At 37.7% G+C, this 144,179-nt stretch overlaps 2 protein-coding genes and 1 long non-coding RNA gene across 4 annotated transcripts; 1 reads left to right on the top strand and 2 right to left on the bottom strand.

Moving 5' to 3' along the window:
• Nucleotides 1-38,640: 38,640 nt before the first annotated feature.
• Nucleotides 38,641-47,767, bottom strand: LOC141568131 (uncharacterized). The gene is made up of 3 exons (XR_012491159.1): nucleotides 46,964-47,767; nucleotides 46,649-46,808; nucleotides 38,641-38,841 (listed from the first exon to the last, which is right to left on the bottom strand). It is a non-coding gene; the product is annotated as an uncharacterized LOC141568131 (long non-coding RNA).
• On the top strand, nucleotides 47,683-50,266 carry NKX2-4 (NK2 homeobox 4). Its single transcript, XM_019717478.2, is given in 3 exon segments — nucleotides 47,683-47,981; nucleotides 47,984-48,262; nucleotides 48,605-50,266. Coding segments are annotated over 3 exon segments (1,071 nt in total). The 5' UTR covers nucleotides 47,683-47,800; the 3' UTR covers nucleotides 49,216-50,266.
• A 5,284-nt stretch (nucleotides 50,267-55,550) lies between these two features.
• On the bottom strand, nucleotides 55,551-141,360 carry XRN2 (5'-3' exoribonuclease 2). 2 transcript variants are annotated; one of them, XM_019717479.2, is made up of 30 exons: nucleotides 141,184-141,360; nucleotides 122,897-123,024; nucleotides 122,701-122,812; nucleotides 120,698-120,809; nucleotides 119,133-119,191; nucleotides 118,967-119,056; nucleotides 117,742-117,814; nucleotides 117,546-117,596; nucleotides 116,902-117,059; nucleotides 115,993-116,067; nucleotides 115,773-115,906; nucleotides 115,617-115,674; nucleotides 115,429-115,536; nucleotides 110,946-110,990; nucleotides 109,378-109,509; nucleotides 105,888-106,006; nucleotides 102,522-102,657; nucleotides 100,696-100,803; nucleotides 100,520-100,609; nucleotides 99,800-99,872; nucleotides 95,654-95,737; nucleotides 94,425-94,522; nucleotides 93,692-93,771; nucleotides 92,388-92,444; nucleotides 84,560-84,628; nucleotides 84,334-84,465; nucleotides 82,171-82,298; nucleotides 65,451-65,514; nucleotides 60,628-60,766; nucleotides 55,551-56,094 (listed from the first exon to the last, which is right to left on the bottom strand). In XM_019717479.2, the coding sequence occupies exons 1-30, from the start codon at nucleotides 141,256-141,258 to the stop codon at nucleotides 56,029-56,031; spliced, it is 2,853 nt and encodes a 950-aa protein (XP_019573038.2). In that variant the 5' UTR covers nucleotides 141,259-141,360; the 3' UTR covers nucleotides 55,551-56,028. The 2 variants fall into 2 exon arrangements, with proteins under 2 accessions (XP_019573038.2, XP_074174105.1); XM_074318004.1 differs by lacking the exon at nucleotides 115,429-115,536.
• Nucleotides 141,361-144,179: the final 2,819 nt, after the last annotated feature.

The raw sequence follows: 144,179 nt of genomic DNA, 5'->3' as shown, positions 1-144,179 counted from the left end.
CCCCAAAGGCATATCTGTTATCAGTATAAATGTTGACAGATTTACCCTTTACTAAAATGCAAGCTCCTGTGAGGGCATACATTAGGTTGGTGCAAAAGTAATTGCAGTTTAAACAGTTGAAAATAATTGCAAAAACCACTATTACTTTTGCACCAACTTAGTAATTCAGCCTGCTGTGCTGATGAAGTGGCCAGAGGCAAAGGTGTTGCCTTGATGACTTCAAAGGGAGTTACAACAGCATAACCAGCTAAGTACTCACCATTGTTGTTTTTTTAAGTACAAACCATTTGGTAAACCATGAGAAATCAGCTTTACCAGAGGAGTTTTCTGCAAATTGTCATGAGGAGTCAGGAGGTGAACTGTTAATGTCAGGCAGTCATGAGGGGCTTCCTCAGTCTCAGAAGGAAGAAAAGTAGCTGGATTAAGGTTATTACAATGTGAAAGGGTTATATGGGAAGCAGTTAACAAAAGGATTTCATAGGAAGTAAGGCAGCTGACTGAAAGATGCTGGGTATGACGAGAATTCAGGAGAGGCAAAAAGATGGTTAGAGATCCCACAACAATCTTCTCTGTGGCCTTAACTAAGAGGGCAGTAGCAGCTACAGCTCTGAGGCAAGGTGGGTATCCCTGAGCCATGGGGTCCAGTTGCTGACTATATTTCCTGGGGTTTACGTTGATCCCCATGTTCCTGAGTAAGCACCCTGAGGGCATTTCCTGCCTTTTCATGCAGAAAAGGGAAGAAGGGAATCTGGTAGTTAGGATGCCCAAGAGAAGGTGGGTTTATTAAACTCTCCTTCAAGGCTTTGAAGGCCATGTCATCTTCTTCCTATGAAATTGGGTCAGGACTGTCATTCCTTAATAGGACATATAGGGGTTTTGCCAATGGAGAGAGATTTGGGATCCAGTTCTGGCAATAGCCAACTAGCCCAAGAAAACTTCCCAATTGGCACTTAGTCTTGGGCCTTGGGAAACTTAGGATGCCATTGTGCTTGTCTGGATCCAGGTACAGACCTTGTTCCAATACTAGATGTTCCAAGTATTGAACCTGAGCTTGGGCAAATTGTAATTTCTCTTTAGAGACCTTATGTCTCTTTAAGGCCAATAGTGTCAACAAATGCATGCTATCATCCTGCAAGAAATCCGAGAAGAAGAGCAAAGAAGTAAGTCATCCACATATTGTAACAAATTGGAGCCTTTAGGGAAAACTATATCATCCAAATTGGTCTTCAGAATCTGTGAGAAATAAGAAGGGCTGTCAGTTAATCCCTGAGACAAGGTAAATTACATTGTTTTCCTTCCCAAGTGAAAGGATGCACTGCATACATCAATTACTGTAAAGAATTGCTTTACAGTTGGGATGGATGCCAGCAGTGTACGAAGGTCAGGAACGACAAGATGTCGAAGGATAACAATAGGGCTTATTGCTCAGAGGTCCTGGACAAACCTCCACCCTCATCCCTTTGGCTTTCTCACAGGTAGACTAGGAGTGTTACAAGACTAGTGCAAGGAATAATAAGACCCTGAGTTACATAATCTTCTGTTATGGGCTTTATACCTTGGAAGGCCTCCTTACTGATAGGATATTGATTAATTCTGGGCAGAGGATTTGAAGGATCAATTTGAACCTTGATAGGAGGTGCACTGTGAATCTTGCCAATATCAGTTGAAGATTTTGCTCATACAGAAGATGGTAGTTAGTCCAACAAGGACCACTGATCAGTATTTTCAGATTCAGCTACTGTACCATCAGAGACAACACAAATAAAAGATGCTGAAAGGTCATGTACTTCACCTGATTGGTGATTCTGACGGTTACCATTCAAACTCTAACATTATTTCTCCTTTTCAAGAAAAGGGTATTTCAGCATGCTACTTCTCTAAGAAGTCTCTGCCTAATAAATGGGTAGGGGCAGAAGAGCTAAGAAGAAAACAATGTTCATCTCTTAAGGGACCTAGACAAAAGGGAATAGGTTCAGATATGTGAACCTGTTAAGGTTTATTTGAAATCTCCACTATGTGAAATGTCTTATTAATCTGAGGCAGGGGCCAGTTTATAACCACGGGGTTGAGCACTGAGAGTGTAGCACTGGTGTCAATAAGAACAGAAATAATTTCCTTCCCAATTTGAAGAGAAGTTTCTCCAAGATGATTAAGGGGAAGGACTGGAAACAGCCCCCATATTTCCTTGGAGCCCCTTCACTGGGAATTAGGAAGGCCTGAAAGAGGTTGGTCAGATGGCAGAGAACATCTTGTATGCTTACAGTTACGGCAATCCCCTTTCCAGTGTCTTTGCTCCTTGCAGTAATGGCAAAAAGCTGGAGTTCTCTGGTTTTCCACAGGACCTCTCATTTGCCTCTGCTGAAAATCAAATGTCTTGGCAATCTTACTTCTAGGCGACCTGCCTATGGTATTAGCGAGCTCATCAGCCAAATTTCTCAAGTCTAATTAGGCATTTTTTCCCCATCTCATCCTGGATCTCTTAACCAGGAGGGAAAGGTCTTCATTCAGCCCACTGACAAACAAAGAATTAAAAGCTACCCGTGTGTAGCCAACATCTGAAGGAAGATCAGAACTTTTCTTAAAAATGAACTGAAATCTTTCTTTCTTTCCTTTTTTTTGATATCTTTCATAATAGTCATGAAGAGATTAATCAGGCTTTTGTGAGCAATCCTCAATTTTGCTCCAATTGACAGCCTTTGGAAAAGCCTCAGGAATTGCTTGATGTAGTTTCTGAGCAAGTTCCCTGGCTTCCTCCCAATAATTGGGGGTTTGCTTTTCTAAATCACTTTCAGGATGCTCCCATCCGCAATCCTCATCCAATGTCTAGCTTAGCCTTCACCAATCAATATATGGATTATCTGGTACAAATCAGAAAACCCAGGTTGATAAGCTGGAATAGTAATATCAAATTCCTCAACAAACTTACTAGAATCCCTAGTTACTTTAGGAAATTCCTTTACAATAGCTTGAAACTCAGCTTTGGTCCAGACATGGGGTTTATTAAGATCTCCACAGAGTTTAATCTTAAATGGAAAAGTACTGATAGGTTCCAAGGAAGGAGAGAGTGGAGAAGATTCAGGAGAAGGTGTCACTGGGGGCTGAGTTGAAAGCGGAGGCGGTGGCAATGAGGATCAAGATGGCATCAGAGGTGGAGTTTGAGACAAAGGAGCAGTGGGCGAGGGCAAGGCAGTGCTGTAGAGGGATGACAAGAGGTTTCAGGTGCCATTTTTGTCTCTTTTAGAATTTTTTTTTGAACTTTTATTTATTTAAGTGTGTTTTTCCAGGGCCCATCAGCTCTAAGTCAAGTAATTGTTTCAATCTAGTTGTGGAGGGTGCAGTTCACAGTGGGGATCAAACTGGCAACCTTGTTGTTAAGAGGACTTTGCTCTAACCAACTGAGCTAACCAGCTGCCCCCTCTTTTAGTATTTTTAACAATCTCTATTAACTTTGAGACTTTTCTTTGTAAAAAGACAACTTTAGATTTACAGTCTTGTTTAGAAACCTCAATATACCACTCCAAATAGGCATGCCCCTCCTATTTCTTAGTTACAGCGCTGTTACTATCCAATTTCATTTTCAGAAAATCAAGTTTGGGAATCTCAAAAGTTCCCAAAAGTGGCCACTGAGTTTTTAAATTACTCTCAGTCAGATCTGTCCATTTAGTTAAATACATTCACGAAAATTCCCTGTGGGTTTTAAACATATACTAGGCTCGTGTCCCTGGAGGAGGGTCAGTTTTAGAAGGCTTAGACAGCAGGGATCTCATTTTCAATACTGAGCCCCAAACAATTAACTACTTCAACAACCTGCAGGCCTTCAGCTCGCCTTACTCTCACTTTGGAACAGTCTGATCACTACGACCAAGCCCAAAGGCTAGAGCCAGTTTCAGGCAAATAACCAAATCTTAGGAAGTAAAATTACAGGCAGAGCTGGCACCAGACCCAAACCACTTCACAATTCACAACCCATAGGTCTTCAGCCCGCCTCCCTCTGAAACAATCTGATCACTGAGAATCAGGCCGAATGGTAAAAGCCAGTTCCAGGGAAATAGGCAACTCTCAGGGAGTTAACCTATAGGCTGAGCTGGGTGGCACTCTTCTCACTTTCTCAATGAGATGGCACAGTCTAACACCAGCCAAGACTGACCAATTTCAGTAGAAATAACCTCTATCCCCAAAGGGACTTTAGGCGAAGGCCAGTCTTTGTCTCAATTTTTCAGAACAATTCAAGCTGACGTGCCACAAGCTGAAGTACTCAGACAACACAGACAAACAAATAGGCCTTTAACGCATTCACACACATGCACAGCAACAAATGAACAAACAAAAATTTAAAACAATTCCTGAATAAAGCCTGGAGAGCTCCAGACTCAACGGTCCTTTGGCTCAGATCTAGGAAAGAGCTTTCCTGAGGCTTCGAAGCCAGGTAGCAAAGAATCGAGCCTGAACAGCTCAGTTAGGTGCCATAGTTTGCTCACCGGTCAGAAGCCACCAGAGTTCTGTCCTCCTCTGGATCCCAGACAAGCGCCCAAAATTTCAACTGGACAAACTAATTCACCAGGTAGTCCACCAAAAGAGTGCTTTATTCAGGAAAAGAAAAAGAAACAAAACAACCACAGCAGTGTGGGAATGCACACCTCTGGCCGGAGCTCCAACCGGCCATACACATGCAAAATGAGAGAAAGAGAGTTCCCAAGATGACCTCCATATATAAAAATCCCTCCCCTGGAAGTTACCATAAAGTTTAACAAGAAATCAGGACTAGAGAGTTAACAAGGGGGACCAGCTCCACAAAGTCTTTCTAGCCTGCTTTGTCATGAGGTATTATAACGATGGAAAAGGAAGAATTAAAACTGTCCATATTCACAGACAATATGATTTTGTGTAGAAAGTTCAAAATAATCTGCAAATAAATTACTAAAATAATTGTATTCAGCAATTTTCTGTATTTAAAGTATTTCTATTCAGCTATAGTTCTATAAATGAGCAGCCATTAGAAAATGAAAAATTTTAGACTTCCGGAAAAATGGCGGCGTGAGATGAGCCTCTGTAAAGCTCCCCTGGAATTTACAAAGAATCGAACAACAAAAACTCCACAAAGGACTCCCTGCACAGCAGACAGGCAAGACGAAGAGGCCCACTACCAACTGAAATCACCTACAGGTGGGAGATTCGCGTGAGTGGAGGGAGGAGGAAAGGGAGAAGTGCGCGGAGACGGAGCCGCGCGGGTGCAGGACGCAGACCTGGCTCAGTGCTCTGAGCTCGCTGCTTCCCGAAACTACCGCAGCTGCGAGTGAGGGAAGAACTCGAACTGCTAGGGCTCCGCCAGGGCTCCACAGGGCTGAGGGGACAGCATATAACACGGCAGAACCCAACGCTCACGGCAGAGACCTCGGAGAAAAGACTGAGAGAAAAAGGCTGAAAACGGTAGTTTAAGCCCGCACTGCTGAGCAGAGAACGGAGCCTTAGGCACTGAGACTAGCCGCCCCCTCCCTACCCTCCCAGAGCTCGCCCCGCCCCCACCTGCCCGGTGCTAGAAGTGAAACAGTAGCAGTGTCAGATCAAAACAACAGAAAATTTGCCATTTTGAAAACTGTGGACCGCAGACACAAATTCACAGCCCAACTAGTTCCGGCAAAGGGGAGAGATCTGTGGAAGCAGGACCACTGTGGTGGTGGTTGCCTCCATTGCTCTGGGCCACCTCTCACAACTCACCCCGCCCCTGACCCCACATATCTGGGCGGATCCCTGCAGGAGTAAACAGAACTGCTGAAACATACGGGCTCTGAATCAGGAGCTGGAAGAGCTTTGGAACATCAAAAGCTCTCCGCATACCCACCGGGACACTGCGCCCTGTGACCTATATGAACTATTAACACAGGAGAAGCCCGTCTCCCAGGGAATCCCCCCATTGTGTGAGAAGTTGGAATAGTGCAGAGAAAACATAGCACTACTGTGTGGGAGAAGAAAAATAAGTTGCAGTTGGAGAAATAATAAAACATTCTACCAACAAGTACTGACAAACAAAAGAAAGACCGCTTTCTATCAACCTGTTGCAGAAGTCACTCCTGTAGATGTCTAGGAAGAGAAATAGTAAACCAGTAATTGCCATGAATAACCAAGGCAACAAGATAGCTCAGAAAGAAAGTGAAAAATCTCCAGAGAAGGCACTTAAAGATACAGAAACATGCGACTTAAATGACAGAGAATTCATGATTGCAGTTCTGAAAAACTCAACGAGATACAAGAAAACACAGATAGGCAGTTAAATGAACTCAGAAACTCAATCAAAGAACAGCATGAGCATTTTACGAAAGAGATTGAAATTTTAAAAAGAACCAAATAGAATTTCTGGAGATTAAGAACTCAATAGAAGAAATTAAGAATGAAATAACCAGCTTAGGTAGTAGAGTTGACCAGATGGAGGAAAGAATCAGTGACATCGAAGATAGAAACCTGGAAATGACACAGATGGAAGAAGAAAGAGACTTGAGACTTAAAAGAAATGAAAGAACTTACAAGAACTTTCTGACTCCATCAGAAAGAGCAATATAAGAATAATGGGCATACCAGAAGGAGAAGAAAGAGAGAAGGAACAGAGAATATATTCAAACAAATTGTCGATGAGAACTTCCCAAATTTGTGGACAGAACTGGACCCTCGAATCCAAGAAGCAAATAGAACACCTAGTTACCTCAATCCCAACAGGCCTTCTCCAAGGCACATTGTATTGAAGCTGTCTAAAATCAACGACAAAGAAAGAATCCTCAAGGCAGCCAGGGAAAAGAAGACGGTAACTTACAAAGGAAAGCCCATTAGATTATCATCAGATTTTTCAGCAGAAACTCTACAAGCCAGGAGGGAGTGGAACCAAATATTCAAACTATTGAAAGAGAGAAATCATGAGCCAAGAATAATATATCCAGCAAAGATATCCTTTAGATATGAAGGAGGAATAAAGACCTTTCCAGACATACAGAAGCTGAGGGAATTTTCTAATACACGACCTGCACTACAAGAAATACTAAAGGAGGCTATTCGACCACCATCAACAGGGACAATTTGTGGCAACCAAAACTCAAAAAGGGGAGAGTAAAGGCCTGAACCGAATATGGGAATGGAGAAAGTAAGCGTGCTGAAGAAAATGGAATACTCTAAATATCAAACTTTCCTTTACATAAACTTAAGGGTAACCACTCAAAAAAATCCAGAACTGAAATATATACTGAAATAAAAGAAGAAACAGAGGGAAACATCATAGAATACCACCACACAGAAATAATAGACAACAACAAAAAGGCAAAGAAACAATGGAGACACAGCCTTACCAGAAAACTAAAGATAGAATGACAGGAAATCCTCACATATCAATAATCACCCTAAATGTAAATGGACTGAACTCACCAATAAAAAGGCACAGAGTAGCAGATTGGATCAAAAAACTAAACCCAACCATATGCTGTCTCCAAGAGACACATCTCAGCTACAAGGCCAAGCATAGACTCAAAGTGAAAGGGTGGAAATTGACACTCCAAGCAAATGGTACCCAGAGAAAATCAGGTGTAGCCATAATGATATCAGATGAAACAGACTTCAAGGTGAAAAAGATAACAAGAGACAAAGATGGACATTTCATAATGGTGAAGGGGACTGTACAACAAGAAGACATAACAGTCATCAATATTTATGCCCCCAATCAAGGAGCACCGAAATATACCAAGCAACTACTAACAGAACTAAAGGGAGAAATTGACCAAAACACAATTATACTAGGGGACTTAAATACATCATTGACAGCTATGGATAGATCATCCAAACAGAAAATAAATAACGAAATAGCAGCCCTAAATGACACATTAGATGAAATGGACATAATTGACATTTATAGAGCACTTCATCCTAAAACATCAGACTATACATTCTTTTCTAGTGTACATGGAACATTCTCAAGGATAGACCATATATTGGGACATAAAACTAACAGATTGAAATCATACCATGCATATTCTCTGATCACAAGCCTTTGAAATTGGATAAGAACTGCAAAATGAAAGCAGGAAAATACATGGAGATTAAACAACATACTTTTAAATAACGACAGGGTCAAAGAAGAAATTAGAGGAGATATCAAAAGATACATAGAAACAAATGACAATGAAAATACATCCTACCAAAATTTTTGGGATGCAGCAAAAGCAGTTTTAAGAGGGAAATTTATCTCATTACAGGCCTATCTCAAGAAACAAGAAAACTCCCAAATAAATAACCTCATGTTACACCTTAAAGAACTAGAAAAGAAGAACAAGTAAAACCCAAGGTCAGCAGAAGAAAGGAAATAACAAAAATTAGAGCAGAACTAAATGAAATAGAGAACAAAAAGACAATAGAAAAAATTAATGTGACAAAGAGCTGGTTCTTTGAAAAGATTAACAAAATTGACAAACCCTTGGCTAGACTTACTAAGATAAAAGAGAGAAGACACTGATTAACAAAATCAGAAACGTAAAAGGGAAGTTATCACGGACACCACAGAAATACAAAGGATCATCCAAGAATACTATGAAGGACTATATGCCACCAAATTCAACAACCTAGAAGAAATGGACAAGTTCTTAGAAACATATAGCCTTCCAAGGCTGAACCATGAAGAACTGGAAAATCTAAACAGACCGATCACCAGTAACGAAATTGAATCAGTCATCCAAAACCTTCCCAAAAGCAAAAGTCTGGGACCAGATGGCTTCACTAGTGAATTCTACCAAACCTTCTAAGAGGGTCTAACATCAATCCTGTTCAAACTCTTCCAAAAAATTGAAGAAGAGACAGTACTCCCTAACTCATTTTATGAGGCCAACATTACCCTGATACCAAAACCTGGTAAGGACAGCACAAAAAAAGAAAACTACAGACCAATATCTCTGATGAATACCGATGCAAAAATCCTAAATAAAATTCTAGCAAATCGAATACAACAATGCATTAAAAAGATTATTCATCACGACCAAGTGGGGTTCATCCCCGGGGCACAAGGATGGTTCAACATCCGCAAATCCATCAATGTGATACATCACATAAACAAAATAAAGGACAAAAATCATATGATTATATCAATTGATGCAGAAAAGCATTTGACAAGATACAACATCCATTTATGATTAAAACACTTAATAAAATGGGTATAGAAGGAAAATACCTTAACATAATAAAGGCCATATATGACAAGCCCTCTGCTAATCTCATAATTAATGGTGAAAAACTGAAGCCCTTTGCTCTACATTCAGGAACACGACAGGGCTGTCCCCTATCACCTCTGCTTTTTAACATAGTGTTGGAAGTCCTTGCCAGAGCAATGAGGCAAGAGAAAGAAAAAAAAGGCATCCAAATTGGGAATGAAGAAGTTAAATTATCACTCTTTGCAGATGACATGATGCTATATATAGAAAACCCTAAAGATTCCACCAAAAAGCTATTAGAAACAGTCAACGAATATAGTAAAGTTGCTGGCTACAAAATCAATCTACAAAAGTCCATTTCTTTCCTATATACTAACAATGAAAGCTCAGAAAAAAATATAAAAAACAATTCCTTTTGCAATTGCAGCAAAAAGAATAAAATACCTAGGAATAAACTTAACCAAGGATGTGAAGGATCTATATGCTGAAAACTATAAGACATTTTTGAAAGAAATTGAAGAAGACACCAAGAAATGGAAAGACATTCCGTGCTCATGGATTGGAAGAATCAACATAGTTAAAATGGCCATATTACCCAAAGCAATATACAGATTCAATGCAATCCCCATCAAAATCCCAATGGCATTTTTTAAAGAAATAGAACAAAAAATCATCAGATTTGTTTGGAACCACAAAAGATCCCGAATAGCCAAAGCAATCTTAAGAAAAAGAACAATAATGGAGGTATCACACTTCCTGACTTTGGCTTGTACTACAGGGCTACAATAATCAAAACAGCATGGTATTGGCAGAAAAACAGACACATAGACCAATGGAATAGAATTGAGAACCCAGAAATAAAACCACATAAATATGGACAGATAATTTTTGACAAAGAAGCTAAAAACATACAATGGAGCAAAGACAGCCTCTTCAATAAATGGTGCTGGGAGAATTGGATAGCCACGTGCAAAAGAATGAAACTGGACTGCTATTTGTCACCATGTACCAAAGTTAATTCAAAATGGATCAAAGACTTAAGCATAAGACCTGACACAATAAACTGCATAGAAGAAAACATAGGTACTAAACTTATGGACCTTGGGTTCAAAGAGCATTTTATGAACTTGACTCAAAGGCAATGGAAGTAAAAGCTAAAATAAACGAATGGGACTATATGAAACTTAAAAGCTTCTGCACAGCAAAAGAAACCATTGACAAAATAAAGAGGCCACCAACTGAATGGGAGAAGATTTTTGCAAACAGTGCCTCCGATAAGGGGCTAGTATCCAGAATATACAAGGAACTCATGCAACTCAACAACAAAAAACAAACAACCCAATTGAAATATGGGCAGAGGACTTGAAGAGACATTTCTCCAAAGAGGACATACAAATGGCAAATAGACATATGAAAAAATGCTCAACATCACTAATCATCAGAGAAGTGCAAATAAAAACCACAATAAGATATCACCGCACCCCAGTCAGAATGGCTATCATCAACAAGACAAATAGTAACAAGTTTTGGATAGGCTGTGGAGAAAAAGGAACCCTCATAGACTGTTGGTGGGAATGCAGACTGGTGCAGCCGTTATGGAAGGCAGTGTGGAGGTTCCTCAAAAATTCACGAATAGAATTACCATATGACCTAGCAATCCCTCTCCTGGGTATCTACCCAAAAAATCTGAAAACATTTATACACGAAGACACGTGTGCTCCAATGTTCATTGTAGCTTTGTTTACGGTGGCCAAGACATGGAAATAACCAAAATGCCCTTCGATAGATGAATGGATAAAGAAGTTGTGGTATGTGTACATAATGGAATACTATTCGGCGGTAAGAAAAGATGACATAGGACCATTTGTGACAACATGGGTGGATCTTCAGAGTATGATGCTAAGCAAAATAAGTCAGACAGAAAAAGCAGAGAACCATGTGATTTCACTGATATGTGGTATATAAACCAAAAACAACAAAAGAACAAGACAAACAAATGAGAAACAAAAACTCATAGACACAGACAATAGTTTAGTGGTTACCAGAGGGTAAAGGGGGTGGGGTTTGGGAGATGAGAGTATGGGGGATCAAATATATGGTGATAGAAGGAGAACTGACTTTGGGTGGTGAACACAGAATGGGATTTATAGATTATGTAATACAGAATTGTACACCTGAAATCTATGTAATTTTACTAACAATTGTCACCCCAATAAATTTAAAAGAAATGCTGGGAGATCCAAGATGGCAGAGTAAATGCTGTGCTTGCCTCATCCCATGAACAGATCAAAATTACAACTAAATTATAGAACAACCAACCTGGAGAACTATCTGAAGACTAGCTGAACAGAAGTTTTATAACTAAGAATATAAAGAAGAATCCATGTTGAGACTGGTAGAAGGGTAAAAATTGTGAAATGCGCTGCCCCAAACCTCCATGTGGTGGTTAAAAATCAAGAGGGATATCTCAGCCACAGAGATTCCCCTTGGAGTAGTGAGGGACTTCAGCACCACATCACGCTCCCCAGCCCAGAGTTCCAGTGTCAGGAAGAGGAGCACCCACTCACCCTGGGCACTCAACCTGGGCTCTGGCAGAGGGATGGTGACTCAGAGGGCATCAGAGGCTTATGGGGGCAGACTGACGTATGTGGCTTTGGGACAAGGGCTGGAGGACAGTTGTCATTTTCCCTGTCTGTGGTCCTACTCCTGTACAGCCAGCAGGCAGATGCCATCTTTCCTGTGTTGAGCCCTATCCCTAGGACCACGGCCAAATCTGAATCTGACTTGGTCTTGTAGCTCTGCTTGCTCCACCCTGGTGATTCATTGAAACCCCACCACACCCAACACCTTACTGTAGGAGGCTTTATCAGTAGCTGAACCTTATGGCAGCCAGCATATGGCAACAAGCATCAGAGTGTCCTGGATTTTTGTGGTTCTACCTCAGACCTGGTATTGGTGGCAGCCATCTTTAGTTCATAGCATGGCCTCTCCCATGGGACCCCAGGTTCGGCACAGGCAGTGACCACCAACCATTAATTGCTTTGTGGCACCTACCAGATAGTCTGTGGCTGGTCACAGGCAGTGGTTGATCTGGGCATGCACTGAAGTCCCTCCTCAAAGGCCCCATAACCAACATACTTGGAGGATGGCTTCAGACCCCAGCAAAGCACAAACAAATTAGCCCCAAACATGGCACACACAAAGGGTGGTCTCAATAGGCACCAGGCCCACAGGGGTGAATCCCACTCCATGGGGTAAGGCCCCCACACAGAGGCCCTTAAGCTGTAGATGTGGCCAAACTGCACAACCAATCATTCTGAGGGTCAATCCCACCCACTGATGTGCAAGTAGCACTCAGGCTCAAATATAACAGGAGGACACACAATCCACACAAGGGATACTCCTGGATCACATGGCACAGGTGACTAGGGAGACAGTGCCACTGGGCCCCACAGGGCACCTACAATATAAGGCCTCCCAGCCAAGACTGAGACATAGTGGGTATATATAATACAGAGAAACAACACACAGAGGCAGCCAAAATGAGGCAACAAAAAAAAAAACATCCCAAATGAAAGAACAGGAAAACTCTAGAAGAAGAACTAAACAAAATGGAAGCAAGCAACCTACCAGAGACAGAGCTCAAAACACTGGTTATAAGGATGCTTAAGGAACTTAATGAGAACTTCAACAAAGAGATGGGAAACATAAAAATAGGCACAGAAACCATAAAAAAGAACCAGTCAGAAGTGAAGAATAACCGAAATGAAGAAGGTACTAGAAGGAATAATCAGAAGACTACATGAAGCAGAGGATCAAATCAGCTATGTGGACGACAAGGTAGCAGAAAACACACAATTCAAACAGCAAAAAGCAAAAAGAATTCCAAAAAAATGAGGATAGTTAAAGAGAACTCTGAAACAACCACAAGTGTAACAACATTCACATCATAGGGGTACTAGAATGAAAAGAGAGAAAGCAAGGGACTGAGAACTTATTTGAAAAAATAATGACTGAAAACTTTTCTAACCTTGCAAAGAGAAGAGACATATTAGCCCAGGAAGTGCAGAGTCCCAAACAAGATGAACCCAAACAGGTTCACACCAAGACACATTATAATTAAAATGGCAAAGGTTAAAGACAAAGAGATTCTAAAAGCAGCAAGGATTCTAAAAGCAGCAAGAGAAGGTAACTAGTTACTTACAAGCAAGCTCCCATAAGATTGTCTGCTAATTTCTCAACAGAAATTTTGGAGGCCAGAAGGGATTGGCGTGAGACATTCAAAGTGATGAAAGCAAGGACTTACAACTAAGACTACTCTATCCAGTAAGGTATCATTTAAAATCAAAGGACAGATAAAGAGTTTTCCAGACAAGAAAAAAGCCACCAAACCAGTATTACAAAGAATGTTAGAGGGACTTCTTTAAAACAGAATAAATAAATAAATAAATAAATAAATAAATAAATAAATAAATAAATAATAAAATGCCAATAACTACATATTTATCAACAATTACTTTCAATGTAACTGGATTAAATGTTCGAATCAAAAATGTAGGGTGGCTGAATAGATAAGAAAACAAAACCCTTGCATATGCTGCCTACAAGAGACTCACTTCTGCTTGAAAGACACACAGTGACTGAAAGTAAAGGGATGGAAGCAGTTATTCCTGAAAATGGAAACAAACAAAAGCTTGGGTAGCAATACTTACACCACACAAAGTAGGCTTTAAAACAAAGGGTGTAGCAAGAGACAAAGAGGGATCCAGTAATCCTACTTCTGAGTATTTGAAGAAACCCAAAATGCTACTTCAAGGGGATGTGTGCATCCATATGTTCATTGCAGCACTGTTTACAATGGCCAAGATGTGGAGGCAGCCTGGGTATCCGTCAATGGATGAATGGATAAAGAGGAGATGGTACATATATACAAAGGAATATGGCTCGGCCATAGAAGTGAATGAGTTTTTGCCATCTGTGGAGACATGGATGGACCTGGAAGATGCTGTGCTAAGTGGAGATGTAAGGCAGAGAAAGACAGATGCAATGTGATTTTGCTTACATGTGAAATCTAAAGACCAAAATAAACAAACAAACAAAATAGAAACAAACTTATAGATACAGAGAACATTTTGAAGGTTGCCAGATGGGAGGGGGGTTCAGGGTGCAGGTGAAAGGGGGGAAGGGATTTAGAAGTACAAATTGGTTGTTACAAAGTAGTCATGGGGATGTAGGTTATAGCATAAGAAATATAGTCAATAATATTGTATAACTATGTATCATGTCAGATGGGTACTAGATTCAGGGTGATAGACAGGTGGGGAGTTGGGGGACAAGGGTGAAAAAGGTGAAGGGATTAAGAAGTACAAATTGTTAGTTACAAAATAGTACTGGGCATGTAAAGTAAAACATAGAGAATATAGTCAGTCATATGATAATAACTATGCATAGTGTTAGGTGAGTACTTGACTAGACAGGGAGATCACTTCTTGTATTATACAAATGTCTAACTACTATGCTGTACACCTGAAATTAATATAAAATAACATGGAATATCATCTGTAATTGAAAAATTTTAAAAGAGGGGGGAAGGTGAAGGAAATTAGTAGTCCAAATTTTCATGTATAACAAAAAAGTCATAGGGAGGTAATGTACAACATAGGGAATATAGTCAATAATATTATGATAGTGTGGTATGGTGTCAGATGGTTATTGGACTTATGGTGATCACTTCTTCAGGTACATAAATGTTGAACAACTATGGTGTATATGAGGTGTGATTAAGCAATACAGTGAATGTTTAAATTTAAAAAATTATTACAGTAAAAGACACATTGCCATTAATCCCCCTCAACATATTCCCCCTCACTTCGAATATATTCATCCCATTGTTCTTGCCACTTTCTGAAGCAGTTCTGGAAGTCTTCTTTCGTGAGTGTCTTTAGTTGTGCTGTCATGGCTGCTTTGATGTCCTGAATCATTTTGACTTTGGGGAAGAACCAGAAGTCACATGGTGCCAGATCTGGTGAATAAGGTGGATGAGGACACACCATAATGTTTTTATTTGACAGAAATTGTTGTATACCAGAAACAATGTGTGACACGGAGGATTGTCATGATGGAGGATGATTTATAGCACACTTTAAATCACACCTTCTCTCAACCATTGCTCACACCCGCCTGACTGCACCGAACAAGTTGAAACTTGTCACTCACTGTTACTAAGGTTCAACGTGCTGCATCCTGTATTGAAGATACCTGCCTTTCCATTGGATGGTACTTGGCAGCAGCATTCACCAGATCTTTTGATCACAATGCAAAGGCTCCATGTCACACATCACTTCTGGTACTGCAATTTCTATCAAATAAAAATATTACAGTGTGTCCTCATCCACCTTATTCACCAGATCTGTCACCGTGTGACTTCTGGCTCCTTCCCCAAAGTCAAAATGACCGTGAAAGGTAAACATTTTGAATCAATTCAGGACATCCAGACAGCCATGACTGTGCAACTAGAGACACTCACAAAAGAAGACTTCCAGAACTGCTTCAGAAAGTGGCAAGAATGATGGGATAAGTGTGTTTGAAGTGAGGGGAAGTATTCTGAGGGGGATTAATGGCAATGTGTCTTTTACTGTAATATTTTTTTAAATTTAAACATTCACCATATGTTTTGATCATTATATGCATACACACACACACACACACACATATATGTATGTATGTATTATATGCAGAGAGAGAGAGAGATTCTAAGGAATTGACTCACATGATTGAGGGAGGCTGGCAAATCTGAAATCTTTAGAGCAGGTTGCATGCTGGAGACCCAAGAAAGAGTTGATGTTGCAGTCTTGAGTCCATAGGCAGTGTGAAGGCAGAATTCCTTCTTTTGGGGACCTCAGTCTTTATTCTTAAGGCCTCCAACTGATTAGATGAGGCTCAGCCACATTATGGAGGGTGAAATGCTTACCTCAAACTATTGATTTAAACGTTAATCACATCTAAAAAATACCTTTTCAACAATACCTTGAGTAGTGTTTAACCAAACAATGAGCACCATAGCCTAGCCAAATAGACACATAAAATTAACCGTCACACCAGTGGAGTTTTAGAATTCTTAGTATGGATTTAAATACTAGAAACATACAAACATCATGTTACTCCTAATTCCAGCCTCTCCTAATGATTTAAGATTCCACAGCATCATAAGCCAGAATCTGATTCACTGACAAGTGGAATATGTAATTATTCACTAAGATAGCAGCCCCTGAAAAATGCTCCACGATTTATTCAGACTTCTTAAAAGACAATATGAATGTTCTAATGGTGAATGATTTGACAATATTTGTTGTTGCCATACTACCTTACAATTTAGGCATCAATAAGAACATTTAATAGTAATGTTGGACAATAATCATATTGTATTAAAGTTTAACATTTTAGACAACTTTTCTTAGAAGCTATTTCTGATAACATCATGATTATACCTTTATAGCATTATTTCATCATCATATTAGTAGTATGTTTATTTTCATAGGGAATAATCCAGTTATCTTTCAGTAATTAATGTGTAGGTAATTTTGATATCAAATTATAATGATCATGTTGGTCCTATTATAGTGTAGGTACTGTTAGGATTGCCCTTGCTGAAATTTTTGCTGAAATTTTTCTGACCTCTGAGTTTAGTGATTTAATTTCATTTGATTTAAGAAACAAATCTAATCCATGTTAATGCTGGTACCACAATCTCTTTGTATTTCATTACTGAGTTTCTAGTTTTAAATATAGGGAACCAACATTTAACCAATTTTCTAATAGGATTAGAAAATTACTGTCCCTATTTTAAATGAAAACTTGTTCAACATTTTTCAGGAAAGCTGGACCAAGGACTGTTACTTCCCTATTTTTAATTTTTGAGGTTTCTATATTAACACTTTTTATAATTGTCAAATACGTCTAGTATAGAAATTCCTCAACCCCATGAACTTGATCTAAGTGTGAAATTCCTGTTGATCTCTCAGAAATCTCTGGTTTGGAATTCCAACAAGCAGAAAAATGGAATAAAAGGATCTGTGCAGTGAAAGACACAAGTACTACCTTGCAAAAGAAAGCAGATCATTTGTAATTCAATAAAAACCTATATAGGAAGCATGGATCAAAGGATTAAAAAAGATGTAGTACAAAAACAACAGGGCAGAATACAATTCTTTAAAAACAAATAACTACAAATGGAATTTATGACTCAAGAGCCTGGCATATGATAGCTTTTACAGAATGCAAAATTTAATCACATAGCATAGCATTAAGTGGTGAAAAAAATGAGTAATATTTGATTCTTCAGTTTTCCCAACCAATCGTTCAGGCCTTGGAAATTATTATTGAAGATGAAGCCCAAGTTATCTCAGAACTAAATATGTTCACAAAGATACGTGTAACTAATCTAAGTCGAAGAGCCCACCGAAATCAAATGGCCATTTACACTCTCAACAAAAACAGGAATATCTAAAAAATAAATGCTCCACTATGTCAGTTTGTACTATTGAAAGTGGCTATAGAAAATCTGAAAAGCAAGCAGTCAAGGACAGTAACTGCTGCCTAAAGAGAGAGAATAAAATTACTGACAATGATGGAATGATTTCAGAAGGAAATGAGAAAATCACATATCAATGAATAAAATTTTCACAACGGAAAACAGCCACAGTTACTCAATCTTTGATACTCAGCATTCTAGAAAAAATGCATTGCTCACATCTGATTCATACGACATTAATAACTAATTCACCATGCAATGGAAAAACTCAGGACTAAGGCATTATTTTTAGAAAAGTATAAGGTCATATACACCCATGTGGCTGAGGCGTAATTTAAAATCTGTCTCAACATAAATGTCTGGGCTATCAAGGGGCCTCAGGTTAGGGGTGGTGAACATCCACATCACGATTATTTGGAGTTCCTGACACAAATATATATATTTTTAAGGTGTTTGGTTGGTTGTCTCTGGCTATTAGCAACTACATAAACACCGTTGGGTGTAAACTAGCATATTGGGAAAGTGAACTCTTCAACATCCTGGGTGCTCCCACCTTTCAATACTTCCAGGAGCCCAAGGATATGTAAGTGTAACTGTTCAGTGATTCATGGTTAATAAGGACTCTGACTGCTATTACTTTTTAAGTCACAACCCTTCCTCTGCCTTCCAATTCCACATCTGGGCAAGCTGATAAGAAAGCCTGTGTGCTCCCTCTTTTGATACCAGAACATTTAAAGTAGGAAAGTCCCTGCCCACACATACGACCCCTCTCCTACCCCAACCACAATAACAATGCCAGTCTCTTTTTGTCACTCTCTCAAGCCACTTCACACTGACTTCCTTGGATGCCTACCCTTCTCTCCCTAGAGACCTCTATTATGGACATAGTTAACCTTTTCATACCTTCTTGGTGTATATGTGGCATCATCAATCTCAACATCTGAAACAAATTTTGAGAGGGTGTTCATTCTGTTTCTCAGAATGGCTACAATAGTAATTAATAACATATTGCTTAATCAGTCTTCTTTCTCCTTATACAGAAAAATTTAGGTCAACTGGTTAGTGTTCTAAAAAGTACAAAGCTGGCATATATTTGGTCAAGTCTGGAAACCAAAGATTTATTCAACTTAATAACAAGAGAATCATTCTAGCTTTCTTTTACATATGAAACATTTGGGGCAATTATGTAAACAACTGCATAGACACAACCAACATCATCAAACTGGACTCTTGGTTCTACTCAACTTCTATGGTGCTCATAAGATTACATTTCACCAGACCTATCAAGTGACTTCACAGTACCCTTCTCCATTCGGCATGGAAGTCATCCTACAATATTCCGTCCCTTAACAAAACAGATTTCTATGCTTAGAAGATTTTTAAAAATCATTAGAAGCAATAAGTACATTTAAATATTTTCATAATCTTTGATTGGAAAAAGAGTGAAAAATAAGAAGACACAAAGGAAAATACCAACACATTTGACTACGTAAAAATTTTAAAGTTCATTTGGCAAAAGACACTAGAATCAAAATTAAAAGACCAACAACAAACTGGGGGAAATATCTGCAATATACACATAAGACAGAGTTAATATCTTTACTATATAAAGAACTCTTACAAACCAATATGGAAAAAGATGAACACTGCAGTAGAAAAAAGATATGAATAGGCAATTTATAGAAAAATCCAAATGATACTCAACTCCACTAATAATCAAAGAGATGCAAACTGAAATAATAAAATACAATGTTTCCCGTGGTATGGGAATGGTCTGAGATAGATGAAAAGAAGTGGTGAAGCCCAATGCTGGCAAGAGTGCAGGAAAAAGGTGGCTCTTACATACTGCTGGTAGCATCATAAATAGTGCTGCTTTTCTGAAGGATAGTGTGTATCAAAATATAAACTCCACCAATTCCACTTCTAAGGTTGCAGCCTAAGTACGAAGTATGACAATTAAGTTCGTGAACTTGTTGCAATGATATTGCTAACCTTTTTTTTGATAACAGAGGGATTATTCATTATGAATTGTACCAACTGGACAGTTAACCAAGTTTACTATTTGGAAGTGCTGAAAAGACTGCGTGAAAAGTTAGATGACCTGAACTTTTCGCCAACAATTCCTGGCTCTTGCATCACAACAATGTACCAGCTCACATGGCATTGTCTGTGTGGGAGTTTTTAGCCAGTAAACAAATAACTGTTATGGAACACCCTCCCTACTTATCTGATCTGGCCCCCAGTGACTTCTTTCTTTATCCAAAGATAAAGGAAATACTGAAAGGAAGTCATTTTGATGACATTCAGGACATCAAGGGTAATATGATGACAGCTCTGATGGCCATTCCAGAAAGAGTTCCAAAATTGCTTTGAAGGGTGGACTAGGCACTGGCAGTGGTGCACAGCTTCCCAAGGGGAGTACTTCAAAGATGACCATAATGATTTTCAGCAATGAGGTATGGAGCACTTTTTCTAGGATGAGTTCACAAACTTAATTGTCTGACCTCATAAATCATTGTTCAGGTGCACAAAGATGTATAAATATGGATGTTCATGGGACCATTGTTCACAATATCTGAAAATTGAAGCAACATGAACATCAGTCAGTAAGGGACTGGTGAAGTAAACCATGCTGTAACTATACAATGGAATTTCATGCAGCTGAGAGCATGGAAAATGCTATCAACGTAGGAGTAAATAAAGAAGACTACAATCTGTGTATATCACCCCATGTATGTTTTTTTAAAATGCATAAAAGAATCTAGGGGCGGCTGGTTAGCTCCATTGGTTAGAGCGTGGTGCTTTTAATAACTGTTTGCCAGTTTGATCCCCATGTGGGTCACTGTGAGCTGTGCCCTCCTCAAATAGATTGAAACAACTACTTGACTTGGAGCTGATGCGTCCTGGAAAAACATACTTAAATAAATTCAAGTTAGAAGAAGAAGGAGAAGGAGAAGGAGAAGGAGGAGGAGGAGGAGGAGGAGGAGGAGGAGGAGGAGGAGGAGGAGGAGGAGGAGGAGGAAGAGGAGGAGGAGGAGGAGGAGGAGGAGGAGGAGGAGGAGGAGGAGGAGGAAGAGGAGGAGGAAGAGGAGGAGGAGGAAGAGGAGGAAGAGGAGGAGGAGGAGCAGGAGAAGGAGAAGGGGAAGGGAAAGGGGAAGGAGAAGGAGAAGAAGGAGAAGAAGAACCTAGACAACATACCAAATTTTTAAATGGCTGTCTCTGGGAGTTACATCTTGAAAAAGAGAGCAAAGGGAGACATGACCAAAGGCCCTGGGATCATTTGCACAGGTGCCTCCCTAAAAATCTGAAATTTGGAAAGAAAAATGGGGTGATTAAGCCTGCAGATAAAAATCAGCTTCTCCTCTGGCCCCAGCTGGCTGCTGCTCCAATTGTTGGGTCATTAAGGCTACCGGGAGATATCCTCCAATTACAGCAGTCCCTATAAATAAGGTTCCATGAGAACAATGAGGGCGGGTGGCTCAATCAGGAGACTTAGAATACATTTTCATGTTAGCAACACCCAGCTAGTTATTCCTGGCTTTAAAAAAGGACGATGAAGGGTCTGTTGTAATACTGGGGTTGGGTAGGGGTGGAAGAATATTGCAAAGTGCTGAGGAACTCTGTTATCCCTGAAGGCTGGCTTACTGAGTTTTGCTGTGAATTAGACAGAGGAGATGGTAAGGAGGGCTACTCACTTTATCAGGGAGGGAGGGGAATGACATCAAGAAAAGGGCAGTGGCCTGATTTCTGGGAGCTGTCAAAGCATATTGGGGCAGAGGCCCTTCAGAGGCACACTCTGCATGCTGTCAGTTGGAAGAGAGGGAGCCAGAGCTTTGGCAAGGAGGAAACCCCACAGTATAGTAAAGGCAGCCTAGTGCAATCCTTAACAGTTGCTGTGACTGTCTGTATCTGCAAGCCCAGCTGCAATTTTCTGGAATCTGGTGCTCAGTCATGTGCATGATATGGGGTAGTAGGGAGCTGTAACTTCTGAGTGACCATGCTCATATAGTGAACATTTCCAGGGCTAACCCAGTGGTAGTTAGAGAATAAGAGTCACTGGGGAAGAGAATAGACTAGATCAGTTCTCTGAGTCACAGTAAAAAATCTTCCCCCTCATTCCTTTCCCTTCCACAGTCATTGCTATCCACAGGAGTGAGAGAATAATTTAGAAGTGAAGACCCTAGGTGTAGGGAGGAGCACAGTTTTTTACTGGTTGGTACTCCATCCCTTGTTCCCTGTACCCCCACCCCACCCCAACAAGAGAAACAAAATGTACCTACAGAGAAATTTGGGCTTGGAGAGAGAACCAGAACATTTAGTGGAACATTAGAACCAGAACATTTAGTGGAATACAGCTATTGTCAAAGGAACTAAAGAAGTCTTGTTTGGATGTAGGCAAGGGAGAAGCTGGGGTTCCCCCAGTCTTGATGTACACTCTGTAACTCAAACTCAGGCCAAGTAAGATGAACTTAGACAAAAACAGACTTTTACTAGGAGTTCACAGAAAGAAATATCTCAACTTCCTTAGTAATGTTTTACTCTTGAATAAGTTTAATATTGAAATAGATTTTCTAGAAAATAGAAAGTAATTATGGGACCCGATACAACCAGGATGGCATAAATTGTTTCATCACCATATTTGAAAATTTTTCACATGACAGGTTTAAACATGTTAACATTTTCATTTCATTATACTGGCAACATAATTACTTTCATAATATAAGTACCAAAGGTGTTGATCCAAATGTAATCTCTATATTTTAGCTCTGAAATATAAATGTCTATGAATTACAGTTGCCTAAGACATTTTTTAAAGTAAAAAGAAAAATACAGAGAGAGAGAGAGAGAGAGAGAGAGAGAGAGAGAGAGAGAGAGAGAGAAGAGAGAGTGTGCTTTGTACTTTTTGGCATGTCACAGCTTAAGTAATGAGATAATGATGGCAGTAAGCATTAGATCTTAACCACACTGCTGAATTTAAAATTTGAGTATTACAGATGTATAGATCAATGAAATAGAAGTGAGAGCTCAGACATTTTAGATATACACATATATGGTAAATTGATTTTCCACAAAAACAAAAAGGCAATTCAACAATTGGTTCTAGAATAATTGGATATTCATTTGCAAACAGAGGAGGGACGAAAGGAGGAGGGAAGGACAGAGGAAAAGGAATTTTAAAAAGTAAAATAACTAGATCCATACTCCCTCACAGCCTGACTGAAATGGGTCATAGACCTAAAAGTAAAATCTAAAACTTTGAAAGGCACAGTTGAATTTTTTGAGTTAATGGAAATATTCCATGTTTTGACTGTGGTGGTGGTTACATAACTGTATGCATGTCTGAAAGCTCACAGAACTGAACAATATATAGGGTGAACTTCAATATATGTAAATTACACCTTAGTTTAATTATTCTTTTTTAAATGTGTGCTAAGAAAGATGACTTTAGTGGGGATAACGGGAAGGTGAGAGGTTTTGAAAAATAGTCGGTAACCACAAGATGGTCATGGGGGTTTGAAAATTAATTTGGGGATCGTACAGAGGGATAGTGGATGGGGGGAGGGGGGTTCACACAGTGTGAGGGATATAAATGATAAACGTCTAAGTTTTGCTTTGTCTTGTGCACCTGAAACTAATAATAAAAAAAGAAAAAAAGAAAAAAAAAGAAAGATGACTTTACATAAAATCTATCAACTCTGCCACTAACCATCATATGTCACTTGGACAAAACCTAAATTTTCTGGGCTCAGCTCTTTAATAAGAAGTCAGTATAAGTGGTTCCTGGAACACATAAAAATATATTCACAAATACAGCTTGGGTTGACCTGAGTGGGGAAAAAAAACAATAAATTGTACAAAGTTCAGAAACCATGAATTATAAAATTAAGAAATACTGTTATTTCAAAATAGTATTTCTTAGTGCTTGAAAACAACGTTTAAGAGACTTGGTTTATTTTTTAACCTTTGGGAACATAAATATTTCTTTAAAAAAAAAACCAGTCAGATGTAAAACAACGAACCAAGGTCTTTCTCTCTTTTACATTAGCAATAAAGTTTTTAGTGTAAAAGCAATACAACGTAGTCATACCACACACAAGCTTTATATTTTCAGCAAGCTTGCCATATATAGCAGTTTTCCAGCAATGGAGATAAATCCTAAAACATTTTGATCCCATCTCAGACAAGAACTTTAAAAAAAAATAAAAATAATTGTGAGTAGTATGTTAAGAGCACTAAAGGAAAAAAAATAGACAACAAGAATGGGTAACGTAAGCATAGAGATGGAAACTCTAAAAAATACTCCAAAGGAAATGTTAGAAGTCAAAACCATGTAGAGGGTTTAAAGAGATTTCAACAGAAACTTCCAAACTGAAACGCAAAGAACAAAAGAGAATGAAGAAGACATGAGCATACAAGAACTATGGGATAATTTCAAAAGGTATAACATTCACATAATTGGAATACAAGAGAGTGAAGAAAGAGAGAACAAAAGAGAAACATTTGAAGTAATAATGGCCAAAAATATTCCAAAATTAATTACAGACATCAAACTAAAGATCCAGAAATCTCAGAGAATTCCGGTAGGATAAATACAAAAAAATCTACACTTAAGCATATAATATTCAAACTGTAGAAAACCAAAGATGAAGAGAAAATTTTAAAGAAGATGGCGGGGCAGGTTGAGGTGGGGGCTGATGGGGAGAACCTTACTATAGAGGAATTAGGATAAAAATTACAGCAGACTACTCATCGGAAACCATACAAGCAAGAAGAGAGTAAAATCAAGTATTTGTATGACCAGTATTATGATGAGGAAGAGATGACGTTATCCACAGCCAAAAAGTTAACTAATTGGGGAGATAAGAGTAATGTATTAAAAGCAGATAATCCCTAACAATCACAGCCATGTTTAAAAAGTAAAAATTCCTCCCTTCCTTCCCCTATTCCTGCGCCCTAGGGGTAGATCTTTGTAACTGGTGTGACTCCTTCTAAATAATATTCTAGACACACAAACAGATTAATGAAGTTTTAAGTATATATTTAAATACAAGATACTTTCTCTCTCTCTCTCTCTTTTTTTTTTTTTTTTTACAAAATCAGATCATACTGTATGGTTTTGCAACTTGCAAAATCACTGATATCAATACATGTTCATGGCTATGAATGCAGCTGAATGCAGCCCTCCCTCTCTTTTTGGTAACTACTTAGATTTTCCTATTGATGGGAATTCACATTATTTGTAATACTACAAATTGTGCTATCAGAAATTTATATATATAGAGGGTGCCAAATAAAATATACAAATATTTTAAGAAAGGGAAAAACTGTATTAAAATTATGCTGCTGGTAACCACTTTGAGCACCTCTTGTAATTGCAAAAGTCAAATGTGACTTTTATTCATCTTTTATTATTGGTACATATTGAGTATTACAATTTTAATACAGTTTTTTCTGTTCTTAAAATGTGTATACATTTATTTGGCACCCTGTATATGTCTGTATGAGGTCTGTCAATTAAATTAGAGAATTTGTTGCAACGATGTTGCTAACCTTTTTTTGATATCAGAGGGATTATTCATTATGAACTTGTACCAACTGGACAAATAGTTAACCAAGTTTACTACTTGGAAGTGCTGAAAGGCTGCATGAAAAAGTTAGATGAAAATGACCTGAACTTTTCACCAACAATTCATGGCTCTTGCATCACAACAATGCACCAGCTCACATGGCACTGTCTGTGCGGGAGTTTTTAGCCAGTAAACAAATAACTGTAGTGGAACACCCTCTCTACTCACCTGATCTGGCCTCCAATGACTTCTTCCTTTACCCAAAGATAACGGAAATATTGAAAAGAAGACATTTTGATGACATTCAGGACATCAAGAGTAATATGACGACAGCTCTGATGGCCATTCCAGAAAAAGAGTTCCAAAATTGCTATGAAGGGTGGACTAGGAACTGGTGTCAGTGCATGACTTCCCAAGGGGAGTACTTCAAAGGTGACTATAGTGATATTCAGCAATGAAGTATGTAGCACTTTTTCTAGAATGAGTTCGTGAACTTCATTGTTGGACCTTATATATGATCCAAGTACGAGTATTTCTGCAGAATACAGTTCTGGATATGAATTTGATAAATCAAATGTATGGACATTTCAGGCCAAAGAGGCTGTATCACTTTATACTCTAATCAACAATGTGTCCTGGTGGTCCTATGTTCTCCAAATTTAGATAGAATGTATATCTTCCTGGGGGAGAGGAAAGCCTCCTCATGGCTATTTTAATTTGCAAGTCCCTAATATTACTGGGGACTTTTACTGGTGTGTTATTTCTTTTGTGAACTGTCCATTCTTTACTGGCTTATTTGTTTGAAGGCCCTTTTATAACAGCAATGTTAATCTTTCGCATAAATGGAAAGGCTCTGTGTCACACACAGGTACTGGTATAATAAAAGCATTTCTACCAGTCAAATAAAAACATTACAGTGTGCCCTCATCCACCTTATTCACCAGATCAGGCACCCTGTGACTTCAGTTTCTTCCCCAAAGTCAAAATGACCATGAAAGGTAAACGTTTTGAATCGATTCAGGACATGGAGGCAGCCATGACAGCACAACTAAAGACACTCACGAAAGAGGACTTTCAGAACTTCTTCAGAAAGTGGCAAGAATGATGGGATAAGTGTGTTTGAAGCAAGGGTGATTAATGGCAATGTGTCTTTTACTGTAATAATTTTTTTGGGGGATGAAGGGCAACAGGAATTTTATTGGGGAACAGTCAAGTTGTTGTCCTTTCAATCTTAGTTGTGGAGGGCGCAGCTCAGCTCCAGGTCCAGTTACTATTGTTAGTTGCAGGGGACACAGCCCACCATCCCTTGAAGGAGTCGAACCGGGAACCTTGTGGTTGAGAGGACACACTCCAACCAACTGAGTCATCCGGGAATTCAGCGGCAGCTCAGCTCAAGGTGCCATGTTCAATCTTAGTTGCAGGGGGCAGAGCCCACCATCCCTTGAGGGAGTTGAGGAGTCTAACCAGCAACCTTGTGGTTGAGAGCCCGCACTGGTCCATGTGGGAATCCAACTGGCAGCCTTCGGCATTAGGAGCATCGAGCTCCAACCGAGCCACCAGGCCGGCCCCTGCAATAATTTTTTAAATTTAAACGTTCACTGTATTTGATCATTCCTCATATCTTATATACATTGTCCCCAGTCATGCATCTTTTAGCCATGATTGTGATGTCTTTTGCCTCACAGGATTTTGAATCTCTATGGAATTAAATCTATAACATTTTCCTTTGTTTTTCAGAACCAAGTCAGTGCCCTTCATTCTACACATGTATAAGCCAATTCAAAGAGGTCAAGTTACCTGTGCAATTTTATATTCTTAGCTACTATTAGAGCTGGCATTAGACTTCAGCTCTTTCCACGTAATGCTCACCAACAATGACAAAATAACAACAAAAATGCAGTTGATAAATGTAATCATGTAATGGAAACTTTAAATTGGCAAGATCAAAAGTGCTGGAGTAGCTGGGAAAATCTTTATGGAAGAGAGAATTTAAACTGGGCCTTGATGCATGGCTAGTATGTAGATTGTTGGGAGAAGGACAGGAACAAAGGCAGAAGGTAGGACTATGGTTGGAGACCATGGAATAAGACAAACAGCCTGACTAGATCACAACATGTATCCTAGAAGTAGAATGGTTAGGAAATAGTCTTCACAAAGAGATGTTACTGAAGCCATAAGAACAATGAATTTTGGAATGCAAAGCAATGGGATAGAGTTCTACTGTAAAATATTGGCTCTTTACATCCCTCCTCCCATGACAGCAACAGAGATATGCGCTGCGCTGGTGGGAGTGTCCAGTGGGGTCTGGAGGAGAAGTGGCACAGCCAACTGCACTCTTCCTCTCCCTGCTGGAATATTCAGAATGAGTGAACAGAGGTGAATATGGTAACATCAACCAGTTGGAGGTAAACAACCCAAACTTTGAGATCTGTTAATCAGAATAGCAAGGACTGAGTTTTAAATATCATTAACTGTGAGGAGCAAGAAGAGGAAAGGGAGCCAGTATAGGAGTCATAGAATGTCGCGTCCAGCGCAACACAGGCAGTGAGAGAACAAGAAGGGGCGGCGAAGGGTTAAGAAAGAAACAGAAATCAAAAAAGTTATGAAACGGGGCCAAGGGTTTCCCAGCCTTAAAGGAATGAGTCCCCCGAATCGGGCCACCTTGTGGCTTTTATTGACGTACACACAAGGAAGTAGCATTGTTTTCTCTACGCTCTGTGAGTCTCATGCATCATACCAGAAAACTGATTCAAACCAATCACCCTTGCCTGCAAACAGGCAGAATCGAAAGTCCCATGATGTCTTAACAATTATGGTATGTGCCTCCCCAGGACAAATCTTTCATGTTGAAACTTATTGATAAGAATGGAAGGAGAACTGAGTGACGTCATAGGAATGGCGGCAGCGGGGCACACTTTTTGAGTTCTCCTCCGGATCTTGTCACAAACGGGACATCTATAACCCATCTGTGGGGATAGAGCCCCAGAAAGTAGTTTACAGGCTCTTGGCCTCACATGGAAGGGTGCTAGCTCCGGTGGTGGATGGCCGTCAGTTGTGGCTGATTGGCCATTGGCTGTGGCCGGTTAGCAGATTGACTGCTGGTATAACTGCTGCAGCTACAGAGGAGAGCCGAGGACTGCCGAGGACTGCTGAGGAGCTGAGCAGAGCCGAGCAGAGCCGAGGAGAGCGGAAGAGAGAGGAGAGGAACAGAGTCAAGAGAGTGGAGGAGAGTCGTCGGTCGGTCAGCGGAAAGGCGGATGGCAGGTCGCGCGTCAGTCCGGTAAACCCAGCCTCCAGTGAGACCGTGGTGGTATGGCTCCCCTACCTATGGCTCCGTGGGTGTTCCTTTTTGGCCTCACCATATCCTGCGTTCTTGTGTGGGGAGCGGGAGCAGAGACCCTGCAGGCCGCCCCGCATGACAAATGGCGTGGCGAGCAGGGTCTCCCGCACGACAAATGGTGCAGCGAGCAGGGTCTCCCGCATGACACCATCAAAGGACTCTCTGCTCACCAAACAGAGAAGCTAAGAGACTCCTACGAGGATTATTTGAAGGTGGGTAAATTGGGAGAGCAGGAGAAGAGGGAAGGGAGGTGAGTAGCGACGAGGCCTGCATCTGCGGCTGTGGTAACGCGGCCCGCATCTGCGGTTGTGGAAACGTGGCTGGCATCCGCACCTGCAGAGACGCAGGGGACCCCAGGACAGAACAGAGAACACAAAAGCCAGGAGGTGGGCTCTTTCCCTGCATCCCACAACTGATCTCTCCCGCCGAGGGGGCATCATATCCAGCATTTGAGGCAATAACCTCAGTGAAACCTCCAGTTGGGCCCTAGGCCGCACAAAGGACACAAACACCATACCTGGGCCTCTCCCCCTGCTCTTCCAATCCTACCCCTGCCCTTCCAGAGACTTAAACTGGCCCCTGAACTGAGGAGTAGTGTCAGATTACAGAGGAGCCTTAGTGCTCAGGCTCTGGGAAGACTGGCATGCAGCTCTGACCCAGGGAAGAGGCTGGGAAGAGTGTGATTTTTGATGGGCTAGGAGAGAAGAGACGCCTCCACCCCCAGCCCCCACCTTTTCTGGCCTGTGGGAAGAGTGTGATGTGGCTGGGCTGGGAGAGAGAAGACCCCTCCATCCCCAGCCCCGTCCCTTTCTGGCCTGCCTAGGGCAGGGCAGTTACAACTGCAGAGGCACTCCCAGGCATCAGCAGTAAGCGGCAGATGCAGCTCTGGGCTTTCAGCAGCTCAGAAATCTCCCACCCGCCACACAGACACACACACACACGGAAGAAGTGCCCTAAGACTCAGGAGAACTGGACACAGGGCTGGTGGTGCTACTCTCAGTGTGCATATGTGCAGGCAAGGGCAGAAACTGCACTGACTTTGTAGATACTACCATCCAGACCACTCAGCACCACGCATCAAAATCTGCAGTTCCAACTCCATTTTGAGCACCAGGTGACCGGCTCTGCCTGCACAATACGCAGAGGACTCTTTGGTAGAGCAGAGAACAACCTGGAGATTACTTGATGGGCTTAAGCCAAGACTGGCGCGCTTTTTGTTTTGTTTTGTTTTGTCTTTATATCTTTGATATCTTTGCCTGTGTTGAGTGGGGGTTTTCGGTTGTTTTTATGTGAAGGTATTTGATTTTTTCTTTGTTGTTTTTGTTGTTGTGGTTGGTGACTTGCTTTGCTCTGAAATTGCCCTATATCAGGGACCAGCTTAAGAGGCACATGACTCAACATACCCAGAGGCCAACTCCAGACCAAACCAGAGTACTATCGGGTTTGACCTACAAGTGACACACCAGAGGGAATTCTCTACAGGCACAAGAACCCATAGAGGCCAAACCACATTTAAGTGGTCAACCCTCACGCACCAGAACACCCTGTGGTGGGCAGAGCCAAGTCTCACAACTAATCAGCCTAGGAGTTAACCCCACCTACTCACAAGCGAAGAGCAATTAAAGATCTTCTTTAACAGGACAATATACACAACACAAGTGTCACCTTTGGAGCACACGCAGAGGAGAAGAACGAAGTGGTGCAAGTCAAATGTAAAGGACACATACTACATAAGATAACCCAGCAAGAACTAAGAACTCTAGGGGATCTACCTAATACATCAAGAGACATAGGGTGGCTGAGTGGATAAGAAAGCAAGACCCTTGTATATGCTGTATACAAGAGACTCACCTCAGATCAAAAGACACACACAAGCTGAAAGTGAAGGGTTGGAGTAAGATATTTCATGCAAATGAAAATGAGAAAAAAGCTGAAGTTGCAATACTTACATCAGATAAAATAGACTTTAAAATGAAGAACATATTAAACGACAAAATGGGCACTATATAAAAATAAAGGGATTGATCCAACAAGAGGACATAACCCTAGTAAACATTTATGCACCAAACATAGGAGCACCTAAATATATAAAACAGATATTGACTGACATAAAGACAGAGATCAACAGTAACACTATCATAGTAGGGGACTTCAACACACCTCTGACAACTAGGGACAGGTCTTCCAGACAGAAAATTAATATGGAAACAACAGCCTTAAATGATACATTGAACCACTTGGATTTAATCGATATTTTCAGAGCATTTCACCCCAAAGGTGCAGAATAAACGTTCTTCTCAAGCGCACATGGAATATTTTCCAAGATACACCATATGTTAGGCCACAAAATAAGTCTTGATAAATTTAAGAAAATTGAAATCATACCAATTGTCTTCCCTGACCTCAGTGCTATGAAATTAGAAATGAACTACAGGAAAAAACTGGAAGACACACCAATTCATGGAGGCTGAATAATATGTTACTAAATAATGAGTGGGTCAACCAGGAGATCAAGGAAGAAATGAAAAGATATCTAGAGACAAACGAAAATGAAAACACGACGACCCAAAATCTATGGGATGCTGCAAAAGCAGTCCTAAGAGGAAAATTCATAGCATTGCAGGCCTACCTAAAGAAAAAAGAAACATCACTAATCAACAGTTTATCTTCACACTTAAGGGATCTGGAAAAAGAACAGCAAAATAAGCCCAAAGGGAATACAAGGAAGGAGATAATAAAGATCAGAGCGGAAATAAATGAAATAGAAACCAGAGAAACAATACAAAAGATCAATGAATCCAAGAGTTGGTTATTAGAGAAGATAAACAAAATTGACAAACCTTTAGCGAGACTCATTAAAAAAAAGAGAGGACCCAAATTAATAAAATCAGAAATGGAAGAGGAGAAGTGACAACAGACGTCACAGAAATGCAAAAAAATTTAAGAAATTACTACGAGCAACTATATGCCAACAAATTTGACAATCTGGAAGAAACGGACAATTTTCTAGAGGCGTACAACCTTCCAAGGCTATCTCAAGAAGAAACAGAAAACCTGAATAGACTGATTACCACCAGGGAAATTGAATCAGTAATCAACAGTCTCCCAACAAACAAAAGCCCTGAACCAGATGGCTTTACAGGTGAATTTTACAAAACGTTCAGAAAAGAATTATCACCTATTCTCCTCAAACTCTTCCAAAAAATCCAGGAGGGAAGACTCCCAAACACTTTTTACGAAGCCACTAACACACTGATCCCAAAATCAGACAAAGACACCACAAAAAAAGAAAACTACAGGCCGATATCGCTAATGAATGTAGATGCAAAAATCCTCAACAAAATATTAGTGAACAGAATTCAGCAATACATTAAAAAGATCATACACCACGATCAAGTGGGACTCATCCCTGGTATGCAAGGGTGGTTCAACATCCGCAAATCAATTAATGTGATACACCACATTAATAAAATGAAAAATAAAAATCACATGATCATATCAATAGACACAGAAAAAGCATTTGATAAAATCCAGCATCCGGGGCCGGCCCGGTGGCTCAGGCGGTTAGAGCTCCATGCTCCTAATTCCGAAGGCTGCCGGTTCAATTCCCACATGGGCCAGTGGGCTCTCAACCACAAGGTTGCCAGTTCAACTCCTCGAGTCCCGCAAGGGATGGTGGGCAGCGCCCCCTGCAACTAAGATTGAACATGGCACCTTGAGCTGAGCTGCCGCTGAGCTCCCGGATGACTCAGTTGGTTGGAGTGCATCCTCTCAACCACAAGGTTGCTGGTTCGACTCCTTCAAGGGATGGTGGGCTGTGCCCCCTGCAACTAGAAAACAGCAGCTGGACCTGAAGCTGAGCTGTGCCCTCCACAACTAAGACTGAAAGGACAACAACTTGAAGCTGAATGGCACCCTCCACATGTAAGATTGAAAGGACAACAACTTGACTTGGAAAAAAAAGGCCTGGAAGTACACAGTGTTCCCCAATAGAGTCCTGTTCCCCTTCCCCAATAAAATCCTTAAAAAAAAAAAAAATCCAGAAGCCATTTATAATAAAAACCCTTAAGAAAGTGCGAATAGAGGGATCATATCTTAACATAATAAAGGCCATATATGATAAACCCACAGCTAGCATACTCAATGGGGAAAAGTTAAAATCATTCCCCTTAAGATCAGGAACAAAGCAAGGTTGCCCACTTTCTCCACTTCTATTCAACATAGTGCTGGAAGCTCTAGCCACAGCAATCAGACAAGAAAAAGAAATAAAAGGCATCCAAATCGGGAAGGAGGAAGTAAAATTGTCATTATATGCAGATGACATGATACTGTATATAGAGAACCCTAAAGACTCCACCAAGAAACTATTAGAGCTGATAGACGAATTTAGTAAAGTAGCAGGATACAAAATTAATATTCAGAAATCAGCTGCATTTGTATATACCAATAATAAAACATTAGAAGGAAAAATTAAAAAAACAATCACATTAATAATTGCTCCAAAGACTATAAAATACCTGGGAATAAATTTAACCGAAGAAGTAAAACATCTGTACTCAGAAAATTATAAGACACTGAAGAAATGAAAGAAGATACAAATAGATGGAAACACATACCATGTTCATGGATAGGAAGAATTAATATAGTTAAAATGTCCATACTGCCTAAGGCAATATACAGATTCAATGCAATTCCAATGACATTTTTCACAGAAATAGAACATATAATCCTAAAAATTATATGGGACCACAAAAGACACTGGATAGCCTCAGCAATCTTGAGAAATAAGAACAAAGTGGGAGGTATAACAATACCTGACAACAAATTATACTACAAGGCTACAGTAATCAAAACAGCATGGTGCTGGCATAAAAACAGACACATAGATCAATGGAACAGAATAGAGAGTCCAGAAATAAATCCATGCCTATATGGCCATTTAATCTACGACAATGGAAGCAAGAATGTACGGTGGGGTAAAGACTGTCATTCAATAAATGGTGCTGGGAAACCTGGACAGACACATGCAAAAAAATGAAGCTGGACCACCTCCTTACACTATATACAAAAATAAATTCAAAATAGCTTAAAGACTTAAATGTAAGATCTGAAACCATAAAATTCCTAGAAGAAAATATAGGAAGAAACTTCACAGACATTACCCGGAGTAAGATTTTTACTGATATATGCCCTCGTGCAAGGGAAGTAAGAGAAAAAATAAACATGTGGGATTACATCAAACTAAAAAGTTTTTTCACAGCAAAGGAAACCATGAATAAAACAAAAAGGGATCCTACTGAATGGGAAAAGATATTTGCCAATGATATATCTGATAAGGGGTTAATATCACAAATTTATAAAAAACTCACTCAACTCAACTTCAAAAAAACAAACAACCCAATTAAAAAAGGGGCAGAGGACATGAAGAGACATTTTTCTGAAAAGGACATACAGATGGCAAACAGACATATGAAGAAATGCTCAACCTCACTAACCATCAGAGAAACGCAAATAAAAACCACAATGAGATACCACCTCACCCCAGTCAAAATGGCTATCATCAATAAATCAACAAACAAGTGCTGGTGCGGATGTGGAGAAAAGGGAACTCTTGCTTGTGCACTGTTGGTGGGATTGCAGATTGGTGTAGCCACTATGGAAAACAGTATGGAGGTATCTCAAAAATCTGAAAATGGAACTACCTTATGATCCAGCAATTCCACTCCTAGGTGTCTATCCGGAGAAATCCAAAACTCTAATTCAAAAATCTTTATGCACTCCTATGTTTATTGCAGCACTATACACAATAGCCAAGGAATGGAAACAACCGAAATGCCCATCAGTAGATGACTGGATTAAGAAACAGTGGTACATTTATACAATGGAGTATTACGCAGCCATAAAGAAGAAAGAAATCTTACCATTTCCAACAACATGGATGGACCTAGAGAACATTATGTGAAGTGAAATAAGGCAGACAGAGAAAGACAAATACCATATGATCTCACTTATATGTGGAATCTAAAGGAAAGAGTAAGTGAATGAACTAATCACTAATCAGAAACAGTTTTGGAGACATAGAGGAAAAACTGAGGGCTGCTAGATGTGAGGGAGGTGGGGATAAGCAGGAAGTTGAGGGGATTAGAAAGCAGTCAGTAACCACAAGATGGCCACGGGGTTCTGAAAATTAATTTGGGGAACGTAATAAATAATGTTGTAAAGATTTTGTAGGGTATCCGATGGACACGTGTCCCATTTGGGAGACCACTTCAGGGATGATGTAGATGCCTGATCACTGCACTGTACACCTGAAGCTGAACAATAATGAATGCCAACTATAATTTTATATATATATATGTATATATTTGTATGTATATACTTACAAGAAGCAGAGTACAGCATTAGGAATAGAGACAGTGGAAATGTAATGGTTCTGTGCGATGTCAGAGGGATAGTGGATGGGGGGAGGGGGGTTCACACAGTGTGAGGGATATAAATGATAAACGTCTAAGTATTACTTTGTCTTGTGTACCTGAAACTAATAAAAAAAAATTTAAAAAAAGAGAATGAAATCTTGCCATTTGCAACAACATGAATGGATCTAAACAGTATTACGTTAAGTGAAATAAGTCGAACAAAGAAACATACCATATGATTTCACTTATATGTGTCATATATATATATATAAAAAAAAGACAAAACAAATGAACAAATGAAATAAAACAGAAGCAAACTCATAGGTACAGAGAACAAAGTGATATCAGCCAGAGGGAGTGGGATGGGGGATGGTCGGAAAAGAAGGGGAATGAGAGATACAAAACTTCCAGGTGTAAAATAAGTCATGACGATGTAGTGTACAGCATAGAGAATATAGTCAATATCATAACTGTGTATGGTGACAGATGGTTACTGACTTACGGTGATCACACCGGTACATAAATGTTGAATCACTATGTTGCACACCTGAAACTAATATAATTATTGTATGACAACTATAATTAAAAATAAGTTTAAAAAAAAAGAAACAAAAAAGAATGGAAGAACTGATGTTATCACACTGACTTACTTCCCAAGCAGTTTGTGGGAAGGAATATAGCCACATAGGCAAAAGCTCTCCTTAGCAGGGGGAAGGTGGGGGGCTGTGCCCACCTCTATCGACCCCGTGAATTCTTCTGGTGGTCCCCACTCAGCTGCGCCTGGCTTGGGTTGTTCCTTCCGTGGGGAATCTTACCCGTCATAGGCTGATCAGCCATCCCCTGGGGCCAAACAGAGAGACATGAGGTGTAAGCACAAAGGTGAAGCAAAGTCCCTGAAAGGATTAGTCTCACAGACTCTCCTTTCTTTAGGGATAGGCACGAGGGGACAGATGGTTAGGCTGCTGTGTGACAACAATAGAACGAAGGGAAGGAGTAACAGAAACTAAGGAAGTTTTCCAGAAGGCAAAAATGGTCAGTAGCATCAGTTGTAGCACAGAAGTCAAATAAAAAGTACTGGATGAAAACTATTGGGTTTGATAACAGAGTTTTGGTGGCCATGTTTTATTTTCTCTATACTGACCCTCCCTGTTAGGGATGTTCTATCCAGCTCCTCTTAAATACACACATAGCTTGACTCCAATGGTTCTAGTGGTAACTTCCTATCATGGAACTGTGACCACAGTGGGTGAGCCAATCAGTGCTTTTTAGGGTTAGAGAGGAAGTCACTCTCTAAGGAGGGAACCACAGAATGGGAGGCCCAGAAACTGTTGCAGGCCACTTCTTGCCACATAAAGGAAGTGAAGAAAAACTACAAATATGCACAGACACGTCAGGAGATGAGTGTCCTGATGACATTTGAGTTTCTGGGTCCGTTTGTCCCTGACATCAAGCTGCATGCTTATCCTTCTCTGGTCTATGAGACCAAACCCAATATCACTTAAATAAGTCCCCCTCTTCACACAAACTACTTCAAGTCACGTTCCTGTAATCTGCAACCAAAAATAGCTATGAATAATACAATACAGGTTTAAATGTAAAACAGTGCCCTGAATTTCTACCTGGGACTGTGTGCGTGCATGTGTGTATTAACATATTAATAGAACTAAAACTTCTAAAGGGGATTAAGGGAGAGAGATTAATACATGATAACTCCTAGGTTTCTAGACCTACCTATTCCACCTCTTGAATCTCTCTCAGATCTGTCCTCCATTTCCATGGCTGCTGCTTTAGTTTAAGCCTTCATTCTTGCATGTGTTTTTATAATAGCCTCTTCATTGGATGCTCTGCCACCAATATTAGTATTCCTGACTTCATTCCCTGTACTGATGCTAGTATGGCTCTCCAGAACAAAAATCCAGTCTTGCTCTCTACAGATAAAATCCAAGTTATTTAGCGTGGTATACAAGGCTTTTGATGATCTGGCTCCTACTGAATTTTCCAATCTCACCTTCTACTAACTCCCAGTTTGTATCTTATGCTCCAGTCACATGTGGCCACTTGCCCTTTCCTGCACACGCCGTGCTTTCTTGGGCTTGGCACATGGTAGACATTCAGTAAATGTTCATTCACTTGAATTACTTCTGTGCATTTGAACTTGCTCTTCCATCTGGAATACGTTTTCCATCTTCTAACTCCCTGATTTATAAAATTCATCCGTATCACTTCAACTAGGTTATCTTTCTTGATGCTCCACATCCCACATCCTCTCCTCAGACTGGGTTAGGGGCCCCTCCTTCGCACTTCCACAGTTCCTCATGCTACTATAGCAACTTTTTAAAATAAATGGTAAATGTTAGCTCACTTATCTCTCTTTTCTTCCTCCTTCCTTGCTCCCACCAGGTGTGTGTGTGGGGGGGCGGGGGGCTTCATTGAGGACAGAGCCTGTCTTGTCTCTCTGTATCTATAGCTTGGCATGTGGTGGACAGTCCACAAATGTTTATTGGATGAGGGATTGAGTGGATAGAGCACATATTCATGTTGATGTTTTCTCCAAGGACTAAAAGCCACTCCATCTCTAGACACAGATTCTGCAGTGGTTAGTTTAGCAGTCAAACAATACTGGAATAAACTTATATGCAAAATATTGTGCTAGTTGCAGAGGTGTCCTTCAGTAACATACAGTATGTTAAACATTGAAGAGTTCCCATTAGGATTTTCCAAGACATAACCTTCAAGATGTTTCTATCTTGGCATAGAACTTTCAAAAGCAAATTATCTGCCTGAGAAACTTTTCTGTTTGGTTGATTCCAGAATTATCCAGTTGATTTTCTTCCAAAAGAGAAAGGTTCTTCCTTTATGCCTGAAGATTCATCTTTTCCCAAAAGGGAGGGGTTGTAGAATGTCATGGGACAAGAGGACATTAAGTGAAGGGGAGGTGTCGGGATGGTGAGGAGAGGACTCAGTCCTCAAAGGAATAAATCTTTCTCTGCACAACTCCAGATCCATTACTATATTAGCAATACTTCTTAGCTAACTCCTTTGACATATTGTGGGGCACCAACTTCTGCAATAAAACATGGTATTTTAGGAAATATGTCCTTTTGTTGTTCTCAGAAAAAAAGCAGTGAGAGCAAAAGAAAGGAACAATAAACAAACATTTTATGGAACAGCAATCATAGGTGATTTCATCTATTACTGAAACCTATTTAATATAACCTTCACAGTTTTACAGATGAGAAAACAGAGATTCTGAAAGGTGAAGTAAAATTTACCTCAAATATATAGTGATGGGAGAACTGACTTTGGGTGGTGAACACATAATGCGATATATAGATGATATATTATAGAATTGAACACTTGAAACCTATGTAGTTTTGTTGACCATTGTCACCCCAATAAATTTTAATTAGAAAAAATAAAATTTGCCACCAAATAACAAATGCTTAGTACAAAAAAAAAAAAAAACCCCAGTAATTTTTATGTTGGTTATATATTGAAATATTTTAATATACTGGGTTAAAGTATATTTTTATTTATTTTCACTTTTTTTTTAAATTTGTCTAATGTAGCCACTAGAGATTTATTTTTATTTTTATTGGAGAATATTGGGTAACAGTGTGTTTCTCCAGGGCCCATCAGCTCCAAGTCATTGTCCTTCAATCTAGTTGTGGAGGGCACAGCTTAGCTCCAAGTCCAATCGCCGTTTTCAATCTTCAGTTGCAGGGGGCACAGTCCACCATCCTATGTGGGAATCGAGCCGGCAACCCTGTTGTTCAGAGATCACGCTCTAACCAACTGAGCCATCTGGCCACCCCTAGAAAATTTTAAATTACATATGTGACTCAATTGTATTTCTACTGAACAGCATTGCTCTACATACTTCCACGTGAGTTTGAATTGTTTTGCAAGAAGCTTCTATTTATTACTTCAATAATTTTAATATTGAGCTGATATCTATAATTAATGTCTATGATATACAAATGAAAATATTTATATTCATTATGACCTGAGAAATTATAGTTTCTCTAAGGAAATTATTTTACTACTGTAGTAAGTATAGGAAAGAAACATCTTTTAATTTTACTTATTGCCACTTGAAACTTCCAAACTTTCTGATGTCTCTATAAAGAAAATGTATGCAAAACAAATATCCAGTTGAATAGTAAGTTTGTAAACTTTGTCTAGATAACCATCAGAATAGTCTAACAATGTAACAATAGTTTCATTAACAGTAACTACTTAAATACCCCTTAAATCCTGATTTATCAACTTTGTAGAGATGCAGGAAAGCAGTACATATAAACAATTTTGGGATCTCCTTCCCACTCCTTTTCAGAATATTTTTGTCACTTGAATTCACTGTCAATGTCGATCACACTTTAAATTCTCTTCTATTGTAACTATTAAATGAGATACACACCTAAAGCTCATGAATGTTCCTAGTACATTAGTAAAAGATTAATAAATGTTTGCAGGTTTTAGGATTTTAGCCTTATCTCCATATTACAAATGGAATATGTTCTAAAAAGTTCATTACTAAGTCAATTATTTAGAACCTGGCATGCATTTTCAGATAGATAGATGACAGATGAAAAGAAATATTCATATACATTCACATGCATATATATACACACATACACGATTTTAAATAATACATAAAGTAATACACATACATACAATTTTCAAGATCAGGATATAGATGCCAAGAATAAATTTATTCTCTCTGGTATCAGAGGGGCTCCCTTCCCAATTTTCTAAAGCACTTAGGATACTCTGAAGCATATAATAATCACTCGATAATCAATTCTTGGTTCATACAATTGTATGTGTTCATTCCAGGTCTTTTTGTTCTGGAGGTTTTTTATATGAAAAGGAGAAAACACAAGTAGGATAACATAATCTTTTTATATTACCGTGTTCCCCTGAAAATAAGACCTAGCTGGACAATCAGCTCTAATGTATCTTTTTGGGGCAGAAATTAACATAAAACCCAATCTTATTTTATTATAAGACCGGGTATAATATAAGATGGTCTTATACAAGACCGGGTCTTAGATTAACTTTTGCTCCAAAAGACGCATTAGAGCTGATTGTCCGACTAGATCTTATTTTCAGGGAAACAGGGTAGGTTGGTGCAAAAGTAATTGCGGTTTAAAAGGTTAAAAATAATTGCAAAAACCACAATTACTTTGCACCAACCTATTTAGAGAGTTTTATGGGAAGGGACTAAACTTATAATTTGGCATCAAAGGACTGAACAAGTACTAATACCTGCAAATTACAGTGACATATTTAGCCTCAGTATAAGAACTTTCTAATAGTTTAGACTGCAGAATAATGTGGCATTTATGAAGTCTTTGAAATGTATGCTGTTTTCATTCCTGGAATCAGCAGGCTACATACCTGGACGCTATTATTTTGCTCCCACCCCCAGAATTACCTTAATCGAGCTGATTTGGTGTTAGGTCTCAAGTTTTTGAGGAATGGCCACTATAATGAGCCAACTTTAGGAAATAACTTCATCTGCTATAAAACTATTGCGAAGTTTACATTCAGTCCTCACTATGTGAAGCCCCCCAACCCACCATGAGAAATTTCTTTTAGAGCCAAGTGTTAGGAAATGCTTCTTTCCCTGAGGAATCAGGGTTTTTTTTCCTTCCTAAAAATAAGGAAAGTGTTCAACAGTTTTCAATTGACCATTAGGAAGCTTAGAACTAATTTGAGGTTCATCTATAGCAATTTGGTAGGCTTTGTGGTCTGTATAGTTGATGTTTTGTTAACCCATATCTTAACTTCCTACTCTTTTAATAAAATCTTTATTTATGAGGTCCTGATTCTTACTAAATGTTTAATGTCCACACATATATTTATTTATAAACTGCTGTATATCCTTTATGGATCAAGTTAGAGGAAGAACAAATGTATAATTAAGCTATTCTTTTTTGCTTCACATATGCGTAATTATTTCCTCATGAGTCTCTATTTCAAAATATCTATGTGAGATACAACTTACTTGCTTGAACACAGGAAATGTGGCAGTTGCTACGTAGAAAACTAAAGACAATTCATGATTAGACTTTCTTAGGTATCGAAAGTGTTTGATTTTCATGAGTATTTATCTATATTCATTTATTGCCTGTGCAGTTCAAAGCAACCACATATGGCATATTGAATATTCAGAACGTTCTCCATTTCTCTTTTGAAACGGGTATAAGAATTGACACTCCAGTTTGTTCATTTAAGACCCATGACCAAATAATTTCTTTATGCCACATAATTTTTTTTTTTTTTTTTTGTCATGAGCAAAGCACTTAAGCAACACTTGTACCTACTAAACATGGGTTTTCTGTTAAAATGATTTCAGAGGGCACTGGAAATCCCAGATTTCTTTTTGATCCTCTAGTGTCTTTAGAAAGCAATTCCTGAACCACATTTCCACCACCCTTTTAATCTCTGGAAACTGTTGATAAGAGCTGTATCAAGGCAGTCTGCCATCAATTATGTTCACAATGGTAGCTCAATCATATATGCATTATCACTGATTATCTAAAGAAATACTTCATTAAAGAGAATCAATTCTAGAAGAAATCATCATACATACCAGACTATTTATAGAAAAACAAAATTTAATATGTGTAATGATTTTTACTCAGATCTTTCAGAGTACTTTATAAGTTTATAATAGTAAACGTATGAAGTATATAATGAACATATTAAAACCATTACCTTGCAAAGTATTCCATTATCTAATTCCGAACAACTTATGCATAACATTCAACCTTAATATACCCTTCACAGTCCAAGATTTACTTATCTCATTAAAGAGTGAACTTTAAACAATCATAAATTCGATTTCAAATCTTTTTTTTTACTGTGTAATTTTTAAAAATATTTCACACATTGAGGTTTTCCATTTATTCTTATGGTTAATTTTTTTAAACTTATTTTGGATATGTATGCTTCTTATTTTGGAAGAGATGATCTCCAAATGGTATATATTATTTCTTCTGTTAGATGATTACATATTTTTTAAGACAGATTGTATACCAATGATAAGCTGCTTTCATTCAAGCTGGTATTGATTTTCTCAAGCAATTCTTATTTCCCCAGCTTGATGTTTTTGGCTCAATTCTAATAGCTTGTAGCTTGTCGCACTTTTGTGAAATTTCCTTTATTTCTAAAAGCAAAAAACCAGTTTGAATTACTATTCCAGTATGACCCTTGCATAATTCCCTATACAGTGACAAGATCAAACTACCTTTGAAATTTAGAACTTCATTTTCAAGAATTTAATAAACACTCGATTTACTGATGAGTCAGATCCCATTATTAGTTTACTTCACAAACTGGATACTTGAAGGGCTAATTAGTAATTTTCAAGTCCATCTGACAGGTTTGTTGTGGTTTAAGACTCATTAGATTTTGTTTTTGTCTTTTTTTTAAGGAAACTTTATGAGGCAACTTTTATCAGTCATGTTCTCCTTATGACACTCAATGTCTGTATAAAGTGGACTAATGAAGTTATTTCATATTAAGCTTTTTAATGCAAAATATTGAATCAGTAATTAAATTGTTTAAAATCTACCACAACTGATATTCATTTATGAGGTGAACACTAACTAGCCAACTGTTTCAAACACAATTCTCAACCTGAAATGCAGACAGATACATACATATATCTGTCAAATATCTCAACATTAGCAGTACACAGTAGAATAAAGGACAAAATTGTGCAAATTATTCTTTATATTATTATCATAGTTATTTATTTTTAAATATATAATTTATTAATAAATGCAACAAATGATCCATTTATCAAAATGTCAAAAATTGGAGTTTCTCCTTTAAGTGATGAAGTGATGGCAATGAATAACCTAATTAACTGACTCAGGTGTAAAGACTGATACCTCCTTGATAATTACAAATTAATCTGTAAATGTAAGGTAATACATGGAACTTGTAGGAGAGGAAGAGGCTTTACATTAAATTAACTGAACCTCTTAGATTTGGAAAAATTTAGAGCATGTGAAAAATTTATAAAAGTATATATATATATATATATATATATATATATATATATACATATATTTTTTTTTAAAGCTGTAATGTATGTATTCACTCTAATCAGGTATGTGTAGAGATATGGTAGAACCTTAAGAATGACTAGCTCCTCACACAAAATAATAGAAATACGGTTTTGCCTAAAATTCAAAGAATTGTTTTCCTATAAGTCATTTAATGACATTCCAAAACATGTGAAAAATGTCAAAGATATTGCTCAATGGAAATGCCATTATATTCTAAAAAGTTTTAAACTTTCTGTGTAAGCAAGAAAGATAATACAAGTAAACGTGTTCAGAAATAAAAAAAATTATTTCAATATTGCCATTGTTTTCCCATGTCATGTATTTTATTACTCTAAAAAACAATTTTCAAAACAGAAAAATTAAATTTCTAGTTCAAGCTCACAATCCTAGGGTGAGAGAGTTGTAACATAACAGGTAATTTTCATAGTTTTAGGCCTCTGCTATATAGCCTAATATTATTCTTTACCTTGACTGTAAAAACTAGTATTACATCTTGACTCTAGAAAGGGAAGCTTCTAGTTGCTTCTGTCTTATAGGAATCATTTAATTGGACCTCATTATTATGATGACTTCAACAATAATACTGTCTTTAATACCTACCATTCATTTTCACAGTGTACTAATCATGTTAATTTAAAATAAATTCATTGGTCCAAAATGAGAAAACTACTTTCAGTCTACAACATCTGAATCTCAGGAAAGGATGACTTCAGAGTTTTTTTAAATAGGAGTTCAGTTACAAGGAGAGAATTGCATTTTGTGAAGAAAATATAAAAGGATGACTGTGTCACACAGAAATAACAAAATCATATAAATAAAAGTATGAAATTATCATAAGAGAGTCAAAAATAATTGAAATGAAAAAACAAAAAGCTTTTAGGAGGAATAAAAAGACATGAGAACCAGATTTTAGGAACTGGTGAAATTAGCAAAAATTTAAAAAACAAACTTTCTTCTCTATAGCAGTTTTATTTCCTCTTTATAACCTTAAAATTTGCTACAAAACACTACTATCCTGACGTATTTTTTTATTCCTTCCCAAATGCAAAAATGACATTTTAAAGCTACGTCCACAAAATGAAGATTTTATTAATCAAATTATGCAACTATTTTAAACTAATCACAACTGCATCAAGTCTCTCATTTCATCAAGCAGAAAGTTGTATTTTCAAACACAGTTTGTTTTTATAAAGAAATTTGTTACACATTAGAAATCTGTTTGCCACCCTAGAAAAACGGTATTTCCCATAAGTACTGGCTGGATATGTTAGAAGGTTTCTCAACATCTCTCAGGCCCCTTTCTCTGAGTTTCTGTCTGACAACAGCAAATCCCAAATCTAGGGAAGGCTCCTACTTCAGAATTTTTCTGCCAAATATCTTTGGCCCTAAGGTTAACTAACACATCAGAAATTTTTAACAAATACCACATTTTCTGATTGAGAGCCAAGAAATTTTACTGAATCTCTTTGTCTAGGAAAATTTTCTGTATCTGCCACCGCCCATTTATTAAGTTTTCAAAGCTAAGTGTGCTATGTAAACTACAAAAGCCTAAACTATGAAAAAAGCAAGGTACCAAACCACGTAGAATATGCTACCCGTAGTGTGTAAAATGGTAGTATTCTTCCAGATGTATATCCATCCCAGAAGAAACAGGTAATGATGCCTCTGAGGAGGGAAATTGGGAGGATAGAAGATGGAATGGGAGGGACATCTCTTTTCTCTGTATTCTGTATTTCTTTTGGTAGTAGTAGTAGTTGCTTTTTATTTATTTATTTATGCATATTTATTTATTTATTTATTTATTTGCTAAGTGGCAGTACTGCTTTTAAGAAAACATTCCTTAGGAATACATTTCCTGTGAAATCCAATTTAGTCAATAGTATAAATTTCCATACATAATTTAGGCAGACAATAATCAGATAAAATTAATTTAAATGTAATGAAAAGCTTTAATGAAATATCAGTTGAATTATTTTAATCTGTATCTGTACATAAATGTACATAGGCATCCTCCAGACTACATCTGTGTTCAGAATCATCTGCACACATCCAAATAGTGTTTCCAACATGGAAAAAGATAATTTTCAGAATGAAACCCAAATAATTGATAGGGAGAAATTGTTGAAGGTTGTGGATTTTTTTTTTTTTTCCAGAACTGCCCACCCACAGTGAAGGAGTACTATTTAGGGTATCAAGTTCCCAAGCAGTTAGAAAGTGACTCTCTGGAGAGCCTCCAGATATGATAAAATGCTATTTTATTTAAAGATGGGAGCCTTCTAGATGTAAATGCACCGGTAGCAGGACCAAATACAGTTGAAAAACAAAATAAGCAACGACTTGATGTGAACTGCTACCTCGAAGTTGTAAAAAAAAAAAAAATTATATGAGATGAAATGTATAGCCTGAAAACACAGTAAATAATAATAGTCTGGGGGGGAAAACTATATTTTTCAATTTGGATAACTAATTTTGAAATATGATAAACATATTTTCAATTTGGATAACTAATTGACATGAAGATTATGATAATGGGTTTCATTTCTGAAACATGTTTGAACTTGAAAAATGTAATGGTTTGTAAGTGACTTTTATATCCACAGATATTATAACAACTATTTTTACTTACCCTGTTATCTCTGAGGAAAGTTTGAAATGAAAGATTTTCTAGTATTTTTTTTATTTAAGCTAACACAAGTAAATAATACAATTTGAATTAACCCAAAACTTAGAAGCCAAACTACTGTTTTCAGGATTCCAGCAACTACTTAAATACATTTGTAAATGCTTCTTTGTGTATTACTAATATAAAAAAATAAGTAGGCAGTTCCAGTGCAGGTGAGAATGAAGAACTAACTAGCCCGCCTGTTTCAAGCTCAGGAAAGACCTGTAAAAGTAACATCATGTTAAAATTGTAGCAATACTAATCTTGCTAAGTCAATAAATGATGTTTGCAAACAATTCACATAATCTTGTTTTGTTCTTTTAGTATTCTAAAATTCAACTCTACACACTTGCCATGTTGATACGTTCTTCCCATAGGTGACCATATTAGTCCCACCCCCACACCCCAAGGGTAGATTCTTTGCAAAAGTACACTGAAATGAACAAAACAATGGTTAAAACAATAAGAACAAAATCACGGAGGACATTCCAACCAAAGGACTGAAACCAAGCAGGAAATGGAATAGGTAACATTGTCTTGCCTTCAAGACATGTACTGTTAGGTTAAACTGAAATGACTTGTACACATCCTTTCCTTCTTTTTAAATAAAATCTTGCTTTAGAAAGCAGTTTCCTTGTTTTTCTTCTCTTGCCCAGTCTCCAGAAAAAGTTAAAAACTCTATCTTCATTTCCCCTTTATCATTTTTTTAACTGTAAGTTTGTTTTAAAATTTTAGTTAATATGCTTTGCACACTTCTTTTGTCTTATTCTTTGTCACGTTCAGCATTTGGTGGAGAGATCACAATGTCTAAATTCTTCTTGGCTATGCAGGTAAATTTGCAAATTGATAACATTTTTTATAAATCAATTTACCATTTTCACCTGATTTCTGCATCCACTTCATATTCCTTCCTTGAACAGATTATATTTTTCCAACAACAAAAGACCCATTTTGAACAACCAGAAATATCTGTATTTTCGGGTTTTTTTTTCCTTTCTCTTCTCTTTTACCATGGTTATGATAGAATAACTCCTAAATTGGATGAGAGAGAGAGAGAGAGAGAGGAGGAAAAGAAAGTGTAAAGAATTTTGCAGGTGCAAATTGAAAAGTAACATTCTAGCAAATAAAAATTACCCTCTTTCCCTTAACCAATCTCCATCCCCACAGAGTAAAAGCAGAATACTTACAGGTTAGCATCTGTGTATTTGTGAGTGTCTCTCTGCGTGAGTTTTCTATCTTCTTTGGATGTGGATACTTTGAGCTAATTTGGAAGTGCCCGTTTGGTTGCCCACAAAACGATGCTTAAGGGTCTAAAGATGCATAAATTAGGAACCCTACAATGGCAGAGGACGGTCATTGTACCTCTTCTCTTTATGCGCTCTTATGGTGGGACCCAAGAGCCGTTTCTTTCTTTCTTTTTTTTAACACTTTAGATGATCAAGCGAGTGAGGAGCTGGTAACTGGAGAGGAGGAAGCGAGCCCTGCACGCTCTCCCCCTTTACCCCCCAATTTAGCACCACATCTCCCCTCTACAATTATACTGGACTTTGTTACTAAGTCACTTTAGGAAAATGGGAGTTTGGATGGGGAGAAGCTCCGAGTCCTTCACTTGAAGCCTAGACGCGGCCTTGGAGTTTCTGTTTCTGGTGCTCGAGGATTGGGGTAACTGCCTCGGACAGAGGCAGGAAGGATGGAGAAAGCAAAGGCGGGGGGTGGGGTGTGATTGTTCAAAACAATCCAACTGCCCCCGTTACCATTTTTGCCTCCGTTATGGGGAGGAGGGCGAGAGAAAAAGAAGTCAATGACCATTGTTTGCTCGTTTAGGATGTTGCTCCGCCCCCCGAGTCTGTCGTAAACCTGGCGCCGGACTAAAACAAACCCCAGATCCACAGCCCTGGGGGCTCGCCGCGCCTCCGAGTCCTCCTCACAGGCGTTGCGGCCGCGGTCGAGGAGGCGGTGACGAGCGGCCGCCGCGTCCGGCCTGTGCCCGCCCCGGGCCCCCCTACCTGGCAGTCCGCCGCGCCATGTCGTTGAGCCCCAAGCACACGACGCCCTTCTCCGTGTCCGACATCCTGAGCCCCATCGAGGAGACCTACAAAAAGTTCGGCGGCGGCGCTATGGACGGCGCGCCGCCCGGCCTGGGGGCGTCCCTGGGCGCCGCCGCCGCCGCCGCTTACCGCGCGCCGCCGCCCGGCCCTTCCTCGCAGGGGCGCCCGCGGCGGGCACGCAGCCGCCGCACACCATGGCGGGGCACAACGCGGCGGCGGCGGCGGCAGCGGCGGCGGCGGCGGCGGCGGCGGCGGCCGCCACCTACCACATGCCCCCGGGCGTCTCGCAGTTCCCGCACAGCGCCATGGGCAGCTACTGCAACGGCGGCCTGGCCAACATGGGCGACCTGCCGGCCTACACAGACGGCATGCGGGGCGGCACGGCCGCCGCGGCCACCGGCTGGTACAGCGCCAACCCGGACCCGCGCTACTCCTCAAGTGAGCGGGGCCAGGAGCGCGGGGCCGAGGGCAGGAGGAACCCGAGGCTCCTCCCGTGACGGCGCGGGGGCGGCTTGCTGGAACCCCGTTTTGGGGCGCGCGCGGGGCGTCCTGGGACGCGACTGCGACTGGGTGGAGGGTCCCGGGTCCCGGGACCCGGCTGGGGGCGCGCGCGCAGTGCTGGGACCCGGCTGGGGGCGCGCGGTGGGGGTGCTGGAACCCAGCCGCGGTCCCGTCGGCGTCGCAGTCGCCTCGGTGTGAAGCAAACGGGGCGGCGGTGGTGCGAGCGGGCTCCCAGGAGGCTTGGCGTTCACCGGGTTTCCCCTTTGGGCTCCTTCCCAGTTTCCAGGTTCATGGGGCCGTCGGCGGGCGTCAACGTGGCCGGCATGGGGTCGCTGACCGGCATCGCGGACGCCGCGAAGTCGCTGGCGCCGTTGCACACGACGGCGGCGGCGCCGCGAAGAAAGCGCCGCGTGCTCTTCTCGCAAGCGCAGGTCTACGAGCTGGAGCGGCGCTTCAAGCAGCAGAAGTACCTGTCGGCGCCCGAGCGTGAGCACCTGGCCAGCATGATCCACCTGACGCCGACGCAGGTCAAGATCTGGTTCCAGAACCACCGCTACAAGATGAAGCGGCAGGCCAAGGACAAGGCGGCGCAGCAGCTGCAGCAGGAGGGTGGCCTGGCCCCGCCGCCGCCGCCGTCCCCGCGCCGAGTGGCCGTGCCGGTGCTGGTCAAGGACGGCAAGCCGTGCCAGAACGGCGCTGGCACGCCGACGCCCGGACAGGCCGGTCCGCAGCCGTCAGCCCCGACGCCCGCGCCCGAGCTCGAGGAGCTATCGCCCAGCCCGCCCGCGCTGCACGGTCCGGGGGGCGGACTGGCTGCCCTGGACGCAGCCGCTGGGGACTACGGCGGCGGCGTGCTCGGCGCCAACCTGCTCTATGGCAGGACGTGGTGACCGCGCGGATGCCCCGGGGCGGGGTCCTGCCTACCTACCGCCCGTAGGGTTTGCAAAAAACTGCCAGAGTAGATGGGGCAAACGTACCCAAGCTGACTGTTGTGTATACGGCGATCAAAACGAACGGGTCATGGAGAAGGGCAGGCTCTGAACCTCTTTACTGGGGGCGGTAGACAGCAACAGCCCCAGGACCGAACCATGTAACATCATGCCAGGCAGAAGGCTTTGAGGTGGTGATTTCCTTCTTCCAGAAGTTCCAAATTATGCGAAAAGCTAGCTAGCTAAGTCCCCATCTACCGGTACCAAGTTCCAAGCCAAAGCTCTCAGAGTTTTAAACGTTGGAAACTTTGTTGGTGTTTGTAGCTCTAAAAGTCAACCCAGCTTTAACAATGAATCTGTGAAAAGTGGAATTTATCTTGGGAGATTAATTTTCAAAGAGCCCCCCCTTAAGTGCAATTTCATTAATGTTTGATTGGAAGTAAATTGAATTGTAGCTGAAGATGGATCATGCACATAGCAACATTATTGCAGAGGAATTATTGCCATTTAGGTAATAAATATAATAAAAATAATCAAAACTGCTTATATGGATTGACATACCTTTTTAAATTTAATGCTGATTTTAAAATGTTTGATCGTTATTTGGCAAATGAGTGTTTGTATATTACCCTAAAAGAGGATACCCCCCCACCTCACCAAGCAGTTCATTATAAGAAGGGTTGTAAACTAATTTCTATAAGGAATCTGGTCTCCCAAATCAACTGATAAAATACACCCCGTCCTTCTGTAGACATGTTATTTACTCTTTCTAAAGTATTTACTTGTCTGATTTTGAATACCTTGATGATATACTAGAACGAGCAAGCAAAATTGCAAAAACTGACATCAATCTATATTTCAAAGCATGTCAGGAAGAAAGAATAAGGTGATTTATTGAATTGTAATCAGGATGTAAAGAATAAACTAAAATATAATTTTTCATCATATTTAGAACTTAATGGGGGCTGCACACCGATTTGTTGGTGTTTTATTGTACAAATAATGTATTTACTTTTTAATATGCCAATTTATATTTCCTATGTTTCAAATGGATATTTAAATATAACTTAAAAGAAACTTAAGTACTTTTTTTGTGAAAGTCAAGTGGTCATTTCTTTTTCACTAAGTTGTATAGATTTTGTTTTGGTTTGTTGTGACAATACAGCTCAGTTTACTCATGATTTGAAATAGCTGGCATTGGAGTAAAAATACTAAAAGCTAAAGAACGTGAATTTATAAAATTAATGAAAATTAAAGACATAACATGGGTAAAGCGTGATTTATATAAATGATCAAAAGTTGCCAGAGATCCTAAACCTCTTCTACTTTTGAAGTTTTAGAATTACAGTTTGAGGCTGAACCATTTTATTTTACTTACTTTTTGTTGGGTGTTTTTCTGAATGTGTAAAGTGAATCCTTAGGAAGGTGTTTTAGAAATTAAACTTTCATTTTCTCTAAACTGTATTTTATATAGTAAGTAACAATAAACTTCAGACACTTTCACAGAGGAAATAAAAACACTAAAGAAGCAAGGGAATCAACCTTAATTATTAAGGGGCTGTGAATGCATTTTTGAAAAATGAGAACTAATTTTTAAAACATTTTACATAAAAAATAATTTGACCTGAAAAGTTAGTATAAAATGGTGCAATACCTATAGAAAATTCTCCCAATTTGGGTTTTTGCATGTTAATGAATTGACTTTCAAAATTTTAACCAAGCAAGCATAACTATTACTGATGTGCCAAATTTCAAAATGCTTGTTTATATTGAATTAATTCCCTCATAGTGTACCAGAATTCTAAAATTTTATTCTAGAAAACATTCCAAAAATCTTTATAGTTTTATATGTATATACATACATATATATATACACATATATATGTGTGTGTGTGTGTGTGTGTATATATATATATATATATATATATATATATATTTTTTTTTTTTTTTTTTTTTTTTTTTTAACAGCCCAACACTCAACAAGAACAATAATAGCTTATGGACCAAGGGCTCCAAGTAACATAAGAAAATAAATCTTCATGAACAGTTTTTCCCTTTGTAATTATTTCCAGAACAAAGGATCCCTTAGACTAAGTAAACTATCAAAAAGATCATTAAGACGAAACAGCTTTCTTTATACACTATTTTCTGAAAGTATATTTGGTACAGGCATGTCTTTTTTCCTTTCAGCATTCTTTTAAGTAAAGGACCCAAGCCAGAAGTAATTGTTGCAGAGGGCTTAACATTCTATACCCAGAAATTACTGAGTTTATGTGTGCACATCCTGAAATTAGGATAAGGTTTAATTCTTGAAACATGAAAATAAAAAATTTACTATAGAAGTCCACATTCTGATTAATGCAAAACAAGAACTTTTTTTCTTCTTTTGCAATTAGTGTTTTGCAGATCTTTTGTAAAAACACAAATGGCCAGACTAGGTGAAACTCATTAACTGAAGAGGAGGATAAGTGTCTTCACAACCAAGAGGGAGGGCTGGCACAGGATCTGAGTGGAACAAAGCCCCCTCAAAGTTTAGCAGAGGCCACAGCCAAACTCGGTTTCAGAAATGCTAACTGCAGATGTAACATTTTCCTAAATGTTTTCGGGTTTTATCAGTCTAACTTATCCTTTCCAATTGAGACACAGAAACCAAAATCCAGAATCAAAGTTGCAGAGAGGAATGACAGGGATTACAGGTACTTTTCTGTAATCTGTTGGGGTGTAGATTAAAGTGATGTATGTGTGAGTGTGCAATGTTGAAGAACACAGGAAGGGTGTTTTGTATATGGAAGGGTGGGGGTGTAACCCAGTTGTCTTCTATTTAAGGCTTTGCTTAGAACTAAAAAGCTAATGGTCAGAACAAGTAGTCAGACTTATCAACAGATGTTGTGTTCAAACTCCATTCTGCTAGAGACTGTTTAAATTTAAAGCAAATCAGAGACTCAATCCTGTTTACTAAATGCCAAGCACCTTCCAAACACTTGCTTTGTTAGTTCCATTGAATACTGATGAGTTAGAAAGACTCTTACAATAAATTTGTGAATCATAATCACATAAAAACCCATTGATTGCGTTTTTAGATATGAATTTGTACATAAGAGAAAACAATGAATTATAGTGGCAATATAAATTTCAGATGTAGTTCAAAGTATGAATGATATTGACCAAATACTTAACGTTAACACTAACGTGTGGATAAAACCCTGTACGCTGATCATTTCACGGCTACTTGCCATGCCCAAAACCAGCAAGACAGGGAACTAGGATACATTTTATTAAAAAACTTTTACTGCTAGAATTGATGAGCATCTGGAGATTCAAAAACTATACTCAGACTATTCACATTTAGTCAGTGACTCCATCCCTCCAGTAAATATTGAGATAAATTTATGATTTCAAGATCACTTGCATTTTATTATTTTTAAGTTAGGAGGTAGTGGAATCTTCTGGGAGTGGTATTTTTGGTTTCATTTGTTTTTGCTTTAGAAGTTTACCTCCAATTGAATGAAATGTTTTTTATTTCAGTTTTATTTTAAATTCCATGTAACCTCCTTTCAGTAATTGTTTGGATGACTTCTAATAAGAGTTTAACCACAAATTCGCCTAACTAAGTTGTGCAAACTATTTTGTAATAGTGAATGGCATCATTCCCATGTTACACAAACCAAAGCATGTTGTCTCTTGGCCCTCATTCCATCAATGCGGTAATGGGGGAACAAGCAGCACAAGCATTCATTCAACTTAACCCTGAGTAGTAGGATGTTATTTTATTGTTATTTTATTAGTTTGTTGACTTTTTTTTTCTGGTTAGAATTAGTAGAGCTGTCAATCGTCAGGAATTGTCTGGCATCTCAGCTCCACGACTTCAGGGTGGGCAGGAAGAGTCGTCCGACGAGCACGATGGAGCCAGGCAGTCACACTCTGCCGGCTGGGAATGGGAAATCTTAGTAGACTCTCCGGAGAATGTCTACATTTTAGATCTTTAAGCATAACTAAATTCGTTTACGTCCAGGCTCAGAACTTAAAAGAGCAGCCTCAGAAGACAGAACATTTCCGCTCTTCCCTTACAGTTTCGGTGCCTTGGTGCAGGGAGTTGAGATGATGAAACTGGGCAGGTTGAGAAGCTGCGGCACCGCGTCCGGGGAACCGAGGGATGACGCTGCAATGTTCCGGCTTGCACACGACCACCCAAGGAGCCGGAGGTCGGAGCTTTCCCGCGCCCATCCTGCTCGACGCCCGCAGCTCGCAAGGCTCCGGGGCGGTCAAGCGGTGGGGGCTGTGACGGGACTCGCGGAGCGCGGGCCGCGCCCGGCAGCAGACGCGCGAGGAGCTGGAGCCCCGGCGCAGGGTACGCCCCACGTGCACCGAAGGCCTAGCGCTTCCGGGCTCTGCGGGACGGTGACCGGCAGTTGGCTGGGCCCGCGGACCCAGAACCTTACCTCTGAAAAGCAGCACGTAAGTCCCCGCCGCGCCAGGCCCGAGGCTCCCGGGCATCGCCACTACCAAGCCCCCTCTGCGAAGTCGCCGCGCCCCGGGGCCCGACTAGGTAGCGGTGAGCCCGACCTCCAATGCGCCCCAAGGAAAACGCAAGCTCGGGACCCCCAGCCCCACCCCAGCCTGTCCCCGACGTGCCGCGTCATCGCGCAAAAGTTAACCTACCCGTCTTTATCCCCAATTTGCCTAAGGCTAAATGGCAATCTAATAGTCATCTGTAGATGACTTTGCACTTTAACGTGCATTATCTCATTTGATCTTTAAAGAAAAGACAACTGCTCATTAAGAGCCCTTAGCACCACAATAAAATCCTGCTGTTTCCAGGTTCTAAGATTTTTTAAAGATTAATCTTTAATACGAGACCCTCAAAAACTTTGCCCTACTTAAAGATAACATAATACAGTTATTTTAAATTGGCCCCTTAACTATTTAATCTGAATATAGAGGAGTATTTGTAGCCTTGAACATTCCACTTAAAGTTCTAAAAATCTTTTGCTTGTTGAAATAACAGGACATTTCTGGAACACTCAGACATGCGGACAAGTTGGAAAGAGATGGAGGTAGAATAGAGAGAGATGGAAGCAAGGGTGAAGGAACGGAGGAGGCCCAGAAGTAAGGGTTCAGCTAGCTGGCAGATGTCCTTTAGAGCACACCACCTGTTAGAGGGAATCCAGCTGTCTTAATTTTTCCATCAGGATTTTTGTTTAGGCTTCTTCAAAACACTTTAAACATCAATTTTCAAATTCAATTTGAACAGTTACATGTAATTGTGAAAAAAAGCCAAGTCAAAACGGAAATATTTTACAGACACACTCATGACAGCTTAAAACAAAACTAAAGGTCTGACAAAATACAGGTTCTGTAGAAGTGTGCGCTTTGGGTACCTAAGAAGCTATACACAGTTAAGATATTTATATGGGCTTTGGAGTTTGCAGTACTTGATTAGGTGGCAATATACATTTTTAATATTTTGGAAGATAAATTAGAAAAATTTAGCAGAAGGCATTATCAGTTTAATGTTATTGTGAAGATAACATGTAATGGTTGTGTAATTCCCAGTGGAGACTGTCTTAATAAAGGACCCTGCTCTATTCACCCATTACCAGCAATGAACCTAATAGCTTCAAAATACCTTCCTATTTAAGGTTAAGGTGGGATCCCCCACCCCCACATATACTATTATTAACAAGTGTGCTTTACTTGAATATTAAAGCAAAAATGTCCTAAGTCAAAAGGTCAAAGAGAAATCTTATTTTATAGTCTTAGGCTAGAATAGAAAGAAGGAAACAAAGCAGCAAGAGTCTTTATATGTGTGTCTACATTTGTTGTGGTAATCAAATGAAAATGCATATGGAAGTGGTGTGTGTGAACTCCAAGCATAAATTTAAGGAATTATAGTGTGCTTAGTAGCAATGAAAAAAATGAGTACAAATTGGAATCTGTTATGAAACAATGCAAAACATATGCTAAGGAACTATGAATTCAACTTTTCTTAATAATTTTTTAAAAAGTCCTTAAAACTGGAGCAGGAGTCTACATGAAATTTGTAAAATGTAAATAATTTATTCTCACAAATAAATAAAAGTTAGCCAAATCAGTAGCTGACATACATACTAACATATGGGTTGGCTGGGTTATCTTGCTGAGCATATTCTCTTAACATCTACTTATTCACTGATTTTCTTTTGACATCTATTTGTAGAAATGAATTGTTTCCTGAAAAATTGATTAAAAAACCCAACATGTTTGGCCAAGATTTTCAAAGTTGAAATACTGTAAAAGAAGAACACAAGAGACCATAGTTTTAAGTTGTTGTTTTTTTAATAAAGTCCAGAAATTTCCATTAAGACAAGTACATTAATGAAATGTTTCCAAAGAAATACTGAACAATATACTCTAGTTGGCTGAAGGTTTCAGCTCAAGAGTTCATACCTAATTCTTGTGCATTAAAAATCAGCATGGATCTTAGATGATCTAGAATACACTGTGTTTTGAAATCCACAGCTGGTTTGATTTTCAACCATAATGAAAAACCAGTATTCCTATTCCATCAAAGTGTTTTACAAGCAATAATAAATTCAGATCCACTGTATTATGCAACACACATCTTTGGAAAGCAACATAAAACAGTGAGATCATATCAGTAGAAATATACACAGTTAAAAGAAATACACAAAGTACTGTAGTTTTCTTAAAAACTACTACTTGAGAAAGAAATCTTTCCACAAATAGCATAAAATTGTAGAATGATGAAAGGATTTGGGAAATTTTTACAAAAGCCTAATTCCAACTGTATCTTCCTGAGGGTGGTGGCAAAGGGTATTTCCTTCCTTCTCTGGGATATCCCTGAAAATAAGCAAAAGAAAGACTTTATTTTCTGGATTAATACCCCTGCAAAGAAATTAATTTTACATCTCTAGAGGAAAACACACCATAAAGAAGGTAAATATGTCTTAAAGGTGTATCACATGAAACATCTCCATAAATACATAGATGCTTTTGGTCTGCAGCTTTATATGTACAAAACCTGTTGCAAAGTGAGACGTTAGTACAAGTGCTACTACTGACAACTAACAAAACAGCCTTAACAAACAATTAAGAAGTTTCTTAACATGAACACAAATGAACTGTAGTTAGGTGTTTTGTGTAAAACACTTGCGGGTCTCAATCATCTCTATCAACCCCAGCAATAATTCAATCCATATTGTAATAAGGTGCCCACATTATCTTTAGACATATTACACTATGAAAGTCAGTTTGCTTAACCAACGCAGAGCTTGCTAAGTCAGTAAAGGCCTACTTAACTATTAATTTTAGGGATTTTTTGTTTGTTTGTTTAGCTATAAATAGTACAGCATTAAGTAGCACATTAGGTTATTACATATCAATTACTGGTGACATTCATAACATGTCCTAGTATGCTTGCAAATAACATTTCTGTACAACGTAAGAGAAATGTAACATTTCTTCCATCTCAATACTGTTTCTAGGCCTCCAGGATTCTGAAATGGACCCTGTCCCTGCCCCCTTGGTGTCACTCAGAGCAGTACAGTAAATTATAATATGAATATGTGTAGACCATTCAAGGACACAATGTAGGCTAAGGCCTTGTTTAGTCATATAAACTTCACTAAAGATATAGTGAAGTCATAATCATACTGTTTTTTAACAATGAACTACTACAACAGTGCTTCAAAAATTGCGATTTAATAAAAATCAGTGGAAAAGAGACTGAGAAAAAAATGTATTTCCAAAAGATCCTAAAAGAATTATAAATTTACCAATTGGTTTTTATCTCCTAAGTGAATAAGAATTTCACCTCCTGTAACAGCAGAGAGCTTCTTCAAAGGGAAGAGCTCCTCTGAAGGAGGAAGGAAAGATGATGATGAACTGGGGTCAGAAATACTGAAGTCCCAGCTCTGCTGCCGAACTGCAAATGTTTTAGGGTTTTAGTTCCTGACTGTGAAAATGAGGTGACTGAACTAAACAATCTCTGAGATGTCTTCTAGTTATAAGTATATCCTCATTTCAATAATACTCATTATTTAGATTGCCTAGTATCATCCACTCTAGTAACATAAAGTCTTAATCTGATAGTTAAAGAGTTCTTGGGCTGATAGTATTCAGGCCTGCAGGCAACACCAGGTAAGCAATTTAAAACCAGTTCATAGCACTGCAGGTACCAAACTCCACAAACACCACACACTCTGCATCACAGCATTCCGATCCTGTTCTCTGGCAAGGATTTTGATTAAAAGGCATATAAATACGGAACAGGGTGTCAAATGTCTGAGGGACAAACAGAATGAAGCAAACAGACCTCAGTCTTACATACTGCTAAAACCGGATGCTATAAAGAGAAGGAATGAAGCTTACATCAAACTAAATTTGTCTAGGAATTATTATACTCATTCAATGTTCAGCTGTTTAAATTTGGTAGAAAAACATGTAGAAAATTTTTTGATGAAGGAGAGATTTCTTTCCATAAGAGAGATCAGATGAATCAAGACAGGAGACTTCTCATTATATGCAGATGACATGATACTACCGTGGTTCCCTGAAAATAAGACCTAACTGGAAAATAAGCCCTAGCATGATTTTTCAGGATGACATCCCCTGAACATAAGCAAGCCCTAATGCGTTTTTTGGAGCAAAAATTAATATAAGACCTGGTCTTATTTTCGGGGAAACCCGGTATATAGAGAGAACCCCAAAGACTCCACCAAAAAACTATTAGAACTGATAAATTAATTTAGTACAGTAGCAGAGTACAAAATTAATATTCAGAAATCAATTGCACTTGTATACACCAATAATAAACTGTCAAAAGGAGAAATTAAGAAAACAGTCTCATTTACAGTTGCTTCAAAAACTATAAAATACTTAGGAATAAATTTAACCAAAGAAGTAAAAGATCTGTACTCAGAAAATTATAAGACACTGACGTGAAAAATTAAAGAAGATACATATAAATGGAAACACATACCATGCTCATGGATAGGAAGAACTAATATAGTTAAAATGTCCATACTGCCTAAGGCAAAATACAGATTCAACGCAATTCCTATCAAACTACCAAGTACATTTTTCACAGAAATAGAACATATAATCCTAAAATTTATATGGAACCATAAAAGACCTCGAATAGCCACAGTAATCTTGAGAAATAAGAACAAAGTGGGAGATATCACAAAACCTGACATCAAATCATACTACAAGCCTACAGTAATCAAAACAGCTTGGTACTGGCATAAAAACAGACACATAGATCAATGGAACAGAATAGAGAGCCCAGAAATAAATCCATGCCTATATGTCATTTAATCTACGACAGTGGAAGCAAGAATTTACAATGGGGTAAAGACAGTCTACTCAAGACAGTCTACTCAATAAATAGTGCTGGGAAAATGGACAGACACATGCAAAAAAATGAAGCTGTATCACCTCCTTACACCATATACAAGAATAAATTCAAAATGGATTAAAGACTTAAATGTAAGATCTGAAACCATAAAACTCCTAGAAGAAAATATAGGAAGTAAATTTGCAGACATTACCCTTTGTAATATTTTTACTGAGATAGCCCCTTGGTAAGTGAAAAAATAAACATATGGTATTACATCAAACTAAAGGTTTTTCACAGCAAAGGAAACCATCAATAAAACAAAAACACATCCTACTGAGGGGAAGAAGATAATTGTCAATGATACATCTGATAAGGGGTTAATATCCAAAATTTATAAAAAACTCATTCAATTCAACACCAAAAAAACAAACAACTCAATTAAAAAATGGGCAGAGGACATGAAGAGACATTTCTCTAAAGAGGACATGCAGATGGCCAACATACATATGAAAAAATGCTCAACCTCACTAATCATTAGAGAAATGCAAATAAAAACCACAATGAGATACCACCTCACTCCAGTCAGAATGGCTATCATCAATAAATCAACAAACAACAAATGCTGGCGAGGATGTGCAGAAAGGGATCGCTGGTGCTGGTAGGATTGCAGATTGGTGCAGCCACTATGGAAATCAGTATGGCGGTATCTCAAAAAACTGGAAATGAAACTACCTTCCGACTCAGAATTCCACCCTTAGGTATCTATCCAGAGAAATCCAAAACACTAATTAGAAAAAAAATATGGACCCCTGTCTATTGCAGCACAATTCACAATAGCCAAGACATGGAAACAACCAAAATGCTCATCAGTAGATGACTGGATTAAGAAACTGTGGTACATTTATACAATGGAGTATTACTCGGCCATAAAGAATGAAATTAAATCTTAGAATTTGCAACAATATGGATGGAACTAGAGAACATTATGCTAAGTGAAATAAGTCAGACGGAGAAAGACAAATACCTTATGATCTCACTTATATGTAGAATCTAAGAATAGAATAAACGTACAAACTAATCAGAAACAGTCTCAGAGATATAGAGAAAAAACTGTGGGTTGCTAGATGAGAGGGGGTAGGGATGAGGGAGAAGGTGAGGGGATTAGAAAGCACAATTGGCAATCACAAGATTGCCATGGGGATAAGAAAGACAGTTTGGGGAATATAATCAATAATGTTGCAAAGATTTTTTAGGGTACCCGATGGACACATGTCTTATTAGGGAGACCACTTTATGGCCGGCGTAGGTACTGGACCACTGTAGTGTACACCTGAAGTTGAATAATAATGAATGTCAACTATAATTATATATATGTGGTCAGGATATGGAGTACAGCATAAGGATAGAGTCAGTGGAACTGTAACAACTACATATGATGTCAGAATGGTAGTAGATTGGGGGGGGTTATCACTTTGTGAGGATGTCTATTACATTGTTTTGTACACCTGAAACTAACAAAAAAATTAAAATTAAAATAAAATAAAAAAGGACAGGAGACTTTTAAGATGAATAAAGCTAACAACTGAAAAGGTAGATTCCTGCTTTCAGCTTCTAGGAAATTATCATATATTATGTGAGATCTAGTTCATATTAAAATAAAAAGCAATGTCCTTAAAGGATAAACAATGTGTTCTGGTGACTGACCACATTCGTGCTAAATACCACTGAGTGCTGTTACTAAAAGGGCTTTTGGTCTGGAAATTCTTCAGCATCTTCAATGTATATAACCTATTTAATGAAGCAGATATTTACCCCATCGATACACATTTTTCTTCTCTCTATCGTTCCAATTTTAGTATATGTGCTGCTGAAGCGAGCACCGATATACACTTTTAATGAGGGACCAATGTTTAGCTGAGCTACCAATCAATAGCTTATCCAGAAATATTTTTCAGAAGTATGGAGTCCTGAGAGGCATGGTTAAGTACAAAGTGAGCAGTACGCTTTTCATCCTACAGCCCACAGAGCATCACCTGTCTCCCTCCACGATCATCACGTCTGGGTGGGTACCCGCCGGGTCCGGCTAGCATCTGATACTGGTTTGGCTGGAAGGCTGCATTTTGGGTTTGGAGCATCCGGTTCCATGGCAGCAGAGGTTCAGCCCCAACGCCTCTGTGGAAAAGCATCATGTATGCATTACAAGTCAGGCATCTTATACAGCCAAAAGCCTAAAACTGGCAGGTATCAACTCAATTTTAGGACAATTTTGCTGTATTTGTCATATGGGATATATAGTATCAGAGTGGCCTTTATGTCCCGCATATCACGCATAATCTGTTTCATGACGTATGAGCATTTATTAAATAGGGTGTTTAAAACGCAATTTAGAAAAGTCTGACTTAAAAAAATATTTTGTTCATTTTTCAACTGCGAAATTTCCTTTTTAGTCACATAAAGATTTAGACCCAAGACCTCCAAGTTGCCTACATTTAAGATGCTATCCAAAGAGTAAACATGTGCAAGACAAGAGGAGGAGGCTTTATTTTAAAAAATGTCCAGACTCGTTCTTGGAGTCCATTCTTTCTAGTTAATTGCAGGTTGCAAATGAATTCTTACTGCTGAGTATTTTGAATCTAGGGTAGGGGACTTCGCTGTTTTTTCCCATCCATTATTCTGCTCAATATGTCAGAAGGTCTGATCGGGAAGAAACCTTTTCAAGTTCTATTGATGCAGCTTTCAATTGACCATGGTGACCTAGCAACATGAGCACTAATTGGCATGGGCTGACTGGCATTTGGTGTACAGTTTACATGGGAACACAGATTCAACAGCTATTATAACCCAGTTTGCCAGCCCACATTACTAGTCAAAAGAAATGTTTTAATTGTCTTCAAGTGCCTATTTTAACTTTGCAGATACAAAGCAACAGGTATGATGTATAGAAATCATAACGTAATTTAAAACTGTCACATAAACAACATAGCAAAGATATATCTTCTAAAGGCAATCACCATTTACAATATACCTTTCTCCTTGATGCATTTTCCTCAACTTCAATTTTATAGAACAGTCAGTACAAATGATAAACGGAAAAAAATTCTCCAGTATATTTTAACATTAGAAGCTTTGGGACTATTAAAAATGTTAGGGGGAATTACAATAAAACTTTAAATTTGATACAGCATTGACTAGCTGGTATTAGTTATATATGTATCGGCGTATGAATTTCACTTTCTAGGTCTTAGGGGGGCAAAGCCCAAAGTTGGGCTCATTGGGTAATGCATTCTTCTCAGTTATTCAAGCCAAATCCATTCTCTCTACCCCCCCGCTCTTCTCCTTTCATTTGGAACTTTTTGTTTTTTTAAATACCAAAGATGATTATTTTTCTGTGATGGCTTGAAGAACAGCTCTCTGAAGCTCTCTAGAAAGGCCAATGCTATTCGTCAGTTCATGGTGAAATTAGAGCTCTAATAATATAATTTGCTGTACGTAAATCAATAAAATAAAAAAATAAATCTATATTTCAGAAAGAATATGCATATACTCAGAACTTTTCATTATTTTCCAGGCTATTAACACAAATATATTTTAGCAGGAATGCCTGATCTGTTTAGCAATAACAGCTCTGTGCACAAAGTCAGGAATGGTCGGTCTCTTCTGGTCACTGAAGAGTAAGGGTTAAGGTGTGTGCTGTGACCAAAGAGGTTCATTAAAACTGGGCCACTAATGCAAAACCCACATGCCAAAAATGCAACTCACACATTGCAACTCATGTATTAACTGTGATCAATTTTTCTTTTCAATTTTATAATGATAAAACTCACTCAACTGAGTTATAGGAAAATCTGCTAAGTATGGATAATATACATTATAAATGTAATTTTATAATATTTTATGTCCTAGAATTAGGTTAGGAATAAAGCCACAGTTTAAAAACACAAACTTCTCCTTTTTGTTTGAAGTTATTACTTAAAATGTTTTCAACAGATAATTTTCATTAAATAATTTAATTAAAATTAAACAGAAAGAACAAAGTAAGAGGGGCATATACTTTTTTTCCCCCTTTACTGGCAGAAAGGCCTTTGTTTTCCACAAGTCGATCAGATTTCTATACTTATTAATTTGTAAATGCAAACTGAAATTTGCCTTGGAAAATACATTTTAAATCTGGGAAAGAGGAATTGAGGTTAACACATTTTAACTTTTTTAAAATCAGTAGCCATCGATTGAGGCAAATCATCTGAGGCATTTGGCATCATGGATGGCAACAATATTCTTCAGTTTCTAAATTACTGTTTTGGAAAGTAGCTGGCAATATGAAGTTACTACTACCAATCTAGATGTTTTTAATTTATAATATGGCAAATCAGAATTTTTAAAGATTTTTCAATGCTAACTGAGTGTAACACCCAGTAAGTTAAAAATGAAATAGCCACCATGAATATGGCCAGAAAAGAGAAGCCTCCACTGGCAAGAACACAAATCATGGGACAGCGCTCAAGTGATGCAGAGAATTCAAATGTTGGACTTCTGTGCGTAACATTAGCACTAGGTTGTCTTTGTGTGGAGAAGCAAGGGGGAGGTGTTCCTGTTGTATTTTTAAGTTAAATAAATACATGAATTATATATACTATCTCAAAGTAGGAAATAATTTAAGAAACAGTGTAATTTAGAAAAAAGGTACACTCAAAATTTTTTTTGCTAAAGGATTCTCAACCAATCATTCTAAATTGTACAGTGGAAAAGTATTGAACTGAGGAGCAGTAATACCTGGTTCTGGTTAGAATCCTACTACTTACTAGTTGTGACATCTCAGCAAAGTCAAAGGGACTAAGATGGTTAGAATGAAAAGTGTACAGAAATGAGTGATGTACTGTATTTGCTAAGAGGCTAATGGAGAAATTTAGGATGGCTAAACTGAAACTTTGTTTTCTTTATGAATAAGTGGTGTATTTTTTAAATGACCATGATTTAAGACATATTACAGTATTCTACTATGCACACATTGAACTTTTGTTTTAAAGCATGACTTTAAATTTCTGACTAAAACTAAACCAAAAATCTCCCACAAAACTTGTTCCTAATTAGCTGGGTTCACAAAGTCAGTCAGGATAATACCAATACTTGGCCAGGGCAGAAGAACAAAGAAACGATGGACATCAGGACAATGGTGATGATCTTAGGAAAACTTCTAATGTGTAGAGGGAAGGAAAGCTATTGGGAAAGAGTGGCCCTGAAGTGGAAATAGATCCTTTATGTCCTTTGAAGTCCCTATGGCTTTACTATAATGTTATGCTCCAAGTATTCTGATGAGTTCTGTTCGAGTGAAAGTTTCTTAGTAAAGAATAACACAGATGAGAAACCTTAGTTAAGCTACTGAACTTTTGAGTGCCTCAGTTTCCTCATCTGTAAAAATAATATCTACTTTAAAGGGTTGCTAGGAGCAATAAATGATGTTTGTAGAAGCATGTTAACACAGTGCTGACACTTTGTAAGCAAATAATAAATGTTAGCAATTATTAATAATGTAGGAAAGAAGAAAGCAACACAGTGGGGAAACCAAGTCTTAAAATCAAACTTGACAGAAGTAATGCAGAAAGACAGTTGTTAAAAAAAGAGATCAGCTGTAACGTGATAGTAATATGTAACTTAGAAAAAAATCTGCCCTTTACTCATTTAATTTCTGTTTGGAAATGGTGCTACTCTGATGATGTTGAAGGAATACATACAGTGTGCCCTGAGCACTTATATTGACAAGCAAATACAGGCATTATCAGTTGTCAAATGCAGCTTGCACTAAGTAGTTGATACTATTAATAAACAACTGAACATGATTTCTTTTATCTTTCTGAAGAAAATAATGAAGTTTTGGAGTCTCTAAATAAAGAGTTTTCTTAAAAGGGGAAAAGCATTTATTACTCTGTTCATAACACTTTATTCATTTCAGATGTTAACAGATCAGAGTGCTAAAACACCAGAGGAAAGGGGACAAAACAGATTAGAACTGGGAATGCAAAGTAGGAAACCTTACTATGACTGGGGCTTAATTCATCTTAATACTAACTGAGGTTGGCAAAACCAGCATGAAGCGATAGATTTTAAAGCTGTCCTTTAAAAAATTATTCTACAGAAGTTAATATAATTATTCATAACATGCCTAGCTGTCTTGTTGTGTAGAGACCATCTGACTTAGAAGCACACAACTTATCAATGAAAGAACACATGTCAAACATCCCTTGTTATTAAACCATGTCACATTCTTCCTAGTCTGTGGTACTTATTAGACTGCAGATCCCATAATCCTCTTCTGAGTCCCTTCTGCGTTTAATTCAGTTCAATCTTAAGTAGTTAAAGAAACTGTTTTCAGTGGCAACTAATAACTACTGACCTACAGTGACACTGCCCTACAATAGACTTGTCAGCTCTGAAAAGTTGTACCAAAGACGCTGATTAGGACTTCAAGAGGTTTGTAGCAAGAATCAATGGTTGGTCTGTATTAATGCTGTGTTGCCTGCACAGAAATGATGAAAGTGGAACACCATTAGTTATGCCTCATTAAGCTACACAACCCTTCTAAAAAGAAATTTGTTTAGCCTTACCAAAACCTTGTACAATTTTAAGCTTTCTGTGTTGCATTTTTCAGGGCACCTCAAAAGCTTCAATAACAAAAGGCTAAGAACCAAGAAAAGTAAGAAAGTATATAAACATGAAACTTTTACTTCTACATGTTAACCGTCTATTTTCCTAAAGGACAGGCACAAGAGACACTGTTTAGAAGGGGAAAGTATATTTCAAACCATAGAGAAAACCCAAACCTTAAGTGTTGATATGGAAAAATATTTAAAAGTGATGTTACCTGTCAAATCTCTGCTGTTGGAAAAGGGGAGGAGGACCTCGCCAAGAATCCTGGGGCCTCATATCTGGAAAATAAACAGCAGATTTAAAAAAGTAATCACTTTTCAACTACCTAGATATTTTATAATTAAAAATTCTTGAAAAAATATTGAGACAGAATATAAACTAAATAAACTAGCATAATCATACACATGGGAAATGTAAAAAGATACAAAACTAAGAGGGTCAGTAAATTTGTTCGTTTTATTATTTTTCTTTTGGTAAACAGTTTTATAACCTTGGTCATTAAACTCACACATTTCTCTTTCTCTCAGCTATGTATGTATATATGTATGTGTATAAAGGTATATATACTTTTTATATTTATGTTTCAAATGCTGTGCAAAAAGAAGGGATTTAGGTTTTTTCCATAAATACAAACTTAATGTATAGTAACTTTAATAGAAATCCTGAAATTATTTCCCTAAACATGTAAGAAAAGGAACCCTAACTTACCTAGCTATCACAACAAAAAAACAGAGAGCACCAGGAAGATGAGTTAATAAAGGGGACCCCCCCACACTTTTCTATTGTTTTCTGATAGTCAAACCTCTTCCCATAAGACAAAACTGAATTAGCAACATCTAACTATAAGAAACAATTAAATGGCTGATTCTCCTCTATGTAAGCAGGATTAAAGGAACACCCCACAACACCAGTCAGTAGGGCGTTTAGTAGCTCAGTAGATTGGTATCAATCAACTGCCACTCTGGTCTCGTCTTGTCTACCACAGCCCTTTGCCCCGAAGTCACCGGTAACCAAACCCACGAGATGCCTCTCTTGGAAAGGAACGGGGAAGCCACCGTTAATTCCAAGAAGAATCCCATTTTGAAGTGAAAGAAAGGTGGCATCTCCAGTTGACTTAAGTCCCTTCTTTATCTCTTAAAAACCAAATTAGTGCAAACTGATAAGAATGCTGAGGAAATTTCATGGTGGTTATCAGATATTCAAAACCTGAATGGAAACTCAGGAAACTAATCACCAAAGAATTCACAGAAACAGGGCAAGAAGGATCACTAGTCTAGGCCCAGAATAACTTCTGAATTTCTACTACAGACTGTACACTATCAGACAAATCATAATTAGAGGATATAAAACCAGAAATTCTTAGAAAACAGTCATCATTTCATCTGTGTGACTTCTATGGAAAAACTCAAGATACATTTACCTTAACACATTTTGGTTTTTCAATGAGTTACCATTTATGAGAAAGCAATACATTGAAAAGTAAAATCAACATTTGGGTTACTTTTTCTGATCATTATTTTGTTAAACTTGAAGTTCAAATAGATATTGCATAAAAATTAGGTTAGTGAAAACTTGTTCAAGTGTTCCCAGAAGTACTTTGTTTTAGTTTCTTACATATATAAAATTAGCTAATATAACAAAAGTCAAAAGAAATATAGTGAATTTCATTCAGACTCCTGTCTAGCTCTGTACTTCACATGTTCCAGAGGCATTGTGGTCACCCTGGAAACATGCCCCCTTTTACCATTAAGGCTTAATTCCGTGATTCTAGTTCCATGGTGTCTCTTTATATATGGTATCATCAAAGAATACATACACTTCATGGTACACACAGAAGCTTCCACCCAGGATCCCTAATAAATTTAAAATTAAATGAAAATAATAAAAAAGACACATCTGCACTAAGAAAAGGCTTCAGAAGTGCTTATCTTAATGTTTTATGAAAAATATAGAAAGAAAGCTTGTATATTCAGAGAATGTCATCACCATCAGGAATACATCATTAGATTCAAATATACTACATGTTAGATTAAGCACAACAATATTTCTAAGTAGAATGAGGATGTAAAGTTAATTAAGTATAAATGATTTTTTGGAGGGGCAACCCTTCAATAGTCTTACTTATACACTAACAAGTGCCCAGAAAAATGACATAAGTTCCTATTACATCATTCTAATATACTAGGTACTTCCCACTCTATTTGCTTTTTCTTTCTATTTCTCACCTCCAGAACAATTTTTTTTTCACATAGACTCAACACATGCAAAACCTATAGTTTTGTTAAAACCTAACCAAATTTTGCAAGACTTAAAAATTGTCAAACAATTATTAAAACATCTCTTGCTTTCAATCCATAAAAGAAAAACATAAGGGATCAAAGACAAACTTCAAGGCTACCTTTAAACAAATCTTTTCATGTGGCTCTGAGCAAAACATATACAGCCCTTAAGTATACATAAAGCAAAAACATTTCCTGGCTGATAAGTAATGAAGTAGAAGGTAAAACAAACTTATTATCATTCATTTAAATGGCTCTAACAGAAGATCCATTCGAGAGGGAGCAAAAAGAATTCTGAGATAGTGAATTGCATTTCCAAAAGGTATAGGTAGAGGAAAAATGAGTTAATTTTTCCTTTGGTCTTTAAAAACATATCCCTTTTCTAGAGCTCTAAGGTCACACAAACCAAGGCTTCGCCAATAACTCCTCAAATGACAATTTACCTAATCAGCGTGGTAATCACAGAAAAGATTCCATGTTTACTAATTGCATTAATCAAAAATCACTTTTCAAATGCCGCTAATTGACAAGTTTACTGACTGAAATTAAGTGAAGTGACATATCAGACTCTCCAGGTTGTAGAAACAAAATGCTTTATTCACACCGAGTGTTCAGGGCTGCACTTGACTCCAAGAAGTTATCAGTAACCAGACAATTACTCATCAGCCAAAAACTGACACACTAAACACAAATCAAAGACCAACAGTAAGAAACACCTACAGCAGATACTTGACAGAGTTTGCAGTTTGACAGAATGGCCTTTCTTGAGTGTAATTTTGCAGCACCATATGAAGGAAATAGTAGCTATGATACTAAAAATATTTTAAGAGATTGATAAAATGGGTTTAGATGTTTATTTTACTAAAACAAACTATTTCTGACTAAATTTTAAGTTCAAAATTCTATAAAAAAGGAAACCAATCTTTTAATCATTTAATACTCTCATAGTACTCACTATGCGTCAGGCACTGTTTCAAGTGCTTGATAACTTAAACTCATTTATTGTAAATATTCTGTGAGATGGGTATTCTCTGTACCATTTTAGAAATGAGGAAACGGCAGTACTGACAAAAATCTTCCTAAGGTCGCAAGGCTATTAAGGGGCAGAGTGAAAGCCACAGGATAGGTAAGTTCTCTTAACCACTCCCCACTACACTATGCTACTCCAAGTTTCACATACACTTGTGCTGTTGGTTGAGGTGACTCTTCATGTTATTTTATTTCAGAAGGATCAGAGGAGAACCACCTCCTCAACCAGGAGGCTCAGAAGAGGCTTAGGACTTTTCAAGAAGGCAGTTTAGGAATTTGAAATTTTCCAACATTTCGAAAGTTTAGAATTAACATTACACATATCTAATTAAAAGAGGAAGGAAAAATAAATGTAATTAACACATGCACTTTGGTAGTAATTATCTTGACAAACATGGATTCATGGAGAAAAAGTAAGAAAAGGTCTTGGTTAAAATCAATGAAATCACTGCCCCTTTAAAAAGGGTAATACTACCATAAAAGATTCAGTATTCAAAAAAATATATGGCCTTTGAGCGGCTTTTCTTTGTGCTCAGGCTCAATCCTAATTCTTTGGAGTGTACTATCTCTTCTAATAAACATCTCTTTCACCACTTTAAAAAAATATATATATATATTATATATATATGATCAGATAAAAATTACAACAGGATACAGAGATACAGATGGATGGATGGATGATAGACTGAGCTATGTATGAAGAGTATTGGGGAAACATCACAGAACATGGGATTTCATTTCTTGATAGTTGGCAGCCATTTGTCTGGGCTTATCATACAACTGTGACCATTTACTATCGGGCAATGACCATTCTAGATTAGGTCAATTATTTACCCAACACATCTCTCACAAAGGTTATCAGGGACTAATTTGTGATATGACATGGCTATACGCTAGGAAGTCCAACCTCATATAAGTTCTCTTATAACCAAGGGCAATTAAAATTAATCTATCCAAATCCTCTTGAACTTTTACATCTCTGGCTTATCTGCAGATACTTCCCAATTTTCTCTCTCCAACCATCTTCGCTCTCCAGCAACTATCAGATCCATATTACTAACTCCTGACAGATGACTTAAATGTCTTCAGCACTTCAACCTCCACCAATGTTACATTCATCATATTCTTCCATAGTCCTTCACCCTCCTGGGTTTCCAAATTCTGTTAAAGGCATCATTAGTCACCCAGGTATCCACAGTGTACACGTGAGCCTCATCTTGAACCTTCTCTCTCCCTCACTTGTCACATTCAATTATACAGCCCTTCAGTTTCTCCTCTCCCACTTCCTCCACTTTGAACCTACTTTGCCAAAAATCACTTTGAACCTTCATTATCTCTTCCTAACTAGAATCACCACCAAGTCTTTTCCATAGCCAACAGAGTTGTGGTTCGAGAAAGGAGATGTAATTATGCATTCCTCTGGTTTAAAAAACTCTTACAAATAAACTCATACACAAATTAATAAATCAGCAAGGGACAAGAACAGAAAATTTATGAAAGAAAAACTGGTTAGTAAAAATATGATCAGGCAGCAATTTAAAAAAAATCATACCTTAAAACAAAAATACATTCTTCCTTGCTTATCATGTTATAAAGAACTTTTAAAAAACGGTAACACCTGGGATCGGTGGAAGCTGGGATATTAGAAATTCTCACCTGCTGCTATCATAAGTGTAAACTGGTATGCGTTTACTTGGAGGTTAATGTAGGGATATTAACCAAAAGTCCATTCAACATACCTTTTCATCCAGCAATACCACTTGTAGAAATTTAGTTTATAATTAAGAAAGAAATCTATTTTAAAAGATTAGAAGCAACATAAGTTTAAAAGTTAAGCAATATACTTATAAGTTATCCATGACTATATAATTAAAAAGAATTGAAATCCAGAAACATATTATGAAGTGAATGACAATGAACATATGACACATAACAAAAGGAATGTGTGACAAAGCTAAAGTTATGAGAGGAAAATTTATTATAATCAAGTGCATATATTAGGTAAGAAAGACTGAAAATAAATTACCTAAGTCTTCATCTCCAAAAATGATTAAAAAAGAACACCACTTTAATTCTAAAGAAACTAGAAGAATGAAGGCAAAAGCAGAAATCAACAGAAAACAAGAGAGGAAGGAAAAATAAATGTACTTAAATGGGGCTGGGGGGTGGGTGGGTGAAGGTGGGGAACAACCACAAAGCTAAAAGTTAATTCAATGAAAAAACAAACAAAAAACTAACAAAATTAAACAGGCCCTAATAACACGAATCAAGAAAAGGGGCACAGCACACATTACCAACACCAGGCATTAACTTTAAAGTCTTATAGTCATTAAAAAGATATTAATAGTGTATCATGAGACAAAGGAGGCAAGAATATACAATGGGGTAAAGACAGCCACTTCAAAAAATAGTGTTGGGAAAACTGGACAGACACATGCAAAAAAATGAAACTGGACCACCTTCTTACACCATATATAAAAATAAACTGAAAATGGATTAAAGTCTTAAATGTTAAGACCTGAAACCATGAAACTCCTAAAAGAAAACATACGCAGTCAACTCTTTGACATCGGACTTAGCAATATTTTTTTGGATATGCCTTCCTAGGCAAGGGAAACAAAAGAAAAAAATAAACAAATGGGACTACATGAAACAAAAAGTTTTTGCATGGTTAAGACCATCAACAAAATGAAGAGACAACCTACTGAATGGGAGAAGATATTTGCCATTAATATAATACACAACAATAAGGGGTTAGTATCCAAAATATATAAGGAACTCATAGAGCTCAACATCAAAAATACAAACAATCCAATTAAATCATAGGTAGAGGATCTGAACAACTATTTCTCCAAAGAGGACATATAGATGGCCAACATACACATGAAAAGATGCTCAACGTCACAAATCATCAGGGAAATGCAAATCAAAACCACAATGAGGTATCACCTCTCACCTATCAGAATGGCTATCATCAATGAATCACTAAACAACAAGTGTTGGTGAGGATGTGGAGAAAGAGGGCCTGCACATATGGTTGGTAGGATTGTAAATTGGTGCAGCCACTAGGAAAACAGTATTTAACATCCTCAAAAAATTAAAAATAGAACGACTATATGTCCCAGCAATTCCACTGCTGGGTATTTATTTAAAGAAATCTAAAACTCTAATTTGAAGTTGAGATGGCAGAGTAGGTAAATGCTGTGCTTGCCTCCTCCCATGACCACATCTAAATTACAACTAAATCATAGAACCACCATCCTTGAGGACCAAACGAAGACTAGCTGAACAGAACTCCTCTAAGAATATAAAGAAAAGCCACAATGAGACTGGCAGGAGGGGTGGAGACGTTAAACAGGCTGGTCCCACACCCATGTGTGGCAGCTAAGAATCAGGAGGGATAGCTCTGCTGTGGAGGTCCACCCTGAGGAGCAAGGGGTCCCAGCTCCCCACTAAACTCCACAATCTGGACCACCAGTACCAGGAAGAGAAGTCTCTACAACATTAGGCTGTGAAAATCAGTAAGGATTCTGTTTAGGTGAGATAGAGGGCTGCTGGAGTTGCAGTATTCCTCATAAAGGGCCTGCGCATGGACTTCCTCGCTGATGGACTCACTCCCTCTGAGTTCTAGTGCAGCACCTATAACAGCACTAGGAACATACGAGGAGGAACTGAAGTATCTAGCTTCAGGGCGAGAACTGGAGGGGCAGCTCTGGCCAGGATAGAAGTGCTGGCAGGCAGGTACAGGTGGGTGGCAATGCTAAGCCTCCAGCAAACTGGCTAAACACTGCTCAACACACCCTAGTAATTCCCTGAGAACCCACCCCACCCAACTCGCACACAGGCCCAAAGCTCTTTCAGTAGCTGTAATTCACTAGTAGGCAGCCCTGGTCCACGTTCCTGACTTCCCTAAAATCTCTGAAAGATCTATAAACTCCAAAGAAGCAGCTACTGGCCTTAGCATGCCCTGTAACACTTGGTAAGTGGTTGCCATCATAGTACTAGTGGCAGCCAGCCTCGTTTCTCAGCATAGCTAATCCCAGGAGCCTCCAAGCTCAGCACAGGCAGCTACCAACCTTGGCCAGCACCAGAGCTCCTCCCAAGAGGTCCCAGAACTAACACACCCTGTGACTGGCTTCAGACCACACTAGAACACTACTCGATTAGCTCCACAAAAAACAAACCCAAGTGGTGGACTCAACAAGCACCAGAGCCCCACTACAGAGAAACCAATAGGTTAGGTCAGCCCCTACTAACAGTTCATCTACTGTAGTCACAGCCACTCCTAACAGTCAGCCTGAGGGTCAATCTCACTCACTGATGTACCAAGAGCAAATAAGGCTCAACTATAACAGGAAGGGACACACAACCCACACAAGGGACAACCCTGGAGCATTTCGTTCAGGTGACTCAGAGAGACTACACCACTGGCACCACAAGCCACCGACTACATGAGGCCACCCTACCAAGACTGGGAGACGTAGCAGATTTACCTAATACATAGAAACAAACACAAGGATGCAGCCAAAATGAGGAGACAAAGAAACATGCCCAAAATGAAAGAACAGGACAAAAGTGCAGAAAAAGAAACAAACAAAAGAGAGGCAAGCAATCTACCAGATACACAATTCAAAACACTGGTTATAAATATGCTCAATTAAACTAGGTGAAGAATAGATGAATTCAATGAGAACTTACACAAAGAGATAGAAACCATAAAAAAGAACTAGTCAGAAATGAAGAACGCAATAACTGAAATAAAGAATACATTAATTAGACAGAATCAATGGCAGATTAGATGAAACAGAAGATTAAATTAGTGATTCGGAAGACAAGGTAGCAGAAAACACCCAAAAACAAACAAACAAAAATAAAAACAATTAAAACATGAGAACAGTTTAATGGATCTCTGAAACAATATAAAGTGCAATAATATTAGCATCATAGGGATACCAAATGGAGGAGAGAGAAAGCAAGGAACTAAAACCTATTTGAAAATATAAAGACTGAAAACTTGTTAACCTGGCAAAGGAAATAGACATACAAGCCCAGGAAGTGCACAGTCCCAAACAAGATGAAGCCAAACAGGTCCACATCAAGACACATTATAATTAAAATGGCAAAGGTTAAAGACAGAATCCACAAAGCAGCAAGAGAAAGGCAATTAGTAAATATAAGGAAGCTCCCATAAGACTGTCAGCTAATTTCTCAACCAGAAGGGATTGGCAGGAAATATTCAAAGTGATGTCAAGCTAGGACCTACAACCAAAATTATTCTACAAAGTAAGGACAGATAAAGAGCTTCCCAGACAAGAAAAAGCTAAAGAAGTTCATCACTACCAAACCAGTATTACAGGAAACGTAAAAGGGACTTCTTTAAGAAGGAAAAAAAAAAAGACCAAAAATATGAATAATAAAATGGCAATACCTACAACGTGTGATCAAACAATACAGTGAATGCTTGAATAAGGAAAAAAAATTTATTACAGTAAAAGACACATTGCCATTAATCCCCCTCAAAATACTACCCTCGCTTTGAATACACTTATGCCATCATTCTTGACACTTTCTGAAGCAGTTCTGGAAGTCCTCTTTCATGAGTCTTTTGCTGTGCTGTCTTGGCTGCCTCAATGTCCTGAATTATTCTGACTTCGGGTAAGGCCCAGAAGTTGCACAGTGCCAGATCTGGTAAATAAGGTGGGTGAACACACACCGTGATGTTTTTATTTGACAGAAATTGCTGTACCAGAAGCGATGTGTGACATGGAGTGTTGTCATGATGGAGGATGACTTACCGCACACTTTAAAACATACCTTCTCTCACCCATAGCTCACACCTGACTGACTGCACCAAACAAGTTGAAATTTGTCACACGTTGTTACTAAGGTTCAACGTGCTGCATCCCATACTGAAGAACCCTTCCTTTCCGTTGGATGGCACTCAGCAGCAGTATTCACCATATTTTGTGATCACAACAGAAAGGCTCCATGTCACAAATTGCTTCTGGTATGGCAATTTCTGTCAATTAAAAACATTACAATGTGTCCTCATCCACCTTATTCACCAGATCTGGCACCGTGCAACTTCTGGCTCTTCCCCAAAGTCAAAATGATTCAGGACATCGAGGAAGCCATGACAGTGCAACTCATGAAAGAGGACTTCCAGAACTGCTTCAGAAAGTGGCAAGAACGATGGGGTGTGTTCAAAGTGAGGGGGAGTATTTTGAGGGGTATTAATGGCAATTTTTTTTTTTTTTTTTTTAAGATTTTATTGGGGAAGGGGAACAGGACTTTATTGGGGAACAGTGTGTACTTCCAGTCCTTTTCTTTTTTCCCCCAAGTCAAGTTGTTGTCCTTTCAGTCTTAGTTGTGGAGAGCGCAGCTCAGCTCCAGGTCCAGTTACGTTGCTAGTTGCAGGGGGCACAGCCCACCATCCCTTGTGGGAGTCAAACCGGCAACCTTGTGGTTGAGAGGACGCGCTCCAACCAACTGAGCCATCCGTGAGGCAGCTCAAGGTGCCGTGTTCAATCTTAGATGCAGGGGGCGGAGCCCACCATCCCTTGCGGGACTCAAGGAGTTGAACCGGCAACCTGTGGTTGAGAGCCCACTGGCCCATGTGGGAATCGAACCGGCAGCCTTCGGAGTTAGGAGCATGGAGCTCTAACCACCTGAGCCACCGGGCCGGCCCCAGCAATGTATCTTTTACTGTAATAATTTTTTTAAAATTTAAACATTCACCATATTGATTGATCACACCTCATATAAAGACCGATAGCACTATGTTATGCATCCTTAGCAGCAATAGCTTTTCCAGGCTCTGCAGTCATCTAAACAAAATTATAGACATGCTGCACACTCCATTAAAAACAAAAAACAAAAATAGGATTATCTTTTCATTAGTGGCACAGTTCTAAGTACTCATTGTTCTTCTAACTATCAGCTAAAAACCGTTTTAAAAAGACAAAACAAAACAAACATAAAACCACCCCTTTGGATTCATACAAAAATGACTGAGTGGAAGTAAGCAAAAGTCAACCTAACTATTATTTTACCAAATCTGTGGTGTTTGAATGGTAAGAGCTCCGTGGAAGAAAAGAGATACCAAGCTGCACTTCAAAGCTTCAGGCCACAACCAAAACACAGCATCACTTCAAACAGAAGCTGTAGTCAACACTGCGCTCTTAGATATGTTCAAGGATGCTGACATCACTATTTCATCATCCGCTCACTCATGCAGTAAGGAGGAGAGATCAAGTACTGTACTTTGATTGTGGTCAACTCAATTACCATGTTACCAAAATAGCAAGCTGCCAGAATCAAAAATAAGATTCCTCTATCCAGCACTAGTTATCTTCAGTTCTTTACCACCAAGCTTACAAAAGCTATCACCATTTCCAAAGGACATTAAGGGAGCAAAGAAACCACATCTGATGGCTTAGCTGGGATCACCACATTGTTCAGGCTGAGCTATTCCACAGCAGTGTGATTTTCTTATTTCTGGTGTTTGATCTCACCACAAGGATTCTTTTACCTTATATCCACTAAAGGAATGTGTGCACATTTGTGTATAAATTTGGACTGAAGACGCATGGCCATTGACAGAGTGTGTGTTGTATTTAGTGGTGCAGTAGCTGTGTCAGTGTAAATTGCCCCTATGTCCCTGTGCACCTCCAAGCTCTGGACAGGGTAACGTCATAGACCATTTTACCCCTTTGGCTGCTGGCATTATCTGACTTAATTCTTCCTCTCCCCTCCCCTAACCCCCTGCAATAAACCACAGTCTTTTAAGATTTTGTTTCTTCAGTTTTGTTCACCTGAGGTTTGGTTGGTCCAGTTCTAAAAGTTTTGGGGGCTATGGTGGCTACAGGGGATAGCTTTTCTTCTACTTTTTCCTGACAGACACCAGGAGTGTTGGTCAGTGGTCAGTCTGGAAGCTGTGATACCATTATGGACAGAAGTAAATGTCCAAGAGCCATAAGAAAAAAGGAACTGATAAGAATGTGTCAATAAACAGCTTGCTTTAACAATAACCTGGATGTGCTTTCACCATTTACTGGTAAAAATCTCAGGGCATTCATAGCGCTTTCAAAGTGATAGATCCTTCTGTTTTATGCGTATGGCTGGATACATATTCCACATATACTGTATACATAGAAATACTCAGAAATGTTGTTTACTAAATATTAGAGGAAAAGCAGATAAGTAACTACTGCACCAAGCAGTTCTCCAACAGGCCCATTAAACTCTGTGCCTTTTCTGTGCTTCACTAAATAGAATAAAACTGCAGAAGTCCATAGATTTCATGATGGAGTCTAACAATGCTCCATTCAATGTCGTTAAGCCAGCTTCCAAGATGGCAGTGTAGGACTTGCCCCTGGGACTCCCCATAGCTTGAACCCACTCCAGCTATAGCTCTAATTTGACTATCAAGGCAGCTCCAGAGTAGCTTACCCCCAGGACACCCCACGGCCTAAGTCATCTCCAACTACAGCTCTATCTGGCCTGCCAAGGTGGTTCCAGCACAGCATGCCCCCAGGTCTCCATGAGGCCTGTGCCCATCCCAGCTCCAGCCCCAAGTGGCATGCCAAAGAAACTCAGCCCATATAGTCCACAAAGGGAAAGCTACTACACAAAACCACTCCTTCAAAATCAGGAGAGACTGCTGTTTCACATATTCATAAAAACAAATACAGAGACATTCAAAATGAGGATACAGAGAAATACGTTCCCAATAAATGAATAGAAAAAAAACAACAACAGAAAAAGAACTAAATAAAATGGAGACAAGCAATACATGACTAAGACTGCAAAACAATGGTTATAAAGATGCTCAATGAACTTGGAGAAGAATAGATGAACTCAGTGGGAACGTTAATAAAGAGAGAAAATATAAAAAGAACCAATCAGAACTGAATAGAGTAACTGAAATGAAAGACAAACTAAAGGAAATCAATAGCAGATTAGCTAAAGCAGAAAAACGAATCACCAAGCTGGAAGACAAGGTGGTGGAAATCATCCAATCTGAAGAGCAAAAAAAAAGAAAGAAAAAGAGGACAGTTTAAGGGACCTCTGGAACAATATCAAATACACAAATATTTGAATCACAGGGGTCCCAGAAGGAGAAAAGAAAAAAAGGGACAGAAAACCTACTATGTTTCCTCAAAAATAAGACCTAACCAGAAAAGAAGCCCTAGCATGATTTTTCAGGATGCTCGTAATATAAAATAAGCCCTACCATATTTCCCTGAAAGTAAGACCAGGTCTTATATTAATTTTTGCTCCAAAAGACGCATTAGGGCTTATTTTATATTATGAGCATCCTGAAAAATCATGCTACAGCTTCTTTTCCATTTGGTCTTATTTTCGGGGAAACACGGTACTTGAAAAAAATAATGCCTGAAAACTTCCCTAACCTGGTGAAGGAAACAGACATCCAAGTGAAGCAGAGAGTCCCAAACAAGATGAACCTAAAAAGTCCCACATAGACACATAATTAAAACACCAAAAGTTAGAGTCTTAAAACAATAAAAAAAACCAGCTGGTTATGTACAAAAGACTATAAGCTGGTTTTTCAGCAAAAACTTTGCAGGTCAGAAGGGAGTAATAGCATGATATACAAGGTCAGACAAATAAGTTCGTGAACTTGTTGCAACGACGTTGCTAACCTTTTTTTTTTTTTTTTTTTTTTTTTAAATATGAGAAGGATTATTCATTATGAATTTGTAACAACTGGACAAACAGTTAACCAAGTTTACTGTTTGGAAGTGCTAAAAAGGCTGTGTGAAAAAGTCGACCTGAACTTTTCATCAACAATTCATGGCACTTGCATCACGACAATGTGCCAGCTCACAAGGCACTGTCTATAAGGGCGTTTTCAGCCAATAAACAAATAACTGCACTGGAACACCCTCCCTACTCACCTGATCTGGCCCCCAATGACTTCTTTCTTTACCCAAAGATAAAGGAAATATTGAAAGGAAGACATTTTGATGACATTCAGGACATCAAGAATAATACAATGACAGCTCTGATGGCCATTCCAGAAAAAGAGTTCCCAAACTGCTTTGAAGGGTGGACTAGACACTGGCGTCAGTGCACAGCTTCCCAAGGGGAGTACTTCGAAGGTGACTATAGTGATACTCAGCAATGAGATATTTAGCACTTTTTCTAGGATGAATTCACAAACTTAATTGTCAGACTTTGTATGACAAACCCATAGCTAACGTCATACTCAAGGATGAAAAGATGGAAGTTTTTTCTCTAAGATCAGGAATAAGATAAGGATGCCCACTGTCACCACTCTTATTCAACACAGTATTGGAAGTCCTAGCCACAGCAGTCAAACAAGAAAAAAACACAAAAGGTGTACAAATTGGAAGGGAAGAAGTAAAACTGTCACTATTTGCAGATGGTATGATACTATTTATAGTCCAACAAAAACTATTAGAATAAATTAAATCAGCGATGTTGCAATTAATATGCAGAAATCTGTTGCAATTCTAAACACTAATAATGAACCACCAGGAAACGAAATTAAGACAGCAATCCCATTTACAACTGATTGTAAAAACAAGATACCTATGAAGAAATTTAACCAAGGAGGTAAAAAACCTGTACTTGGAAATCTGTAAGACATCGATGAAAGAAATGAAGAAGACAAATAAATGAAAGGATATAATATATACTGTACTCATGGATTAGAAGAATTAATATCATTAAAATGTCCATATTATCCAAAGCAACCTAGAGATTCAATGGAATATTCTCAAAATATCAATGACATTTTTCACAGAACTAGAACAAATAATCCTAATATTTATATAGAACCACAAAAAAAACCCCAAATAACCAAAGCAATCTTGAAAAAGAAGAAGACAAGTTGGAGGTATCACACCCCCTGATTTCAAACTATATTACAAAGCTATAGTAATCAAAACAGTATGGCACCGGCACAAAAACAGATATAGAGATCAAAGAATAGAAAGCCTAGAAATAAGCAAATGCTATAGTGGTCAATTCATCTATGAAAAAGGAGGCAAAAATATATAATGGAGCAAAAGACAGTCTTTTCAATGAATGGTGTTAAAAAAAGTGGACAGATACATGCAAACAAAAAAATTAGACCACATTCTTATCCCATATACAAAAATAAACTCAAAATGGATTGAAGACTTAAATATAAGACCCAAAACTGTAAAGACTCCTAGAAGAAATGACAGGCAGTAAACTCTTTGACATTTAACGTAACAATATTTTTTGGGGTATGTCTCCTCAGGCAAAGGCAACAAAAGCAAAAATAAACACATGGGACTACATCAAACAAAAAGCTTTCACATAGCGAAGGAGAGTTATCAACAAGACAAAAAGGAAACCTACTGAATGGGAGAATATATTTACAAATGATATATCCAATAAGGGGTTAATATCCAAAATATATAAAGAACTCATACAACTCAACATCACAAACCAAACAATCTAATTAGGAAATGGACACAGGACCTCAATACATGTTTCTTCAAAGAAGACATACAGATGGCCAACAGGCACATTAAAAGATGCTCAAGATTGCCAATCATCAGGGCAATGAAAACCAAAAGCACAAGGAGATATCACATCATACCTGTCAGAATGACTACTATGAAAAAGACAACAAATAAGTATCGATGAGGATGTGGAGAAAAGGGAACCCTCATGCACTGTTGGTGGTATTGGAAACTAGAACAGCCACTATGGAAAACAGTATGGTAATTCCTCAATAGATTAAAAATAGAGCTACCATACCACCCAGCAACTCCACTTCTGGGTATTTATCAGATGAAAACAAAAACAATGATTCGAAAAGATATATGTACCCTTAAGGTCATTATAGCATTATTTACAATAGCCAAAGTATAAAAGCAACCTACGTCCATCGACAGGATAAAGAAGATGTGGTATATAATACTCAGCCATAAAAAAAGAACAAAACTGGGCCAGCCTGGTGGCTCAGGCAGTTGGAGCTCCGTGCTCCTAACTCTGAAGGCAGCCAGTTCGATTCCCACATGGGCCAGTGGGCTCTCAACCACAAGGCTGCCGGTTCAACTCCTCGAGTCCCGCAAGGGATGGTGGGCTCCACTCCCGGCAACTAAGATTGAACACAGCACCTTGACCTGAGCTGCCTCCTGGATGGTTCAGCTGATTGGAGCGTGTCCTCTCAACCACAAAGTTGACGGTTCGATTCCTCCAGTCCCGCAAGGGATGGTGGGCTGTGCCCCCTGCAACTAGCAATGGCAACTGGACCTGGAGCTGAGCTGCGCCCTCCACAACTAAGACTGAAAGGACAACAACTTGAATTGGGAAAAAAAAGTCCTGTAAGTACACACTGTTCCCCAATGAAGTCCTGTTCCCCTTCCCCAATAAAATCTTAAAAAGAGAAAAAAAAAAAAAGAACAAAACCTTACCATTTGCAACAACATAGATGGACTTTGAGAGCAGTATGCTATGTATAAGTCAGACAGAGAAAGACAAATACCATTAAGATTTCACTTATATGTTCAACCAAAAAACAAATGAACAAACAAAACGAAACAGAAACAACAGAAACAAATTCATAGACACAGAGAACAATCTGTTGGTTGCCAGAGAAGGGGGTGGGGGTGGAGGGGATGAGCAGGAAAGGAGAAGAGATTAAGATATACAAAATTCCAGTTACAAAATAAGTCACAGGGATGTAATATACAATGTAGGGAATAATCCCTATCTCTTTTTAATTTAATTTTTATGAAATATTTCAAACATTCAGAAAAATATTTGAAATGATGACACTTAGATTTAACAAATGTTAGCATCTTGCCCCACTCTCTTTCCCTGACATTCTGACATTGCCTGGTTGGGTAGCAACCAAACAACCAGGAATGAAGAAGCAAGGACTTCATGAAGAAAGAGGTTTTGAAAACTTGGCACAACTTAGACTTTCTTGATAAATGAGCACAGCCATGGAACTCAAAAACAACATCAAATGGGGATACAATTTAAAAATAATGCAAAATCTATGAAGCCTAACATTCAACTATTTTCTCCCTTTTCCACTGCAATCCAAATACCATACAACTATTCTACTGGTTAACATTTCTGAAACATTTTTGCCCATAAAACAAGTTATAAGGGGTCAGAAAAAGGCAAAGTCTTTAGAGAACCACCGGGTAAAAGGCATATTCCTACCGAAAGCAATGGCTGGCTTCATCTTTGGTGGTAATGAGATACAATTTGTTCAAGAAAGGGATATTGTTATCTTCCTATTAAGTGGTTGTAATTCCACATCTACTGCATGTGATTTAATTGCCCCACTACTTGGATTAATGGAATAAATAGCAGTGTATTCCACATACCTCTTTTTGCATATGTTCACTCAAAAGAAGATTTACAAATGAAAATAGGAAATCTAATTCATATATTTAATTAACTATATAAAGAAAAATATCTGAACACTGCAAGGAGTATTCTCTTCTAATTCTTCTGAATTGTATGTTTTTAAGTCTACTATCTCTGCACTGATACAATAAATCTTTTTAGCAATGAAGATTAGAAACCAACCTTTGTTGTAATATTTAATTTAGCATGTAAAGTAACCAATTAGTAAAAACTTACTTGACATAAGTTTTGGAATCTGCGCTTGTCCTCTCAACAGCGGCCTGTATAAGTTACCCTGGTAAGTCACAGGTGGTGGTGCAGCATTACTGTAAACGCCAGTTCCTGAGCCTCTTGGCATAACATGGCTGCAAAAGGACCCCCCACCCAAATCAGAAAACAATTATATCTAGATATATCCATCACATCACAGCTGACACAAATTAATCAAGTGCTAGTGGCCATCTCTTTACTACTAGATCTGATTAAGATAACAGATTTAAAGATTAACAAAGTTCAAAACAGTACCTGGTATTAATGGTGACAGCAAATGTTACTTGTCATACCAAGATTCTTAATGATAATCATTTAAATATTTATTAATTACTTTAAGCAAAAATATTATGTCTATTTTTCTTTTTTTGGGTTACATTTCAGTTTTGTCTATCACTACAGTTGTCTGTTGGTATCTATGGGAGATCCATTCCAGGATGCCTTGGAGATGATAAAATCTGATGATAAAATCTGAGGAGTCCCTTATATAACATGGTATAGTACCTACATGTAACCTAGATTTGCATATAAGCTACAACAGGATATGCTGACAAATTACATCATTTGCGTAGATTCAGTGTAGTACTCAGCACGTGACAAATTCAAGTTTTGCTTTTTGGAACTGTTAGGGATTTTTCCCTCCCCAATATTTTTGATCCACAGTTGGTTGAATCTGCAGATGCAAAACCTGTGGCTACAAAGGGCCATCTGTCTACACTACTACTCTATATTTTACTATTTTCAATTTACTATATCAAACATTTCCCGATATCTTTCATAGGCTTCATAATTGTAATATGTATAACTATAGAACAATTTACCATGTAGATGTCTCATATTCAACTAAATCACCTCTCATTTAGTACTATTAATAGTATTATAGATGACAATGTACTAGAGACATTTAGACATAAAACTTTATGGTCCTCTAAAATTCCAAGAAGTAGGAATTTGGATCAAAGTTAAGAGCATCTTCAGAAGTCAGAACTCAAATTAAAGGTACTTCTACGTTGCATTCCAAAACAGTTGAAATAATGCAAAAAGATATCTTAAGAATATTTTAAATTCGTATTTCTTTTACTATTAGGAATAAAGACTTCCAAAAGAACCAACCACAATAACAGCTAATGCTTCCAGTGTTGAGGAACTATCATAAGCACTTCATAGGCATTAGCTCACTTCATCCTAACAACTTCATGAGGTAGGTAAAATTATTATTCCCATTTCACACACAGAAAAGGGAGGCATAGAGCAGTTCAGTAGCTTGCACAAAAGTATTAAGTGGTAAAAAGGCATCTGCATCCAGACATTTAGGATCCAAAGCCCATGCTCTTAACGATCATGCCACGCTGTCCCTTACTGTATATAAAGTACATGCTGAAGGCAACCTAATGACGAAATCCATTTTGAATCCTAAGGTTTTCCTATGAATTGGAAATATCTAAATGTGAGTTATTATTATTAATTAATAAACAATAACTCATTAAAATTTCCCCCAGCCCATTGCTCTTTTTATCCCAGCTTTTTACCTGTTATTGTTTCAATAAAGTCCCCTCTCTATATATAGTTCTCTCTGTAGCTAGGAAAAAGATAATTCAATAGCTAATAAGAGCAAAGGATAAAAATCAGAAATTCACAGAAGAAATACAAATTAACAGTAAACATATTAAAAGAGACTCAATCTAACTAATAGGCAAAGAAATGAAAAATTCAAGCAACAATGAGATATAACTGCTTGAATATTGGTTAAGTAAAAATCTAGGAAACTGGGGGCTTTGTGTACTAATGTATTGGTTAACACTTTAAACAGATTCTATTGTACATTAATTCAGCTAAAACTTTCTTGAGAGTAAAGGGAACGTTTTCTTTTTAAATAATTGTCAGAAAGATAGCAAAATCTCAAGAGAAAACAGTGGAATTCTCAAGCAACACATAAAGTAAAACATAAATCAAAGAAACAAAAGTGAATTTTAAAATGGAAGAAAAGCCAGAAAAGTATAAAATCATTAAAATATCTGTAAAAAGTTGTATTTAATACTCTCTTAAATATCTGTGGCATAAATACTGACAGTGCTTTGTGGATGCTTCAGAAAAAGCAAACTATACAAAGGATAGAAACCTACCACTCACCCCAAAGTCCTGAATGCTGCCTGATCCAGGTGGACAGGCCGCCGGTCCCGATTAAAGCCAAGCTGGGGCTTCCACTGCCGTCCATTGCTGGATTTTTCCCAGTCACTAGGTTTCAGTACTGGTGCTGGTTTTCTGACCATTTGAAAATATAAGAGTTACAGAGATGAACATCGTTTATATAAAACAAATTCAGGTAGTCCATATTTTATAACTACATTGTTGTTACCTTGCTCCCGGAAGCATTACAGCTTTAAAAACATAATCTTCAGTAAACTGCGGGTCTTTAAAATCAATACTAGAAGAGAATAATACACAATTTAATGATTTATTAGCCTGGCTCAACTATCACATACACTGAAGTAATATTCATGTTTAAACAGAATAAAATCCAAAAGTCTTCTCGAAAAATTATTTTCAGTCAATAGTTTTGCAAAATGTCTAAATATCTTCCTCACCAAACTGCCGCTAATTACTAATACATAGCCTTCATGTAACTCTCTGGGGGAGGAGCCACGTTCTAGCAGTTCTAGCTCTGACCACAGAGAAATAGTAGACATTGTTTCGCCTCAGCTCTTGAGAAATTCTAGTATATTAGAGACAAGTTGAAGAGGTTTAGAACAACAAAAAATAAAAAAAAACACCTTTCATTTTGTTCAGTCCCTGGCAAAGACTCTCCCTATAGCATTCTAAGGAAGATCAGCTCCTCTTGCAATAAGGAAAAGATGAAAACAACAATACAAACATTTGCAAAATAAAAAAATGCACACAGGGCAGTCGGTTAGCTCAGTTGGTTAAAGCGAGGTGTTCTTAACAAGAAGGTTGCCAGTTTGATTCCCCACATGGGCCACTGTGAGCTATGCCCTCTACAACTAGATTGAAACAACTACTTGACTTGGAGCTGATGGGTCCTGGAAAAACACACTTAAGTAAACACAAGTTAAAAAAAAAAAAAGAACACAATCTCTGGGGGGAAAAAAACACTAAACAACCCAGTTGTAATCCTGTATCCTGTTCTACTAATGTGTGTTTCTTCGATAAATGAAACAGTCACAATTTGAAAACTACACAAAAGCTTATTTTATAAGGCTGTACATTTCAGACTTTGAGTATAATAAGCTAGGTCAAACTTCCTTTCTGGTGGTATGTGTATGTATCTATCCCAAAGGTTGGTAAGTACAGAAGACTTTCTTCTGACACAGCAATGCCTCTCTAGGACTCTGGACAGATGTCTGATTTAGACAGAGGGTGTCAAAAAAATGTACATACATTTTAAGAACGGAAAATCTATTAAAATTGTTTAATACTCAATATATACTGATAATGAAGGCTGAATACATGTCACGTGTGACTTGTGCAATTACAAGAGATACTCAAAGTGGTTACCATCAGCCTCCAGACACTTCTGATTAGTCGACCAGAGTCCACTTGTACACATTTTTTTTGGCACCCCCAGTACTTAAGAATGCTCATAATGTCAGTATTTATAATGTAGAAAACCATAAAACCTAAGTGTATGAATAACAGTGGACTGGTTAAAAAAACTACAGTTTTTCCTATAAATGGAATATTCAGCTGATATTTTGAACATTTTGGTAATGGAATAATGGCATGAGAATATATATATATATATATTTTGGTTACCAAAAGGTTACCAATGATATTCTCTATACAATCAACCATCTCTTTTCTTTCTTTGTGCTTTTTAAATATTTTCTAAAATTCTTCCAGTGATTACAAATTACAGTTGCAATCAGTTTTAAAAAGTTTCATTGAACTAGTTAACCTTTTAGATAGCTAACTTTTTTCTCTTCAAATACTGCTACTTTAAATTATTAGGGCCCATTTGTAATAGAGAAATTTTCATTGCAGTAGGATTTAACTGTGTATTTTAAGTACACAAAAAGATTCGTTTATAATAAAAATGCTATGATCTCAACAACAGCTGAGTAACATTTCATTCACTCCTTCTGTTCCTCTTACAACTCATTCTTCACTAGCAACTGTTTTTATTTCAAATGTTCTCTATTGGGCAAGGTGGCTTAAGCAGGGCAAGTCAGGACAGGCAGCGTTAAAGGTTTAAGAGGTTAACAGGGAAAACAGTAGTTAAGTATTTGGGCTCATACAAAGTAAAGAGAAAACTGGTAATAAAGCAAGACTTGCAATAAAAGTGTCTCAAAGCAGTTATCTCTGTGTCTGCAGGGCTTTTCAGCAGTTTACCGAACTCTTAAGAGTGCCCAACTGCATACATGGCTCATGGTAGGAGTAGAGGTACAAACACATCGAACCTGCCTCCCTTTCTAATAAGGGAAAATGTTTAATAACAGTTTTATAAGGAGTAAAGTAGAAAAGACAACAACAGGCACAGAAAAAAAGCTGAGTCAAAGCATGTGCACACACACATCTTCCACATACAAGTCTTTGTGAGTGTGTAAGCTAAAAGCATGGTGGAAGAAGAAGGTGATTCTTTCACCTGGGACCAAGGAAAACATCATCTATTAGGTTGGTGCAAAAGTAATTGTGGTTTAAAAGGTTAAAAACAATTGCAAAAACCGCAATTTGTGCACCAACCTAAAAAAAACTATGGTTTAAGATGGGACAGAATTGGTTATAGGATGATAGAGGAAATAAATAGAACAGACAAGAAAAGGGGTCTCAGGACCAAGGAATAGTTGTTTAAAGCAGCCTTCTCAATGGGGATCTGGGAGAGAAGTAAGCCTTCAAAAAAATGATTTGAGTGACTACATTCTCAATTCTCCCAAGGAAGATACATAACTAGTATCGCTCTAAATGCACAAGACACAGATTGATTCATTACATGCAATGAATGCTTTAAGTTCTCAGATTTAATTCTCAGGTGGCACCATAGTTGAAAAGGGCAAGATTGGAGTGCAAAAGTATGTCAACAGAAGTGGACAGTAGACAGGCTGGTTGAACAGGTATACTGTTGTGAAGGGCTTGTTACGACTGTAACATGGAAGCCACTACAAGTTGTCAGTAAGGGAGTAAAAGCAATCAAACATCCAATTCAAAAAGAACCACCCAGCAGCAGTGTGTAAGAGAGCAGGGGGAGCAAACCAAAAGGAGCCTGCAACATGTACTTGAGGTGGAAATGTACGGCAAGCAAAAGAAATGGCAGGGGTGGAAATGGAATGAAGAGCCCATTCAGGTGAGGGCTCAAGATGAAGATCTGCAAGTCATACAGTGAAAGAGCTGAAACTAAGAAAATGAAGGGGACAGCCAAAGTAAGACACTTCAGGGAAAAGAGATAATCATGGGGTACAGGGATAATCTCTCCTGACGGACAATGGTTATAAACAAGAGATTTGATAGCTGAAACAAATGTTTAGAAAAACAAATTCATTTATTCGTCAAATATGTGCAGTTTACTATATGTCAATTATTCCTCAATAAAATTGTTTGAAAAATTCCATTATTCATGCTCATGCTCTGAAAGGGAAAATATTGCTCATGCTCTGAAAAGGAGTATTTAAAATAAGTTTGGAGGTCCCTAGTAAAGGGACAAGGAACACTATTTATAATCTCAAAGATTAAAACACTCTTTTCCATTGGATCTTTGAAAACAATTTAAAGACAACTCTCCTAAAGCGGTTTCAATGGTTGAGAGATTTTCAGTATTTTAATTTGTTCCCAAAAATATATACGAAGAACTATTATGTTTTTAGAAACTAAATAAAAGAAGCTGGAGCACAACTCAACTGTACTTTTACAGTGTGATAATATAAACCACAACGTAAACAAATCTCCTAAAAGTGAAACAGACAGACGAGGCAGGCACCCATTAGACAAAGACCATAGGGTAATTTTCATTTGGATCCAAACTTTGGAAGTTTCTTCGTTTTCTTCAGACTTATGCAATTCAAATTCTTATAGGTAGAGGATTAAAAATAATGGAAATAATATTATAATAAAATATGGAAACAATACTGGGAATAATAAATGGAAAAAAATACAGATTACTCATTGACAAATTTCCATCACCAGAACCAAAAGGGATTAATTGTGGAGTTTATCAGGGGAGGGAAAGCAGTAACACTGAGATAAGAAAGAAGCACTCTCAGGGAGGAAATGAGTTAACAGTAAAGCTTATGGATTCAACAGGCTGCCCAGCTGAGGTAAAAAAAATTGTGTTTTTATTTATATTGTTTCATCTAATTTGGTAAACAGAAGTGTTTTGAACCATTTCTTCCAGGTGGAATAGTGCTGACTAACCCAGCATAACCTTCTATGAACCAGACCAACTCTGACCCAGGAGTAGCATAATAGATCCCTTCCTTGGCAGGTAACCTCCCTATTTTAATCACCTAAGTGTCTTCATAAACACACCAGGGACCCCCTTCCCCCCAAAAAAAGTAAACCTAAACATGGCTGAAAGTAAGGAAACTGAACAGTGTTTTTATTTGTATCATAAGTAGCACTTTAAAACTATTTGTAAGAAAAAACTGTAGCAAAGTCTCAACAGAAAAGTAATAGAATATACACCTTTTTTGGATTCAATTCACTTTAAGAATTACCCTTAGAAATGTTTTTTATTAGAAACAGTATTTTAAGTACTATTATTGTTTGAGAGTGCTAGCACACTTCACAAAGAAAGCAGAGAACTCCAAATATCAAGTTTAATTTTTACTCTACCTTTCCCTAATACATTCCATAATTAATGATAAATCAGCATATCAATGCGAACTGTTCTTGCAGGGAAAATTGGGTGATTCATATACTTGACATTTTAAAACACTTAAAGAGTTTATAGGACTTAGGACGTCTTCTCTGACATTTTCTCAGAAGAGGTTAACCAGTTCAGTGTCCTATGAAGTATCACAGGCGGTGAAAGTTAAACCCTCCCAAGTGTTTTCAACCCATTAAGTCTGTTACTGACTGCTTGCACTCTATTTCCTTCAGGCTTTGGATTTCAAGGTATCTGCTTGCCAACCATGAGCTTTATAATCACTGCAGCAATGGTTACATTAAAAATTTCATCTTCATACACATTTGCGTTTTCAAAAAATCTCCTTGAAGATAAAACATTCTATCCCTTGCCTGATCCATCCACAGGTGAATACAGGAAGTTTCAGAAACACTCCTCTGAAGGAATAAGTTTGAACTCTTAGAAGACTTTGGTAAACACCGGTTCCAACATTATGAACAACTGAGCTTTTACATAAGTTTAGAACTATGCTAGATGCTATGAGAGAAAAAGAAAAACCTGACAATGCTACTGATGAAAAGAATATATGTAATAGGTTATATATTTTATAGATGACCTTTTAGAAGAGAAGAAAAGTAATGAAGGGTAGGTTACAAAGGGAAGAGCATTCCAAACAATGGGAGGAAAGCACAAAGCTCAATGGGATACTGAAGGGATAAGCCTGGTTAAGGAGGTGTCCTTGAAGAACTGTAGGGATTCAGGCACAGAACTACAGCTCTGCCAAATTATGACAGCCTTGAAAAAGCAAAGGAATGTAATTCTACTGGCACTACAGAGTAATCAAAGATTTCTGAGGTGTGGCAGTGTTTAAAAAAGATAAGCCTTATATCACATGCCAATGCCAATAGATTCAGTGGGAAGGTGGAATCGAATAAATTAGCTGGGAGATCACTACAGTAATCCAGGAGAAGAGAATAAAAAAATAGGCTCACTGGGAATAGCTAGATATAAAAAATAATTGGAAAGAAAAATATTTTCAGAATAGTGGTGCAGACATAGGGAGCAATAATGTAAAGTAAGAAGCCAAAGCATATAATGGGCTCCTAAGTCTGGGCAACTGGGGAAACAGGAGGTCCAGGGACAGAAATGAGAGATCAGCAAGGAGAACTGGTGAGGGACATAGGATAAAGTAGCTTTATCCAAGTCTGAGGTAAAACAAAGGTATGTATGTGTATATCTACTCCTCCAGATGGATAGAAAATTGTGCTGCTGCAACAGGAAAATTATTTTTCTGTAATTCAAAATCATATGCAGGATTTATATATTTAAAGTTGACAAAGAATTACTATAAAAATAAATACTAGGTCAAAACAAATTACAATGGTGAAGAGCAGGATGAGTTAAATTAAGGGAGATACTTCAGTTCTATTCAAAGTTAAGCTGCTGATAGGTTGAATGATTTACGGAATCAGAATTGGACAAATAAAATTTCCTAGGTCACAGCTAACCATATTTTCTTCGGGTCCATCTATGACTTTTAAGACACTTCAATAACCTCTATAGTATACTTCCTCAACACTACAGATTAAGATCTAATGTGATGGGAAGAACCCACCTAAACTCAACGAGGAAACAACTTTTCAAATATGGAATGTAATGCTGGATGTATCCAAGTAGAGAAAGGGGAAAAAATGCCAGGAATCAAAATAAAGAGCAATAACTGAGAACCAGCACTGAAAGCTGCATTTTCAGATTCTCGTTTGTAAAGCAAAAACGACACTGGGATACATCTGAAACAAACACATAAAAACTGCAGTAAACTGGATTTTGCCCTCAACACTACCCCTCAAAGAAAATATTGAAACACTGAGAATTACCTCAGAGACTAGGAAGGTAAAAGGTAACTGGTCTTTCATGACTCGCTAGGATATTAACTCAATCAAATCAATTTTATTTTGAAGTTATTTCAACATACACCGGAATAAGCACCTGGATCGAGATTTGTTTTGTAAATTTAATAATCTTGTGAATACAGAGGATACCAAATAATACCAAAGGACCTTTCAGGATCAGAAACAATCAACGACATCTAACAAAAACTCCAGGATTTGTCGATTTTGTACTTTTCCCTTGGGCAAGACACTCTAACCTAATTAGAAAGTTAAGTAGAATTAACTATTTCTAAAGGGCTGGGCAGAAAGGACCTTGAAAACATGCAGAAAAATTGAGGAGCACAAGCAAACATGTGACAATCCAAAGAGAGAACTGGTGAGATTAACTGGCCTGAAGTATCACGGCAAGCCAGAGACCCTAAGGGTTAATGTGCAGTGTCCACAGCAGACCTGTGGGAGCCAGACTGTGATGGGCATAAGGAGCATGGCTTACAATTCTGAACTCCACACTTAACAAAAGAGCCCAAAGACAAAGAGCCAGGACAAATTATGTGTAAAGATAAACAAAAGCAACTAATCTAGGAAGATTTTCCAAATTCACAATGGTTTTCTTTAAATAAAAGTCTTTTTAGAACGGCAGTTGCTACCTAAATCCATTAAAGATAGGAAAATAAACGTGCTTATACTTCACAATGAGAAATCTAAGTAAACACTAAAATATTTCCTGAGAGTGAGAGAAATAACGAGTGGGAAAGGAGGATTTAGGAAGAGCTTTTGCAAAATCCTTGAATTACTAGGATGTGTCCGTCTTACTCTCATCTAAAGATTGAAGAAAGTGACAACACAAACCCTGTCATCAATATTGGTAATTATATACAACAATTATACAAATGAGTAGTAAATTAGTTGATTTTTATTCTAAACAGTCATATTATATTTTACATTATTCTTAATAGAAAATGTCACCATTGAAGAAATGAGGTATAGGTTTTCTAGGTAGCAGAAATTAGCGCTGTAAGTTTCTAACAATTGCTGATTGAAATTACTACAAATTATTCTATCTCATCTTGGGCAAAATAAAGTATACAAGTTTTGTTTTTAAACTCTACAGGGCTACAATTAAAAACATAATTAAGATAATCTGTTACTTTACAGTGAGGCTGTATGGGCCTCTAGTATGCAAAGCTCTGTTTGCTCCAATACAACAAACTACTCCCAGAAACTCCTACTTTCTACCTCCCACTTTCTTAATCTGGGAAGAATTAGAGGTTGTCAGGGGAAACCAGAAAGCAGAGACTCAAGTTTGTTAAACCAGTAACCTTAACAATATACATAATTTAAAGTCAAGAGGCTCTGCTCTGAGGTATGCAACATATGGGCTTTTCCAACTCAAAGTATTGGTGGAATAATAGCTGCCATTTCCTTGTGAATCAGTCCTCTTAAACTTATTTGCAAGTTCAGAGTTGTGTTCTGAATGCCATGAATTCTGGAAAACTTACCTGATTGCAGTGTTCTGTGTCAGATCCCGTAACATGGGAACAGGAGAACATACTATTCTAAAGAGAAACAAGAGAAGAAGCATTTATTTGTAAAGTATAACCTTTTAGATAAATGGAAGTAAGAAGGTGCTGTGTTTGTCATGCTTTAGAAAACAGCAATCATTAAAATACAAAAACAATATGATCATTTTTTATCTTTAAAAAAGGACCCTGTCTCCCTTGTTTATAATCTCATTAACAGAAACAATTATGGGCAATGGGCTTATATCAGATTTTGTAAAGAATACCTACAAACCAAAAAGGGGGGTAAGGGAACAGATAAATGAGTAGAAAAATAGAACAGGTATTTTATAAATGAGGAAAACCAAATAAATATGGCTTAATTATCATTAGTAATCAGAGAAATGCCAATTGTAAACCACAGTAAGATGACAATAAGCACCCATCAGATTTGACAAAAATAAAGGTTGTAACAATTCCAAGGGTTTTGCAAGAATACAGAGTAACAAGATCTCTCATAAACTACTGTTGAGATTATAAAATAAGTGTAATTACTTTGGAAAATCACCCGAAATTATCTAGAAAAAAAGAAGATACACATACTCTATGACCAGCAATTCTATTCCTGGATATATAACCTGGAGCAGTAGTTTTCAAACTGTGAGGATCTTAAAAATTGAGGATCCTAAAGAGATTTATGTTTAGATCTATCAATATGTACCCATTAAAAATTAAACCTAAGAAATTTTAAAAATAACAATTTAAAAATACCAGTGATAAACCTATATTACATGTTAATGTAAATAACATTTTTATGAAAAACTATATTTTACAAAGCAAAACAAAGATAAACGAGAAGAACATCATTGTTTTACATTTTGAAAATTTCTTTAATATCTATCTTAATAGCTGGATTCTCTTATCTGCTTTGATTCAATCTCTAGAGTTATCACACTACACTTGCCTCTGGAAAACTCCACTGTACACTCAAGAGAGAAAGAGAGTGACAAAAGCAAATAATATCATCATAACATCTTAGTATTATTATGAAAATAGTTTTAATGTTGTGGATCTCCTAAAAGGGTCTTAGGGATGCCTTGGGCTCCCCGCATAAAGTAACACAGGTATTATGTTGAAGAGCTGGGCTTTGACCCAAGTCGTTTTTTAATCCAACAGGTTTTCTGTTGTTGTTTTGTTTTCTATTTTCTCACTATTACTAGAAAATAAAACATTTAGGCAAAAAGGTAACAATGCTAACTAAACTTCGTCCCAGTCACCCCAATTATACACAAATGAACACTTACTGATCTGGAAGGATGGCTTCTTCATCCAAAGAAAATTTTCCTTGAATCCCATGACATAGTTCAGGTGGTACATCCACTGCCTGTGGAAAAATGCATTCCTGATCATATATCCAAAAGAATGGAAAGCAGGGATTCAAACATATACTCCTACATCAATGCTCATAGTAGCATTATGAATAAACAAAAAGTGGAAACAACTCAGTTCCCATCGACAGATGAGTGGATAAACAAAACGTGGCATATGCATACAATGTACTATTTATTATTCAGCCATAAAAGGAGTGAAATTCCATCCAATATGCGACAAAATGGATAAACCTTGAAAACATGCTAAGTGAAATGAGGCAGACACAAAAGGACACATATTATATGACTCCATTTATGTGAGGTACAAGGACAGATACATTTATAGAGACAGAAAGTAAAAGAGAGGTTACCAGAGGTTGAGGGAGGGGAGAATGGAGTGTTACTGTTTAATATTGTTTAATGCAGAGTTTCTGATTGGAAAAATGAAAAAGTTCTAGAAATGGATAGTGGCAATGGTTGCACAATATTGTGTATGGTCTTAATGCCACAAAATTATACACTTAAAAATGGTTAAAATGGTAACTTTCTATATTTTTATATTTATATAAAATGTTTATATTTTACGAAAATTTAAAAAAATGCATTGCTGATTAACAAAATAAATATATTATCTAAAAATACTTCATGTTTGAAAAAGAGACCATACCTCTGTGGAACCTGTCTGGTACAACTCTAAAATGAAGTCGTGAAGTGGGTGATGTTTCCCTACAAATAAGACATCGCCTCCAAGACTGTTTCTTCTAGCTGGGGGAAAAGAAAGAAAAGAATAAAGATCAAGCAATTACATCTGCAACAGCAATTTTTATGAGAATAAAATGAGCATCTAAATTTTAAAAACTTTAATTACAAAGTTTATGAAAAATACTTTAAAATAGACCTGCATGTGTGATGTGTCTCTGTAGAGGAAAAAAACTTTGACAATAAGGTTTCAAAGATCAATGACTATCAGAAAAAACTGTAACTAAAAGATATCTGAATATAGTATTGCAAGATAAAGGACAAAGTTTTCTTATTTATAAAGAACTCAATTTCTTTCTTTCTTTTTTTAATATTGGGGAAGAGTGTGTTTTTCCAGGATCCATCAACTCCAAGTCAAGTCGTTGTTTTCAATCTAGTTGTGGAGGGCGCAGCTCACTGGCCCAAGTGGGAAGCGAACACGTGACCTTGGTGTTATGAGCAATGTGCTCTAACCAACTGAGCCAATGGGCCGCCCCAAGAACTCAGTTTCTTACTGTAAGAAATACATAAAAATTCCCTGAGGAAACAAATTGTATCATCTAATAACAAAGATTATTCTAAGGGTGGTTGATAGAGAAATTATTTCTATAGGTTTATTATACTGGTATTGAATAAATTTTCCAACAGAGTCCAGCTTTGCAATTTCCCTATACTTTTAACTATCAGTAGTAATGACAAAATACCCCTTTTTATGCAAAATAACATTTCAAAGTTAGCACAGAGGGTAAATGCTTCTGTTTCAACCTAACCTTTCAAGCAAAGTTAGTGTTATTTGGGGCAGATGATGGGAAGAAGAGAGGCGGGAAATTTATGATACCCTCCCAACGCACAAACTACTTTTGTGTGTGCATGTCATATAAGAATCAAAAAGTTAAAGGATATTCTTGAAGTGTTGCTTTTTTATAAATTTAACAAATACATGTAACTTAAACTTAAATTTTTTAATTTAATTACTACTCAATTTATGGATAATACATTTTAAGAAGCAAAGTCACCTTTTGTTATAAAGTAGAATCAATTATTTACGCTTCCTTTACGGGAAATTTGACAAACGAAAAAAGGGTCGAGCTTTGTAAGAAAATGTAAAGTCTATATTACACAAACTCAATGTTGACCAAGTGGAAGTATAATTCTTACTCTCTTCTGGAGTGAGGTCTGGGTATACTTCTTCTAGGGCAGCTCGCAGCCTTCGCTCATCCACAAATGGCAACAGAGCAACACCTAGGGAAACAAATGCACACCACCCACCCCAGCTATTAGGATCACCTAAATTCCAACTTACCATTGATCCAAATAAACACTTCTAATAGAGTATTCTTGCTAATATCAAAATATTTTGGAACTGAACTCTATTTACCCAAAATTGAGGTGTGAAAACTTTCTACATGGTAGTGGAAGAAAAAACTCTCTGTATTTTCCACCCTTAAAATAGCTCATATGGAAAGCCATGTTTGCTGAATCTTAACTCTCTGATGATAAAGTTTTAGAATTAAATGAACAAGTGGCCACCTGGACATCAGTCTATGTTCTGGCCTTACTTACTAGGATACCCTTGGGCAAGCCAGTTAATCTCCCAAGAGCTTGAGCTTATCCTTTGATCTTTCTAAGTCTTGGTTTCTTCTTTTGTAAAAAGAGATCATACAACTAAAATACTCAGAGGATCTGTTCAACTAGAATACTTGGAATGTCTTTTCCAGTTCTAAAACTGCACAGTATTCTGTTTATATTTTAAAACCTAATAATTTATATGCAAAAAATGTTTTAGAAACTTGCTCAAATAACTTTAGGGGGATTAAATAGTGGATGTTCACTTCTAGGCTGAAAATTTTTCTCTTCAGTGTGCTGGAATTAAGGTCACTGTTTTACTTACACATACATGCATAATTTTCAAAGAAGCACAGAATACAGTATTACTAGAAAAATACACAAAATTATTGAAGCTATATACATTGTTATAAACAGTATAAATAGTATTTTAGCTAAATGAAAATTTTAAGATAGACAGGAAAGAGGTATGCTAAATAGAGCGAAATAATTTTGAAACTAATTGTTACTCAAAACTGCTGTCTTTGTGATTACTGTCTTGAAAAATGACGAAAAATGAAAGGTTTCCAAAGTTATCATTAATTATTTAGCTACTGTATTTTCAAAGTTAGACAATGTTCAATTTTACTACCTAGGAGGATATTTTTTAAAGTTAAAAAGAAATTAAGTTCTAGTGTGAATTTTGAAGAGCATAAAAAGTGATTTCAAGAGTATGAACATCCATCATCTGAGTCAGGGTATTTCAATTACTGGTAAACACTTAAATGGAAAAAACCTAGGGAGTTACTCAAGTTTTCTTTAGTCACACGCTTAAGAAAATTTGTATCATGAAAACTACATTATTATCTAGCTTTTGTTTACTACCTACTAGATAGAGGATATAAACAAATTATCAGAAAGACTTTCCTACCGTATCAATTCCAGAAGCTAATTCCAAATAGTAAGCAATTTGCAATGCTAATGACAGCAATAAGGTTACCAAGAAAGAAAGCAGCCCTATTGGCCAGGGTAGGAAGGAATGCCTTACACCCAGATGTTGTAATGGTAGTGCCTGCTAGTGAGTTGATAGGAAAAATGCAGCTACTTTTTTCTGAGCATTTATTTTCTTTGTTACATGTGTTAGCTCATTTAATCCTCTCAACAACCTAGAGGTAGCCCAAGTAGTGCAATACCAAAGTAAATATAGTGATCAGACTCTCTGGGTTCAGATCTCAGTTCTGCCACTGTGTGACTGATCAAATTACTTAAATTCTGTTTGTGTATGAAATACATAGCATTCCAAATAACTATGCCACATTCCTCTTATATATACTAAGCAAATACTATGAAAACACATTGCTATTATTACATATAATGTTGATAAGTACACATCTTCAATAAATATTGAAAAAGTATCCAAACACATTTTATCTTCTACCGTTTTAAGATGTGCTCAACTTATGCAAGAACTTAAAGTATTATCATTACTTTCGATAAGTTTAAAGAAATGTGTACATGGAGAAATAACTATATTTCCTAATAGAATTAATTTTACCTCAAGAAAGGTACATTCTTATTATAGTCTAATAAATAAAAATATTTATATAAAATATTATAGGTCTGGGTTGAAACCCATCTTAAAATTAATTTGGAATCTCAAGGGACCCCAAATAGCAAAAACAATCTTGGAAAAGAAAAATCAAGTTGGAAGACTCACACCTCCTGATTTAAAAACTTACTACAAAGCTATAGTAATTAATTAGTAAGATACTGGCAAATGGACTAATTAAAATAGTATAGTACTGGAATAAGAACAGACATATAGACCAACGGAACAGAGAGCCCAGAAATAAACCCTCACATATACAGTCAGACAATTTTCAACAAGAGGGCCAAGACCATTCAATGAAGGAAAGGGCAGTCTTTTCAACAAAGGTACTGAGGAAATGGATGCACGAGAATGAAGTTGGACCCTTACCTTACACCATACACAAAAATTAACTCAAAATGGATCAAAGACCTAAATGTAAAAGCTGGAACTATAAAATTCTTAGAAGAAAGCATAGTGAGGAAGCTTCATCATGACAATGGATTTGACAGTGATTTCTTGGCTATGACACCAAAAGTACAGGCAATAAGAACAAATTAGTCCAACAAAAATTGGACTTCATCAAAATTAAAATATTTTATGCATCAAAGGACAGTATCAATTGTGAAAAGACAACACACAGAATGGCAGAAAATATATGCAAACCATATATCTGGTAAGAGATTAGTAACCAGAATATATAAAATATTCCTACAATACAACAAAAACCCAATTCAAAAATGGGCAAAGGATCTGAATAAACATTTTTCCAAAGAAGACACAGAAATAGCCAATAAGCACATGAAAAAATGCTCACCATCACCAATCTTTAAGAAAATGAAAATCAAAAACACAGTAAGATAATCATTTCACACCCATCGGGGTGGCTATTATCAAAAAAACAGAAATTAACAAATGTTGGAGAGGATGTAGAGAAACTGCAACCATTGTGCATTGCCTTACTTTTCCTCTCTGGACAATTTATACTACAACGATATAGTGAGCAAGTCATCTGCATGCTTATATATTTACTTATGTAACAAATTCAAGCAAGGGTTTATTTAACACTTACGTAAATATATTTACGTTTATTTTACTTTACCATCTCCCATTCTCCCATGTGTCCTTTCCCTCTATTTTAATCAAAAGATCTTCCACAAAGCACCTTCAAAAACCATCTAAGACCCCAATTCATTTGCATATAACAAAATATGGCCACAGAGCACAACGCTTACATTACCCCAGTCAATGAGTTGCATTTCCCATTATCATCCCATTAAAGTAATATGAAATTTCAGTTACTACATAAACCAAAAGTCAACCCTGAAAATCTCACAAAATGATTTTCAATTTGTAAGTTATTATTTATCTCCCTTTGCTACATAATTTTCTTTAAGTCATTTTACTGGTCATTGATGGGTACCACAGGGAATAGTCAAGGAAAAAGTGAAAACATGATTTTAACAAACATGTTTATTATCCTAGAAAATATATGGTGGACGACAAGGTTAAAATGACTTGCTGAAAGGGGCTTTGGTGTGAATATTTGGCTTATGGTGTGAGAGACTCTTTATTGTGTTTTACAACCAATCATCACCACACATTTGCTGAGTGGTAAACAGCACCTTGAATTTAGTACTAATTTTATATTGCCATTCTTACAAAATCTGTGAACAAAAGGAATGAGAAAATAAACAAACAAAAAACAAACAAATAAATAAGAAAGAAATAAACTCTAAGTAATGATTAATGCCTAGTATTTAAACTAAATTTCTAATACATTTTTCAAAAGTCTCCATGGAGTCTAAGTCATTCTCCACACGAACACCATCATGTTTTTATATCTCTCAGCAACCTAACAAGGTATCAATGAGCTGCTAACTAGAAGGTCCCAAGTCCCAAGTTTCATGAATTAATCACAAAGGAAACAAAAGATATAATGATTAATGTATTTCAACTCAGTTTTCTGTTTATCAGAATATTACTATTTAAATTACTATTAATCATTGGTAATCCCAGGTTAAATGGAAAAACATATCAAATTTTCACATATAATTTTTAAAATACTTATCTTTTACAGGGATTTTTTTTCATTTATAAATCATGTTTGCTCACTTTTACCAAAAAGAAAACAATTATTTTAACAAAAACGAATGATGTCTAAATTTTACCTTGCCATGCATATTTCTTCCCATTCAAATCAATAGCAAAGTCTTCAGGGTAGAAGTCAATTATACTAGAATCCTACATCAGGGAGAAAAGTAAAGATTCAAAACAAAAGTCACGTTTCTGTTATACAGAATTTGATATAATTTTCGTTCAAGTTATGAAGTCTGATGAGAAAATCAGGTTTTATTCCTTTTAAAAGCTGTTATTAAGGTATCAGGTCATTAATCCCAGGTCCAGTAAAACAAAAAATCAACAATTTTATTTTAAATGATGGAAAAAAGGATTATAGAATCATAGAGTTGACAACTGTGGGCCCAAGACAGTGAGTGAAGAGTTCACTGACTGTAATAATTCCTATTTCCTGGCTGGGTCTCACTCTTTCTAGCTAGCACACAAAAGCTCAGAGGTGATTTTGGGTAAGTCAGTCTTCTGAGCTCTGGTAGCCACCACCAGGGCTGGAACAAGTAAAAATAATAGGCTGAGAACAAAATGACTATTATAAGAATTTCCCCAAAACACAAATCAATTTTATTTACTGGGTAGGGTACTGATGACAAGGAAAGCGGGGGGGGGGGGGGGAAGTAGTGAAAAACATACAAATACTTTTACTTTGTTTCTGCACTTCACTGTTTCAACTGAGATGCAAAAGCAACTGCGATTAATGTTAGTAAAACATATGACAAAAACCCTGTTACCAACACACTCAAAATACTAAGACTCACAGGATCACTCATGAGTTTCCGCCATGATGGAGGTAGAAAATTACCACTTGCAGCTGGAAAAACTCCCATAAGTTGTTCCAGTGGTTTAAACTGCAAGAAGAAGAAAAGTTTAAGATAAGACACATAATTTTTATCTAAGCCAAAATTCTATTATGGCTCTAAACAACCAAGCTTACCGGTTTAGTGCCCTTCTCAAAATCAGAAGGCATGTCTGCAATACCTTCAAAGTCTGAAGCAAATGGGGCATAATGGAATGGATAATACCACTTCCAGGAAGCACAGCCCTGAAATCATTAAAAACAACAAAAACAAAAATCTGTGTTAATGATAATCACAGAAAAACAAATAAAAGTTAGGACTATTAATCTATGATATTCTATTTATAAAACATATGACTTCTACTATATATCCTATATATTAATTTTTTTTCACAAGTCCTAAAAGTTGTTTGGATTATATCTGAACTTTTTATATCAATGGATCCTTGATTTAAAAAACACTGCTGGGCGGCCGATTGGCTCAGTTGGTTAGAGTGCAGTGCTCATAACACCAAGGTTGCCAGTTCGATTCTCACATGGGCCAGTGAGGTGGGCCCTCCATAACTAGATCGAAAACAACGACTTGACTTGGAGCTGATGGGCCCTGGAAAAACACAATGCCCCAATAAAATTAAAAAAAAAAAAAAAAAAAAAAATACTGCTAAGCATCTTTAATATAATCAGTTAACACCAAACTTTATATTTACAGACATAACTTGGTCAAGATTTTTTATCCTTAAAATGTGTTTAGTGACATTTCTCTACAACTCTGGAGCTGCTATTATCAAATAAAATGAAGAGAAATTGCAGCTGACACTTAACTACTTACCCTGTTTCCCCGAAAATAAGACCTAGCTAGACAATCAGCTCTAATGCGTCTTTTGGAGCAAAAATTAATATAAGACCCGGTCTTATTTTACTATAATATAAGACTAAGTCTTATATAATATAATACAATACCATATAATATAATATATAATACAATACCAGGTCTTATATTAATTTTTGCTCCAAAAGACACGAGCTGATTGTCCAGCTAGGTCCTATTTTCGGGGAAACACGGTACTTGAGCCTATAGGTGGATAAGGGACATCACTGAAACAGTAACTGAAAGTAAAACAGCCGAAAGTCTCATTTTTACAATTCCCTATTATATTTTCATGTAACAAATTTCTCTACTATAAAAGTATTTAAGTTAATCCATCAAAATGAAAACAAGAGCAAGTTATACCCATAGAAAACAAGAGTCTCTCGTACATGTTTAATTGTATGCCTAGGGAATTAAAATCTTGAGGGTAGGAGTAAAACATAAAATTAGAGTATTTTACAATCAATACTCTATTGCTGTTTAGGACATTAAATTACTTTCTACTTACCTACAAACTTCATCTATTCCCAAGTCACACCAAACCTAACTTACTTCTCTCCAAGCACAAAACCAGATATTATCAGTGTTAAATCCCCTATATGTCTACCTAATCTCTCACCAGTCTGACATCTCAATTATCAAAGGCTTTAAGTCACACAGGAATTGCTCCAATTAGAATGCACTTCATGTAATATCGCTACATTACATGGAGAAAATGGCATCATTCAAATTCCTTTCAAATTCTTACCAGCTTTGTCCTTTGTTCAGTCATTTAGTGACTGTCTATTATCAGTTATTTTTTATTCCAATTAAAAAAACACCAAACTTTAAGCATTGGAAAGACAAAGTACATTCAACCACATACTTAATGCTGAAATCCTTTAACACAACAAAAATTAGCTTTGTTTATATATTAACATCAAAGAAGTTTTACAAATATTATTTAAATAATTAAGGTAATGAACGTCTAAATAAGAAGCTTTAAAAAGTGAGTCTGGGCTTAATTTCCAAATATAGCTCAATAATACACATTATTATAGAAATGACTTCCTAAAATGATTAGCTAGAGATTTAGAGGAAAATGTTCCTTTTGTACCTGGTAATAATATCGAAGAACCCAGCAGAGCCCTTCAACGTAAGATTGTACAACTTTACGACGAAATTTCTCATCAGCTGCATCAACATCAAATTTGTTCTTGTAGTACCGCTGCTTCCAACCAGCTTCCCATAGCCTAAACACCAGGCAAAGCCAGTTTATGTTAAATAAATACTTTCAGTAACTGTCTACCAATTTATCACCCCAATGAATTTATATTTAATATCCAGGTAAAATGTAAATGAGTTAAACAGTAATGCTAACATTACTGTTAGCATTTAATTATTTCTAAATTCATTTAATTATTTCTAAAAAGTCCACTTTCACAGGATTCATTATCAAATTAAAGATAGCTAAACATCAAAAACCCAAACACTGATTCTAGTAAGCCATTATAAAACTACATATATATTTTTTAAGTTTATTGGGGTGACAATTGTTAGTAAATTTACATAGATTTCAAAACTACATTTTAAAAAGAGATGAACCATTAAAGTAGGTACAGAACATTTGTTTGCTCAAATTTTCATACTGTTTTACATGTTTTTGATTGTGAACAATTCTAAACCTACATTTTAAGATTCAAATACTGAGGGGCCAGCCCAGTGGCTCAGGGGGTTGGGGGGCCAGCCCAGTGGCTCAGGTGGTTGGAGCACCGTGCTCCTAACACCGAGGTCGCCGGTTTGATTCCCACATGGGCCAGTGAGCTGTGCCCTCCACAGCTAAGACTGTGAACAACAGCTCTCCCTGGAACTGGGCTGCCATGAGCAGCCAGAGGTCGGCGTGTGCAGCCGTGGGCTGCCATGGGCTGCTGTGTGCTGCAATGGGCTACTGCCAGGAGCAGCCGGTGGCCAGTGTGAGTGGCTGGCAGCCGGCGTGAACTGCTGTGAGCAGCCAACCGACGACTGGCGACCGACTGCCTCAGCCGGGGGGAGTGAAAGGCTCATAATACCAGCATGGGCCAGGGAGCTGTGTCCTACACAACTAGACTGAGAAACAACGGCTTGAACCAGAATGGGGGAGGGGGAGGCGGAAGAAGGGGGAAGAAACAAAGATTCAAATACTGAAGATATTTTATATATATCAAGTTCCTCAGTTTATTTATATTTAAACTATACAAAGAAAATCAAATTACTTTTTAAAATAATGACTTGCATGGGTAAGTTTTTAAAAGGTAATAAATGGTTTATAAAAGAATAATCTAGGAGCCAAGCAGAAATTATGTGTATACCTACTCTCTCTATCCTTAACTCTTTCAGATAAGAGTTGTTTTGGCTTAAGGGAAGGACACACACAGATGAGGTGTAATAAAAAAATATGGTGAATGTTTAAAGGAAAAAAAATTATTATAGTGCAAGACATATTGCCATCAATCCCCTCAAAAACTCCCCCTCGCTTCAAACACATTTATCCCATTGTTCTTGCCATTTTCTGAAGCAGTTCTGGAAGTCTTCTTTCACGTCTTTAGTTGAGCTGTCGTGGCTGCCTCGGTGTTGTGAATCGCTTCAAAACGTTTACCTTTCATGGTCATTTTGACTTTGGGAAAGAGACAGAAGTCTCACAATGCGAGACCTGATGAATAAGGTGGATGAGGACACACCATAATGTTTTTATTTGACAGAAATTGTCATACCAGAAGCGATGTGTGACATGGAGCGTTGTTATGATAGAGGATGAAGTAAAGACACACGAAAGAGGACTTCCAGAACTGCTTCAGAAAAGTTCGATGGGGTAAGTGTGTTTGAAGTGAGGGAGAGTATTTTGAGGGGAATTAATGGGAATGTGTCTTTTACTGTAATACATTTTTAAAATTTAAACATTCATTGTAATTGTTCTATCACACCTGGTACATATGTATATTCTGCTAAAACTGAGAAGCAAGTCAATCAATTCACTAAATTATCACTAATCACCGAAAATACAGTGTGAAGAACCACATTTTCATCCAAAGTATATGTTTTTGTAAGTACTCATTTCTCATTCTCTAAAACATTTAAATATTTTATTGAAGGAACACAAAAAAGCAAAGAACACTAAAAAACCCCCAAAAACATTAGGACAGATGAAAATCATCAAGATGATTATCCATTAAACGGCTATTTTCTACCATATACCAGATCTTATTTATTGCAGTTATGTTTCAGAATATACCACACAAATTTTAATTTCATACAGATACACACAAAGAATTCATAGAACATCAAGTAGAATATCCACTATGCGTAATATGGATTAGCACTATTTAATAGAAAATATCAATGAAATACATGCTAAGAACCCCAAATATTTCTTGATAGAAGCATTTTTACCTTGATTATCCTCAGCAACAGGATTAAACAATAAAGTACTAAATAAATCAAGTTAACTATTAAGCTGGTATTGATCATAATGGCTACACAGTTAAAAAAAAAAAAAAGAAAATACTCTAGGAAAAAAGTTCAGTTACAGAGAATAAAAACTCAGACCAGGTAACTGTTCAATCACAAGTCACCACAGATCTCAGAATCTCACATTAAAGAATGTTCAGAAAATGCAGGCTATATATGACACTTACGAAGTTTCTAATCATAAATACAAATACGTCATCCATGTCCTATAAATGCAGCATGAGCTGCTTTTAATGATACTACAACTACCACTATTGTTTGTTTAACTTTGAAATATGCCATTTTTCCAAATTCTTAATGAGTTATAATTATTTAGATTGTTGGTCTTCTGTACTTGGAGCCCAGGCTTCAAAGCTGGATTTAATTACAAGAGGCTATTGATTTAATGACTTCAAACTTCTGGATAAATTAAAGAGTCAAAGTTTCCTATTATAAATAGGAAATATACAGTGAAGGGAAACTTCTCTGCCATGAAATATAATTGTGCATATTCAAGTTTGTGGTTTTTAAAAATATACATATTTATCTCTTAACCAAATGACTTTTGCATATTTAATTTTGAGGAATAACCTTTTCAATTGAGAAGATGAAAGCAAACTATACTAAGTATCCAAGTGTAACTGAACTTTCTAGTTTAAGCTGCTTGAAAATTTAATCTCAAAACAGTAACATTCAGATCACATAGCCAGAGCTAAACACCTCATGTCTAGCCCATGCAGTGCCTGGTCTCAGAGGGAAAAGTGGTTTGGAGGACAAAAACCTGCATGCATACTAATCTAGATACTTAGGTTTAACAGCTATAGCTTACACATCTCACTGGAATTCACTGACTAGTCTAACCCTCCACATTAATTACTAGTGGATAAAAAGATCACAGGAAAGTATCTGAAGACACTGCTGTTCTAAGCTAAATAGCATTAATTAGGTCACATCTATTTCAGCAATTTGCTAACAAAATGCTATCAAAAAATGGCTTCACCTGACGTTATCCTCTGGCTCAGGATCACTGTCACTGTCTTCTGCTTTTCTCTTAATTCCTCCTAATGGAGATGGGGAGCCATCAGAAGTGAAACTCGTATTAGGAGATACTGAAGGACTCTGCAGACAATTACAACATTAAGAGGAAGGATTTAATGATTCATTTCACATAAGAAGTTATACCCAACTTCACTGTTAATACTTTTTTTAAAGCTATCAAATAGATATGGTAAATAAATTTAGAAAGCACAAAGACTGATCTTGGCCTACTCCACCTCCTCCCAAAAGAGTACTAAGCTTCCTATGCTTAAAATAAAAAATTAATTTGAATACTTAGGGTAAAAACTGCTTCAGAAGTAAAAAGAAATATTTAATTTCATAGACTTTAAAATATAGGATTTGAATTATTTTTTCCTTTGGTGGTTCCCTGTTATAAATTCACGATTACTTTCTACCAGTCAAATAACAAAGTTGTAAATGGAATATATATATATATATATATATATATATATATGTAATATATAAATAATACATTAAAAAGTCAATGCTGCTGAGAATGAAGTTAAATGGTAAGTGTTCAGCCTAGTACAACCACTCTGGAAAACAATAGTTTAATGAGACTCTGCCAGATAACTGTTAAATTATTTTACATATACTGTTTTAAAATTTAAGGTACAAATAAAAATCTATCAGTCATCTTAGAAAAATGCAGATTTTATTATTATTTCAGACTTGGATACCATTTTGAAGTATTATCCTAAAGTAGTTATCAGTATTATCTTCCCTTTGTACCTAATTCAATGAACGTAATAGCACCCTGAAGTATTTTAACATATAAGTAAAAAATTACAAACTTCTACAACTTTAGTTTTATGTTAAATGACCAAATACACAAGTGGCAGAAAAGGTTTCCATGGTAAAGGTTTTCTTCTTGTCATTCATATTATATGAGATATTTTGAGTAAATTGAATTATTTTTAAATTGAGAGCTGAGGGGGCTCTTAATGCTACTGTAACTAAAACCACACCATAGTCCAAGAAAAGTTACCACACAGCAAAATTATATTTCATTGAGCTTATGACACTTTCCTTTGTAAAATGTATAATATAAATTTTATTCATGATACTACATGGCCAATACTGTCAAAAAACAAAACAATAAAAATAAACCCAGGAAGGCACTGTTGTACTTGGAAAATGAGGTGGGTGTTTTAAGTTATACAGATCTGAATTTAAAATACCAAGTCCAATCTTACTGGCTGTATGGCCCTGGGCAATTTATTTAACCTCTGTCAGCCTGGACTTCAAATAGGATGATAATATTCTATGTCCTTATAGGATATTACAAGGATTAAATAAAAAAATATGTGCGAAAGATCAATAGCATACGACCTGCCTGGTACATGGTGACTAATCATTCAGTAGGTCATCACTATTATTTTATTTTTTAAACCCATCCTTAATCCATTTGGATCAAATTATGAGAATGATATACCTAAGTACAGAGAAGTTGTAAAAAGCAAACTTTCCCAAAATGACAAAGAAGATATACACTCTATCTTTAGATAACAAAAATAATATACCTCCAAGGGAAAAAAAAAGGTGTATGCTCTTTAATACTAAATCTCCACTTATCCTTTCTGCTCTCTCTCTACCAACAAAAGTATTCTTTCCTGAACATAAAAGATTCATACCAATTCAAATTTCTTCATAAAAAGCTGTTTTTTGCGATCAAATTTTACTAAATTGAGAATGGCTGCAGATGTAATGAAACAGTATTTCAGAATGTAACATTTAAAAACACACATGTATGAGGAAACAAAAGCTAACAAAACATTAACAATGCTGACCATCAGTAGACACTTGTCAACCACTAGAGAATAACATACCCAAACATTTAGAAAAAATAAAACATAACCTTAAAGGCTCCCTTTAAATTAACTGGTAATTTGGCTTCATGATTTCCTTAAATTGGGAATATTCTAGAAGAAAATCCCTCTATGCAAAGCCTCCAATAGAAATAATTATGTCAAGAGGAATTAAGACAGGATAAAGTAAGCAACTAATCATCAATCTCACGACTCCTACTCCCGTGGCAGACCTTATTAATCAACAGTGGGTCTAGTCCTGTGGAGCCTGAATATAACATTGGAATCCTTCTCAAAGCATCGTAGCTAGCAAAGTTTAAACCTATCTGCCTCCCTAAGATCAAAAGTATTCTATTATCGTGGTGGCTGGTTAGCTCAGTTGGTTACAGCATGGTCCTAATAACACCAAGGTTGCCGGTTCGATCCCCACATGAGCCACTGTGAGCTGCGCCCTCCTTAAAAAAAAAAAAAAAAAAGATTAAAAAAAAAAAAAGTATTCTATTATCAATGCTGTGTTTGAAAATACCAGTCACTCTCAGCTCCACTCTGAGGGGACTACAGTCATTATAATATTCAATGACGGATATGAGTTTTTTCTATTCTACTTAAGTGTCTCACTATAATCCCCTTCACTGACCCTCCACATCCCATTCCATTAATGGTGTAAGGACTAAGGCGAGAGAAAAAAATTAAACATTACAAAACACACAACAGAAACCCAGGCTGCTTCTCTCATGAGGTGCAAAATCTCAGTTTTCAAATTCCAAATCTACGGTCCTAAAACTTCTAGGTGTGGATTTATGGGAATATAAATCCAATCAATCTCGTGATATGGCAACAATTCTGCATATACGATTACCTTGTAATAGGGATTTGACATCAATAGGATAACTATTAGAATGAAATGTAAATATCCAAACTTATGCAATTACTTTGGCTATATCATAGTAATAGTTTGCATAAGATACCAAGCCTTACATGATATCTTGCCTCCCTCTACAACACATTCTCTCTCATGCCTACTGGCCCTAAATAAGCAATAACTTTGCTTATCTGCTATCTGTGAATTTTAGCTGACAAACTGTTTCCATGCTCTGCCATATGCTCTGAGCTCATGGTCTGTTGCCACTATTACAGGAAGCTGAGTTGGCAGGTGAGAGTGTAGGCAGTAAAAAGTACCTATATATGATAGACTGAGGAATACTACTCTGCAAAATGATCATGACTGATCCCTGGAAGGAAAGGGGAAATAGGCAGCAAAACCCACCCTCCTCTCTTGCCCCAGTTATGAGACATTTGGATGTCCCTATCATGTTTCTACCACCATCGCCATCCAGTATCTTTGGGGGAAGAGGGAAACACTGTGGCCCATTTGCATTATAGAATCACTGTAGCCACTTAGCTACCTATATTTACACGTCTTTTCATTTCTTTTACATCATTTAGATATTTTCATATTTATCAAAATGTATTTAACAGAATTAAAAATATCTCAAGGCAAAATAAATTGAAAAAACCTGTAAAACAAAACAACTCCAGGCTAAGAGATAAAATTCACACACAATTGCAAGGGGCATCTGGTCGTCACCACTCTTCAATGCTACATAAAAGTAAGTCACTTACAGAGTTATTCTGCATCCTCATTTCATAGGCTGCTTGTCTCGGATTACTGGCTACTTGAGAACCTGGTGAATTTCTTGAACCCAAGGCATGAGGGGTTAATATTCCACCAGGAGTGAAAGCTGGTTGATCTCTCTAACATAAATAGAAATGAATGTAGAAATTAAAATTAAATCACAACACAGTTAGACGATAGGAAGAAGAGAGGGCAATGAAATAGAGTCCCCACTATAAGTACTTAAAAGATGAAACAGATAGCCATTAACATTACAGGGTTTTCGACACTTTGATTTGATGGTAACTTGCCCTGTAAACAATGGCCTGTAATATTTAATAACTTGCATATAATTCACTGTTCTGATATACACAGAAATTCTATTCAAGTTTCATTAGGCTATTTTGTTTACTTACAATTTCAGAACACATGCAAGACAGTTTTAAGCAAATAAATATAACTATTACGGTAAAAAAGTAAGTTAACATCTTGATTTACACTTAGGAATATGACGTTTATTTACCTTTCCCCTTGCTAGAATTTAACTCTTTCTAATTAATCAGAGCTATGATTATAGCTATAACAGGACAATCATGGCTGACTGGTAAAACAAATACTTTTTAAAACAGATAATGACTGAAAGAAAATAATTATATATAAGGTAGAAAACAAATATGCCCCTCCCAATCTAAGTGTTTTTGAACCTACCTGCAATAATAAACAACTCTACTTTCTCCCTTTTAGGTTCCTGAATTGCTCAATTCCAATAAAATATAATAATAAAAGGCAGTCCCTAAACTCCATGAGTTTAAAATCTAGTAAGGAAGACAAGAAAAACAAGAACTAAAAAAGTTAAGTGACCATAAAGCATGCAATTAAGTATGAAAACAAATATCACAGCAAGAAGCACCAGAGTTAAAAGAGAGGACTGCTCAACCTGGACTATAAGCAGAAGCAACAAGGAGGCCTTGCGGAAAAGATAAGATGTGAGGGAGTAGTGAAGTCAAAAATCCATTTGGAGGTACCAAATGAAAGCAATGCTCTGAGTCTGGGGGGACATCGTATATTTAGAAGACACCAGTGGAAAAGCTGGGCAGCTAGAATTCAACCAGAGCATAGAGCGCTCTGCATGCCAGACTAAGACAGAAATGGGTTCTGAGAGAACTAAGGAATCTCTGGTGATTTCCGAGCAGAGAAACAAGTTTCAAGTGTCATGTTCTGGGGAAGACTAACTTGACAAAGATGTAGACAGAATGTAGTCATTTTCAAGAGAATACAAAGGGTTAACTCTTTTGATTACAAAAACAATGCCTGATTAGTGCAAAAAATTCAAATAGCTAAGTGCCCCCTGCCCCCTCCTGTCCATCAAGTATATCCCTTCAGACTCCAGACCTGAGAAAGGACTTGTTGAAAACCCACCCAGCATTCTTTCTCCTGGTAAGAAGGCAGCTGATAAACATTATGTCCCTAAACAACTCCTACTAAATAAGGAATAAAAACCTATTATAATGAACATCTTCCTCCAAAATTGTAAACTTTTGCTATTGCCAATCTTATGACATTAATTAAAACTCACCTTCATTCTCTTTCTTTTTTCTTTCTGTCGTCTTCTAAAACTGTCCTAAAAGTATAAAATCCACATATTCTGTCAAATAATTACACAAAAATGTAAGAGTTAAACATTACCAGGAATGATTCGGAAGACAATTAAAGTTTTAAAGGAAGACCCCAGAAACCTAGGTACATAATTAAACTAGGCAAGGGACTATATACATTTAAAGCTGCTATCAGAACTTTAGATGGCTAGAACATTCTATACTCAGTTTAGATACAATTTAATTGTTCCTCTTAATTTTTTTCAGATAGTTTTTGACATCATTTCAGGAAAGAATGAAAGAGTCATGACAAAGACCATTGGTTTTATCCTGGAGCAAACAGGCTGCCATTATGGAGAAGATACAAACAAGTAAGAAAACAAACAATTCTTCAGTTGTAGCTGAACACAGTTAATAATCAAGATTTCAATCTTTAAAAATCAACAGGACAATTTAATAACAAGCCTCTGTTACCTAAAAAGGGTTTGACAGTTCCTAACTCTGTAACATGTATAACACAGTGGGTAAAGAGAGAAGTGGGCTCTATGTAAATACTACCCTCACCTCCAGGTTCCAAAAAAGTCAATCTTATGAAAGGAAGGAAATTCAGATATCTGCGCTGCTTATTCTGGGCCGTTTTAACTCACAGGAAAGAGTCCATCCAGTCTGCATTGATTCTTCCCCTCCACTCATTTTCAAAATGTGGCCATGGTTTAAACTGCACAAGATTTGGGGGTGATCTTGCTCCCCACTACCTATTTGGGCTATTCTTCAAAGGCCTCCTTCACCTGGAAGACACTCCTCCCATGCTCAAGTTTCTGTGACTATCAAGGCACTGAAACGACAGTTAAGGCATCCGTGGCTGCTGCTATGGCCTAAATCAGGGGCCACCTGGTACTGTACTGACCATCAGCCTGCTAGCTGCACTTCTATCCCTTCCCTGTACTGCCAACTACAATATAACATCTTAACAAATTGAAATTTGTGCTTTCTGTGGGAGAGGGACTGAACGTGGGATGCATGGTGACTGACTACCTTAAAACCACCTAAGATATGAAAACCACCAATTTCTTTAATCAAGCTTTTACCTCCATCTTTAATGGAGGTAACTTCTCTTATCTAGGTCACCAATGACTTATAGACTGAAATCCATTACTCAGTTTTCAGTCCTTATCTATGACTCTTTCCTTCTTGAATCATCCTCTTCACTTGGCTTCTAGGACACTATACTCACCTGGTTCTCCTTTCACTCTTGCTGTCTGCCCTCACTTCTCAACTCCCCAACCTCTTGACGTTGGTCTTCTGAGCCCACTACTTGGACCTCTTCATTTCTCTTCTCTGATGGCAGTAATCTAGTCTCATGGCTTTAAATACCATCTATATGTTTATGACCATTCAACTGGGATCTCCCTCCACTCAGCATCTCCACCTGGGTATCTCAAACTCAGTATCTTCCAAACGGAATCCCCACACTAGCTTCACACCTCCCAGGCTTCCTCATCACAGTTGCTCACACCATTTTTTCAACTGCTGAGATAAAAAGCCTTGGAGACATTCTTGATCACTTTCCTTCTCCCACGCCTTGCATTTAATCTATCAGTCAACCCCATTGGTTCTATCTTCAAATCATTCAGAATCCAACTACCTCTTGTTATCTCCACTGTGACCATATTGGCTCCCTTGGATTGCGCCCGCTGCTTCCATCTCTGCCTCCAGACAGTTAGTCTCAACATGGCAGCATCAGTGATCCTTTGACAGTATGTGTCAGATTTTGTCACTTTTATACTCAAAACCCTCCCGAATGAAAGTTAAAGTCCTCATAGTGACTTACAGGGTCCTATCAGATCTGGCCCTCCATCATCTTTCTGACCTCTTCTCCTACTACCTCCCGTTTACTTCCTCTGCTCCTACCACACTGCTCACTGTTCTGTGAAGATCCTGGGTATGCTCCTACCCCAGAGCCTTTCCACTGGCTATTCCCTCTATCTGAAATGCTCTCTCTGCAAATAATCTGCATGGTTTATTTCCTCACATCCTTCAGGTCTTCATTTAAAGTCATCTGTTAGTGCAGCCCTCTCTAGTCACCTTTTCTGGAATTGCAAACTCCCCCTCTCCACCTGCCCAGATATTTCCTCACCTGCTTTAATTTTCTTCATGGCACTTATCACTAACACACTACAGAGCTTACTTAGTTTTTGTGTTTGTCATTCATCTCCCCAGAAGAATGTCAGCTCTTTGAGATCAGGAATTTTTGTCAGCTCTTTGAGATCAGGAATTTTTGTCTGTTTTTTTTGTTGTTGTTGTTGCTGTTATCAGTAACACTCAGAATACTATCTGGCACATAACACTTAATAAATACTCTTGAATAAATGAACAACATTTACAAGATAGGCAAACATCATAAAATAAAAAGCATCCCATTTCTAACCTAACTGTTCAATTTTAATAACAAATATTGATCTATTCCTTTTCTACTATCTATTCTGCTGGTCAGTTAAATACCTATTCTACGGGTAGTAGTCACACAAGGACAGGCCCATCTGGGTGGACCTTACTGATCTTTAATCTTTTTGTGCTATCAACTCCTTTAAAAATCTGTCAAAAGTGGACACACTTCCCAGGAAAATATATACCCCCATATACTTTTATACTGAATTTCTGAGGGTTCATAAATCCCCCACCCCACCCTGGATGCCCAACCATGCTGACAGACGTCATATGATGTCAAGGGCACCAAAAAATATACAAAGTTTTAAAACGCCCTCTCTGCTAGGCCAGCTAGAAACCATATTGCCTAAATCTGAAGCACTCTGCTATCTATGAAATCCCATACATCCTAACCTAATACCAAATATCACCAAGTATTAAGAGTCTGCTAAAGCCACATAAAAAGACTGTTCTAACATGAGGTTCTTATACCAAGTAGTATACAGCATATACAGTTTTTTCTTAAGCATAAATGGCAGCAGGTCAAGTGGAGCCACTGTAATTGTTGAAGACTTACTTAAAAATGGTTGTTCTAGTAGATATTTGATATCCCAGAGAAAGTTGTTATTTGAATTTTACATATGAAAAATTCTTGCCATCACATAAGATTACCAAGTACCAAAGTCTTTGGAAAGAATGCTTACAGTTCACTCACTCTTTTACTTAAATAAGAGATCACTAGCTACAGTATTTAAAATTGAAGAAAATATGAAATCTTGTCAGATACGATGATATGTATTAATCTGTAAGGAGGTCATGAAGCAATACAGCAATGTTATTTTGTGGCTATTTGCTCAAAACAAGCATATGACTTTTTATAGTCAGTTTTCAAAAGGATTTCCTTCAGTAAGAAACTACTACTATTCGCTCATTTTACCCATTGCTTATCTCCCTTGCCATTCCCCCACAATCACCCTCCAACCCACTCTGTGAACCCTGGCAGAGGACGAGGGGCCTGTCCATCTCACCCTGACATCTCAGGCAGTACCAATGGCTCATTCTCTCTCTCTAGTACTGGCTCCTCTTTCTCAAGTGTCCACACTTCTCAAGATTTCTGCTGGAGGCCCTTTCACTCCATACAAGTTCCTAGGGATTTCAAGTTCACATTCATGACTTTAAGTACCTCCCAGATAATAGTTCTAAAATCTCCTTTCAAAAAACTTTTGCCCCACAGAATCGTACACCTGAAACCTATGTAACTTTACTAACAATTGTCACTTCAATAAACTTTAATTAAAAAACAAACAAACAAAAAAAAACTTCTGCCCTAAGCTTTACACACTTCGATCAAATTGCTTCATGGATTTTTTCTCCTCTCAGGTGTCCTGAGTACTTAAAGTGTCCCTCAAACTCAGTATCTCCAAAATGAAACTCGATTTCTACCTTGTCGCCACCCTAACCCTCAGTGAATGGCAGCAGAAAACTCCCAATTGCCCAAGCCAAAAACTTGGAATTCTCACCTAAGACCTCAGCCTATCATATGTAATACATTTCCAGGCACTTTTTTATTTCCTTCTTTTATGTTTACATTTCTTACTCAGAGCTGCAACCATCTGCCTTGGCTGATGCAATCCAACCCACACCCCCTACGTTTTATTACTAAAGTACAGAGTTCCTATCTCTTAACCTATCTTCCAGAGCATAAAGATTTAGTACAAACATGGCATTTGTGTAGCATGGAACCCTCATTTCACATCCTATTGAGTAGACAGGCATTTGGGTTTATATCTTAACCAAAATTATGAAGAGTGAAAAAATTATAATGCAACTCACACAGTGTGCAATACATAGTTCCGCATAGCAAGTATCATAACCTTTATAAAATAATGAAAGCACTGACTACTCATGATTACATTGGTATTTTATATTCTGTAACGATATTACAACGCTCTCAAAGAGGTTAAAAGTACAATCACAGGATCATCATAGCCTATTAGAGATAGGAGCAATTTAGCTACTGCAATAGAAACACTTTACCTCATCATCCTTTCTCTTTTTAAAAATGCTATCCTCAACTTCACCAACTGCTAACATGATCATCTGTACTCTTTGCAGATTGACATAACCACTTTCTGTAAGGTAACCCTGTAAGTGATAAAATACATGTAAAATGATCTTATAAAAGCAAATATCTCTGTTTTGAAATTATTCAAGAGTGAACTTACCCCAGTTTTGTGTACCACATTTTTGTATATGTTAACCAAACGGTCAATTGCACCTTCCCTGCCACCAGGAAACAAACATCATGCATTAGGACCAGCATGGGCTATAAAGGCAAAGAGGCTAACACATAACTTGAAAAACTACAGGAACACACATACCTAATCTCTAACGATGGCAGGTGAGGAAGGAAGTCATTTCCCACAAAGAAGCACATGAAGACCCAGTCATCAATGCTCCTTTCAACATCAAATGTGAATGGTAGGCTGGCCATGGTGAGTTCTCTTTCCAAATACTACAACCAAAAAGGAATACTACTATTAAAGCTATCAAAAGACACCCTGTTTTAGAGTGCCAATTCCAATGATTATTGCTACGTACCTCACGAAGAACATTAAGACGAAGGAAGATAAACTCTCCCTCTGAGCAAGGAAAACTATCTGCAAGTTCATCATGCTGCAAGAAGGGGAGTAAAGGTTAAACAAGTCTACTCTAAATCCTGTACATTTTTTTCCAACCAAAAAAATATGGCTTATTCTAAAGTAAGATTCATTTTAAATTACAATTATTAAATAAGAAAAGAACTCATCAAACCATTTTAAAAATAAAAATTACCCATAATCCCAATCACCTACAAAGGGGATCAGCATTTTTTTGTTTTGTTTTGTTTTAACAAAGGCGTAGACAGCAAAGTTTAGCCTGTGGGGGTCGCATATGGTCTCTGCTGCATAATGTTTTATGTTTCATTTTGTTTTTACAACCCTTTAAATATGTAAAAAAATCAGTCTTAGCTCATAGGCCAAATATGAAGGGCTGTAGTTTGCCAACTCCTGACCCATACCCAACCAGTATTAATATTTTGATGCAAATGCCTCTAGATCCTTCTCTGTGAACATATATTTCCTACCTGTTTTTTAAGAATAACCATTTGAAACAAATGACTTCTACAATCAAATCATGTTCAATGGGCATTATTACCTATAATATCTAAGCTATATGTAGATATGTTAGAAAAAGTGGAGAATAGAAAGAATGAGTGTTCTTTTAAATGTATGTTTACTTTAAAGAGGTTTTAAAAATACATCTCTGTGAGGGGTAACAGAGTAGGTAAAAATCCAACCACAGTGTGTTCTTTATCCATTTAAAAAATGAGGTGACCTGAATATACTTGCCATTGAACTGTACACTTAAAAATGGCTAACACTGTATATTTTGTGTTATATATATTTTATCACAATTTAAAAAAATTAAAATTTTAAAATAAGGCAACTACCATCTCAAAGTTCTTACCTTTCCCTTCTTTTCTCTCGGCAAACCTTCACAATCCTTGACCTCATGTCCAAACTGATTACAAAGACCACATGGCTTGGGTTTGTTTGGTTTGAATTCTTCTCTAATAATGGTAAAGTTGGGTTCATGTGTAGCAAGGCCGAGCATGATGAGATCAGCTATCGATCAATAATGACAAAATGCAGCACAGTGAGCACTTTGAGATAATCCTTACCATAAGCAAAGACACAGGACATTACCATAACACAAGACACCAGCACAAAGAAAAATCCAAAGGAGTACACAGAGACGGCAAAGCCAAAGAGCCGAACACTTCCTAGCAGTTGTCAGCCAACAAAATGTCCTCCAAATAACCTCATGTGGCTAGAATTTAGACTACCACTCAGGAGTCAACACTTGGGAAATTTTCCATTTTATAGGTATGTGTAGCAATATCAAAAGATTTTAATGTAAAAAAAGTTAAAGATAGGTGAATTAATAATTATAGATTAAACAACAACTCAATACTAGTTCCCTCTCAAACATAAAATAAGCAAGGGATTTCAGAATTTCCAGGCAACCATGGGTAATCCATTACTACACACCAACCCACCGACTTACTATGGTTTAATCCAAGAGAATTAAATCCCAAAAAAGAAACTTACCATCTGCTCCACATAAGCAATGATGAGTGTTTGGGTCATGGTTAGGCTGAGCTAAAGAGGGGGAAAACATATATATTTATATAAATATATTTTATACCACAGGAATATCACATTTTACCAAATATTTTCTATGTAATGGCTTATCTTTTTTTTTTCCAGTAGAACATATAATCAAATATTTACAAGTGAGTTTTACCTCTTTGTCTTCTAATGTAATCCATGATTTTATGTTCTCCTTCACCAGGAGCACTAGCATCAGATAAAATAACCTATAAGAAAGTTTTTAACACTTTCAGCTCATCCCAATTTTCTCGTACAAAGATCAATAGAATTGAATATCTTAAAAGTAAATTGAGATAATTCTATTCAGATAGTGTTATTTATTAGCAATTTTTCTTAATGAGCTATGTGTGTGAGAGCGTGTGTGTATTAAATACCCACTGTTTCACTGCTTAACTTACCACATAGAATAGGAAAAAATGAAACGTTTGGGTCAAACTTATCCATTAGAAAACCTGACCAGTTCACAAGTTTCTACTATCTTCACAACTATCAAAGGATGTAGCACTGAACCATACATATTAAACCCTGGGAGTAACCGATAAGACACCCATTAAATACAAATTGCCATATCTAATTAATAGGGAAAAAAGCTTGTAAACCTAAAATTACATAAAAGCTCATTCAAATTTTACTTAAACACTTGAGAACAAAGCCATTTTTTTTAAAGGCAGACCCACAACTTTAATCTTGTTGTAAATTTCTACCGTGTTTCCCTGAAAATAAGACCTACCTGAACCATCAGCTCTAATGCGTCTTTTGGAGCAAAAATTAATATTAAGACCCGGCATTATATTATATTTTATATTATATTTATTATATTATTATTACATTATATTATGTAAGACCCGGTCTTATATTAACATAAGACCGGGTCTTATATTAATTTTTGCTCCAAAAGATGCATTACAGCCTATGGACCGGCTAGGTCTTATTTTCGGAGAAATATGGTAATAAAAGAAATTTTCATGTATATATATATATTTTCTTTTCTTAATTTACATATATAATACAAATTAAATATATAATACATACATATTTTTAAAGATGACGTATGTGTATATGTGTATATATACATGTATAGCGTATGTGTATATATGTATATATACACATACATATATATTTTTTAAATCATAAGTCCCAGTAAGAGGACAAAACTGGCACTGAGAGAAAATTCAGCTATCTAAAACTGGACTACGCAAGGCATCCCATTTCCAATAACCCTGGAAACTTCTCTTTCTTCTGACAGTCAACTAACATTTTATGGGGGGAGGGGGGTGAACGGACAAATAGCATCAGTCATACCAAAGTACAGCTATGATCACCCTATTCTTCCTTAAGTATCAAAATGCAAAACTTACTGTCAAATTTTTCCACCCGGGGTCATTATTTAAACGATCAGCTATGTAATAGCGAAGGCATTTAGCAAGATTGTCCATGAACTCAGTTCCCTAAAATGATAGAAGGAAATAAATTAACATATCATTTAAGAGTTAACAATAGGTAGCAATGTTTGAGACTACTTACTGGTGTAATACAGTTGCTATCAAATCTTTCTTTTATTTCTTCTGGAGGAAGAAAGCCACCTAGAGAAAAAGAGGCAATGCTTTGTTCTCCCCATAAAAAGGAAGGTAAATTATTCAATATCAAGGCAGATAAACAATAACAAGAAGTTCAAATACAAAAGAAAGAAATGTTGTCACTTGAGGAACAACGTTCTCCCTTTTGGGAGGAAAATAAGATTCCTCCCCTCAAAATTTAAATGAAGCTTTAACATGACTGTCAAACAACATATGATACACAAAAGATACTATACCATTACATAAAAATATAAAAATTATGACATGCTTCCCAATGCCTTCTGCAGCAGCAGCGCACGCACACACACGGGGTAGGGGTTCTAATTTTCATAAGCTCTTAAGATAAAGCTGCCTTAGAAAAACAAAATTAAAATGCTGAGTTTATCACAGCTTTATTTGATAAATAAAATTGTCAGCTAGATGGTAATAATAATCCTTTTTTTCCTCTATCACTGATTAGTTTTTTCTCAAGATACAAATATATTCCATAACATCTTCAAGAAAGACATCCTCAAAATCAAAGACAATCTGTTATAAATACAAACAGGTTTTAGAATATTACAAGCTGCAACTAAATAACTATATACTTGCATACATCCATCAAATTAAATAACATAAAAATTTATCATAATCGCTGGCCTGAGCTGATTACACTATGGTATCTTTTTTTCCAACTGCCAAGTACAATATCTAAAGCCAATAAATAAGGTTTTCCTGATCTATCATATTGCCTTATGTAACAAAACACCCAACAAATCATCCTGTTACAATCACACCCCATCTCACCCACAAGGTATCTTGGGAGAGAACCAGTCCCAGTGAGCATCAGGACCCCTGACCTTCTTCCTGAGACTTAGTCAACTCCTACCCATGTACCCATCAGGAATTTCAAGACTTTGGGGAATTGCAAAGATTACCTCATTCCATTTAACCCCCACCCCTCCCCGCAATGAGGAAACTCTGGGTACCTCACGGCCTCAGCACCTGCTGCATCAGCCTATATTCAAAGTGTGCATGGCTTGATGAAAGCCTATAAATATGAATCTCATCATCCCAGGCCTCCTCATATAGACCTGAGTTCTAAGGGGAAGCAATAAGCAAGCCATCAAGACTATTTGAGGAAAATGTTTACGGGAATGTAGCTTTCTAACAGCCCCTCATAGAAAAAAGAAGAAGCAATCCTAGTGTATTTCTATTTTATAGATACATAAAAGTTAGCGGAAGAGCTGCACTCGCCTTAAAAGGTATTGACAATGTGCCCTCCCTACCAGAATTCCCTCCTTTTATTCCTAAGTTTCCCTTTGACTATAGGATGTGGAAATGAACAGGCTTATTAATGGGAGTAAAGGGTCCATGAACTACTTTTCCTCAACAGTGAACATAAATTTTCCTTGGATATTCTGGGATCCTTGTTAAATGAAAACTTCACCTATTCTTTAAAAAAAGCTGCCACCCCATCCCCTTCTCCATACAGCATGTAAAAAGTCTAACTTCAAGAAACATATTCTTTACCTTTTGCCAATATTTCTTCCCTGACTCGCTGCTTCTCTACTGCTGCTTCCATTCCTTCTTTTGATGCTCTGAACCTCCTTGAACGCTGTTGGTTCATTTTAGCACGCGGTGCCTGAAAACATGTATTTCATATTCAAGTAATAATATTCAAAATATTCACTAAATCTGTACATTATTTTGAATCAGTTGTTCTGATAAAAATAGTACACTAAGATAGAAAAAGTAAACAGTATGTCTAACAATCCTTTTGTCACAGACAGTAGATCCAGAGAACTTAATTTGGACCAAGAACCTAAAAGCTGAACTCATTCAGGAGGGTGAGTAGCACGTCAAATGGACAAACATCCTATGAAGCCACAACACTTACCATTGCAGAGCCTACAACCTAACACCAGTGCCACTGGTTTATCGTTTCCCAACAAGGAAAGCTCATTCTACTAAGACCCAGCCTGCGTGTAACGAGTAGTTTGCACAGAACCAGGATCAGGAAGAACTTCCCTATGTCTAAGTCTAAAAAGAAGGACCGTCTCCAAATGGGATTTACAATAGCCCATAAAAGCAACAGAAAGCTACTTCTTGATACGTATGGCACTTCTATTTTGTATTTCCCACAGTGAGGCTCATAATTAGTACTCTGTCTCTATAGTAAGGCACAGCAGTTAGAAAGGGAACAAAGTTTTAACCAAAAGTACTTTTAAATCACTCTAACCAAATATAATTTAAATTGCTGGATAAGTTTGAACAAAGTGAATTGGACTGTAAGGCTGTGAAATTATTGAACCGAGTTTTGTGGTTGGAAGGGACTCTGAAGTATCCTATCTACATCTAAAATAAGTTATTTTGTATTCTCTTTAAATAGCATCCTTTCCTATAAAATGAGACCACCTAATCACAAATGCCAAGTTCTAAGATGTACATTTATATCTTTAAAAAAATGTGTTATAGGCATATGCATGTACATATGCATCCAAATTTGCACACATTTTATGCTTGATCTAGCAGTAAGGGCACACTGGAGTAAAGTTAAAGATTTCCTTCGAGAATGTGAATTGGAACATCCTACAAATAAGACATATTCCTGTTCCCTGTATTCTTTATTTTAACTGCAACTTAACAAGTTATCAGGCATCTAAGATTTTTCACTGAGTAAATAGAACCCCACAGAAAAGTTAACCTTCTTGGACCCAAAACTTTCTGGATTTTCAAAATCATTCCATTAGTCACTAGGGTTACTAAATCTAAAAGAAAGAAAATCTATTTGCATATGGCTAAATAAATTTATGGTTATGATTTACCTTATTTTTCCTTAAACCCTGATATGTAGTTTGCTGATCGTTTATAACAGAAGCTACTTGGTACCGTTATCACAGGTCACCAAGTTATTCCCCGCTTAAATCATTTTGATGACTACTCACTGCCTATAGGATGAAATCCAAACTCCTCGTGTGGCAGGTAAGGCTTTCTCAAGTCATTGCTCTACTTCCCTTTCCAATCTAAAACACCTGCAGTTGCCCATGTGTCAGTGTGGTCAAAGGCATGGAAGTGTGTTAACCTGGCACATCTGAGAAATCTGGAAGGTCCTCCTTCCCTACATCTGTCCCATCCATTCCCCTCCACTGCCCACCAATCTCCAATTCTTCTTTATCCTTCAACGATTAGGACAGAAGTCACCTCCTCTCTGTCTCTTAACTTCCTGAGTAGCACTGACTCCGTCTTCCTTCAATACCTCGCATGGGTTATAAAGCCCATTAATTAATTAATAACCTCACTCGTTTACTTATGTCTCTGTCCCTTTAGTGGTAAACCCTTCAAAAGCAATATCCCCAGCATCTCACAGTATCTGGCACAAACCATATTTGAATGAAGGACTGAAGGATGAGGCTTTCTTTCTTAAATTTACCACAGTCAACATTTTTCACTATTTAGCTGACTTTCATTCTAGACACTGGGAGCACAGCAAAAACAAAAATGAAGGATTCTAAGTTAATTATTTTAGCACTTACCACACCATCTATTGCCATGTAGAGAAGTCGTCTTGGTCTTACAATATTGAAAAGTCTGTCAATGTACTCAAAAATTGCAACCATCATTTCATCCTCATTTTTTGGTGCTGGTCTATAATAACAAGCAAACAATGTAATATACAATACAGTACTCCTCTGTAACCTGTGGTATCCGTGACAAAAACGGGTTACGTACTTGTCTTCAGGATGAGTACAGGGATGGATGATTCCATTCATATCCAAATACAGATTATCAAACTCCACATCATTTGGATTAGGTTTACTGGCATCAACAGGAATCTTTACACCATTGCATTCTTTTGGCTATGAGGAAGTGATAATTAGTAGTAGTTTGATTGTTCAAGTCTAAATTTGAAGCTTCCCAGGCTTAGTTCTGAGTTGGATTATAAAATAAGAAGTTATTTCACTCCTTAAAGCAAACTAAAACAGATATTTCATCTATAGAAAGTGATAGCTTTCAACAAATTAATTTTGTGGGGCATATTTATCAAATTCTCAATTCATTTAGTTGTTCAAGTGAGAAACCATGGGAATCATCTTAGTATTCTTTTCCCTCACCACCCATTATCAATTTAATCTAAAAATGCCCCTCAACTTCATCTCCTCTTATTCCCATTACCATTGTCAACATCAGTGTATCATCTCTCACCTAAAAGATTAGAACAGTCTTCATATGGACTGCCCCACCTCTAGACTCTCCTGTCGCCAGCCCACCCTCAATGCTGTCAGTTGTCTTTCTAAAATACAAATGTGGCTTAATCTTGCCTAATTTGTCCAATGTACCCCATAGCAGGCACACACTAAGGAGCCTGGACCCTTACTAGTCTCCTATCCTGCCTCAATATCCATCAGGCCACCTCCTCTTGTAAGCTGCCTGAAAACGCTGTTTCATTTCTCCATGCCTTTGCACACTGCTTCTCCTCCTTCCTCCCAGCCAATACCCACTTCCTGAAATAATTTTCCATGACTGAGATTGAATGTCACTCATTTTATAACACTTTTCACACATCTCCCAAAAAACTAACTGCTCATCCTGCATTTCCTCAGAATTTTGCTTATTCACTTGAAGCACTTCCATGGTTTTCTAATTAATTTGTCATTCTAACCCAACTACACTGTGAGTTCTTCAAAGGGTAAGGACTGTGCCTTACTCACTCCTGGAGGCCCTCTGTTGTATTTCTTTATTGAACATTATACCTTTTTTTTTTCTTCCAGAGCTTCAGCAAATGATAAGAATATGAGATCAGATTTTTACTATTCCTAACACTAGAAGTCATTTTAAAAATAACAGTTCCCCAATAAATACAAAGCATCACTTGTAATAGTAAAACTTTTTGAATAATTTAAAAGCTCATCATGTATGTGCTACATCATGGATGAACCTCACAAACATCCTGCTAAGTGAAATCTAGTCACAAAAGACCATAAAAGACCCCATTTATATGTTTCAGAAGATAAATCTAGACAAATAGATTAGCCTCAATCTCAGGGCAGGGCAAGGGTGAGGGAGATAGGAAGTGACTGCAAATGTGTACATTATTTCTTTTGGGAGTGATGAAAATGTTCTAAAATTAGATAGTGGTAATTGTTGTACAACTCTATATATACTAAAAATCACTGAAATGTATACTTCAAATGGGTGAACTTTATGATATATAAATTACAGCTCAATAACACTTAAAAAATAAAAAAAGCTTAGGAAAAAAAGAGCTCACGGAGTGAATTAAACTATGGTATGTTCATATACTGGAATGCCAGATACAAATGATATTCAAAGAAATAGAGCAGGATAATCACAAACATATTGCTGAGCCAAAAAAGCAAGCTGCAGAATAAAACACACAGTATACCACTTATAGAAAGTTATAAAGTAGACAAAACAATATTAGTTATTGTTCATGTATGAATACACATACAAGGCATAGAGAAAAGCAAGGGAATGATAAATACCAATGTCAGAACAGTGGTTATCTTTGACAGAGAGAAGGAATGAGACAGGGCTTCAATTCGTATTTATAACTGGGAGAAACGGATATCAAAAGGTCAAAGTAAGAAAGAAGCTACCAGACAGGGCTCTACACGTACATGCTGTGAATCAGGAAAAAAGAGGCTTGATCAAAAACAGTGAATGGGATTAATGGGAAGGAAAGCAGGTCAATTTTTGGGTTCTATCAAAGAAGATAACTTGATGACTCCTAAACAAAAACAAACTCTATGAAGGGAGGAGGCCCTCTACCTCACCATCTAACTAACCTCTACACTCCAAAGTCCACATTTTCCTTTCTCCTACACCAAGTGGACACCATACTCAGGAGAATCAAGACCTACTTTCTTTATGCTCCCTGGAAACCAGAAAATAAGTGTATTAGACTTGTTGGCCACATGATTTCAGTTACGACTCATATCTGCCTTTGTAGAGTAAAAACAGCCATAAACAAAATGGACATGAATGGGTATGGCTGGGTTCCCATAAACCTTTATTTATAAAAATTGGGGGTCACTGGCTTGCTAACCTATGTCTCAGTGCATAGTGCAGCACTAGGCACACTGTAGCTATTCAATGAATGTTGTGTGTAGCTGCATGAGGATTTCTACTTCTACTACCTAGAAAGCATAGCACGAGGAAAGAGGAAAGGTGGGTCCTTTAAGAAGTCACACACACACACACACACACACACACACACACTCAACACATTATTTAACTTTACAAAATTCTTTGAGAAGATTTTGATGCTCTCAACAAAGGAACTCACTCAAATACAATGCCAGTGTGTCTCGAGCTGGGTTAAAGACAGATCTTTAATCAGCCGAAGGGCAGTTTAAAGGAAAGCCACTCTGAACCCTAAGACCAATTCATTTCAAGTTTTTCACTATTTGGGGTGTTTTCCAGATGATAAACTGAGCACACACTGCAGCCTTCCCTTTCTACCCCAAGTCCACAAGACTGAAAACAAACACAGACCTACAACTGAGTTAACTGTGCTGGAAAACAAGAACCCTCTGTGGCTGAGAAATCATGAGAAATGCCTGAAATGTGGAAAACTAGTAGATCTGACAAGATAGAACACACAGCCTAAAACATGCAGAGAGGAGCTCTGCTGCCAAGAAGAGAGAGAATACAAGAGGGCCCCAGTCTCAGAGAGGGTGGTGAAGGGACAGCCTCTGGATGATCCATCAACTCCAGCAGCAGGAGAGCCGGGTGGGTCAATCCCTGCGCTCTGCTCTTCCCTTACCCGCCTTGGACTCCATGTGGATAAGACATTCCCAGAGAATATGGGTGCTGAATACGAAGGGCAGTGCAGTAACGCTGGCAGTGCAGTTCCCCAGAGGAACAGGGAGCATGCCTACCCAGAAAACTGGCAGTCAGGGCTGGCAGCCTGGCAGGTAGCCCACTCCTCCCTCACTTCATAGAAATAAAGAAAGGATATATAGATATAGATATCTCAAACAAGCAGTTGGAAAATTACACTACTTGTGTATAAAAATGGCAAGGAATCAAGATAAAGAAGGTATTTTAAAAAATAAAGATGGTATACAAATACAAAAATAGTGAGCCTGTATTTAAAAAAAGCAAAAGGACAACCAAGATGGCACAGGAGATAAATGCTGTATTTACCTTCTCTCACAACCACATCAAAATTACAACTAATTTATAAAACAACTATTATTGAGAACCGCCTAAAATCAAGCTGAACTGAAGCCTTTCAACTAAGGACGTGCAGAATAAGCCAACTCAAGACTGGTAGGGAGAGCAGAGATGCAGAACCGACTGATCCCACACCCATGTATGACCATTACAGATGGGGAGGGCTATTTCGGCTGTGGGGGTCCTCCCATCTCCTAGAGGAGAGAGAGCTCTCAGTCCCACCCCAGCCCAGGGTTCCAATGCTGGGGAGAGAAGTCCCCATAATTTCTGGTTGTGAAAACCAGTGTAGATTATAACTGAGTGAGACAGTGCAGCTGCACTCACAGGCACTCCTCTTCCAGGGCCTGTGCACGGACTTATCAACTCACCGACAGAATCACTGGCTCTGAGCTCCAGCGCAGGGGGAGCAGTTGGAAAGGCAGCAGGGACAAATGGTGGGGAATTGAGTTGTCTGGCTTGAGACAGGGGCTGGACAGGTGGCCTTCTCCTGGACGGGGGAGCTGGCAGAGGCCATTGTTTCTTGTTGAGCCCTCCCCCTTCCTGGAATGCGCACACAGGTGGCTGCCATATCTGAGGCTGGGCTGTTAGTTCCTCATGCCCTGGTGATTGGAGACCCGGCCCTGCCCAACTTTCAGGCACACCCAAGTCGCTTTCAGTGGGTTTTCATGCAGACCGCCTGCCTTGGCTCAAGCTGCAGACTTTCCTAGGGTCCCTCAAAGGTTTGCAGAACCCAGACAAGCAGCATCTGGCTTGAGTGTGTCCTGTACTTCTGGCTGAGCAGCCCTAAGCCGGCATTAGTGGCAGCTGGCCTTGGTTCACGGCTTGGCCTCTCACAGTGCTTCCAAGCACAGCACGGGCAGCAGCCAAAGTAGAATCCCCTCCAAGGTGGTCCTGGGGCTGGCACCCCCAATGTCCAGCTTCAAAATGAGCTGGAGCACCACCCAGCCCCCTCCAAGGATGATACACCCAAGAGACAGATTGGGCAGGCACCAACGTCCTGCTGAGACAGATCCTGCTTTGTAGGACCAGCCCCTGCACAACAACTATTCCACTATAGTCAAGGCCAGTCAGTCCTCACAACCAGTGAGCCTAAGGGTCAGTCCCTCCCATTGATGTGCAGTTATCAACCAAGGCTCAACACCAAGGAGCACACACAACCCACACAAGGGACACACCTGGAGTGCATGGCTCAGGTCACCAGAATGACTGCACCACTAAACCCCACAGCACACCTACTACATAAGGCCACTCTACTAAGACCAGAAGATATAGCAACCCTACCTAACACATAGAAACAAACACAGGGAGGCAGCCAAAATGGGGAGACAAAGAGACATGTCCCAAATAAAAGAACAGAAGAAAGCTCCAGAGAAAGAACTAAGCGAAATGGAGATAAGCAAATTATCAGATGCAGCGTTCCAAACACTGGTTATAAGAATGCTCAGTGATCTCAGGGAGAACTTCAACACAGAGCTAGGAAGCATCAAAATGGAGATGGAAACCATAAAAAAGCACCAGTCAGAAATAAAGGATACAATAATGAAAATGAAGACTATATTACAGGGAATTAACAGCAGATTAGATAAAGCAGAGGATCCAATCAGCAATGTAGAAGTGGCAGAAAACACCCAATCAGAACAGCAAAAAGAAACCAAAAAACTGAGGAGAGTTTAAGGGGCCTCTGGGACAATATCAAGCATACTAACATTCACATTATAGGGGTACCAGAAGGAGAAGAGAAAGAGCAAGGAATTGAAAACCTATTTGAAGAAATAAGGATTGAAAACTTCCCTAACCTGGTGAAGGAAATTGATATACAAGCCCAGAAAGTGCAGAGGCACAAACAAGATAAGCCCAAAAAGACCAACACCAAGACACATCATAATTAAAATGCCAAAGCTTAAAGACAAAGAGAGAATCTTAAAAGCAGCAAGAGAAAAGCAGTTAGTTACCTACAAGGGCGCCCCCATAAGACTGTCAACTGATTTCTCAACAGAAACTTTGCAGACAAGATGGGAGTGGCAGGAAATATTCCAAGTGATGAAAAGCAACAACATACAACCAAGATTGCTCTACCCAGCAAGGCTGTCGCTTGGAATTGAAGGACAGATAAGGAGCTTCCCAGACAAGCAAAAGCTGAAGGAGTTCATCACCACCAAACCAGTATTACAAGAAATCTTAGAGGGACTTCTTTAAGATGGGAGGGGGTTAAGGAGAGGTGAAAGGGGAAAGGATTAAGAAGTACAAATTGGTTGCTACACAGTAGTCATGGGGATGTAGGATATAGCATAAGGAATATAGTCAATAATATTGTAATAACTAGGTTGGTGCCAGATAGGTGTTAGATCTATCAGGGTGATAGATGGGAATGGGGTTGGGGGCAGGGTGAAAAAGGTGAAGGCAATAAGAAATACAAATTGGTAGTTAATACAGTATTGGGAATATAATCAACAATGTTGTAAAGATCATGTAAGATGCCAGATGGGCACTGGACTTATCGGGGGATCACGTCATAGACTGTGTAGATGCCTGACCAATGCACTATACACCTGAAGAGCTGAAGTAGAATAATATTGAATGTCAACTATAACTAAATACATAGTCACGGGATGTGGAGTACAACATAGGGAAGATAGTTGATGATACTGTAACAGCTATACAAGATATCAGATGGGTAGTTGTTTGGGGGGTGGGTTATCACGTTATGAGGGGTTGGAATGTCTACTACGTTGCTTTATGCACCTGAAACTAACAAAACATAAATTAATTAAAAACTCCCCAGGTTTTGAAGTAAAGCACCCCAAATGAATTTCACATCAACCTACCTTTCAAGTCAAATTTATAAGGCTTTCTGGCTCCTCAAACATGAGGCAGACACCACTACTATTACTAATAGCTAAGTAGATGCATTTTTGTTTAAGCCTGCATAGTACTTAACAGTAGCCATAGAAAAATCATGAATCATGCCTTAGGTTCCACTGGAACAAGAGTTTCTACAGTTGGAAGTCAGACACCAAATTAAAGAACTTGGTGTTTAAGATTTCCCTTAAACCTAACTTTCCACCTTAAGACACTAGAAAAATTAGAACTAAACCAAGCAGAAGGAAGGAAACAACAAATATTAAAACAAATTAATAAAACAGATAATAAAAAAAAGTCTATGAAACCAAAATCTGGTTCTTTGAAAATGCTGACCAATCTTTGGTCAGTTTGACAAAGAAAAGATTCAAGTTACTAGAATCAGAAACAAAAGAGAGGACATTACTGCCAACCTTACAGAAACAGGATTACAAAAAAACACTAGGAATAATAGTACACCAACAAATTAGCTACTTAGATGAAATAGACAAATTACTAGAAAGACACAAACTAAAGACTCAAGAGATAATCTGAATAAAACTGCAAAAAGTAAAGAGACTGAAGTGGTAATCAAAAAACTACCCACATAGAAAATTCCAGGCTTAGATGATGTCACTATTAAATTCTACTAAACATTTAAGAAAAAATTAACACCAATTCTTCACAAATCTTCTAAAAAACACAAGAGGAAGAAACATCTTCCAGCACATATTATGAGGCCAATGTTACCCTGATACCAAAACCAGACAAAGATGTCACAAGAAAACAAAAGTGCAAATTAATCTCTCTCCAACATGTGGATATAAAGGTCCTCAACAAAATACTAACTAAATCCAGCACTGTATAAAAAGAATTATATACCATGACCACGACCAGTGGGATTTGTCCTAGAGATGCAAAGTTGGTTTAACACCCAAAAAACAAATAAAATGATACACTCGAAGAATAGAATGAAAAACAAAAATCACACAACCATCTCAATGGATGTAGAAAAAGCATTTGACAAAATCCAACATCCTTTCCTGATTAAGGAAAAGAAACTAGGAATAAAAGGGTAGTTCCTCAATGTAAAGGGCACCTACAAAAAAACAAACAAAAACAACAGCTAATATACTTGATGACATAGTGGATGGTTTCCCTTTAAGATCAGGAATGAGACAAGGATGTCCACTCTTGCTATTTTTATTCTAACCCGTAGTGGAGATTCTAGCCAAGTCAATGAAGCAAAAAAAAAAAAAAAGAAAGAAAGAAAGAAAAAAGAAAAAAGAAAGAAGAAGCATCCATATCAGAATGGAGAAAGTGAAACTATCTCTATTTTGCTTGACATGACCTTATACCATCTTTCCCCAAAAATAAGACCTAGCTGGACCATCAGCTCTAACGCATCTTTTGGAGCAAAAATTAATATAAGACTTGGCCTTATTTTACTTTAAGACCAGGTATAATATAATAATGTAATGTAATACAATATGATTAATGTAATGTAATACTGGGTCTTACATTACTTTTTGCTCCAAAAGATGCATCAGAGCTGATTGTCTGGCTAGGTAGGTCTCCTTTTCAGGGAAACACGGTATGTAGAAAATCCTAAGTAATTCTATTAGAATATGAGTTCCCCAAGGTTGCAGGATACAAGATCAATATAAAAAAAATTTAATTTCTTGCTATGAACAATCCAAAAATAAAATTAAGAAAATTAAGTTGTATCCTAAAAACAGGAATAAATAATTAAAATAATTAACCAAGAAAATGCAAAACCTACACTCTGAAGCTGATTCAAAAATTCATATGGAATTGCAAGGGAGCCAGAATTGATAAAATAATCCTGAAAAAGAAGACTAAACAGGAAGACATACTTTCCAATTTCAAAACTTACAACATTGCAACAGTAATCAAAACAGTGTGGTACTGATACAAGGATAAACATACAGATCAATGAACAGAACTAAAAGACCAGAAATAAACCCATACACCTATGGTCAACTGATTTTTGACAAGGTTACCGAGGCCATTCAATGAGGAAAGAAAAGTTTTCAACAAATGGTACTGTGAAAATTGGAGCGGTACACCCAAAAGAATAAAGTTAGCCTCTAACCTTACACCATAAGTAACAGTTTATTCAAAATAGATGATCATATGACTGAATTTAAGAGCTTAAACTGTTAAACTTTTTGAAGAAAACACAGGTATAAATTTAGCAATGGACACCAAAAGCACAAGCAACAAAAAAATAAATTAGACTTCATCAAAATTAAGAACTTTTGTTTCAAATGACACTGTCAAGAAAGTGGAAAGATTATCCAGAATGGCAAAAAAAACAAACTTGCAAGTCATGTATCTAATAAAGGACTTGTACTCCATGTATATAAAACGCTCACAATTCAATAATAAAAAGACAACCCAATTTAAAAATAGGCAAAGAATCTGAAAAGACATTTCTCCAAAGAAGATAACACAAATAGCTAATAAGCACATGAAAAGATGCTCAGTATCATTAGCCATGAGAGAAACGCAAATCAAAACCAGTGAGCTACCACTGCATGGGCAATAGGATGACTAAAATAAAAACGTCTGATAATAAATGTTAGCAATTGTGTAGAGAAACTGGAACCCTCAAATACTGCTGGTGGGAAGGTAAAATGTTGCAGTCACTTTGGAAAACAGTCTGGCAATTCCTCAAACAATTAAACATAGTTACCATGTGACCCAGCAATTCCACTCCTAGGCATATACGCACTAAAATGAAAACATGTCCACACAGAAACTTGTACATAAATGTAGCAGCATTATTCATAATAGTCAAAAGGTAGAAACTACCCAAATAGCCATGGATACACAAATGCATAAACAAAAAATGGTATATCCATATAATGAAACATTATTTGGTCATTAAAAAAAAAAGAAGTACTGATACAGGCTACAATATAGATGTAACCGTGAAAATAAAATGTTTTCAAGTGAAAGAAGCCAGATAAAAAAACCCATATGCTATATGATTCCATTCATGAGAGTCAGAATAGGGAAATCTATAGAGACAGAAAGTAGATTAGTGGTTGCTTAGGGATGGAGGAAATAGGGACAGAGGATAAAGGAATGATAGCTAAAGGGTACAAGTTTCTTTCCTAGGTGATGAAAATGTTCTAAAATTGACTGTGGTGATGGTTGTATACATCTGTGAACATACAGAAATAAAAAAAAAAAGAATTATAGACTTTAAATGGGTGAATTGTATGGTATGTGAATCATATCTCAATAAAACTGCCAAAAAATAGCCAGCTTTAAAAATATACCATGTTGAATAAAATAAAATGTAGGGTCAGAGACCAACACTCCCCACTCCATCCCCGGTTATTATTATACTCCCTGCCCTTAGAGCAGTGCCTGTCATTAAAAAAACAACACTCAGTTAAATAGAAGGGTGAGAGAAAAAAATCGGGGTAGGAAACCCGGATTTCACTACATGAAAACAGCACAACTCTACACTATCCAATGATACCAAGAGTTAGATACAAAAACATTCCCACTTTTACTTGGATAGATAAACTACTGAAAATTAACCTACCAAATAACATTCTGAAGTATCAAGTGCTTCTGTGCAAGGCACTGTTGGAAGCACTTAACTTGTATTCATATTGATTTAATCCACACAAGCACCCTATATAGTACATATACACCTGACAGTCATTATTCACAAATTCCAGATTTGAGAATTCACCTATTCACGGAAATTTTTTTGTAACCTCCAAATCAATATTTGTGGCTTTCTCGAGGTCATTCACAAACATTAGCACAACAGTAAAAGAGTTGTGTCCGCCAACACGCACATTACCAGCTTATGTCAAACAAAGTGACACTCTGCCTTATTTCAACTCTCATACAGAGATGACCAGAGAATAGAGACTAGGGAGCAGAGCAGTGCAATGCAAGAAGCTCCAGTTCTTTTGAGTTTAGAAGAGTTTAAGTCATTTTCCAAGATTAGAAAGCTAATGAATAAATGGAAGACTGTATGAGCCAAGAACACAGAGTGAAGGAATTGATGGTTGAATGAATTAAAACTAGTTAAAAAAGCAAAAAAGAGATAAAGTAGGATCATAAAAAACACTCAATCCACTAGAATCAGAAGAACTGGAAAATGGAAACAAAGAACAGATGAGACACAGAAGGAAACAAATAGTAATACCTCAGATTTCAATCTCACCATATTGATAATCAAATTACATGTTCTAAATGCCCCAATTACAAGGGAGAGACGGGGAAAACAGTTTGGCAGTTCCTCAAAAAAGTAAACACAGAATTACCATATGATCCAGCAATTCCACTCATACGTATACACACAAAAGAAGTAAAAGAATGGACCGGTCATCAGTACATACCCAAAGCACTGATCTGGTGTTCATAGCAATATTATTCACAATAGCCAAAAAGTAAAAATAACCAAAGTGTCCAAACAAAATGTGATATATGCATATAACATTATTCAGCTTTAAAAAGGAATGAAACTCTGAAACATGCTAAACATTGATGAATCTTAAAAACATTATGCTATGTGAAATAAGCCAGACCAAAATGACAAATATTATATGATTCCACTTATACTGGGGATGCCAAAAAAATGTATACACATGACTTGTATTCATCTTTTGTTATTGGTATATTTATTACAATTTTAATACAGCTTTTTCCTTTCTTAAAATGTGCATACATTTTTTTTGCACCCTCTGTATTAGGTACCTAGAATAGGCAAATTCCTAAGACAGAAAGTACGGGGGAAGGGAAAACAGAGAATTATTGTTTAATGGGTACAGAGTTTCTACTTGGGATAAATGTAAAAGTTCTAGAAATGAATAATGGTGATGTTTTCACATATTGTGAATGTACTTAATGCCACTGAATTCTACAATTAAAATGACAAATTTTACATTATGTATATTTTGCCACAAAAAAGGGCAGAGATCACCAAATTGTACATATAAAAAAGCAAAACCCAACTGTATGTTGCCTACCAAAAAAAACCAAACAAACAAAAAACACCCCAATACTTTGACTATAAAGACACAGGCTAGAAGTATATAGATGAAAATAGACCATGCTAACACTAGGCAAGAGATTTGGATATACTAATATTGGACAAAGTAAATTTCAGAGCAAAGATTACCAGGGATAAAGTCATTTCATAATGATAAAATGTACATTCATTAAGAAGACAAAACACTTCTAAGTGTTCACACATCTAATAAGAGAGCTTCAAAATGCAAGGAGCAAAAACCAAAACAACTGAAAGAAGAAACAGACAAACCCAAACTACTATAATAGACTCCCACATACCCATCAATAACTGATAGAACAAGGGGACAGAAAATCAGTAAGTACTGTTCAAGTCTTCCATATTCTATCAACTAGCGTAGTGACGTTTATAGAACATTCTACACAAAAACAGAACTTGCATCTTTTTCAGGTCAAAAGGAGACATTTACCAAGACTATATCCTGGACCATAAAATAAATCAGGTAAGTTTTAAAAAGATTCAAATTAAGCAAGGTATGTTCTCTGACAAGGGAACTAAATTAGGTATCAATCACAGAAAAAAAAGTCTGAAAAATCCCCAAAATATTTGAAAATTATAGAACACTCCTTTAATTAACCAATGGGCCAAAGAAGAAGTTAATTAGAAAGTATTTGTTGGGGCTGGCCCGGTGGCTCAGGCGGTTGGAGCTCCATGCTCCTAACTCTGAAGGCTGCCAGTTCGATTCCCACATGGGCCAGTGGGCTCTCAACCACAAGGCTGCCAGTTCAATGCCTCGAGTTATGCAAGGGATGGTGGGCTGCGCCCCCTGCAACTAAGATTGAACACAGCACCTTGAGCTGAGCTGCCGCTGAGCTCCCGGATGGCTCAGCTGGTTGGAGCGCATCCTCTCAACCACAAGGTTGCGGTTCGACTCCCACAAGGGATGGTGGGCTGCGCCCCCTGCAACTAGCAACGGCAACTGGACCTGGAGCTGAGCTGCACCCTCCACAACTAAGATTGAAAGGACAACAACTTGACTTGGAAAAAAGTCCTGGAAGTACACACTGTTCCCCAATAAAGTGCTGTACCCCTTCCCCATATTTGTTACTGAATGAAAATGAAAACACAACATGTCAATATATGTGGCATGTAGCTGAAACAGTACCTAGAAGGCAGTTTATGGCACTCAAAGAAGCAGCAATGTACCAAAGCAATGACCTCAGCTTTCAGATTAAAAAACAAGAAGAAACAAGCTAAACTAAAAGTGAACATAAGAAATAAATAACAGCAGAAATCAATGAAAAAGAAAACAAGACAAAACAAAAATAGAGAAAAATCAAAGTTCTTTGAGATCAGTCTAGCTAGACTGATAATGGAAAATATACATAACAAACAAAAGAGAAAAGACAAAATTAGTGTCAGGAATGAGAGAGATGACGTCACTGTATTTTCTATTAATATTAAAAGAATAGTAATAAAATACTATAAACAACTTTGTCAACAAATTTGACTACTTAGATGAAACAAACAAAACTTGTGAAAGATATAAACTACAAAAGGTCATTAAAAAGGACACAGATAATCTGAATAGCTCTATGTCTACTGAAGGAGGTGAATTTATAGCTAAAATCCTTCCCCCTGAATTTCATGTCCAGATGTCTTCACTGGTGAATTCTATTAAATACTGAAGGAAGAAATAAAACCAATTCTATCCAAACTCAGAAAACTGAAGAGGGTCAAAAACTGAAACTCAAGGTGAGGTCAACATTACTGATACCAAAACTAAACAAAGATATTACAGGAATACCATAGACAAATATCCTCTCTCAACATAAATGTAAAAATTTTCAAGAAAACGTTACCAAATTGAATCCAACAGTATATAAAAATAATACACTATAATCAATTGGGATTTACCCAAAAAATACAAGGTGGGTTCAACATTTAAAAATCTATGTAATATGTAAAGTAATTCACCATATTAAAAAACTAAAAACAGGAACCATAGGATGAACTAAAATACCTCTAAGAAAACACAAAAGAAAATCTTAGTGACCTTGGCTTTGGCAAAGATTTCTTAAATACAACACATAAAGCAGGAATATAAAAGACAAAATAAATCAGACTTCATTAAAATTAAAAAATTTTGCTCTTCTTTGCACTAAGAAGTAAAAAGGCAAACCACAAGTTAAGAAAAAATACTTGCAAAAGGTATCTTAATATGTAACATACAGTTCAATAAAACCCAGCTTAAAAATGGGCAAAAGCATAAGAAAAAATGAAATACTGCCATTTGTGACAACATGGATAGATCTTGAGATTTTTATGCTGTCAAATAAATCAGATAGAAAAAGTCAAGAACCATATGACTTCACTCATACATGGGATATAAAACTGAAAGCAACAAAGGAACAAGACAAAGAAACAAAAACTCATGGACACAGACAACAGTTTAGTAGTTACCAGAGAGTAAGGGGGGAGGAGAGGGTGGTAGATGAGGGTAAAAGGTGTCAAATATATCGTGACAGGAGAAATGACTCTGGGTGGTGAGCACATAATGCAATATATAGATGATGTATATAGAAACGTATACTTGCAACCTATGTAATTTTACTAACCATTGTCACAACAATAAATTTAATTTTTTAAAAAAGTTGAAATATTGTTATCCCTTATAAGGGAGGGATTTTGGAGAGGGCCATACTTAGTTTATAGCAGTAACTTCCTATGATAGGATTTCAAACAATAAGATCAAATGGGAGATGGCAGAGAGAATGGTTTTTCTGCTGTATCTTGGAATGTACCATTTGATGTTTACTGCACGGGATGGCGAATAGGATGCACAGTGACACACTCATATTCTTTTGAAAAAGAGTTGGGGTTCTCCAATTAAGGAACTATGGAAGATGTCAGAGATGAGATAAAAAGCAAATATTCACATTTAGGAGCAGTGACATTTAATAAAGTGATTAAGCAGTGACATTAAATAAATTCTCAGGCCACTTCAAAGTGATTAATGTCGGTGGATGGAAGCCACGATTTATTGGGGAAGGAACATAGAAAAAAAAAATGGGCAAATGATCTGAGGAGACACCTCACTCAAGAAGATACATGGAAGACAAATAAAAATCCCAAAAGATGCTCAACATCATTTGTCACTAGAGAAATGCTACACTGTTTCCCCGAAAATAAGACCTAAGCTGGAAAATCAGCTCTTAATACATCTTTTGGAGCAAAAATTACTATATTTTACTATAAGACCGGGTCTTATATAATATAATACCAGGTCTTATATTAATTTTTGCTCCAAAAGATGCATTAGAGCTGACTGTCCGGCCAGGTCTTATTTTCAGGGAAACACAGTAAGTAAAACCACGACACTACACTGGAATGGCTAAACTAAAAAGGCTAACCATACTAAGTGTTGACAAGGAAGTGGATCAACTAGAACTCTAATACACTGCTGGGGGCAATGTAAAATGGCACAACCACTTCGGAAAACAGGAAAACAATCTGGCAAGTTTTTCTTTTTAAATAATCACACACACTTACCATACAATTCAACCATTTCACACTTATGTATTTTCTCTAAAGAAATGAAAGCATATGTACACACAAAGATGTACACTAATGTTCATAGTTTTTTTTTTTTTAAAAAATAGCCAAAAACTGGGAAACAATCCAAATTTTCGTCAATCTGGTAAACGAATAAACGAAATGTGATATATGCATATGTGCAACATAGAATACTATTCACAAATTGAAAGAAATGAAGTACTAATATATGTAACAACGTGGATAAATTTCAAAATTGAATGAAAAGTGAGCAAAGTTAAAAATAATATTGTATAATTCGTTTACATAAAATTGTAGAAAATAAAAACGTATTTATAGAATCAGAAATAAATCAGTGGTTGACTAAAGATAGGTAGCAGGAAGAGGTGTTAGAAAGAAATAAGAAAGGGGCAGGATGAATGTTTTACCGGCGATATTCATTATCTTGACTGTGGTAATGTTCTCATGAATATACACATACACTGAATGTATTAAATTGTACACTTTAAATATGTGCAATTTATTGTAGGTCAATTATACCCCAATCAAGCTGGGAAAGGGAAAGAAGTGGGTTTGGGGAGAGAGAACAGAGAGAAAAAAGAAAAATAAATCAATTTAGGAGGACCAGAATCCAGAGTTCAGAGAGGGCAGAAAAAAAGGAGGTAAAAAAATACATAAAATAATCAAAGAACATTCCCTACAACTAAAGAAGACAGGTCTCCAAACTCTCAGAGAGTCAGCAAAGTACTGATGTAAGTGAATTTAAATTTTAGGGTCCAGCCTGGTGGCTCAGGCGGTTGGAGCTCCATGCTCCTAACGCTGAAGGCTGCCGGTTCGATTCCCACATGGGCCAGTGGGCTCTCAACCACAAGGATGCAGGTTCAACTCCTGCAGTTTGGCAAGGGATGGTGGGCTGCGCCCCCTGCAACTAACAACGGCAACTGGACCTGGAGCTGAGCAGCGACCTCCACAACCAAGATTGAAAGGACAACAACTTGACTTGGAAAAAGTCCTGCAAGTACACACGGTTCCCCAATAAAGTCCTGTCCCCCTTCCCTAATAAAATCTTTTAAAAATAAATAAATAAATTTAAATTTTAAAAATCTACACTTAAATACAAAATCATGAAAGCTTACACTACCAAGGATAAAGATCTCTTTAAAATTAGAAAAATGGATCAACTACAAAAGAATGAAATCAGAACATAGAAATTAAGAGCATGTTCTTCCTGGATTTGACACTAGCTCTAACATGTATTAGCCGAATGACCTTGAGTACATTACTTAACCCCTCTGTGTTTCAGTTTTCTCAATAATAACACAAGAATAATAATAATGTCATGTGGTTGTTACAAAGATTTAATAATTGTAAAGTGCCTAGAACAGTGCTTGGTATATGGTAAACACCACCTAAGTGTTGGTTAAATAAATAAATCACATTAACATTCAACTTCTCATCAACAATACTGGATGATAATAGCAAAAAAAATAATGCTTCCAAACTTTTGAGGGAAACTAATTTTCGAATTCAAACTCTATGCTTAGCTAATGACTGTTCATGTGTACATGAATGTAGAATGGACTCAAAAGCTCACATCCCACACAGCATCCCTTGAGAATTCAACTGAGAAGAAAAACCAAGGAAGGATTTAAGCCCAGAAAGATCATGATTAGAAAACAGTACCTCCAACTGCGGAAAGGGATTTTCAAAAATCTCACGAAGCTTTCCAGAAAGCCTAAAACCCAGGTGTGACAGAACAGAAATAAAGACCTCAAGGAGTCTCTAAGAAGAAAAGAGGATTTGAGAGAATATCTGATAAAATATGGTTTGGAAGGGGAGTCATGTAAAAAGAAAGGTAACACCAAGAAAAAGGCAAAAGTAGCACAAGAAGCAGAATCACAGTACATAAACTGCATCTGCACAATGACAATAATCAACAATACCATTTGATTTTTCACCTTTTAAAACAAACCCGTATAGCCAAAGCCCTAACAATTTAGTATTGGATGCCAACAGGACAAAAGTACAGTTGACAAGCTTGGGGTGAGGAATAAGGGCAGCAGAGCTAGAAAAGATAATACCTAACCCCAGAAAGTGAAATATATGAGAGGAAATTTTTTTAAGAAAAGCATATTACTTAAAGTTACAAAGTTGACCAACAGAAGAAATAAAGATGTGACTTACTATTATTAGGAGGACGGGGAAGGGGAGGCAGGGCTGCCTAAGTGACCAAAACCTCTTTTAACGTAGCTAGAATTCAACAGATAGCTTCAAAACCAAGGACTCAGATATAAGCATGACATTTAGAGCAAGAACCAAAACAGTTAAAAGTGGTTATCACTGGAGAGTAAAAATGTGAATGCGATTCAAGTAAAGTTAATAAAGTTTGATAAAAGTTTTAAAAACAAAGGAAACGAGCATTGAGTTAAACAGTTTATTTTTGAGAAAAACGCAAGGAAATCTCATGTCATCAAAACAATGCTTTTGGTTCCTCCCTCCTTGGATAGGGCCTAAAACAAAAATCAGTATCTCACCAACCAACCTAAGCAAAAGAAATCCGTTCACAGTGACAGACGGGCACTTCCTTCAAAAAACGAAGGGGTGGGGACCATGATGTGGCTCTTACCCTTCTCGATCCATAAATTCTAATTAAGAGTACAAAATCGAACTTGGACGGAATCACGGAAAATATAAATACAAAACTCAAGAATGGCCATAAGTCTACACACACATTAACAAACTAACCACAGAAAGCGTCGTTCAAGTATATCCAGGAATTCTGAAAATTTCAACGAGCATGCCATCCAGCAGTCGGGGAACCTTAAGGAATGGGCACTGATCAGACTTCTATCGTGCCCTAGACTTTTTAAAGCGCTGCTTTCACCGCAGGATCTAACAACAGCAACAAACGGTCTCTCACACTATGCGCAAACCTTTCAGGTACGGCCAGTAAACAACAAAAAACTCGCTGCCGTTACTTTACAAGGTTGTTAAAGGCTGGGATCAGCATCCGCGCAACCCGAACTAGCTAACTGAACGGAACAGCGGAGTGTGGCCCAACAACCTCCCAACCTCTTTCGAAACCCAAACTGCGCGGTGCCCGGAGGAAACAAAGCCGTGGGCGGGGCCTCCCGGGCCGGGAAAAAGCGGGCAGGAGAGGAGTGCCTCCCGTGCCGTTCAGATCCCGCTCGGCCCTAGCCCCGCCCAGGCCGCTCTCCGGGAACCCCGAAGAATGCCGGCGCCCTACCGCGCGTCGGACCGCGGCTGTCCGCGAGGCCGACAGAGCGGCGCAGACGGGCACCGCGCCCTAGGCAGGCAGCTGGCCCGGAGGCCCGCGGCCTAGGCAAGCAGGCGCTCTCGTAGTTTCTAGCGTGGCAGTCCAGGCTCTGCCCCTCACCTTCTCTTCCACGCAGTTGACAATGATGGACGGGTATTTGCGGCTGAGCCAGCGAAAGAACGCCGGGACTCCCATAGCTGCGGTCCAGCTGGAAGCAGCAGCCGGGTCCGCGGACGAACGTAACCTGAGAAACAGGCAGGAGCGGCGGTAGCGGACTCCGGCACTTCCTCCCACGTGCGCGCCAGCGACAGGAAGTGATGTCACTAGCACCGCCGGGGAAGCCGGGAAAGCGGCTCAAAACCGGCTGAGGCCGCTCGCGACCGAGCGGGGCGGGGCCAGGCGCGGCCGAATTTGTTGTCAGAGGTGGGGTTCGGCGGCGTAGCGTGTGGTGAGGGCTGCGGCCTGTGTTGTTTGGTACGGTCGCTCTTGGTGGCGCCATTCTCCGAGCCCGAGGTCGAGCTCACCTTCGCCACGTCTCCCCTGGGATCTCGCTTCCCCAGCCCTCGGGCTCCCCTGGGACGGAATCTCCGCGCTCCGCAGCCTTCTGGGGTACCTCTTCCTAGCGGGTTTGATTACCTCTTTCTCACCCATCTCAATTCAGAGTAGAATCAAGCCATTTAAACTAACTCGTTATTTCTGTTTCCTGGTTTCGTGCTACAGTACGTACAAAAGGAGTGTTTTGTACTAATGATGCCTGCTTTACATAAGTAACTCACCTTAGTTATTAGATGGAATCTAGCCGGCGTTTAGCATCTAATTCAACCTTCTAGCTACACTTATGAGTATAAAATAATTGCTGATTTCAGTCTCCATTTATTTGAGCGCTTACAATGTGCTAAAGCATTAGCTAAGGGCTTATCTTATTTAATCGTCACTTGCGCCTTCTGAGGGGGCTATTACCATCTTCACATAACAGATGAGAAAGCCAAGTTGTAGAGGGGTTAAGTCATTTGCTGATTCACACTGCGTGTGGTTCAGTCCAAGTAAAGATCATTTAATCCTCTGTCCTGGCCCTGAAAGCATACTTGCATCTTTTGTTTTCTGATGGCTTCAAATACATTTTTTTCAGCATGTGAAAAGAGAGGTCTGGAAAAGGAGGTATGTATGTCCATTTGCTCAAGGCTGGAAGCCTTTCTCTCTGGAATCCTCTCTTGGCTTGATAAATCACACTCAATCCTAAAAACTCATTTCAAGAGGTCTCTATGAAAGTATTTCTCTGGACTACCTGACATGCAGTATTCATTGCCCTCTCCTCTGTGTTCTGATGCCACTTTGTTTAAACTGCCGTGAAAATTAGAGAAATGGTTAGCCCATATTTTGCTTAAGGATAGTGAAAACTATTCCAGAATATTATGTCTTTGGTGAACTCCCTTGTTTCTCCTGGAAATAGTCCCTCCTCATCAAGTATTTGGTTCCCCTGGTAGGTGCTATATTTTTATTGAAGCAAACACACCATAGGCGATTGATACGGGGATGGACAACTGGGCAAGTTGGGCCATGACAGCCCTTGCCCAGCATTTTTGAACTTCAAACCATAAGGAAAGTAAGGTAGTCCTTCCCAGATGATTGAAAACTGAAAGATAAGAGTGGACTTGCTAGTCTGCAATGAGAGAAGTAGATTTAAGTCCCTGGTTCAGTGATTAAGTACAGCTAAATCCCTCTTCCTGATGTAGGATGTTGCTTAGTGAATGCCGGGGTTCGTAGTCTCATGGCACTGAAGAATGGATACACGGATCAAGGAGAGGCAAAGAATGGCACAGGAAGATAGTTTATTATAGTAAGCAGAGTTACAGCTCCCGAGCGGGAGGGGGTACCCGAAGCTGGGATGCCCACTAACTAAGGCAAAAAGCTTGTGTTTATATACCTTTATTTCTACCTGGGTGGGGGATGTTGGGATGTGGGTGCCTATGGATATAGTATTTCCCAGACTCGCTGTACTGCTCAGCTTGGGGGGAGACCATTGAAACAAACCCATTTGTCCCAGAATATGATTGATGACATTTTTGTCCTGGTGCAGTTGTCCTGGTATAGTTGCCCTGTGTTCTGTTTTAATTCTGTTTTTGTTCAGTCTACCAAGGAGTCTCTAACTGCCTGATGTCATACTAACTAACCTGTCTCAATCCCCCCTCTGAAGACAAAACCCTAACTGCCGTTAAGGCATGGGGGTGATGACCGCTCTGGCTACTTCAGGCTGAGGAGGGGCATAGAGAGACCGGCAGGTTGCGCTTGTCCAGAGGTCTATCTAAAGGACCCTGGTAGATGAGCGATTTCAAATGGGGGCAGCATTGTTTCTCAGCCATCGTAGCCACCGGAGGGCTGTTCTGCAAGCTGAGATACACTGTAGGGAACATCATGAAGTAATTTCTATAATAATGAATAAAAAAAATTAGAAAAACTTCTTTAAGTCCCATCAAGCTAGGAAGCCAGGAAATAAGAAAGGATAGATCTACGCCAAAAAATCCTGTCTGCTATTTAATGTTGGAAACTATGTTATGAATTTGTTGAACTTTATCCTCAATTAGCTGAGAATTATCAGAAAGCTTGAAACAGCATAATCTTTTAAAATGTTCACATCCTTGATTACGTTTGAGGAGTAGGTAGTCTGTGGCAGCTCTGTTTTCAAGAACTGTTTCTCTGACCTGTCCTAACTCTTGTTTCATTGTAAGTTTGGTTGTCTCAGGGACCAGAAGAGCAGCTGCTGCTGCTGCCTGAAGGCAAGCTGGCCAGCCTAGCACCACAAGGTCTAGTTCCTTACTTAAATAGCCCACAGGTTGTTGTGAAGATCCCTTCGGCTGTGTTTGGACTCCTAAAGCCATTCCTTTTCTCTTTGTTACATATAAATTAAAGGATTTTTCTGTGAGCAGACTTAAAGCTGGGGCGCTTAAAAGAACCTGTTTCAGAAAGGCTGAAAGCCTGTTCTGCCTCAGCTCCAAAGTAGCAGCTGGGTATTTGCAGTCTGAGTGTCTTTAGTCAATTGATAGAGAGGACAGGCCATTTCTGTGTATCCTGGGATCCATAGGCAGCAGTAGCCGGTGATGCCTAGGAAGGCCCTTAGT

The sequence above is a fragment of the Rhinolophus sinicus genome, linkage group LG13 (genome assembly GCF_036562045.2).
Source record: "Rhinolophus sinicus isolate RSC01 linkage group LG13, ASM3656204v1, whole genome shotgun sequence".
NCBI classification, from domain to species: Eukaryota; Metazoa; Chordata; class Mammalia; order Chiroptera; family Rhinolophidae; genus Rhinolophus; species Rhinolophus sinicus.
This window is presented reverse-complemented; position numbering and strand designations above follow the sequence as displayed.

Coding starts and splice junctions, on each gene's coding strand:
- XRN2 (XM_019717479.2), bottom strand. CDS start 141,258: ATGGGAGTCCCGGCGTTCTTTCGCTGGCTCAGCCGCAAATACCCGTCC. Junction 119,057..119,132: donor ATAGCAACTGTATTACACCA/GTAAGTAGTCTC, acceptor CTATCATTTTAG/GGAACTGAGTTCATGGACAA. Junction 94,523..95,653: donor AGACCTCACTCCAGAAGAGA/GTAAGAATTATA, acceptor CTTTTCCCCCAG/CTAGAAGAAACAGTCTTGGA.